This window comes from Podarcis muralis, chromosome 13 (assembly GCF_964188315.1).
Source record: "Podarcis muralis chromosome 13, rPodMur119.hap1.1, whole genome shotgun sequence".
NCBI lineage: Eukaryota > Metazoa > Chordata > Lepidosauria > Squamata > Lacertidae > Podarcis > Podarcis muralis.
Genome location: NC_135667.1, coordinates 21,323,763 through 21,452,964, shown reverse-complemented (window position 1 = coordinate 21,452,964; position 129,202 = coordinate 21,323,763). Strand labels below are relative to the sequence as shown.

Sequence of the window (129,202 nt, the reverse complement as noted above, 5' to 3'; positions counted from 1 at the left end):
TACAGCTGCAAATAAAATGTTTTTAAATGTGTTGTAAAGAGCAGTGTACAAATGTGACACTAGATGGCGACAGTGGGCTATGCCGAATTCAGTGTATTTTTCAAAACATTATTATTACTTTTTTAAAGCATTTTCACAGCGTTTTTAATACGTGTGTAGATTCCACCTTAGTTGCACTTTAAGCTGGTAATGTATGCAGGGCCTTACGCAGCTAAGTGACTTTGGGCCTACAACATTTATTGCATGGAAAGGTAAAGGTAAAGGTACCCCTGCCCGTACGGGCCAGTCTTGCCAGACTCTAGGGTTGTGCGCCCATCTCACTCAAGAGGCCGGGGGCGAGCCACAGCTGCATACGGAAACGCCGTTTACCTTCCCGCTATAAAGCGGTCTCTATTTATCTACTTGCACCCAGGGGTGCTTTCGAACTGCTAGGTTGGCAGGCGCTGGGACCGAGCAACGGGAGCGCACCCCGCCGCGGGGATTCGAACCGCCGACCTTTCAATCGGCAAGCCCTAGGCACTGAGGCTTTTACCCACAGCGCCACCTGCGTCCCCTCATGGAAAGGTAGCCTGACAATAATGCAGAACGCAACAATGCATGTTAACTCTAGAAAATAACAGCAATCCAGTTAGCAGTCCACAACGCGGGCATCAAAATAATTTTGGTGGCCTTTTGAAGCTATGATAGGAAAACAATTTTATGCCTGGTTTTTATTTCTGATTAGACCAATAAGATCTCCTTAAAATAATCCTGAGAGGTAAATAGCAGTGAGACAAATATAGTAATACAGAGCACTTCAAAGCATTCATATTCAGGGAGGAGAGGAAGTATCCACATGTATGCTAAAATCCCTACAAAAAAATTATTTGTTTTTGTTTTCATTTCAATTAAAAACAGTAGTCATATGCAGTAAAACAAGCAAAAATACCATTTGTATCTAAACAAAAGTGAAAGCAAAATAAACAGGTGTGTTGTTGTTTAAAAAAACATTTTAAAATTAAAAGTCAATACCACTCCAAGGTCCAAAAACAATGGAAAACTAACTAGGGTGGCTGCAGTAACCCATTCAGATGGGCCGCATATAAATAATAAATTATCTTTGGTAGACTACTAATGATACTAATACATAGTATCTACTACTAATAGTAGTAAACATCCACAGCATGCTTGGTTCAAGGCAAGAAACTAACAGGATTAGGCGGTCTAAAGGGGTTCTTCTGTCTCCAGGTCAAAAACAAGTCATGTTATCAAAGCCTGATAAAGAGCAGCTTAAGCACACATAACTCTGAAGGAGGTTGATAATGTGGCAACCGCAGCTGATAAGAAGGATTTTTTTAAAAACAGTAACCATGGACAATTTATTTTGCCCAGTGCATTTTCAAACAGTTTGTAACCTTAGCATAGCGGCTTCCCTCCAAACGAGAGATTACTCTTTTCTGCAACAGGCAAAGGAATCTGTGGCTTCCACATGCAGCTGGGCTACAACCCCTATGATCCCTGACCATCATGGATGCTGGCTGGGAACATCCGAAAGATCATATCCTCTCTTAACTACTGAATCACTGTGCTCTGCAGGTGCCATCTTATCAGGAGGGCATTTCTGCACAATATAGGAATTGGGCCTTTAGTGTGGTGGCATCTGCCCTTTGGAATTCCCTCCCCTTGAATATTAAGGCAGGTATTGTCTCTGTTGTCTTTTTTGTGCCTAAAGAAGACCATCTTCCAACAAGGCTTTTAAGTTGAGATCTTTCTTGCTCTGCATCTGTGTTGGCATTCTTTTTTTGAGATATTTTTTATTTTTTAATGTTTTTTAATGCTTTATCTCTTGCCATTTGCTGCCCTGGGCTCCTTTGGGAGGAATGGCAGGATATGAATTTAACATGTAAGTAAGACCTGCCAACCTAGCAGTTCGAAAGCATGTCAAAGTGCAAGTAGATAATTAGGTACTGCTCCGGCGGGAAGGTAAACGGCGTTTCCGTGCGCTGCTCTGGTTCGCCACATGACCCAGAAGCTGTACACCGGCTCCCTCGGCCAATAAAGTGAGATGAGCACCGCAACCCCAGAGTCGGTCATGACTGGACCTAATGGTCAAGAGTCCCTTTACCTTTACCCTTTACATGGTTTTTGCAGGCAGAAGTTCTATCTCTGCTATTGCCAGTTATTTTTTTTTAAAAAAAAAGATTTTTTTTAAAAAAAGATTCTCATGTAGTGATTCTCGAGAAAGAATTACTTTCTAGAGAAAGACCTGGAAGAACAGCTGCCAGTCAGAGTAGAGAACAGTCACGACTGGACCTAATGGTCAGGGGTCCCTTTACCTTTACCTTTTAAGTTGAACGATGGGATGCGGGTGGCACTGTGGTCTAAACCACAGAGCCTAGGGCTGATCAGAAGGTCGGTGGTTCAAATCCCTGCGATGGGGTGAGCTCCCTTTGCTTGGTCCCTGCTCCTGCCAACCTAGCAATTTGAAAGCACGTCAAAGTGCAAGTAGATAAATAGGTACCACTCTGGCGGGAAGGTAAACGGCATTTCTGTGCGCTGCTCTGGTTTCGCCAGAAGCAGCTTAGTCATGCTGACCACATGACCCGGAAAAACTGTCTGCGGACAAACGCCGGCTCACTCGGCCAGTAAAGCAAGATGAGTGCCGCAACCCCAGAGTCGTCCACGACTGGGCTTAACGGTCAGGGGTCCCTTTACCTTTAAGTTGAGCAATAAACCGACACCTGGAGGGCCACACAGCGTCTCCACCACTGATCTGGAACAACATAGCGGAAACCCCTGGAGCTCCCTGCTTCCAATCTATAATAGGTGCTGGAGCAGGCTCAAACTGACAGGCCATCACAGAATTCAGGAGTCACCAGGCTACTCTGAGAATCTCCTCAAAGGAAAAGGAAAAGATAAACATGCCCACATTTTACAGATAAAAAGTAGGGCAGATGGTTGGTAGATTGTCTGCTCTGAATGGGGTTACACTCTGTAGGTACATAGCTTGGGGGTACACCTGAATCCTTTGCTGTTGCTTGAGGCTCAGGTGGTCTCAGTGGTGCCGAGTGCCTTCCACCACCTTTGGCTGGTGGCCCAGCTTACACCCCAATCTGGACAGGACAAGTCATGTAAATGACTTTGCATGAAGCAAAAATAAAAATACAGATACTCCAAGTGGATAATAAAAAATAAATAGCTGCAAAGGCCTGTCAGCATAAAAAAATATTCAGGAAGCAAGGGTGTAGCCAAGGGGGGGGAGTGAGGGAAGCTGCCCCCCATCAATAAAAATCAATAAAAATGCATAGCTAACTGAGATGCTGCCCCCCTTCAACAAAAGTCCTGCCTCTCTCCCCAACAAAAATCCTGGCAACGCCCATGTCAGGAGACACCAGAAAGTCAAAAGTGAGGATGCCTCCCAAATCTCTGCTAAAAGAAATTCCACAGCATGGGAGTAGCAACGCTAAATGTCCTGTGTTTTTAATTACACTGTGTGTGTGTGTGTGTGTGTGTGTGTGTGTGTGTGTGTGTGTGTGTGTGTTAATTCCCTTACCAATGCCAGAACGTCTGTGTTATCAACAACAATTGATTTACTTTTCTTTTTTGAATGGTCATTGCTAATAACATAATTACCACTGGTCTGTACTTTCTGCACTTCATTTCCTTCTGACCTCACTGTTTGCAACTCAGGATAACACTTCGAGCATCTGATAAAGTGGGCTGTATTCCACAAAACCGTAACACACACAAAATAAGTAATCTAAAGGTGCCGCAAGACTCTTGCGTGGTTTCTGCTGCAACTTGACTACACACTCTTATAAACTGGGGTGAATTCTTACCTCCCAGATCTGAGCACAGGCTTCGAAAACATGCAGAAAACCCTTGTGCTCTCCTCTTTCACCCTCAATAAAAGGTTCTTTAATTCCTCCTCACTTTCTGCCATCAAGGTTGTGTCATCTGCATATCTGAGGTTGTTGATATTTCTTCTGGCAATCTTAATTCCGGCTAGGGATTCCGGTACAAAATATGGTCTGAAGCTCAACATCAAAAAAACGAAGATCATGGCCACTGGTCCCATCACCTCCTGGCAAATAGAAGGAGAAGAAATGGAGGCAGTGTGAGATTTTACTTTCTTGGGCTCCATGATCACTGCAGATGGTGACAGCAGCCACAAAATTAAAAGACGCCTGCTTCTTGGGAGAAAAGCAATGAAAAACCTAGACAGCATCTTTAAAAGTAGAGACATCACCTTGCCAGCAAAGGTCCATATAGTAAAAGCTATGGTTTTCCCAGTAGTGATGTATGGAAGTGAGAGCTGGACCATAAAGAAGGCTGATCGCCGAAGAATTGATGCTTTTGAATTATGGTGCTGGAGGAGACTCTTGAGAGTCCCATGGACTGCAAGAAGATCAAACCTATCCATTCTTAAGGAAATCAGCCCTGAGTGCTCACTGGAAGGACAGATTGTGAAGCTGAGGCTCCAATACTTTGGCCACCTCATGAGAAGAGAAGACTCCTTGGAAAAGACCCTGATGTTGGGAAAGATGGAGGGCACAAGGAGAAGGGGACGACAGAGGATGAGATCGTTGGATAGTGTTCTCGAAGCTACCAGCATGTGTTTGACCAAACTGCGGGAGGCAGTGGAAGACAGGAGTGCCTGGCGTGCTCTGGTCCATGGGGTCACGAAGAGTTGGACACGACTAAACAACTAAACAACAACAACACACTCAGCGTAGTAGATACACCCTCTGACCTGGAAGATCAGCCCCTGTGGGGCTCAGGAGCCCAGTTATGTCACCCCCTGCCTGCACAGCCGACAGCCTCTCACCCTTTTTCAAACACCCTCCCTTGTGGAGGGTTCCCTCAGCCTCCCCTCCTCTCCCATCTCCTTGGGAGTCCTCCGGGCAGCCGCTGCCACCGCCCCTGGTCTCTGAGCTGCCCTTCCCCTGCCCCAAAGAGAGGTGCCTCCTCACACTGCCCCACAGGGGTCTGGGACTTGTCTGTCCATTCCCAACAGCAAGGGCTGGCGGGCCAGCTGGCTGGGCTCCCTCACCCACTTGCTTGCTTACTTCGAGGCCACCTCAGCTCTTGGCAACCAGCACCCCCTGGCCAACCCCAGAGGCACCATTTGCCTGTGGAGCTGGTCAACAGGGCTATTGCAGCAAACAGCTGTGCAAGCCTTTGGGAGGCAGAGATGCAAGAGAGAAGGGAGGGAAAGGAAAGAGGGACAGAGGCCAGTGTTGCCCGCGGCACCCCTGACCATCATTCAAAGCACACCAGGGTGCCACGGCTCACTGGTTGAAAACCCCTGGGTTAAGGAACTCCTGGACCTCTAGCTATTGTTAGGCTCGTGTCTTCTACTAGCCCCACCCAGCATGCTCAATAGTCAGGGATGATAGGATATATATTTCAGGAAAGTAGGCAGGAGGTGATGGTTTAACCACTCCTGATTTAACATATTTGTTTATAATCCCGCCTTTCCTCCATGGAGCTCAGCCAGTATTCATTGCTTCTGCCCATCCCCTCATTTTTTCCCTCCTCACAACAACCCTGTGAGGTAGGATTAGGCCAAGAGAGACTAGCTGGCCCAAAGACTCCCAGTGGGGGCTTCACGGCTGAAGGGTGATTTGAAGCCAGGTGTCTCCTCAGCCCTCAACTGCCTAACCCCAGGTTCCTCTGAAAGGCTGCCCCTCTCCAAAATGTCTCCCAGTGGTTCTGCTGGGCCTCGCCAGGTTTGACATGCTGGTGAGGACAGCTGGCGCAATACAGGTGAGTTCTCGGAGGAGGGTTACTTGAAACCATCGCCCGCTGCTGGAACAGGCCAAAGGGGAGGGGGGAGCGAGAAGAGAACACCGCCAGGAGCTTGCTTAGTAGGTCATTGCTGCGTGCAACCGGTGCCCATGTTCCAGTTTCGCAGGCAGATAGGATCACGTTGTCAAGGGAGATGGACTGGGCCCGAGAACAAAGGAAGGCAGTGAAGGAAAACAAGGAGGCCTGGAGCTGCCTCACCTGGGACAGATCAAGTGTCCTGCCACCTTGTCCTCCCCCCCACTCCATCCCCATCAACAACCAGCTCTACAGGAATGCTCCACCTGGTGTCCGTGTAGTGGGGCTGCGCACCATCTGAATAGCATTGCCAGCTTTTGTTTTCAAAAAATTCCATTATGCTGCCTCTTAGCAGGTATAAGAGTGCCTTTTCCCCGACTGGAACAAATTAGCAGTTGCATGCGTGCGTGTGTGTTGTTGTGGTTTTTTTAAGGCCCCAAGGAGAAAGGTCTTCTGAGCATCTGAAGAGTGATTTCCCTCTTTGATAAAAGCAGCTTTAAAAAAATATCACTGTAAAGTCTATATTCTAGCACCACCAAGAAGGCAGGAACATGCCAAGTTTGCACGTTCCCTCCTCCTGCCCCCTCCTTCTTCCCTTCACGCATTTCAGCAATTGGCAACTTCAAATCCTTGTCCAAACAGGCAAACAATGGTTTGTGCTCACTCCCAAGCCAGGACTGGAAGACACATTGACCCACCGACATTTGACAGGCGGGATGAAAGCAGGGGCATGATTGCAACATTGGGTGCATGAACAGGGTCTGAGCTCTCGCCTGCCCACTTCCACCTGCGGTTTTGCATTACTGAAGGTTCTTTTTCTATATTTGCTGCAGTTCCTCATTCTCATTTGACTAAGCTGCAAGTCAAAAAGCGGGTTTGTTCTTTGGGTTAAGGAGAAAGACATGATCAACCTGCAACAATGATAGCAGCACAAATTATTCTGCAGGAGCTACTGGGTTTGATGTGGGAGGCTGTGCAGCACACTGCACCTGTAGCATTTACATGGAGCTCTGGTCTTAACCCATTGCCGAACTACAATTCCCAGCACCCTTAACAAACTACAGTTCCCAGGGTTCTTTGGGTTAAATCAAGTGCTTTGAATGTGCTTTAAAAGTACGGTGTGTGTATATGCAGCCAGAGACAAGACACATCCACTCCTTACTTGGAAATGTGACTTCTAGAGACCCTGGGAAGGAAGGTGATGCCTGAAGAATGAGAACCATGGCAATTCACAGGAACAAGACTTTTAACAAAGCTGCCCCCAAGGCAAAAATAGGGACAATGATTTACCAGGGACAGGCATCAAAGGAAAAAAGGAAAAGGTCTGTCCCTGGTAAACAGGGAGGGTTGGCGGCACATATGCAACCAGGGAGGAGAGAAGGCAGGAGACCAGAGCTCATAGTCAGCCGTGATGTCTTTGTGATTAAAAAATAAGAGACACTTAGGCAGAAGCCATAACATCAAAATACCTCTACTGTTTCCATTCAAGCAGGTCTTTATCAGAATCTGTAACTTTAAGAACTGGTGACAGAGCTTGCTTTCCTCCTCCTCCCTCCCCAACCCTTTTTCCTTGGGTATCATGTCTTTTTGACTGCAAGCCTGAGGGGTGGTGACATTTTTACTACTGATCTTTGTAAGCCACTCTGGGTGTCTTTTCTTCGGCTAAAGTGCAGGCTTTTTTAAACAACAACAATGGTTTGAATAAATATTAAGTAATTGTCTTCAGACAGAAGTAAAAAAAAAAAAAGCAGTGGTCCTAACTATGTTCTTACACAACTGTCACATTTGTTTATTTTCTAAATGGCCAAGACCGTTACCCCTGCAATTTTGGTGCATGTACAGAGCACTCCATCCTATTGTTGCAACCTTTTGGAAGTGTGAGTGAAGCCAGGGATAGGTCTGAGGGTGGAGCCTAGTGGTTAACTGACAGGGCAGGAGTCAGTACAGAAAGCTCTTTAACACACCTACTGCACAGTGGCGTAGCGTGGGGGGTGCAGGGGGGGCCGGCCGCACCGGGCGCAACATCTGGGGGTTAGGGTTAGGGGGCGCAAATCCACGGGTTAGGGGGCACAAATTACTTGCCTTGCCCCGGGTGCTGACAACCCACGCTACGCCACTGCTACTACATGTTTTTACAAGCCTCCTGCTGTCATGGAATACCATCCACGTACGGCTTGATGTTGTCGCAATGCACACATGCCCCTCCATGTATGACATGGGTTTCTTTTAAATCAGATTTCTTTAAAAATCAGGAAAGGGGTGTGTGGGAAAGACCTGCTTCTTTTCTGAACACTGCCCATCCCCGCTGCACCCTCTGATATCTCATGTGTAGCTTGTTTGTTTTCTAAGCGTCTTGTAGAGCAGAGGAAAACAGGTGTGGTTGTTTTTGGTTTGACAACAGAGCCGTCTTTCTCCAGCATTTATCCCCTCCCTGTTCTGACAACTGGCTGGAAGAAGGATAGGGCAATGGAATTCTGTTCAGTCTTTCACATCTCTGCAGAAGCAAGACGGGAAGCCCAGCTGAATGAGCATCTCAGTCCTAGTGACAAACCATCAAATCAAGGAAGGGAGGGAGTTAAGCATCTGACCAAGCTCAGCAACAGAATGACAAATTCAGAGCTGATGAAATACAGTGGAACCTTGGATCTTGAACGGTTTAGTTGACAAACAAATCGGCTCCCAAACGCCAAAACCCGGAAGTAAGTGTTCTGGTTTGCGAACATTTTTCGGAAGCCGAACGTCCAACGCGGCTTCCGCTTGAGTGCAGGAAGCTCCTGCAGCCAATCAGAAGCCATGCCTTTGTTTTCAAACGTTTTCGGCAGTCGAACAGACTTCTGGAATGGATTATGTTTGAGAACCAAGGTACCACTGTATGGTATTAATAGCATTTGTCTTGTATTCTCTTTGTATCTGGTCAGTTTTTGTTTTAATGTCTAGTTCACTGTGTAGTTTTTTGAGAATGTACTTTATTTTATAAGGTAATGGCTGTGAACCTTTTGTTTTGTTTTGGTTCTCCTTTTATTTCTTTTATTTCATATTCCTTACTGGATTGCTATTTTAAGTTCATGTAAAGATAAAAGTAAAAATCCAGAGCAGACTACCTATCAAATCCCAAGAAAACTGGGAAAACAAACTCGGGAAAACAAGCTCCTGAGAAAACTGAAAAGTGATTTACTGCTGGACACATGCTATTCCCAAAATCCCTATCTTGAAAAGGAGAGTGAAATCAATGAGTCACCCAAAGGAAGAAGTGCTGTAGCAATGGGGAAGTGGGGGGTGACTCCCACAGCTATGTGAAAGGAGACAAACCCTCAAGGCATGTGCTGACTGGGCTAGGGCATGACCTGGGCTGAGGGCCAGGAGGGCAGAAGGGCTGATGGGGAGGCCAAGGCATATTTTGCAAGTCAGGCTTGAGAGACACCAGCAGGACTTGGAAGTCTGAGCCAGGCTAAACAGAGAGAGGGATGCCAGCATCCACTGACAAGCCTTTTTTGTTCCAAGAAATGTGGGTTATTTCCATTATTAGCTCTTTCTCTCCTAAATGTACATAATTTGTTCATGTTACTTTTTACAGCGAATCCATAATGATGTACAGAACCACTGGCAAAGCCATTTACGCCTCCGATGTCTGTTTTCCTCTCTCCAACCCAACCTAACCTTCCTTCCTTCCTTCCTTCCTTCCTTCCTTCCTTCCTTCCTTCCTTCCTTCCTTTTATCCCTTATTCTTTCTTTCCCACTTTATTTCTTTCCTTCATTTGCTGCCTTTCCAAATACTCAAGGCTACTTTAAAAACTTCCTTTAAAAGTTACACTAAATAATTCAAAACAGAATACCCGAATTTGTGGAAGGGAAGGCTGTCAGTGTCTCTTAACCATAGTGTTCCTTTCAGTACCAACTGCTGGGATGAGGAACAGGATCACACCACCGCTTTTGGGTTTCCTGTAGGCATCCCATTTGGGCGCTGTGAGAGGAGAAATCTGGTTTAGATAGGGGCTTTGGTCTGCTCCAGCAGGACTCTTCATAAGAATGTAAATTCAAAGGCGCAAAACAGTGACAATGGAAGTCAATTGTATAACTGAAAACCTCAACCCAAACCCTATGCCTTTAAAATCCAAAAGGGCTTTCATTAGCCTCTGAAAAGCTAAATGTTTATGCACTTGCTCTAGGGAGGCATTCCAATTGCCTTGGGGCAACTGCCGACAAGGCCCTGTTTTGCATTTCCTTTGTGCAAGGTGATGGGGGGCGGGAAGTGACTCCAGTAAGGCCTGGTGAGCAGCATTAACACACTGGATTTTCACAGGAGGGGGGTTCTGGCAGGGAGCAGCAGCCTTTGCAAGCCCAGGCGCTGGAGGGCTTGAGAGTTCAAAGTCTGCAGCTTGAACTTGGGCCTGATCGAAGGTGGGCAGAGGACCTCTTCCCCTTCACCAGCAGGGATGGATGGTGCCAGACAGACAAATAATATTTAGTTTGGGACCCATCTGTCCCAAGCCTTCCTTGCATGCCCCCCATATGCTTTGGCAGAAGCCCACGGATTTGGGAAGGGGGAGAGGAAAGAATGGAAATGTAAGCCAAATGCAAAGAGGGCAGGGGAGCGGTCAGGGAAGGAGAGTTTGGGATGGGGTAGGGCGGACATTCTGTGCAGCCAGTCAGCAACCTGACCACAGTTTAAGGGAACATGGAATTAGTCCAGTTCTGTGGAGTTTTGCCAAGATGAGCTCATTCCCCAGACTCTGCCCTCTCCTCTGGCCACAGAGTGTAGTCTAGTGGGCAAGTTTCCACACCTTCCAAAAGGAAAATGAGGGCACACTTGTAACTCTCATACTGGGAGTTACTGCCCCCTCCACTCATTGGCCATTTATTCAAGTAATTTATATCCTGCCTTGACTCTGCTAAAAATATAATGCTGAGGGTGGGGGCTAAAGGCTCTTGGTCTCCCATTTCTGAATGTTGTATTCACTGACTCTGCAAATGCCCATATTGCACTGTTTTAGAGCCAAAAGAGTGCTTGTTCTTTTTGTTAAAAAATGAATGGAAAAATATAATTGCCCTACAATAATAGATGATCAAAAGTTCAAATGCAGATATACATATACATTCACCACACACTTCATCCAGTGACGTGAGGCAGAAAATCTTCCAGTGTTTTATTTTTCGGTGGGAAATATTTTTGCTTCATGAGTTCATTAGTAGGGCAGGTGCCAAGTACAAGTACAGTATATCCGGCAAGCTTGGAAGTTTTCAACATTTTTAGCTTGTTTACAAGTTCAATTAGTGGGCTAATTAGATCACTCTCTAGGGCCTGGAGTTTAGGCTATCCTTTTGCACTGGAAAATTTTCTATCTCACTATTATTATTTTTAATGTATACCCTAGGAACACTTTCCAGATAATTTTCACATTTGAACATTTCTGGAAAACCCATACCATTGAATTCATCTCACCAGCTTCTTAAGTTTTTCAAAGATAGGGCAGGTCTGGTAGCCACAGGTGATCATGACTTCCATGCAGGAGTGGCAAGTAAGGATGGATCTCCCCTTTTCTCCCTTCCCCAGTCCATTTTGGTTTCCATGCTGGCTGCGGAGGAAGAGAAGGCCCTTCCAAAGCTGTGCCCTCTTCTATCAGCCTGCTTTAGAGAAAGGCTCTTCCTCTGTAGCCAGGACGAAGAGATGGGCTCTTAGCCTCTTAGCAGGCTAGATAGAAACATGTGTGGCTAATAACTTATTTGGGCTTACTTACAAGACTGAGATTACATGTAATGTTAAAAAATACAGTGTAACTTGGGCTGCAATGTTTACCTGATTGGTAAGAATTTTAATCAGCTATGGTTGTGCCCTTTGCACAGCATGAATTTGCTACTACTGTGCGCAATTGAATCCCACCAGAAAACAAGGATGGTCTGGAAGCGCCCCCCCCTTGCCTAATTTATCCACAAACAAATCAGCCTTCAATGAATGGGTCATCTGGAAGCGCCCTGCCAAGAAAACCCACTGGAAAGTGCGTGACAAGGAATGCTTAAGGTGAGGTCATATAAACCGCCCACAAGAAAATCCTAATCAATGCTCAATAAGTGCAAACGTTGTGCAAACAAATCAGGAGGATGCTGAATAAATGGGTCGCCTGGGGTGGGGTTGGGGGAGCGACCTTAAACTTTGAAGATGCAACGACGCCAAGGTGTGGGATCGCACAGTTTCTTTCAAATTAAAAACGCCTTTTCATTTTTCTCATTAGTAGAAGCACAGGCAAACTTTCTGCTAGACCTTGATTCAAATCTGGCAAGGTCTCCTGCCGCGGGCCGGGCAAGATTGCTTGCGGAGGCCGGATTCAGCCCAGCCAGCGTGCGCAAGGCCACTTGAAACGAGCAAGGACGGATACCATATGGGTGCGAGGAGGAATGAATCTGGTGGCCAGAGGACTCCTCCAGAATATGCGCAGCAGCAGTCCCAGCCCCAACACCGCTGAAAAGGCAACTTATTTCCCCCTCCCCTAAGCAAAATGAAGAAATTCATAGCGGACTTGCTGCGCCGGACGCAACAACAAGTGTCCGCCTGCTCTCTAGTGGTAAAACCTATTTATTGCACCCTCTAAGACCGGCGCAATTCAGTCAGATGCCCCACGACGTGACGCAGAAGATCCGTAAGCAAATTCTTAGCCTGACGTCATTTTTCTTCCTCTGGGAGCAGCCGTAGGGTGGGCTGGTTTGGATCGCGGCGGCAGCATTCGGAGAGGTTGCCTCAATATTCCCCTCCCGTGCTGTTTCCAGGACTTAAAACCTCTCCCCTTCGCCCCTCAAAGATACTACATTAGCCATGAAGGTCAAAACAAATATAGGCGCAATAAAGGAATCTCCCAGCAATGGCAGCTGCAGTTGGAAAAAAAGGTTGTGGGGATGCGTCTTGCAGGACAAGGTTGACAGCAACACATGGGCATCATCTACAACATGTGATTTATGATAGGAGGATAGACTGCTGAACTAGGACCTGGGAGACCAGGGTTCAAATCCCCATTCAGTCATGAAGTTCACAGGGTGACCCCGGCCCAGTCACTGTCTCTGAGACAAACCTACCTCACAGGGCTGATGTGAGGATAACATGGGGAGTGGGACAAGTATATGCATCACAGTGAGAAACTTGGAGCAAAGGTGAGATATAAATGTAAAGAAATGCACATAACTGAGGAGAGGGGGGGAGAGAGAATCTGTGGCTGCTGTCAGGGAGTGTTTGGTTTCACCTGTGCCGCTCCAGCCCTAGGAACCAATAAGGAAAGCAACAGCCTGAGAAAGTGTGGGATAGCACTTACTTTGATGCAAAATCAGGATGAATGCACAATTAAACACCCCGTGTTTCCTTAAAATAAGAATTAAAACTTTCTTTAAAAAATAATAATCTCAGAAGTGTCCAGAATTCTTCCAAACTCCAGAACAAAACGAAGCTGTACAGAGAGTGGAATAAGAATGTTTAAAAATTCAAATCTTTCTCACTCTCACATAACACACAGTTTACAATGAAAATTTTGATGCGTTATCAGCAGTCTTGTCTGCCTTTCATTTTGGAAAGTTGTCTGTTTATGTCTTGTATTGTTTTTTTTACAGAGGATTTCCCCCTCCCTCCTTCTTTGTTTCTTTTCTTTTCACATACAGTTCTCTTTTGACTTGCCTGTCCAAGAATGAAAACAAAAGATCAAGGCGAGAGATCAAAGAGGAAGTGGGGGGGAACGACATATATTTTCACACCCTTTCATGTCTCACCAAACCTTCCCTCCCTCCCGCACAACAGCACACACACAGGCACACACACACACACTTTTCTCTCCAGTGTGCTAGACTGCAACCCAAGTGAAAACATCTGTGGGGGAGTCAAGCAGCAGGCGGCCCCTTGTGCGAAGGGAATGTGCACTTCTAGGAGGTGGTGCAGGACAGCAATAAAACTGACCACTCCCAGGTTCGCAGAATCAGACGTTACCCAACCTAAATATTAACACAGAGCTGCCACATGGCGCTCTGGAGTTTAGCCTGGATAGAAGCCAAGGTCTACAGGTTTCTGTGGCCAAAATGTAAGATGTGGGGCCTGTGGTGTGGCTCTCGGTTGGGGGGGGGGGGTATTGGCCGAGGCGGGAGCTGCACTTCCACAACAATCGAAAGCTTTTTCTGGCCTGTGTTAATTTTCACCAAATACATGCACTCCAGTTAACTCCGCTTACAAAAGACATCCCTAAAATGGAGGGAGATTGGGGCATTATCCTTCAAAGGAACATTTCTTCCAATTATCAACAGCTATTAGCTGTGATGGATACGTTCTGTCTACACCAAGGGTCAGCAACTTTTATCAGCCATGGGCTGGTCCATCGTCCCTCAGAGCATGTGGTGGGCCGGACTATATTTTGGGGAAAAATATGAATGAATTCCTATGCCCCACAAATAACCCAGAGATGAATTTTAAATAAAAGGATGCATTCTATTCATGGGAAAACACACTGATTCCTGGACCGTCCACGGGCCAGATTGAGAAGGTGAATGGGCCACATCCGGCCCCTGGTCCTTAGATTACCTACCCCTGGTCTACACCATCTGAGGCAGTGTACCTCTGAAAGCCAGTAACACAGTCTGTAATATGTGAAGTAGAAGAAGAAGAGGAGGAGGAGGAGGAGTAGAAGTTTGGATTTGATATCCCAGTTTATCACTACCAGTGGTTCGAATCCCCTGATGGGGTGAGCTCCCATTGCTCTGTCCCAGCTCCTGCCAACCTAGCAGTTCGAAAGCACGTCAAAGTGCAAGTAGATAAATAGGTACCGCTCCGGCGGGAAGGTAAATGGCGTTTCCGCGCACTGCTCTGGTTCGCCAGAAGCGGCTTAGTCATGCTGGTCACATGACCCGGAAAAACTGTCTGCGGAAGCAGACAAACGCCAGCTCTCTCAGCCTGTAAAGTGAGATGAGCGCTGCAACCATAGAGTCGTTTGCAACTGGACTTAAATGTCAGGGGTCCCTTTATCTTTACCTTTACCTGTGAAGCTGAAGTTGAAGCAGATTTCTTATAGACAGTGCCAGTCCTGAATGTATTGGAATGGGAACCATTATGCTCATTTGCCTTCAGTAGCAGTAAAGCTCTGCTGGATGAAATATTAATTGCCTCTGTTTTGGGGGAATCCTGCAATGTGTTTAAGTTTTTACTCTGCTGACTATACATTGAAGTTCTGCTTTGGATCAATATTGAGGAGAGTTTCATGGCAGTGACTTCCCCAGGGCAAAACCCTGTGCAGTGTGTCTGGAGGTCCAGATGACCAGCTTGGTTGCAGGAGTTGCCGAAAGGAGATATACAAGACGCCATCCCACTGTCCAAGGGACTCCACTCCAGATTTGTGTAGGGTTTACTCCTTAGCCTTTTCTTCTCGTGAAAATATCCTGCAAAGCAGTGGAGGTTTAGGATCAGTGTTCCTTCTCCTAGATGGGCTACCTTCCCATGTTGACGAGCTCTCGCTTCCCCTCTACAGGACGTGCAGAAACTGCCTTCTTGACCGTTGGACCCACTATTGGTCTCAGCTGCTCAGTTCCACTGGAACCTGTCTTCACACGTAGCAGAAGTGTCATTATTTTTGCCCCTCAGACTCTGCAGCCGCTGCCCACATGTGCAGCAATCCTTGCAGTGACCCAATCGTGAGGAAATGTGCACACGATGTACATGAGTTAACATCTGCAAATGAGCAAAATGGATTTATTCTTGTGGTGCTGTGGGTAAAACCTCAGCTCCTAGGACTTGCCGATCGCATGGTCGGCAGTTTGAATCCCCGTGGCGGGGTGCGCTCCTGTCACTCGGTCCCAGCGCCTGCCAACCTAGCAGTTCGAAAGCACCCCCAGGTGCAAGTAGATAAATAGGGGCCGCTTACTAGTGGGAAGGTAAACGGCGTTTCCGTGTGCTGCTCTGGCTCACCAGAGCAGCTTCGTCATGCTGGCCATGTGGCCCGGAAGTGTCTGCGGACAGCGCTGGCTCCCGGCCTCTAGAGTGAGATGAGCGCACAACCCTAGAGTCTGTCAAGACTGGCCTGTACGAGCAGGGGTACCTTTACCTTTTTACCACGGGGGGGGGGGGGCGGACGGGGACAGGTCCTTGAATTTAGTGGACTGAATAAGGTTTCAGATCCCACAGACTCCTTGCCACAAGCCTTCCTCCCAGGGGTGTCGTGTGTTGGGGAACTCAGTGGGAAAATGCATCCCCCATAAGGATACAGCCTAATAATAATTGCCTTTATCGAATGGTGCGGGGGGGGGTGTCTCTTGGGGTGAGGTGTTTAGGCAGCAGAGGCTGCGATCAGGAAGGGCCTCTGAGGGGGAGCGTGAAGAGACCATTGAGGGCGTGCATCTTGGCAGGGGAAGAAAGAGACTATGGAGGGACATTGGGAAGAAAACTTCCACCCAGGCTTTTCCTGCCAAAGGGTTGTAACTTTTTCCATTTTTGTTTTCCTTTCCCTTTTCAAAGCAGACTCCCCTCCAACATTCCTAAAAGCCACAAGTTAGATCAGAATCCTGGAAAGCAACAACTGAGACCCGTGGGACCGCGGGTCAAGCGAGACATTACACCATTCATTCAATTAGCCATTGTGTCAAGAGCAGTTGGGGAGGGGAGCCCAGTCTGGCCAGGCGGATAGAGGAATGGGGGGGACCCACTGCAGCCTGATTCAGATGAGGCCCTCCTTCCCAGAAGCTCTCACTGATGGCACCATTGGCAGGAAGGGTGAGAGACCAATCAGTCAAATAAATAATGAATCTGGAGAGTGCCACTTTGGCTGCCCCTGACTTCAAGCTCTTAAGTTCATCGGGGAAGGTTGCAAAATTCCACACATGAAACAAGCAGGCTAATTCCCTCCAGACCAGAGCCATTATTTCTCAGCGCTGCTTCCACCTCTTGTCTGGATTCAGTTTTAATCTGCAAAGCAGGTTGAAGATTCTTGGCTCTCTGCATTCTGACATGACAAGTAGGGCCTGCAACGAAAGGCCCAAGCATGGAATGCTCCCATTCAGGTTTTCAGCCACTCCATTCCACTCCCACCTGCAAACATTCGGTCAGCATTCTGTGCCCACTGAGCACGCTCAGACCTGTTGGGCCTGATTAGAAAGGGTTTTGAAAACCCTTGGGATTCTCTAAGCCTGCTGATACAGTACCTCTTTCCTGGGCATGAACAATGCTGTTTTTGGCTACGGAAGGCCCAGCTGCACTCGTAGGACTGAAAGTGCTGTCAGTCTTTCATTGCAGCCTGTTGCTTTCCCTTCTCAGCAACCTCAGGCTGATACTGAGGCTGCAACTGCATGCAAATAGGAAAGTACACAAAAGGGGTGTGTGGGTGTAATTGATTGTGTTCATTAGGAAGGGGGAGCGGCAACTGCGCATGCCTTTGCCACACAGGATGGAAAATTAGGATTCATTTAGCAACACAAACACAAGTGTGTTTATTTGGACAATGGGCCTGGATTATTCCGCTGACCTAACGTCACCTGTGCAGCCTCTCCTCCTCCATCCTTAAATATCTCAAAGGCTCTTTGGTGTTGGACAAGGACTCAGGGAGATGCTGGTTAACACATTGGATAGCTCAGCTGGTTAGACCATAGTGCTGATAATGCCAAGGTTGCAGTTTCAGTCCCCATATGGGTCAGCTGCATATTCCTGCATTGTACAGGGTTGGACCAGATGATCCTCAAGGTCCCTTCCAACTCTACAATTCTGTGATTCTGATAAAGTTCACTGGGTGAACTTTCGCCCCTTACAATCTTGCAGCACAGTCTGCCTCGCAGGGTTTAAACATCCGCTAAAACCAGGGTGGCGCTGTGGGTAAAAGCCTCAGCGCCTAGGGCTTGCCGATCGAAAGGTCGGCGGTTCGAATCCCCGCGGCGGGGTGTGCTCCCGCTGCTCGGTCCCAGCGCCTGCCAACCTAGCAGTTCGAAAGCACCCCCGGGTGCAAGTAGATAAATAGGGACCGCTTACTGGCGGGAAGGTAAACGCCGTTTCCGTGTGTTGCGCTGGCTTGCCAGATGCAGCTTTGTCACGCTGGCCATGTGACCCGGAAGTGTCTCCGGACAGCGCTGGCCCTCGGCCTCTTACGTGAGATGGGCGCACAACCCTAGAGTCTGTCAAGACTGGCCCGTACGGGCAGGGGTACCTTTACCTTTACCTTAAAACCAGGGCAAAATTTCCAAAGGAGCATGTTGTGACCCACTAGAGAAATTCAGAGCTTTTTGTTTGTTTTATGTTGTGCGTAGAATTATTTGGGCCTGAGTTCATTTCTACGGGTGATGTTGTTGTTATTCTGCATGTTGCCTTTTGTTTCAAGAAAAAAATACCAAGGCAGTTCAGAAACAGCAAAACAACTTCATCAAAACGTGAAAGCATCCATGATTAAAATGTATAAGAAACAAGCCCATGGAAACAGAATAACAGTTACCTTGTGTTCTGTTCAAATGGATATGTTGTTCGCTTTGTGCTACTGTTGCTACTCATAGGACCCCTTCCCCACCTCTTGCAAATCCCCTGATGCTTTCCTGCACAATAGACAAGCCACATTTTTTCCTTCTGCCACTTCTCGTGTGCATGTCTGACCACCCCATCTTGTCCTGGCCTGCTCTTCCTCCCCACCCCATCCCAGGCCCCAAACATTGCACCCACCTGCTAGATTCCTCCCCAGGAATGTACCTGCTGTTTGACTTTCCCACTGGGAGATGCCTGGTTTCTGATGGAACTTAGAAAAAGATGCTCATCCTTTATGGGGTGAGCTGGGGAGGGGGGGAACCTCTCCCCACTGCCCCTCTATATCATTCATAGACTTTCTTGGCTCTCTCTGCACAGAACAGCAGATTGCACAAAAGGAAAGTTTCAGGCACTGAATTGTGAGTTTATGAGCCAGTTTATTTCTCTCTTTTATTTCAGAAAGAATTAATGCACAAAGTTTTGTTGCGCAGTCCGGCAGCTGAGGCAAAAACTTGGGAGTCAGCATCACGGAGCTGAGGGGATTTCCTTCACGCCATTGGTGCCATACATTTGAACCACTAGGATACCATTTTAAACACTCAAGACTTCCTCCAAAGAATCCTGGGAACTTTAGTTTCTGAAGGGTGCTGGGAACTGTAACTCTGTGAGGTGTGAACTATGTTTCTCAGGATTCTTTGAGGGAAGCCATGTGCTTTCAGTCTATGGTTTTTCCTCCTTTTTGCTTGGAGTTCTCACCTACACCCCACCCCCTAGTTGCCCACCCATTCAAGGGGGTGAAAAGCCCCTTCTGTTATTCTCCTCCAGGTCACCTTCTGGTCGTATGCCAGCCTTGCTGTATCTTTCCATTCTGTTCTTTCTCAGGTTAACCTGCTGAACTATAAATGAGGTTTATTGGCGGTTCCTGGCACCTCGAGAACATGGAAAGTTTCCTTCCAGAATGACCTGCCTTTCAAACGTGTCCTGGAGGCACCCCAGGTTTGAGTCAGGGAGCAGAGGTATTTTAAGCAGGATAAATTCCCATTAGCGGCAAGGAAAACAGAACCACTGGGAGGAATAAAACAGAAAGGACCAACAGGCTGGATTTCGGTCACTTGAGCAGATGGCTGCCCTGTAGTGAGATGTGCAAAATCAGAACTGGATCTCACCAGGGAATACAAGCAAGCAAACAAATGAGAGGTAGGAAATGGAGTAAAATAACATTGCAGAGGACATTTGGACTTTTTGTGCATGCTTCGCTTTCAAGCTTTTGGAATGCGTTTAAAGCACATTATTTTCCCCAAGCAATCCTGAAAGACGTAGTCTCCCTTGCGATTCTCGGCACCCTTCACAAACTACAGTTCACAGATTTCTTTGAGGGAATCCTGCAAGATGCATTGAATGTACCGTACTTTCCGTGTGTGGTGTGGCCTTCAGGGCTCTGCCTGTAAAGTTGTCATGTATTTCACGCCACATCTGTGATTTAGGCACACAAATTGTCCTCTGGCTTTGAATTCGGCAACCCTTACAAATCGTGGTTGCCAGGAAGGATTCTACAACCTAGATGCTGCATTGCCATGAAACCTTAACTAAAGGTACCCCTGCCCGTACGGGCCAGTCGTGTCCGACTCTAGGGTTGTGCGCCCATCTCACTCTATAGGCCGGGGGGCCAGCGCTGTCTGCAGACACTTCCGGGTCACGTGGCCAGCGTGACAAAGCTGCATCTGGCGAGCCAGCGCAGCACACGGAAACGCTGTTTACCTTCCCGCTAGTAAGCGGTCCCTATTTATCTACTTGCACCCAGGGGTGCTTTCGAACTGCTAGGTTGGCATGTGTTGGGACCGAGCAACGGGAGCGCACCCCGCCGCGGGGATTCGAACCGCCGACCTGACGATCGGCAAGTCCTAGGCACTGAGGTTTTACCCACAGCGCCACCCGCATCCCTGAAACCTTAACTACTACCCACCTAATCAGCCCAAATGGCCCATCCCTGATGATGATGATGATGATGATGATGATGATACTGATTTGCCTTTTCCCACAACAACACAGCCTTGCTGAATATAGGAGCAGAGTGGGTAGAATTTCCTCTGCCTTTCTCCTTGTCTGCCCCACTTCTTCTCTTCCACCTCCACATCTCTGTCTACTGAGCATTCCCAGACAGTGACCTCTGGCCCTTAAACATTGCAGAGGGTTTTTCTCTTTTCTGCAGGCGGGTGGGGTTGGGGAGACAAGAGAGGTTGTGTTTATCCACCCAGCCAACCTGCCCTCCGTCCCCACCTTGCCATCTGTGTTTACTGTACAGCACCCCACTCTAATGGCAGTTCTCCCTCCCAACACACTTGCAATGTACCAAGAGCCTTTGGAGCAAGTCGCTGTGAGGCTGCCCCGACGTTCCAGTAATTCACAGACCAAGAATGCCGGTGCGTTTCTCAAAAGCCATGAAAGCAGGAAAAGGCTCTCAGTGTCTGTGTTTGTGTGTGTATGTATGTGTGCGTTGGCCCCAAAATCAATAAGGAGGTCATGCTTATTTTGGGGTGGGGGTGGGGGGTTACAAACTGTGCCAGGGTGCTTTGACGGGTCACAGCCCAAGTTCAGCAAATACTGAAAAGTCCCAAAAGGAGGAGAAACACATGCCAAGCAAAAGGCCTGGCCTCTTAACATAAAAAAGCACTTCTGCAGCTTATTTCAAGTCATTCTAGAGTCATTGACATACGCTGTCTCAAGAATCCACCTAACAGCCATGTAGGGCAGGCCAAGATTATTATCCCCATGCCACAGGTGGAGGCTCAAGGCTTGTCTAAGGCTGTCACATCCACAGTGTATGTTTAAAGTACAGTGGTACCTCAGGTTACATACACTTCAGGTTACAGACTCCGCTAACCCAGAAATAGTGCTTCAGGTTAAGAACTTTGCTTCAGGATGAGAACAGAAATTGTGCTCTGGTGGCAGCAGGAGGCCCCATTAGCTAAAGTGGTGCTTCAGGTTAAGAACAGTTTCAGGTTAAGAACGGACCTCCGGAACAAATTAAGTAGTTAACCTGAGGTACCGCTGTATATGACTTCCCCCAAAGGATTCTGGGAACTGTAGCTAACCCCAGTGCTATTTTTCTAGAAAAAGAGGTGCCCAAACTCATCATGCATGCCTCCTTTGTTCTCTTTTAATGGCAAGGGTGCCCGCTTGAGAGGTGCCAGATCTCAGTTCCAGCTGGGAAAAAAAGCCCTGGCTAACCCTGTCCCAGAGCTACAATTCCCAGAACCTTTAATAAATGACAGTTCCCAGAATTCTTTGGGGGGAAGCCATGTGCTTTAAACATACACTGTGGATGTAGCGCTAGAGAGTTAACGGCTGGCAGTGCAGCCCAACAGCAGAAGCGGCGCTGAGGACTGGCCACTTAAAAACCAGGAAGCCACTGAGTGCTTTGAGCCATGCAAAGGAGCCCTCCGAGGCTGATTTCCTTGCTCATTCAGCACATGAGTTTGAGGCCCCTTCATGAACAAGTGCTGGCAAGAAGCCCCATGATTAACAGCCATTGCAGCGTCCAGACAGTTTAAATAGAGGGGAGGGAGGAAGAGAGCGAGAGCCGGGGGGGGGGGACGTTACACAGCTGGCTGGAAGCAGAAGTTTACCAAACATCCAGGCGGGTTTGTTACAAGCGCAGGGATGGAAGCCAACCCAGTGTTTATCTTGGAGAAGGAGAGCGGATTTTGCAAGTGACTCGACAGAGCAGCTTTGAAGTAGAAAGAGCAGGTAGGGTTCTCTCTCTCCTGCCCCCTGCCCATTTATTATTATTATTATTATTATTATTATTATTATTATTATTATTATTATTATCATCATCATCATCATTAAATGAGCAGCTTTTAAGAACTGCCTGACAAACAGACATTCAGCAGGTGCAGCTTCTCTCAGCACGGAGGTGCACTGGGGGACGGGGAATCGAATCTTCACAAAGAGGTGGCAGCTTTAAGGGAGGATCCTGGTGCGGCCGACCCAACCATTAGGTCGAGTGCGGTGGGTGCCTCAGGCGGCAGATTCCAGGAAGGGGCAAGATGTGGGTGTTGTGTGGACTGCCCAGCACCCTCTAAGCTAGCCTGCCACCTGTAGGTCTGGTTCAACATTGTCATTGTTGAAGTAATATTTAAACAGGGTTGGTCACTTTCTGTTAAATCTGTCCATTTCAGTTTCTCTCATTCTCTTATTTTTTTTTCTTGACATTTCTGCGATAGTTTTTGATTTCTTAAAAAGTATGCATGAAAATTCACTAGCATTTTAGTGCAAATTTTCTCCTAATATATGTATTTCAGGATACAGTTTTACCCAATATACTCATTTTTGAAAGGTGTTTCCCCTAATATAATGAATTTCTGTATATTTTCACTACTATATGCAATTTATGCACTCTCTTAATATATGCATTATTGGCTGGGGACTTGCATAATTGGGAGAAGTGCAAGTTTCAATTTTGCAGATTTCAAAAAAATTCAATTCACGTATTGTTTAGGAAAGTAAAATTAGGTAGGTTCACCTTTAAATGCAAACTGAATTGAATCCTGACCCTTCTCTCATCCCTTCCTGCTGCACATGAAATAGAATTCCATACATGCATCAGACCATAACATGTCTTGGCCCAGCCCTGGATCCTAGACAGATTTGAATCCAGGATCTTGGCGGTCTTGGGCAACGTGCCATCAGGGTGATGGGGGGGGCACTTTGGGGCATCAGCAACTGCTCCCGCTCCCCAGCAGAGTTAGCTATGATCTGTGGTGAGTGGCTGTGAGCCTCCTGCCATTTTAAGAGTGTCGCCAATGCAATGCTACTCCAAGGTATTGTGGGTAATCTCAATGGCTTTCATTTCCCACAGTGCCACGGGACAATCAATGCCATGTCAAGAGGGGGGCATTGCACATAAATGACATTGTAGGCAGTTCACAAATCTAACAGCCTGTGCAGAGAGCCCAGAGCTGCCATTAGCCAAGAGCGCTGACTTCCCTTCCCCATTGAGGGGGCCCAGCATCGTATGACATCACTCACATGATATCAGGCACCACTATGCATGTCTCGCCCCCGCCTGATGAGCAAGCACTCACCTGGCAGCAGGGGGAGTGCGACAAGGGTGATCTTCACCCTCCGTGCATTCTGCCCCCCACCTGGCACACGAACGCTCGCCCGGTGGGTGGATAGGGCATGCGAAGGGCAGTCTTCACCCTCCATGCATCCTGCCCCCATCCAGCGTGCGAGTGCTCACCTGGCGGTGGGCTGCGGGGGATGGCAGCCCTCTCAGTAAGTGTGGGGTGGGCTTAGCACCCTACCCACAAATATAGTTGGCACCCCTGCCATTAGCGGTGGTCTCTGCCAGGGCTCTGCTCTCCGTATGTGAAGAAGACATGTATTTTGACTATACAGTGGTAGCTCTGGTTACAAACTTACCGTAATTCGTTCCGGAGGTCCATTCTTAACCAAAAACCGTTCTTAACCTGAGGTAACACTTTAGCTAATGGGGCCTCCCGCTGCCACCGCACCGCCGCCGCGCGATTTCTGTTCTCATCCTGAGGTAAAGTTCTTAACCCGAGGTACTATTTCTGGGTTAGCGGAGTCTGTAACCCGAAGTGTTTGTAACCCGAGATGTTTGTAACCTGAGGTACCACTGTTTGGTACATGCAAGTGTGAGTTATTTGCACTAGGCCTCATCCTGTTTTCCTGGCCAAGGATTACCTGTCCCTTAGAAAATAGATGTGAGGCCGTCTGAGCAACACGCAGAGTGCCTAGCCGCATTTCCCCACTAGGTGATCACGGCTTGCTCCCAAATACAGTGGTACCTCGGATTAAGTATTTAATTTGTTCCGGAGGTCCTTACTTAACCTGAAACTGTTCTTAACCTGAAGCACCACTTTAGCTAATGAGGCCTCCTGCTGCCGCCGTGCCGCCGGAGCACAATTTCTGTTCTCATCCTGAAGCAAAGTTCTTAACCTGAAGCACTATTTCAGGGTTAGCGGAGTCTGTAACCTGAAGCGTATGTAACCCGAGGTACCACTGTATCTGAGATTAGCAAGGAGTGTCTTAAGCAGCTGAGCAAAGGTTCAGAGTTCCCCCTTCCCTATTCATTTCCGAAACGGCAGCAGAGTTAAATGTACATGTTGTGGCATGTGGAATATAAAAGAGAAAACGTTTTTTGGTGGGGGAGGGAGAGAGGCGTTAAGGATGCATCTGTGGACAGGTCAAGCAGGTGTGTTGAGGGAAGATGGGAACATAACAATGTAGCAGCACCATGACCAGATGATCTCCTGTGTATTTTTTATTATTGTTTTCATTAAAGGTTTCCTTGGGTTACAGAAGTACATACATTGTCTCCACTTTCAGACTATAAAGTCCTTTTTACAGATCAGCTTCATTCCATGTGAGACTTCAATGTTGTACACAGCATGAGGTATCTCCCAGTGTATTTGACACCACACAGTCCTAGGCACATTTGCTCAGCCTGAAAGCAGATCAAATCATTTAACCAATTTTTTAAAAAATGATAGTTAATTAATTTGTATCCTGTAAAAGTTGTTTTTTTTTTAATGCTTCATTAAGTATAATAGAGTTGTGGCACTAAGGTCTCCTCTGGAAAATGCACAGAGGAGTGAGATGATGTGTCTGACAGCATTAGCAGCAAGCGTGTCTTGCAAGGATGTGGACGTATGTATAGAGAACAAGGCTGCTTGAGCAGAAGCATGCGAGGGTCCCTGTGCTTCAAACTCGGAGCCCATTGGGCACGGTAGAAGGGAATGTGGCCCAGACACCCAATGAGGAGAGAAGGTGGGAGGTGGGCGGAGCATAAGCAGGGAATAAAAGGGGCTGCCCCCCCTCCAAGTCCTATGGGCACCTAGAGACTCTGAGAAGGTACTGCAGACTCTTTATAGTGGCCAAGATGAATCTTTGCACCTCGCTTCTGCTGTTGTGCCTGGCCAGGGTCAGCCTGCAGGGAGGAGGTAAGTCTGGGAGACGGACATGGAAATGGGGACAAACAGAAATAGACAACAGAAAATTCAGTTTTCGTGCTCCTCTTAGGGGGATAACACCAGGGATAAAGAGAGGGACTGTTTGCAAGAGGTGGGTAAGGGAGACAAGATAGAAGTTTATTTTTTAAAAAAATCAAAAGAGGGAGGGTATGGCTGGGAAGGTCCATTCAGCCTCCACCCCTGTCTTAGTCCAACGCTCTAACCACTACACCATGCTGCCTTTCACATTGCACCAGCAATGTGATGTTGGTGAGACACTTTGTTGGGGAAGATGAAAACAAATATTACAGGTACTTTTAAATGAGGGCTATGAAGGCTGGCATTCTATAAAATGTAAATCTGGGCACCAGAATGCAGTGAGAGGTGGGTAAGGAGGATGCAGGAACTGGGTGATTTACATTGAAGGAGATCATCACTCATATGTTGCCAGGTTTCCCCTTGACTACTGGAAGTTTGGTGTTAAATTTAATCATTCCTGCACTCCCAACTGAGCATCCCAAAATGCAGGGATAGAAAGATTTACGTGAAGGAGCTAGGGCAGCCTCTGCTGACCAGGTGCCCTGAAGGCTGATGGGAATTGTAGTCCAAAACACCTTCAGGGCAGATGCTGGGCTCGGAGCATATCCTTCATGTGCAATAGAGTCTTAATTGAGGTATAGGACTGTGCTGTTCAAAAGAATGGAGAGGATTGTTATGCTGAAGATTTACAGTGCAGTTCCATGAATGCTAACTCTGAAATCTGCCCTGCTGTTTCCAGTTAAGTGTGCACCCATAGGATTACAGCTTCAATGAGGGTGGGTGTGTCACAACTGGAGCAAAAATAAATAATTTTTATGTCTCTTGCATATCCTCTTTTGCATCCACAAGGGACAGGGCACAACTATGGGGAGAGAAGCACAAAGGTACTTCTCAGCTTAATGACCAAAAGTCATCTGCTTCAGGTCACTTAATGAGAACTGGCTCATCTTCTGCAATTCCCTCTCAATTTTTTAAACCCCACTAGGAAGAACCCAAGGGACGCGGGTGGCACTGTGGGTTAAACCACAGAGCCTAGGACTTGCTGATCAGAAGGTCGGCGGTTCGAATCCCCGCGACGGGGTGAGCTCCCATTGCTCAGTCCCTGCTCCTGCCAACCTAGCAGTTCAAAAGCACGTCAAAGTGTAAGTAGATAAATAGGTACCGCTTCGGCGGGAAGGTAAACGGCATTTCCGTGTGCTGCTCTGGTTCGCCAGAAGTGGCTTAGTCCTGCTGGCCACATGACCCAGAAGCTGTAATCCGGCTCCCTCGGCCAGTAAAGCGAGATGAACGCCGCAACCCCAGAGTCGGTCACAACTGGACCTAATTGTCAGGGGTCCCTTTACCTTTACCTTTAGGAAGAACCCCATCCCGCCTCTTACAAACTCTGTAACTACTACTGATTTTATTTCATTCATTCAGGATGCTTCCAGGCAGGGACTTAATACTGGAAACGGGTTGTTGACAACATTATTTATTATTATTCATTAAATCTGTATATCACCCTTCATCTGTAGAGGTGGTTCACAACATAAAAATACAAGACAAAACATGAAAAAACCCACAAAACATGAAACACCACCACCCCATCCCACAAACACATTTAAAAGGGTATTGCTTGTTTAGGTTTTTTTACTTGTTTTCTATCAGAAAGGGTAAATCTGTATTGAATTAGGGAGGTGGGAGAAATGAGTTAGCATTGTGATGCAGCCGTAACAATAAACATCCAACTGGAAGCAGCTTGATTTTCTGTACTACCTTTCTGCTGAATGGCAACTTGTGCAGGTTCTTAAAATCAGTGTGTGTGTGTTTAAAAAAACAGTAACTGCAACAAAACCAAACAAAATGCAATAATATATTAAGGCACCAGTTTGATACTGCTGCCACTAATGGTGCTCCATGCCAAAAATCAATTAAAGCAACATAATGCACCTTCAATAATTGTTCCTTTAAGTCTCTTGTTTCCTCTTCCTTTCCCATTCTTTCCCCCCCTTTGGTATCATGCCACTTACATTAGGAAGTTGTCTTAAACAAAACTGGATTGTTGCTCTGTCTAGTACAGTATTGTTGACTCTGACTGGCAGAAGCTTCCCAGGGTTTCAGAAAGGGAACAATTACCTGGAAATATTGGGGAGTGAAGTGGAGACCTTCTGCATGAAAGGCAATGTGTGCTTCCACTGAACTATGGCCTGATTGTGATTCTGCCTTGCTTGTTTGTCTTGGGACAGCGCTTAGGAGATTTTACCTGCTTTGTAAACAAGTAGTTAATATTAGTACCCATGAGTCATAACCATGGTAGTTAATTCCAGAATTATTTGTTGTTGTTTAGTCGTTTAGTTGTGTCCAACTCTTCGTGACCCCATGGACCAGAGCACGCCAGGCACTCCTGTCTTCCACTGCCTCCTGCAGTTTGGTCAGACTCATGTTCGTAGCTTCGAGAACACTGTCCAACCATCTCGTCCTCTGTTGTCCCCTTCTCCCTGTGCCCTCCATCTTTCCCAACATCAGGGTCTTTTCCAGGGAGTCTTCTCTTCTCATGAGGTAGCCAAAGTATTGGAGCCTCTGTCCTTCCAGTGAGCACTCAGGGCTGATTTCCTTAGGAATGGATAGGTTTGATCTTCTTGCAGTCCATGGGACTCTCAATTGTGTGATCATTGCATAGGGTCCCACAAAATGACAGCAGAATTTGTGCATTGCAAAGGGGTCAGGAGGCTGCAAGCCCCTTGGAAATTGGAGAGGAGCCCCACAGACCAACTTTCCTCTTTGGCCCCCGGGCTGTCCAAAAGGTCCAGGCTCAGGGCAGCGATTGGGAGTTTGCATACTGTTCCTTCCAGGTCACATCTCTACCTGGCACAAGGATGCCACATTCCTTCCATGCCCCGGGCAGCCCTGCACACACAAAGACCTCCTTCTCAGGGGAGAGGGGACTGACACCCCCTTGCAAAGCCCTGAAGGCAGGCAGGCCAGCTCCCTGAGCCAGGAGACAGGGTGGGACCCAGGTGGGCCAGATGGCCAGGGTGGTGAAATAATCCTTTGGCACCTGGGACTCAGGCTTTGAAAGGAGCTTTGTGGAAGGGCCCAGAGCCACCTTCGCTGGGCCTGACAGGGCAGAATGATGGATGCTTTCCGCCAGATGTTGAGAGGAGAACCAATCTCTCAGCAACAGGAACAACCAAGAGTCTTGTGGCACCCTGAAGACTTAACAGATTTATGGTGGCATAAACCTTTGTGGACCAGAGCTCCTCTTCGTCTGCCGGCCAACTGAAGACAAACCTTTCATACATCTGGTGAAGTGGGCTCCAGTAATCCATGAAAACTCACTCACCATCTATGTTTGCTAAGGCACTACAAAAGCCTTGGGTGTTGGACGGAAAGTGTCTATCATAGCTGCCTCTTCTAGATGTTCTGCAAAACATGATGTCTACTAAGAGCCCAAGGAACAAAGTGTGAACTAAGGACCCAAGAAAGACACCCTGATGAACTTGGAGGGCTTTCAAGTGGGAATAGGAGGGGAAAAACATGGGAGATAAGCTGTCAATGCTAATTAGTCATGAGGATGACTATGTACGCCTTCCTGTGTTGGAAGCAGGATGCCTCTAAAGACTGGTTGTTGAGGACCGCAAACAGTTGGGTTCTGCTGGTTGTGGGCTTTACTTAGACATCTGGTTGGCTTCTGGGGGACCAGAACACTGGAGTAGTAGTAACTGAGCTAAGTCTGATCCAATACATTTTGCTGCCTGAGACAGAGCAGCAATCAGCTCGTGCGCGCACGCACGCACCCACACACTCATATGGTCAGGTCAAGGTGCATAACTCATTGACAATCTGCTGCGTTTTCATGATACCCCAAAGCAGCTGCCTAAGGCAGTCGCCTCCCTCTGCTTAATGGTAGAGCTGGCCTAGATCCAGCAGGGCTCTTGCTATGTTCTTCTACTAAGGCAGTCCCTTTCAAAAACCAGTCTATTGAGTTATAATTAACTTTATGCTAGAGGCTTGATGTGCAACAACAATATGAGAAGTGATAAGGCTCAGAAATATAAACAAGGTAAAATATGTATGTGATATCCAGTCTCATTCCCTTTTTCTTGTGGATCTTTTCCAGCATTTAAACCGCAATCAAATGGCCGGGCAGGACCTTACTTCCCATCCCTGATGAGGGGTAAGTATCCTGCATCACACCCACCCCTCATAAGTATATAGTGTGCAGCTGCTAAAATCAATGGGATTATTATTATTTTTTGTCCTCAAAACCCACTTCAATGAGTGGCTTTAAATGTGCATGTATTGACCATGAACTAGTTCCTGTGCATACACAAAGGTTGACTGGTGCCTCTGAAAGATCTCCTGCTCTTTGCTTTCTGTTTCATGGGGCTTCCCTCATTTCACTCACCCTGCCCTGTTGGCTCTGCTGAACCACCCACAGCCAGTGCAAGGGGGCAGTTCATACTTTGTGGTCTGTATTTCATCCCTTAGGAGGAGGAGTTGGACTGGGACTGGGACCAGCTGGAGCCAAGGCCGGTAAGTTGTGCGGCAGATCTTGAGGTTGGGGTATGGGGTGGAGGGTGAAAATCTAGACAGACAGAATCAAATACCCATCTTGGCATTTCCTACAGGGTTATCATGCAGTACTTAAGACAACAAACTGTTGCTTTTACATCGGCCGGGTGGTATAATAGAGCAATGCATCCATTTAAAATGTGGTGAGCCTCTGATAGTTATTATACTAGCTTTTTAGTGTTATTATAAATAACTATGTCATTCATAGTAACTCTAGAAAGCTCGTACATTTCCCACAAGGGGCTTACCTGCATTTTAAGCATTTCAGCTCCTCAGAAACAAATCCCCTTTGTTACAATATGCAATAGCTTTTTGTTCTTTTCCAGTTGTCCACCTTCACAGCATTGCCCAATTCTTTAAAGCTGAAGCAAAATTTAGAAGAAAATGTACACTGCAGGGGACTTGGTTCAATTAATTCGCGCACACCACACTTCCTTCAAGATGCTCTCTCACTGACAAATTATCTTCACACCAGGCCTGTGAGGTAGTTTTAAGATGAGAGATAGTCATCCACAGTGACTTTCATGGCTCAGCAGGGATTTGAACCCAGGCCTCATTAGTCTACATTGTACATAACATATGGGAACTGCCAAGGAAAATACCATGTTGTGGTTTGCATTAAACCCTGGTCTGTTATGATCACTCTACTTTCATTTCCCCTAGCTATAACCTCTTCTGTTTTTTATTCCCACAGGGAAATATCCAGGCTATGGGGCCCAAGGATTGCCAGCAGGCCTGGGTAAGTTTAGCTGCGATGGTGGACTTAAATACAGAGGAACAGAAAATAATAATAATAATAATAATAATAATAATAATAATAATAATAATAATAAAAATAAATTTCAAGCTGTCAATTCATATGCCAAAAGCTGACTGGAACAAAAATGTTCCCTCCTAAAGAGATAATTAGGGCTTGGCCCACGCATAGTGGCAGAAAGAGGTTGACAGAGAGATGTTTCTGCTTTTGCAGGTGCTCAGAATGGATTTGGGGCTGCTGGACCAGGCTTTGGGAACAAACCAGGAAAGCCAGGTGAGCAGGACATGGAATGACATCCAGGGGGAGGATGTCCTGCATCCGTCAGTGGGGCCACTGCTAAGCCATGGACCATATGAAATGTAGAAACATGGTTGGTCTTTGCCCAGAGATAAGTGTCATTGTTGCAACCACCAAGAGCATTAGCAGGAACTAAGCGACCTTTCTCAGCTGTTTCAGGGAACACAGGAAGCTGCCTTCCATTCATCAGACCATTGCTTCCTCTAGCTCAGTTTTGTGTACACTGACCGGCAGTGGCCCTCCAGGATTTCAGACAGAGTATCTGCCATCCCATTGTGGTTTAACCCACAACGCGGGTGGTGCTGTGGGTTAAACCACAGAGCCTAGGACTTGCTGATCAGAAGGTCGGCGGTTCGAATCCCCATGACAGGGTGAGCTCCCGTTGCTCGGTCCCTGCTCCTGCCAACCTAGCAGTTCGAAAGCACATCAAAGTGCAAGTAGATAAATAGGTACCGATCTGGCGGGAAGGTAAACGGCGTTTCTGTGTGCTACTCTGGTTCGCCAGAAGCGGCTTAGTCATGCTGGCCACATGACCCGGAAGCTGTATGCCGGCTCCCTTGGCCAATAAAGCGAGATGAGCGCCGCAACCTCAGAGTCGGCCACGACTGGACCTAATGGTCAGGGGTCCCTATACCTTTACCTTATCTGCCATCCCTACCTGGAGCTGCCGGGTATTGAATCTGGAACCTGCAAAGCAGATGCTCTACCACTGAGCTAGAGTCCTTCTGCAGTCATTGATATTGCCTGTCCATCTGTTGATGTTTTCTGCCTTTCTACAGGATACAGAGTCCCAAATGGATATGGAGCAGGTAGGATGGCTTCACTTTCCCACTTCACTGAAGCATGTCTCCATTTCTTCCTGCCTCCTATGCACATGAGAGGGGGAACAGGATGAACTGGAATTGAATGGCAGAGCTGGGTGACGGATAGTGTAGAAAAGAGGAACTACCAAGGGGCTCTTCCGTGTGTGTGTGTGTGTGTGTGTGTGGCATTTTCAGTGAGAGACTTAATCACTTACCAGCAAAATTCAAGTTGCGCAATTTAAACTGAATTTGTGCACTTCCACAACAATTGCTCCAGGCTTTCAGTTTGCAAACAATAAAAAATAAAAGCATGTGTAAAGGAGTGGGTACATGGCAGAGATTTGTAAAACTATGTCCAGTGCAGAGAAATTAGAAAGGGAGGTTGGTGTTTTATCAATCGTTACAGGTATTTATTTATTTATTTATTTATGGGTATATAACCCACATTTTCAGGCAGAGTACAGCATATAGGGATAAAATCAACAAGAGGAGCATAAAAAGATCATTAAAAATAACAATAAAACAATAAATATCAATAAATACTGGTTAAATGAAAAATTCATGTTGTAATGGCCTGTCTAAACAAACCTCTTGCAGGTTTAGGATTGTGCGTCTCTCTTGCTCTGTTCATGACAGTTTAGAGCCCTGCTCTCCCAGTCTTCTGAAAGGAGGGAAAGATATGGGGCTTGCAAGCACCCACGGATGCTGTTCATGAATGTGGCTCAAGCGCCAGCCCTGGTGGCCCCCATTTCAATCCCAGTGTACAGGGGATGAAGGACAGAAGCAGCATTCACAATACACCTTGGTGTCTTCAGAATGATGCCTTTCCTCTCCTTCTGGGGAGTCTCAGTGCCCAGAGCCAAGGACATGTTGGTGCTCTGCCCACCCTGGCAAGTCAAAGTATGTTGTATCCAAAGCTGGTCAAGTTATTTTGGCATCCAAAAAAAAAAAAAATCTCACTGCCCCTCCCTTCTCACTTTGCTTAACATGTTGTCAGGTTTAGTGGTTTAAGGTAAGCTGAGATCCGTTGAGCTGGGGTGTGTGATTCCTTTGCTCAACTGCCTTTATATTTATTACTTTTTAACAGTGATATTTATACACTATCACTGTTCTCGGGTCAGAGATTCAATCACTTACTGGCAAAGTTCAAGTTGCACCATCAGAGCTGAATTTGCGCTCTTGCACAACAAACTCACTTCCCCCCAAGATAGGACTTTTTGCACTAAGGAAAGTGCAGTGAAAAGTGTGGGATATAGCGATTGCTTGATACAAAGTCTTCCAACCTCCTCACAAACAAATCAGAATGAACGCTCCATAAACAGGTCCTCTGCAAGTGACCTTAAGTTGTTGTTTTCAGTGCCACTCAGATTTAAAATTGAAATTTGAATAAGCAAATGTAAATTCCACTTAAAAGAGGGAAAATAAACGTGATGTTTCTATTCCATTGTTGTTCATGATGCATCTTTGCCTTCCAGGTTATAGAGGACTTGGTTACCCTCGTGTTGGCCTCCCCTTGGGAAGTAAGTCAGATACCTTTACTTCTTCCTTCTGTCTTGTTACCTGTTCAACAGGTACCTCACTTACGTGCTTCGCTGTTCCTTTACTCTCTTAACATTCCATTGGCTAAACACGTCTTGCTCGAATAACCCTCCATTTTAAAAAATGCTTGCCAAGACTTTTTACAAACTTGGAAGACCGCTAAGTGACCCAGCTGTACTTCTTGGCAAAAACACCAACCCTTCTGCTTATTTTACCCTTTTGAAAACTGTTGGCCATCCTCCTTCATTTTCAGACCTTGGAGCTGAAATACTGGACATTGGATGCTGTGTATTTTTTCTGTGGTTTCATCTGAGGGTGCTTTCCCTCCCACTAATCATGAGATTGTTTTCTTGACTTTTGTTGTGTCCACGTGTGTTAATGTTTTGACCCTCCAGTGTTTGGTGCAATTTGGCCTAACGGCAACCTCAAGACTCCATACACTCCAGTTATCTGTTTTGCTAGGGATCATTTCTATTCTGTGTTCCATGTCTGTGGAAAACCACTGTCTGGTTGTTGCTCTTTTGCCTCACAAGGGTGCATTGTTAAAATGTTGGTGGTGCCGGATACATCATTTTCCAGGGTTCAGCCCTTTCCTCCAGAAGTTACCTGGGGGAAAGCTGTTATGGTAATCTCGGATATAATATGGACAGTTCTTGACTCCAAACACACACCTGTCACCCTGATCACTACATGAGGGTGCTTGGATTGAGCAGAAGGGTCTGGACATGCATCTTCTGGCAGCGGCAGGCTTGGAAGTGACAAAACACTTGAAAGTACATAAGGGAGGTTGTACCCCACAGGGCTGGTTTTCAAACAAAGTGCTGCTGATACTATCCAAAAGATGAATTCACCAATTTCAATAAGCATGGGGTTCAGTGAAAGAGAATAAATTTATGGAGATCTGGTTTCCTTTTTTTCCCTTTGCGTATGTGAATAGGGGGTTGGTGGGGGTCAAGATTATTTGGTCTTTTTGGAGAGACATGATCTGACATAAGTGTGAAGATGTGTATCTTACCGTATTATGAGGTATGCAGTTTAGGGCAAGAACCATGGTACTTGGATTAGTACTTATTGTTGTTCTGTGATGAAAGTTTACAAAAAAAAATTTTAAGGTCTCTAGAAGTTACGCATCTGAGTGTGGTAGCAGAGCTCACTTGTTTGTAGTGCCCATGCGGATGAATGCCAGAAGGGAAATTCGTCATCTTGAGCAATATGTGCTTTCCTTAAAACAAAAATGCAAACTTCTAGTGCAGGGGTTGGCAACCTGCGGTCCATGGGCCACAAGCGGCCCACGGGGGTCGTTTAATGGCCCACGAGCCACTCCTGAACCGAGCCGCCCGCTCGGCGAGTCCCCTTGCTTCCGTGACGCCAAAAATCACGTCTGTGCAGATGCAGACGCTGGAAATCACTTCTGCGCAGATGCAATCTAGCCTACAGAGCAATCTCAGCGAGAGTGAACCAGCCCAGGCCAGGTAAACCTTGCTGACCCCTGTTCTAGTGCATGTTAGCTGTAGCACGGTCCTGTGAAACCTTCAGAAGGTAGAGAGGGGCTCAGCAGAATTTTCAGTGGCCACAAAGCGGGTCCTGACTGAGCACTCTGCATAGCTCTTTACCCCTTTCTATGACTGCTAGAAGCAGAGAGGTAGACAAAGTAAGTACACTTAATCTGAACATTTATACAGATCCCATAAATTTAATTTATGTAAATTTTTAAAAGTATGAAGTACACAAGCCTGCTCTTATTCTTTGTACCTAGTGTTCTGGTCTGACCCAGTCTCTTTCTCCTCACTCAGCAGGCCTTGGAGCCAGAGGCAAGCCTTCCAAATCAGGTAGCAGTACTTTCACCAACAAATGTTCCACCAGGAAATACTCCCCACCTCATTCCCCAACATTAGGGCTGTGTGTCTGCTGCAATTCTGTATGTGTACAGAATTCATAATTCCAACAATCCAAAAGTTCTTCTCCAGGTTGCAATTTAAATCAAGCCACTCTCCTTCTCTGGCAACTTGATTTTGGGGACACCAAGATCCTGGTTGTTACAGGTCCTGAGAAATGGGGTTTTCCAGGTTGCCTGAGTCCTTAGTATGGATGGCAGGCACCTTGGAAACAGCAGGGCTCCTTGTTCCTCAGAAGCTGTTGCAAGCATTTTCAGCAGTCCCCAGAAGCCCTTCCCACTGCCATCACTGCCACTAGATAAAGGGAAGGGAGCAGCAGAGCAAGGTAAAGTATTCTGTAGAGTGTTGGTTGGTGGAGGCATTCAGAAGGCCAATTGAGTTTCTAATGGTGTAATCAGGAGTTCAATGTGGCCAGGATTTCAAAGTTAGGCTAGCAGGGGAAATGACCTATGTACGTGGGTGGCGCTGTGGGTTAAACCGTAGAGCCTAGGGCTTGCTGATCAGAAGGTCGCCGGTTCCAATCCCTGCAACAGGGTGAGCTTCCGCTGCTCGGTCCCTGCTCCTGCCAACCTAGCAGTTCGAAAGCACATCAAAGTGCAAGTAGATAAATAGGTACCGCTCTGGTGGGAAGGTAAACGGCGTTTCCATGCGCTGCTCTGGTTCGCCAGAAGCAGCTTTGCCATGCTGGTCACATGACCCAGAAGCTGTATGCCGGCTCCCTCGGCCAATAAAGAGAGATGAGCACCGCAACCCCAGAGTTGTCCGCTACTGGACCTAATGGTCAGGGGTCCCTTTACCCTTTACCTTTACCGATGTTTTAGCTTGGTTTGCCAATCTCAGTTCAGAACTGAGGCAAGAAGAGTACCACTGGTCACAACCTTCAGATAAACCCAGTGGTGGCTTGTCCACTAGGGGAAATGGGGCACAGCCCCAGTAACCCCATCCTGTTGTCAGCCAGCCTTCACCTGCCTGCCTTCCTATTTACAACCTACCCAGGGGGAGACGCCGCCTGTCAGCTTCCTCCTCACTCTCAGCGTTGCCTTAATAGAACTCAGCAGGGAGGGGGAGGGCGGTAAAGCTAGAATTACCGTATTTTTTGCACCATAACACTCACTTTTCTCCTCCTAAAAAGTAAGGGGAAATGTCTGTGCGTGTTATGGAGGGAATGCCTATGGGTGGCATGCCTACGGATTTTCCTCCTCTAAAAACTATGTGCGTGTTATGGTCGGGTGCGTGTTATAGAGCGAAAAATACGGTAGTTGGCTCTGCCTGTCATTGGCTCTGGCGCCACCTACTGCTGGGCTCCCTGCTTTCTGTGCTACCACACCCAACAGGCACTAGCCACAACTGGGTGAACCCTAGATATCCGTGAAAAGAGAATTTCTTTCTTTCTCTCTTAGCAGGTTATGGGGCAGGGCCCAGTACTGGTGGCTACCCAACAGGAGCACAGCAAGGTGAGCGGGGAAAGTTGGATGGGGCCCCAAAATAAAGAAACAAACAAAAAAAGAAGAGAGTGGAATTTGCTGTTAACTTTCCTAAGGATTAATTTCACCAGAGAGGGGTATAGGGGCCCAGCCCTGTTTAGTAAATATGTCATCTGAGTTGGAGCCTCTGTATTCCGTTTCTAGGGCTGGGACACCTCATTTGTAGGGAGAAAGCACTCTGCCCATGCTGAGATACAAGCTCTTTCTTCTTTTGACCCCCCCCCCCATGAAACCTGTCGTCATAAACCAATTTTGCCTTGTGCAGACCAGGGAGGAAGGGCAGGGGAGAGGAAAAAAGGAGTGATCACTTCCATCCACGACTGATTTTTCTTTTCTGCATGCTTTGTACAACAGCCTATATCGGTGGAGTTGGAGCCGGAGGCTACCCAAGCAATGGAATCCATAATGGATATGGCAATGGTGAGAGAGACACGCTCTGATATTCTGCAGTAAATTGGTACAGGGGGAGTCAAATGGAGCTAGTGGCAGAGTTGCTTTTGGCCATAGACTGCTGTGACACAAGCATGTTCATCCCCTGCCCCAGAAACAAGGAGCCTATCATGTGAAAGGTCTGGTCAAGAGACTTCAGGCAGCAGGCCAGTCAGGCTAGAAAGTACAGGGCTAGGAGGATCAATGGCATGACTCAGTACAGTGGTGCCTCGCAAGACGAAAAGAATCCGTTCCGCGATTCTTTTCTTCTAGCGGTTTTTTCGTCTTGCGAAGCAACCCCATTAGCTGCTAAGCGGATTAGCGCTATTAGCGATTTAGCGCTATTAGCGGCTTAGCGGGCTTAGCGGCTAAGCTGTTAAAAGGCTATTAACAGCTTAGCAGCTTTGAAAAAGGGGGGGGGAAGCGGGGGGGGGGGGGATGGCGAGACTCGCAAGACGTTTTCATCTTGTGAAGCAAGCCCATAGGGAACTTCGTCTTGCGAAGCGCCTCCGAGATGGAAAACCCTTTCGTCTTGCGGGTTTTTCATCTTGCGAGGCATTCTTCTTGCGGGGCACCACTGTATTAGGCAGCTCCTTATCCTGACATTACTTTGCAGAATATGCCCTTTTATTTTATTTGTGTGTGTGTGTGTGTGTGTGTGTGTGTGTGTGCGTGCGCGCGCGCACTGCTATCCCATGTTTGGGACACTTATCTGCAAAACTAATACATGCTTCTCAGAAAGCTCACCCAAATCTTTGTGGCAGATCTGTTGCATGCAAAGTCTTGTCCACCTTCGTTATCTATCATGGTTAGGACTGCTATACATCAGGAATTTCCTGGTCATAGCTGGAATACTGCAGTCAAAAACAATGTCCAGATGGGAATTGCTGGAATGTCCAGGAAAATCTGGACATATGGCGCAACCCATGTTGGAAGTTGAGATTTTATTTTTATTTCTTGAGATTTTGAAAAAAAAAAAAAAGCTTTGCGTCCAGATTTTTACTTTTTGAAATATGGCAAATCATGGTACCAACTCAAAAGCACTAGCAGTTGAGCAAAATACAGTAATGCGGAAATAATACTTTTCAGCCAGTGCATACTTGCACAAAATGGCAATGAAAATATATGCCCAGAAGGTGGAGCAGTTGGCCAGCATATTGAAAAGTCTATTTGACTAGACATATTGCTGCCCATCCATCCATTTATTCTACAGGGTATGCTCTAGAGCAGGGGGCTCTCACTTTTTGCCCCTCTGGGCCTATCAGTCACAAAATGGTGGTACAGGGGGCAGAGCCAGTCACAAAAAGATGGCAAATGGAGGCAGAGTTTGGCACCATCAGCTGGCAATTACTAACATGGTTTTCTACTGATAGCTAATCCATCCTTGAGAATTGCTGAATTTTTTGCCGCAAGAAATCCCATAGCTCAGCTGTCCTAAAGCAAAGTACAGACATTTGCTCTGGAGGTATTTGGCCGCACCCCTTTTAGGCAGAATCTGCTGATCCAGAGACTCTTAAGTAGAAAAGACTTTTTCTGTTTTTTCCTTTCCCATCACTGCATGCCTCTCGAAGTATTTTTACCCATCTCCTGCAGTTTTTCTCCCATTCTACTTTCACACTCAACTTGTACCTTATTCCCCCACCCTGAGCAAAAAAAGCTGTGTTTCTTTCATCCCTCCTTTCTGGTCCTTTTACTTCTTCCTCCCATAGCAGCTTAACTCTCATATCTCCTTCCTTTGTACCCCCAGTTTATTAATATTCATAATTATTATTTAATTACAGTTGTACCTCTGGTTGCGAACGGGATCCATTCCGGAGGCCCGTTCGCAACATGAAAAGCCTGCAACCTGAAGCGCTGTATCTGTGCAATGTGTGGTGTGATTTGGTCTTGTGCGCATGCGCGAAGCGCGATTTAGCGCTTCTGCGCATGCGCAATTGGCGAAATCTGGAAGTAACCCTTTCCAGTACTTTCGGGTCGCTGCGGGACGCAACCTGAAAAAACGTATCATGAACGTATATATGACTGTATATTGAAACATTTCTTAACCTTTTATCACACTTTCTAAATTTCCTTGAACATCTCTCTTTCCCCTCAGAGAAAAGAGACCTCCCTTCTTCCCAAAACCACTTCTCTGTCTCCCACTCACCTTTACGCAGCATGATGCAACTTCATCCAACCAAGAGACTATTGTATGGGGCAGATAACTGAGGAGGGGGCAGTGGGCTGGCTGTGGCGCTGAGGACCATCTGAAAGTGGCCTAAGGCCCACTGTGGGGTTCCAGATCGCTGTTTATGTAACACTGCTCTTGAGTATATATTCAGCCTGAGTAGAATGAGTTTCTGTTTGGTTTGGGAAATCGTAAAGATGTGGTTTTTCTTTCTCAGGCTATGGAGCTGGAGGAAATGGATACCCTGGTGTTGGATATGGGAATGGGAATGGGAATGGTTAGTATTTACTCCTCACATTTTATTCTCCTTCCCCCCTCCCTCCAAGGAGCTTGGAGTGGCATTTTAGCACAACAACCCTATGACACACAGAGCCATCTTTCCTATTGGGCTTACGGGCACATTGCGCCAGGGCGCTGGCCTCTCAGGGGCGCCCCAGCGAGTGGGGGAGTTGCACTGCTTTGCCGACAGCCTCCCTTTCCCCTGTATGCCCGCCAGCTGTGCCCTGTCAACCATATGGCTGGCGGGCATGCAGCTTCCTTCCCAAGCCTCCGCGGGAGGAGAGCGATCACCGCAGAGGCTTGGGGAAAGGTTGACACTCTGGGAAATGGGGGCGCCGGAGGGATCTTTGAACCATGGCGCCGGATATGCTTAAGACAGCCCTGATGACACATTTCAGACTGCAGAGTGAGTGGCTTGCTCAAAGCTGTCCTGTGAGTGTCATGGCTAAGTCAGCATTTGAACTCAGGTCTCCCAAGTCAAAGTGCCACACTGGCCACTATGCCATATTGGCAACGATAGGGGAATAAATTTAGGGCCAAGATTGGGTAAATGGAGGGGAAGATAGGATGTTTCATCAGTAGAGGTGGAGGGGGGGGAGGTTAGTGGATAAGAAAGAGACAGGCTATAGGACTTACCCACTGGCTCGCCTTGACTCAGCTACAGAACTTCCTTTCGGTGTCTTGAGATTCAGCTGCAGAATATGTGAATTAGTGCTAAGAAAGCAGCACACCTGAGCCCGTGTAAAGGGCCTTTTCCTTCCACTAAGGGCCAAGCTAGATGTGTTTGCGGCACAGTCCATGCCACATGGCACACGTCACAGGAAGTTCAGAGAAACATTTTGAGGCTAAGTCAGGGCCCATGTACACTTCTGTTTGCCCTGCTGCTTTCCCCTGAGAAACCTAGTGCTGTATTAGAACAAAGGTCAATCAGGTTTTCTATGGATTGCTGTTTAATCTAAACAAAAAAAATTCCTTCCAGTAGCACCTTAAAGACCAACTAAGTTAGTTCTTGGTATGAGCTTTCGTGTGCATGCACACTTCTTCAGATATGCATGCACACGAAAGCTCATACCAAGAACTAACTTAGTTGGTCTTTAAGGTGCTACTAGAAGGAATTTTTGTTTTGTTTTGACTATGGCAGACCAACACGGCTACCTATCTGTAACTGTTTAATCTAATTTAGTGTTAAAAGAGCGGATTTTCCAGGGGGAAGTGGCAGGGCAAAGGCAAAACTGTTCCGACCCATGCCAAGAAAGCATGGGACAAGTGGAAGTGTGGACGAGCCCCCTGCGTGGGAAACGGCACACATGCCAATGGGAAGATCCTTTTAAAGAGGGATAGGTCACATCTTGCTCCCAGAATTGATCCTTGGACTACCACAACAAAAGAAATGGTAGTAGGGGATGAGAATGATTGCACAAGACAAGCTGCTGCCAGTGAAGAGTATATTGTACTGGGCTAGATTGACAAATAGCCTGACACCAGTGTTGAGCACCTTCCTATATCCATGAGCAGATCCCCCCCCCCCATCTGTGTAGAACTGGCTAAAAGTGCAACAGTTGGGTTTGCGTGTTAGTCCTCTCCTCTCCCTGTGTAGGTTTCCCTGCCTTGCAAGACAAACAAGCGCTTCAGTGGAAGGAGCAATTGAAAAATGACATGGGAGTAAAAAGGCTAAGCTCGCCTTCTGCCTTGACTGCATTTGCTCAGCTCTTACCACTCATCACAGGTCTCCTCTATTTCATCTAGTAACTGCAGCTCCCATTAGGGAGAAGAATCAGAAGATGAGGAAGGGTTGATCCCCTGATACACTGCTTCAGAAATGAGCCATTCTAGGTTTTGAGACAAGCAGGCAGGGAGGGGCTGTATACTGAGCCTTTGGGTGTCTTTGCAGGTGCCCGGGCTCCCTATGGCAGTCAATTAGGAGGCCCTGCTGGAGATCCTGCTGCTGCTAAATATGGAGGTAAGTCTTTATTGTGCTCCCTAAGGGAAAAGAGACTTCCTTCCTTCTTACATAAGGCAACTGACAAACAGCCTGGCAAAGTTTTGTGCAGCTTGAAGGGGAGCGGAGTTGACTTGCAAAGCATTTTAGCATCAGCTGGCCCCAAGGGGGTGAAACATGCCTTAATTGCGGCATAAATGACTTGGGAAACATGGGGAGGAGGAAAATGGCCTGGGTGTGACTGTGCTGAATGCTTATTGTTTTACCTGTTTAACTGTCACGGCTTCTCCCAGAGAAGGCAGGGAATTTTTGTTCAGCAAAGGTGCTGACATTTCCTAAAAAAGCTAGTTTCCTGGAGGGGAAACGGAATGACCCTGAAACCACTTGGTGCAGGTGTGTCCTCCTGTGTCAACATGGGAGAATTTCTGTAGAATTGTTCTAAGGTGTGGGGAAGAGGGGTGCCAAAGGGGCAATCAGGGGATCCTCTCTGTGACCTTCTGTTGCCCTTCCTTGGGCTCCTGTGATCTGCATTACAGGGACAGGGCAACTCCCATACAGTGGGCAGCCAGAAGCTGCTGGCCTGGGAGGAGACTATGGTGCTGGAAGATATGGTAAGTTAAGACAGCAGGGGGTAGGTGTGCCTCAGACTGGTACTCTGTATGACTGCAGGAAAAGTACAATTTTGAGTCAAATGCTGATTATTTCAGGTACAACTAAAACACACACACAATCTGGGGTCCCAAATGTAGTGCTTTTGGGGTTCTCGTGCACCCTGCCTGGTATTCTCAGAAGGCTCTCCCAATTTATTATAAATAAAACCATGAATTTTTGAGGGCCTTTTTTTTCAGGGGTTCAGACCTGCAAAATGGGTATTTTTTGGTTTCCACAATGAATTCTTAGATTTCTGAGGCCCTGGGCCTAAGATTGGAGACCCCCTCAATCAGTGAAGACAGGCTTGTAGGCAGAGCAGCTGTGGTACTAATATATATATGCTATGCAGATAAAGCAGATTTGCATGTGTGTCCTGTTTTGCATAAATTGTTCTGCCCTGCCTCCCCAAAGTGAAGAGTAAGTAGCTGTGAAATATACTTTACTCTTCTTTGTGTAGACTCAGGGCAGAACCATTTATGCAACGCAGAACACACAGGCAAACCGGCTTCATTTGCGTAACATCTATGTCAGGGGTCGGCAACCTAAGGCCCATGGGCCACAAGCGGCCCATGGGAGTCGTTTAACTGGCCCATGCACCCCCGCCACCTGCTTGGTCAGCTCCTGTGCGCCGCGCTAAACCAGTGTGGAGCAGAGCGGAGACTGCCTTCTACGATGCTGGCCGGCTTCCCATTGGCTGTAGGAAGCTCCTGCAGCCAATGGGAAGCTGCACACGCCTCCTCCGTGCTAGGAGTGCTGGAAGTAGCGTTTGCACATGTGTGCACGCACACTCTGGCCCACCGCAGCGTCTGTGGGACCGTGAACCAGCCCAAGCCACAAAAACTTTGCCGCTCCCTGATTGATGTAAATAGTAGGGATAAGGAATCTGCAACCCAAGACTCCCATCAACCCTGACTGTTGGCTCTCCTGGTTGAGCCTGATGGGCCCTGGAGTCCAGCAACACCTGCAGGGACACAAGTTCCCCATCTCTGATATATAGGCTGCAGAATTCTACTTTTGATGGCAGAGTTGGGGCTTTCTTTTGCTGCAGACTTTTAACTCTTTAGTACACACAATCCTGGCTGCGACTTGTTGGGCTTAGCTTATAAATTCTTAATGTGCATAGTTGTACATCTCGGCAAGTAGTGTGCCTTCTCCTGGACTGGGGTGCGATAGTGGAGGGATTTGTTTTTGGTGGGGTGGGCAATCATATCCCCTTGCTCCCCCCCACTTTTCTTCTTCTCATGCCTTCCAGGAGCTCCTCAGAGCCCCTATGGAGCACAACCTGGTGGCTCTGATGGCATTGGTGTAGACCCAGCTGCAGCCAAATACGGTAGGTGAAAGAGAGTCCACCTAAGTCACAGAACTAGAGTAGAGCTTCAAGCACATCCATCTGCTGAAAAGCAGTATGGATTGGGGAACTGAGTACACCAAACTGGTAATACTGAGGTCTAGTTACATGGCCAGCTTTGGCTCTGGTGATAGCAGTTAGTCCCAAAGAACTAGGCACACCAAAGAGATAGAATGTTATCTGTTAGACCAACTTAGGTTTAGTTTGCTGCGGATACATTAGGGGGGCTGGAGGCAAAAAAAAAAAAGACAGCTCCTACGCTTTTAATAGTTTCATGACAAGCTAACCCGCTGATCTTACCTATTCTACACAAATATTAAAGGTGCAAAAGCCCAGCTGTTTTGCATCTGGCACAGAGATACAAGTTTTGGAATTTAACACAGCTGTTCACTGATAGCAAGCAAAACTTTCAGATGCGTTTGAAGCATGCAGTAAGCAACTGTAAATATTTACATTGTTCTCATTTAATGCCGCCCGTGTACAAAATTTGATACATTCTAGATTAGGAGATTCAACTGTTTTCTTTTAGAGTTGATGTTTGTAGAATATATCAACTTGAAGAAGGCTTGGGCTCCTGGATCTTCCTAATCCTAAAAGCCTGAGGTCATGGACCAATTGGTTTGGGGTGGTCTTTTGTTGTTATGCTCTTTCCCTCTTTCTCACTCTCTGCTTCCTCTGCATCCTTTGCAGGCAATGGGAACGGAATAGGATATATGAATGGACGAGACCGCCAAGCTAATGGGCTGGGGGCAGGTAAGGCTGAAGGTGCAAGATAATAATAAAAAGCACAGCTCCCAATAGGGTGCAGCAGGAGAGAAACTACTCCTTCCTGGAAAATGGGGTAGGAAGTTGACAAAAAAGAGATTGCATATTGGATTGTATGCTAAAAATGTTGCAACTTAATAAAATGCAAAAAAAAAATAATACATTAAAAAGGGCACTGCTCCCTTCACCACCATTGCTCTTTAGGATAGACTTGACTGGGATTGGTGTAATTGGGGATGCCTTTTGCAACCAGTTGCTCTGCTGCTTCACTTGGCTCTTGTTCTGTCTAGCAGGTGCATATGGTCCCTATTCAGCAGGACAAACTCCAGGAGGGTATGGCAGTCCACTGGGCCCTGGACAAGCACTGGGAGGATATGGTAAGTGGTTCTAAAGTTGTGTTCTCTTGTAGCAACGAGGAAGAGATTGGATTTCCCTGCCCAAGAGGTATAGAGCTTCTCAACCTTTTTCCAACCCTGCCCCACCCCTGTCCTATCAGTAGACAGGTAGCTATTCAAATGTTTTATTTGTAAATAGAACATGTTTTATTTATAATACAAAATATTACATAAAAATGTATACTTTAAGTATTTCTCAGTCAATGTGACCCTTGTGTTTGATGACAAGAAACAAACTTTTTAATATTCAGTTCTATTGCCGTGAGGGATAACCAAGATCACCTCTGTTCGTTATGTTAAGGCAATTCTGCGCTAGGCTGAGTAAATAATTCACAGGTGATCTTGAAGATGCTTTATCCCATGTTGATGGCCTTTCAGCTGGTTCCCTGGTGGCCCGCTGGAATGTGGAGTTAACCAGGGCTATTGACTGTTTGGCTCCGAAGCGCCCTCTCCGATTGCATGGAGCCCGGACAGCCCCGTGGTTTTCCACGGATCTGAGGGCAATGAAACAATCGTTGAGACGGCTAGAGCGCCGGTGGCGGAGAACTCATTCCGAATCTGACCGGACACAGGTGAGAGCTCAACGTCGAGCCTACCAAGTGGCGATAGCGACGGCGAAGAAGAATTTCTTCACCGCCTCTATTGCATCTGCAGAAAACAGCAGCAGGAGACTTTTTCAGGTGCTTCACAATTTAGCGGAACCACCTGCAACATCGGGGCCCAGTACGGGCCACATGTTCTCCTGCAATGATTTTGCAAAGTTTTTTGCAGATAAAATCGCTCAGATTCGGGAAGAAGTAGACTCCACCGTGGGAGCAGGGCCGGGGCGGGAGAGTGCTAGAGTTCTGTCTAGTCAAGTTGAGTGGGATCAATTCCAATCTGTTACCTCCGAGGATGTGGACAGGCTGCTTGGACGAGTGAAACCAACCACCTGTCTCCTGGATCCTTGCCCATCCTGGCTTATAAAAGCTAGCCGGGAAGGACTGGGCAATGGGCTTCGTGGGGTGGTGAATGCTTCCCTCCGTGAGGGAGCCTTCCCAGACCCGCTGAAAGAGGCGGTTATTAAACCGCTTCTTAAAAAACCATCTTTAGATGCGGCCACGATGGCCAACTATCGCCCAGTCTCAAATCTTCCATTCCTGGGCAAGGTGATTGAGCGAGCGGTTGCCGAACAACTCCAGGCACGCCTGGAAGAAGCGGACCATTTGGATCCCTTCCAGTCGGGATTCAGGCCTCATCATGGGACTGAAACTGCCTTGGTCGCACTGGTTGATGATCTCCGGCGGGCTAGGGACAAAGGTGAGAGCTGTTTCCTAGTTCTGCTGGATCTCTCAGCGGCGTTTGATACCATCGACCATAGCATCCTTCTGGACCGTCTTGAGGGGCTGGGAGCTGGGGGCACTGTTATACAGTGGTTCCGCTCCTTCCTCCTGGGCCGTGTTCAGAAAGTGGTGGTGGGGGATGAGTGTTCAGACCCCTGGGCTCTCACTTGTGGGGTGCCTCAGGGTTCTGTCCTCTCCCCCATGCTTTTCAACATTTACATGCAGCCGCTGGGAGAGATCATCAGGAGGTTTGGGCTGGGTGTTCATCAGCATGCGGATGATACCCAGCTCTACCTCTCTTTTAAATCAGAACCAGTGAAGGCGGTGAAGGTCCTGTGTGAGTGTCTGGAGGCGGTTGGAGGATGGATGGCGGCTAACAGATTGAGGTTGAATCCTGACAAGACAGAAGTACTGTTTTTGGGGGACAGGAGGCGGGCAGGTGTGGAGGATTCCCTGGTCCTGAATGGGGTAACTGTGCCCCTGAAGGACCAGGTGCGCAGCCTGGGAGTCATTTTGGACTCACAGCTGTCCATGGAGGCACAGGTCAAATCCGTGTCCAGGGCAGCTGTTTACCAGCTCCATCTGGTACGTAGGCTGAGACCCTATCTGCCTGCGGACTGTCTCGCCAGAGTGGTACATGCTCTGGTTATCTCCCGCTTGGACTACTGCAATGCACTCTACGTGGGGCTACCTTTGAAGGTGACTCGGAAACTACAACTAATCCAGAATGCGGCAGCTAGACTGGTGACTGGGAGCGGCCGCCGAGACCATATAACACCGGTCTTGAAAGACTTGCATTGGCTCCCAGTACGTTTCCGAGCACAATTCAAAGTGTTGGTGCTGACCTTTAAAGCCCTAAACGGCCTCGGTCCAGTATACCTGAAGGAGCGTCTCCACCCCCATCATTCTGCCCGGACGCTGAGGTCCAGCGCCGAGGGCCTTCTGGCGGTTCCCTCATTGCGAGAAGCAAAGCTACAGGGAACCAGGCAGAGGGCCTTCTCGGTAGTGGCGCCCACCCTGTGGAACGCCCTTCCAGCAGATGTCAAAGTGATAAATAACTACCTGACATTCAAGAGACATCTTAAGGCAGCCCTGTTCAGGGAAGTTTTTAACATGTGATATTTTATTGTATTTTTGGTTTTTATGGAAGCCGCCCAGAGTGGCTGGGGAGGCCCAGCCAGATGGGCGGGGTATAAATAATAAATTATTATTATATTATTATATTTGATTTAACGTAATTTACTGCTTTTATTAAAATTTGTAGACTCATGCAAGCACCCTGCTAGCGATCTTGAAACCAAGTGTTGTCGGTGAACTACATAGTGAATATAGAATACTTCTGCCACACCTTTAAAATATGCAATAAATCCTCTGTATCTACGTGTCATAGAAGCAGACCATGAGTAGCACAGTCCAGAATGTTCTCAAGAGGGATATCTTTCTCACTGATGTACCTCTTTACATCAGTCTATACATAATCTATCTTTTTTGGGTGTATCAGTGAAGACTCTTGATTTCCTTTCTCTCTTCCACTCTTCAAGGAGGAAGTACTTTTACCAATGACTTTTTTTATATATGGTCTAACTACTTCAGGGGACAATATTGGTGCAGAGCCTGGCAGAACGACCTTAGGAGATGTTACATCCTCTTCCAATCGGTTCCCAAGGGGGTTGGCTTCAACAACTGGTATCTCGTCGTCTTCACAGTTTTCGGGAACCTCATCATTTTGGCTAATATCCATGTCCACAAAACCTAGCTCTTTTGTATTTCCTTCATTTGTCACATCCGTAACATCGGCAATATCTTGAGGACTTGAATCTAACATTTGCATTGGTGCGAAATCATCAGGCGTAAATTTGTAGTGCGTCATTACTCATTCATAATTGTCAAAAAAATCAGTGACTGCAGTTTTATTGAACATAAAACTTCGTGTTGCACTCATATTTTCTGGCTTTCTGGGGCTTCGATCCCGATTCCTCTTTCTAAATCCTGCTGCCCAATCTTTCCCAGCACATCTATTTTTTCCCCAGGATTCCGGATATCTACACCCCAAATATTCTGCATATTCATAAGCCAAAACCAAGACTTGCTGCAAAGACAGCCTGTAGTGCATTTTACTACAGTTTAATAAATATTCAGTAAACACTTTCTCTTGTTCAGTTGAGAAAACCTGTGCAACAGTGTACTTGGACCCATATATATTAGAAGATGACGCTTCATTTTCTTCAGAAGTTTTTCGAAACTTTTCAATGCGATGTTGCAAAGTTGCAGCTTTGATCCTGTATTTGTCAGCTGCCCTCCATATAGACAATCTCTTTGATATAACTTCAGATATAGCAGTCTTTATGTTCTCCTCATCGATACTTCCTCTATCAGTCTTAGGTTTATAAGTTCGCACCATTTTCTGGAAAACAGAATAACTAGTTTAGAGATTTCATGCAAACTTGTATATTGGGGCACTATTGTACACTAGCGGGGCACTTTTATACATATCAATGTGCCCCGTTTCTTAGTGTACCAAGTACCCCACGGACATTTTCAGAAAATATTTATTAGTAAAACCACTGAATTTATTTAAAAATCACGTGTAATTCTGATTACCTTTGGTATTTTAAAATCTTAACTAAATGATGTAAAACAGTGTCAGAACACTTTTACATTTCACGTAATTTTTTAGCTGGCCACGCTAAAAGCACACCTACTCTCGTCAAACGCCAACGGCTAACTGGTGGGCGGCATGGTCGCAGCTGTTGTACTCACATATGTATAGACACATTTTAGTGATGTCATGACACGAATAAAATTTCTCAAAATTGAAATATTGTTGGTGCATCAACCCTAGGCCAGGCTTCCTCAACCTCGGCCCTCCAGATGTTTTTGGCCTACAACTCCCATGATTCCTAGCTAGCAGGACCAGTGGTCAGGGATGATGGGAATTGTAGTCTCAAAACATCTGGAGGGCTGAGGTTGAGGAAGCCTGCCCTAGGTATTATGTAATCTTATGGTGACAGAATTAATTCATAGCCAAGATACTCAACTGAGTATTGTAGGCTTCCTCTTTTTTTGTGGAGGTAGCTATGGGGTATCATAAAATTTAAAAACTGAAACTTTATACATATGCCAAATAACTTTACATATGTTTGCAACTACAAAATAATATAACTTCTCAGAAATAAAACAGCATTAGAACATCTGAACAAAGACAAATGCAAAGTTATTCTGATCTCAATAGATCTCTACGAGGAGAAGCGACTGAACACAGCAACCACAAAAGGAATGGCAAACATAACGGCTGCAGTCCTAGGGCAGCAATTTTTAACATTTACTGGGGAATAACTCATTGAACACAGGACTTGCTTCTGAGAAAGCATGCATAGGCATGCACTGCATACTGTAGTCTTTGCAATGCCTTTTCACACTTTATGTTTTGATAATTGGATGTTTGAGCACTGTGATTTGTACAAAAAGAGGATACAAATGGTCTTGAGTGAATTTCTTGCTTTGGAATAAATGGAAAAGCATTCTGTACACCAAATGAGAGTAAGGAAAAACCAGTCACTTTTTCTGTTTTGCTCTAGGAGGAAAAGAATCTAAGTATGGAATGAATGGTTTTCTGGGAAATGGGTACAGAGGTAAGAAAGATGGGGTCCCTATCTTTCATAATTGTGGCTGTTCTCTATCCTTACTACTCAGCCTGTTGTACAAATCAGAGCTTCCATAGTTTGGTTCCTATCTGATCAGTTTCCATCCCCACCACATGCCTTTCTGCAACCTGTTTCTGGAAGTGCAAGGATGAAATATGGAACAATGCCTGCCTCTTTTTCTACATTTTTTTCTCTTCTGTTTTCTCAGGTCGCTGCTCTTCTGGAAAATGCTGAGGAATGATGTTACTGTGTGGAACTTTCTCTGCAGCAGGATTCAGGCATCCCGGCAACTTTTGGTGCTATGAGTGATGATTAATGACAACCAAGTTTTCCAGTATAAATGATCCTATATTTCTTTATCCTGTTTTTATTTTATTATTAGAAACCTTTCATTGTAAAAGAGAAGATTTTACCATTTTGGCTTCTAAAGCATTACTGAACACATTTTCTAAGGGCTGTTAGCATGTCAAGATCAGTGTTACAGAGATGGACACATGAAGTTGGAAACCCCTTTCCTTCCAAAGAGATTTGACTTATCAATTCCACTTCTTTGGAAGTAGCCTAGAGTTGATTCCCATCTTAGTGTGTATCTGGGTGCCCAGGCACAAGTGTCTTTTCAATTAAAAATAAGTAAATCCACAATTCTGTTGTCTTTATCATTCTTGGTGAAAGAATTATAACATACCAAACCAACCATTGCCTTTCTTTAAACATTCATGTTTTGTTTTTCAGTTGCTGTGGGTTTTCTACATTCTAAACAATACTATACAGCCCTAAGTCAAACTGAAATATTTGCACTGGGTTTGTGCAAAGGATGTGAACAGTTAGAAATATAAAGCAAGGTTTGGATCCCTGGGATCACTTATAGAAATCTGAACATGGGGAAAAGTAGGGGAAGGATACATGGGAAACCCAGATGTGTGCTAGCTATACAATCCAACCCAACCACAGTGATAACCAGACTTCTTCGCTAGATGGAGCTGCTGCAATTCCAGATGGGCTTATAATTTTCTCCTAACCAACAGAAACTTCTGTAATCAAGTTTGGCACTTGGGGGTTTCTTTCATTCTCAGCTTCTTGGCCACACAGTTCTCAGAAACGGAACCGTATTTGAAAAAGAGGTACAGTAATGGCCACATATTAATTACATCAAAATAAATAATGAGTTAATGTTATGGGACTCCCCGTTTCTTATGAACTATATTAACTGAATGTGAGGGGATTTAAGTATCATAAAACCACTTTAAAGTATGTAAAATGGCAATTTCAATTTTTAACAAGATTGTAATTTTGCCACACACACCTCAACCTGCTACCCAGGGCACATGCCTTTTCCCCTACACTGGTTCTATGTACAATTTGTGCTTGTTAACTCAAGCTTGACGGATGGGCTTTTAAAAAGTCTTTTTTTATTTTTATTTTTGCAGGCTGGCTCTCCCAGTCTGACCAAAGGGATGCCCATCATGGAGCCACTTAAAACAACCCTTATTACTTATGTCAGTCAGGACAAAGGGATGGGGGTTTGCACTTTCCAGGTCAGCTGGGGCCCTTGGAGTTCCCCAGTACCTTACAAGTCTCCCCTAGCTTCACCACTTCAGCCGACATAGAAAATACATCAGGTGAAGGTACTTATCGTCTGACTGGTGGGGGGGGACGACGACACTGTTTCCCTTTGCACAGAAAACATCCAGGGAACCCAGAAAACCCAGGTGGATCAACTGAAGCTGAGAACACACCATATATTTAAAACACATCCCCCACTACCACACCAAAGAATCCTGGGAACTGTAACTTACCCTCACAAAACTACAATTCCCATCACCCTTAAACTACAGTTCCCACAGTTCTTGCTGGAGTGGGGGTGCTGCAAACGCGCTTTAAATGTATGGCACAGACAACGACCTGAGTCACTCTCAGGGGGAGTGAGCACTGAATCAGAGATCCAACGCAGGTTTCAGAGTTCTGGTTCGACCTGTTTGCCATGCCACCCAACAAACAGAACCAGAGTTCGTTTTCCCCTTCGGAATCCTGGAACTGTCGAGTTGGAACGGACACCCCAGAGGTCATCTAGTCCAACTCCCCGTCATGCGCCGGATCTGGGCGCTAGCAAGGCAGGCGCTTCCAGCAGTTCCCTAGTCTCGGGGTGGGGGGAGGGCAGGTGGGTGAGCGGCTGCATGTAGCCCCCGCCCCCCAATCCAGACAGGCTCGGGTAGGGGCCCGGCCGCCCCGGTATTGTTCGCCCTTCCCCGGGATGCACTGCTTGCTCACACCCACTTACCAAGGCTCCTCACTCGCGAGGGGGCGGCAATTCTTCATTTACCACGACTTCCCCGCTCGAGCGAAGGAGGCCGCTTAGGCCCACCCGACTACCCGCTTCCAGTTCTTTCTCCTCAGGTGCCGCGTCCGACTGCGGGCCCCACCTCCCCAAAGGCAAAAAAGCCTCGTCTGCTTCCTATCGAGTGGGCGGCCCAGGGACTCCTCGGCAAAGTCCAGGCTTGCCTCCGAGTCCGAGGGAGGCCTTTCCTCTTTCCTCATCCCAGCTGGCCTCGTCCACCCACCTGCCAACGTACTGACTGACTGGGCAAACAAAAAAACCGGGCGCTCACAGTTAAAAGAGGCGTTTCCGTTGAAAGGAGCGCTCGCGCGCTCGCTTAGTCCCTTCGGCCCGTTGCCTTTCACGCACGCATGCGCGGTGACGTCGGGACGCGGAAGTGGGCGAGGCCGTTTGGAATTTTGGCGCGAGAGCGCAAACTGGGCGTTGAGGGGATTCGCGCGCGCGCGCCGGGCAGGAATACACACCTGAGGGAAGGGAAGGGGTGGGAAAAGGGCTGCTTCATCCGGGAACTCTCGGACGGACGGAACAAAGCGATTCCCTCGCTCGCACGTACGCGAGAGCCCTTGCTCTCCGGGGCTCCGAGGAAATTTGAAATTATAAAGAGGAAGGAGAAGAGAGGTAAGGCGCCGGTGCTTTTGCGTTTCCTCGCTGGCAGGAGCGGGTGTGGCGGTGATGTCGCCGACTAGGAGCAGGGGAAAGGGGGGCGCGCCCCCCGCACCTGAGGTGAATTTCGGGGAAGGGCAGAGGCGGTGGCTGGGGGAACAGGGCCCTTCTCCGTGGAGGAGGGCGAGGCCGCCGGTGGTGGCTATCTATCATTGTCAGAATGACTAAACGTCGTATTGATTTCTATCCCGCCTTTTCCCCTGACAGGGACTCGAGGCGGCTTACAGAGGGAATAGGAAGCAGCCGAAACGTAGGGTGAGGTGGGGGGGGGGGAGGGAACGACGATTAAAAAGCAAGTAAAAACATGGATAGAGCCGTGTTTCTGATAGGTCTTGGGGAAAGGAAGCTGAGGCAGGGGTCGGGGGTCGGAAGGGGCTTATTCTAGCCAGGGTCACACTTGCCAGATGTTATAGGGCCTGGGGTGGGGGAGGCTGTGCCCAAGGCTTCGTGGAAAGTGTGAGGTAGAGGTGGGGGAGGGATTTATTGGAGGACGTCCTGGGAGGCGGTCCCAAGCATAAAGAGACTGCGAGGCAGCAGGGCTTCTGAATGCCAGTTGATGGGAATCACAAGGTGCTCGAATCCTGCTCCTCGTGGGGTTTCCTCACAGGCATTGGGTGGCCACTGGGAAGACAGTATGCTGGATTAGATGGACCATTGGCCTGATCCAGCAGGGCTCTTCTTGTGTTTCTATAAGGAGCAGGAGAACTTTAGAGGGCTGAGAGTGATGGAGCTGGAGGGGCGAGGATGTCTCTGCCACAGCTGACATAAGTCAAGCCCAGTTGTGGGGGACAGCTGGGCTCTTCTTTTAGTGGTGGTGTTGGTGATGGTAAAATCAGAACAAGGCAAATTCTAGTTGTCTTGTCATTTTAATCCTACTCTTTTCTCAAGGAGTTCAGAGTACATAGCTCTGCTTCTTTCTCCTCTGCATACTGTTTTATTCCTGCCACAGCCCTGTAAGAGAGTTCAGGCTCAAAGACTGGCCTGAGATCACCCAGTGAACTTTGTGTGGATTTGAGCCTGGCTGCAGGGGCTCTTAAGTCAGATGTGATGTGGACGCCACATAGGCATCTGGTAGCTAAATAGAACCTCCATTTTTTAGAGGCAGTGTACCTGTGAGTACCATGTGTTTCTAGAGACAAACAGGAAATGGCCATCACCCTCATGACAAGGTTGTGACCTGGCTGCCTGGTGTTGGAAACCGAATATTTATTCTGATCTGTTTGGCCTCCTGTTGTTATTACCATCTCTGGTTGCACACACCTGGGACTGAGATAAGGACAGCCCACTCGTGACGACGACATCATCATCATTATTAGTCTACCTCCTAGGTTTATTGTCAGGATAAAGGAAAGAGGAAAAAACCCACACATGCTCTGCTAAAGGTTTAGAAATATACCGTAGCAATATTTTTATGTAGTGCCCTATTTATTTAGAAGATGCACAGGGCAGTCTTAATTTTAATGTAAATCTCTCAGTGTTCAGTATGGCTTCCTCAAAGGAAATTGTGTATAGGTTTGTATCCAACTGCTCTGCTGTTCACATAGACATTTAAGCGGCTTATGATAGATAATGTAAATATGAATTCCTTGTGTGAATCGATACTTTGAAACTCTTCATATCTTCCTGTTAGTGCTCCACTTAGTGTTTTTTTCTTTGTGACTCTGCTGACTGCTTTGTTTGTTTTCCTTTGAGTGCCTCTAAAGATTCTGATCCCAGACTTGTCAGTTTCATCTGACTGTCACATGATTTATCAGGAATCACTAAGGCCATTACAAACTCCTTCACAATTACTGATGGTTCCAGGACAGTTGCAGTAGATGGATGAAAGGCATCATAACCTAAAATGCATCCCAAATGGCCAGAGCCTGGAGACAGCAGCCCACAGGGCATTGATCTTCTAAGATGGAATTCTAGCAACTGATAGGGAGACATGAGTTATTGAAGCCTCTGCCTGATAGACAGAACCTTAAAATGGGTGGTTGTTTTTGTTCTTGCAAAAGACAAAAATAAACACGTCCCTTCCTGCTGTGAATACAAGCTACGAAGGTACATAAAGATACAGCTCTGGGCTTGTGGTCCCAGAACTGGAATGTAGAAATGAATAGTGGGAGTTAGAATGCTTTTCAGGTTCCAGGGCTTCTGAACATCATTGTTGCATATAGTGAAATACTGTATTAAAATTGAATGTATCCTCCTGTTCTTGCAGTTTATCCTTTGGGCTATGCATGTGGGGAGGCTTCTTTCCCCATCACTTGAGACTCAACTATCAGTCTCTTCAGGTCAGCAAACTGAAAATATTTACCTTTTTCTTGGTTAGTGAATTTTAAATGTGCCTTAGCAGCCCAACACCAAAGACTCACTGACTGCAACTTTGGATCATTGAGGAAATGATAATGTAATTTTAATAACTATGCATTCTGCTTTCAGACATGCCACTACCTCTTGACTACGGAGGGGCTGAGTCCCAGATGAGTCACACTCCTCTTCCAGTGCCTGCCTTCTTCCGGGAAGCAGAAAGCAGTTTTTCAGCCAAGAGAGCTCGTAAGCCACTCAGCTATACCCTCCCACCACGCCCACGCCACAAGAGCTCACTCACTGTGAGCAGGATTTTCTCTGACCGCCGGCAGCAACCATGGACCAAGCTCCAGCCACACAGTGTTTCCTTCCATGGTGCACAGAGGAAACAGACACCCCTGCGTAGTCACCTGTATGATGCTTCCAAGAGAGAGCTGTTTTTCAAGCAGTGTTTCCAGCAGCTAAGCCGTCTTGGCAGAGGATCTTTTGGTGAAGTGTACAAGGTAAGGCAGTAGCAGACAGGCTACTAATCTCTTTGGACACATTTACACTAGCCATTTAAAATACATTTCTTCCCCAAAATATTCCCGTAAACTATAGTTTGTTAAGTGTGCTGTGAAATGCGGCTCTGTGAGATGAATTACAGCTCCCAGAATTTTTTATGGGAAGCCATGCTCTTTAAATATAAGGTATGGACACAGTCTGTGTGGAAGAAATGACTTCACGCAAGGCATAATTAAGATTTTTCTCCCCCCTCACAGTTTGTGGTGATGACCACTGGTTAGATGGCTTTGAAAATGAATTAGACAAACACATGGAAGATCTGCCTATCAGTGGATTACATTAAAATGAGACTTCCATGTTCAGAGGTGGTGACTGCGGCAGGGGGCTGTTGCCACCATGCCCTGCTTGTGGGCTTTCCAGGAGGAATCTGGCAGGCCACACTGTAGGAAGTGGGGTGCTGACTACAGTGCATTGTCTTAAATACACAGCCCCACACTTCGGGTGCCTCCAGATTTTGGGAGAAGGATATAAGTGCATGCTACAACATAAGGTTTGTGCAGTTAAAGGGCTCTGTCCCCTTAGTGCAACAAATCAACTTTAAAAAAGAATCATGCTTTTTGCAATTTGGAAAGTGATGGGAGAATGCATTGAAGAGTGCAGGATGAACAAATGACTAACAGAATGATTTATAAACACCCCACAGGTAAATCAGGATGAATGCAGAACGAATGCTAATTGTACAGGCTTTGTTCTTATTTGTTTGCTGGGTGATTTTATGACAATGTGACATGAATATAATTTCTCATGACAGAATCTGGATTTTCTTGGCAAGCTTACCACTCACAGTTCCTGAACACCCCTTGTGCTGGGAGTTCTTGCATGGAAGGGCCAGGATCCTCTTCAGTGTACAGGATATAATAACTTGTTTCATCTTCCCTACAGGTGCGCTGTAGGGAAGATGGACAGCTATATGCTGTGAAGCGTTCTGTGGAGCCATTCCGAGGTGAGAGTGATAGGCAACGCAAACTGGCTGAGGTGCGCAAGCACGAGCGCGTGGGGCACCATCCCAACTGTGTGAGCTTCGTACAGGCCTGGGAAGAGCGTGGGCAGCTCTACATACAGACGGAGTTGTGCCCAAACAACCTGTTGCAGTATTGTGAGGAGTATGGACCACTGCCTGAATGGCAAGTGCGAGCGTTCCTCTGGGACTTACTGCAGGGACTGCGCCACTTACACGACCGCAACCTTTTACACATGGATGTCAAGCCAGCTAACATCTTCCTCTCGTCCAGCAATGTCTGCAAGCTAGGTGACTTTGGGCTTATGCTGGAGTTGGACTCTAGGGATCTGAATGATGCTCAAGAAGGCGATCCCCGCTACATGGCACCTGAGCTGCTCCGTGGGGAATACACCAAGGCTGCTGACATCTTCAGGTGTGGGATGAGATGGGAAGTAGGGATGTTAATATTTCCAGTGCCTGAGATAGCCAGCAGCTTCACAGTTGTGGCTTTTGCTCCCCTGCCTCAAAATTTAACTTGTTGCGGGGTTCAAATTAGCACTACAGATAAGCAATGTTGTGCTGCTCCTGTTACTTCATCTGTGTGCTTCTGTCCTTCCAGCCTAGGCATAACCATCTTAGAGATTGCTTGCAATATGGAGCTTCCTAATGGAGGTGAAGGTTGGCAACAACTGAGACAGGGCTATATGCCCCCTGAGTTCACTGCAGGTGAGCAGAAACAAAGGGAACATTTCTGCATGCAGCACTTGCGTATGCCAACTCAACCGCTAATCCTCATGGAAGGAGGCAAAGTGGCTGTCAAAACTAGGAGGGTCTGGGGAAAGAGCTGGTGGCATGTGAAATTCAATATATTGCAGAAAGCAAAGTAAGCAGTGGAATATTCTTGCCCTTTCCCAGATCTCTCTGCTGAGCTGCGGACCCTCCTAGTTGCCATGTTGGAACCCAACCATCTGCTCCGGCCCTCGGTGGAGACGCTGCTTGGTTCCAGCCTCATGCAGAAGACAGGGAGGTGGCGGAAGCTGATGCTGCTGGCACAATCTGGGATCCAGCAAGGAGTTTCCATGTGCAAGGTGATCAAGGCCCTGGCCAGAGATCCTCACAATGCTAATATGCAGTTCTCCTTGAGCGCACTCTCCACAGCACTACCAACTCATCCTCTTCCTAGAACCATGCCACCGCTTTGCACCCCTTTTTTGTTGTTCTGGACAAAGGCATCCTTATCAGAAAACAGCCTATCAGTTATTTATGGGCGAATCACACTGAGCTAGTTCCATGTGTTGCTCAGCCTAAATGCCTTTGGGGAGGGTAGTATGCCGGCCTAGTTGAGGTTATGTCTTTGTTTTGTGTTGTTTTATGTACCCAGTTGAGAGAGCAGCACTGACTGACAGCAAAGGGCTGGAGACCTTTTCTGGTGCCCTGGCCTCCAGTTTGCAGTAGGGAGAGTATCTATTGCCAGATTTGGGAAGTGCTTCATGCCAGCATGCTATGACCCATCAATTGCTTTCTTACGGTGTTTCCATGCACTCTGGCACTCGCCATGGTGTTCCATTGCGCCAGAAGCAGTTTAGTCATGCTGTCCACATGACCCTGAAAGCTGTCTGTGGACAAACGCCAGCTCCCTTGGGCTGAAAAGTGAGAGGAGCCAGCGTGGTGTAGTGGTTAATAGCAGTAGACGCATAATCTGGTGAACCGGGTTTGCTTCCCCACTCCTCCACACGCAGCTGCTGGGTGACCTTAGGCTAGCCACACTTCTCTGAAGTCTCTCAGCCTCACTCACCTCAGTGTGTTTGTTGTGGGGGAGGAAGGGAAAGGAGATTGTTAGCCATTTTGAGACTCCTCAAGGGGAGTGAAAAGCGGGATATCAAGTCCAAACTCCTCTTCTTCACCCCATAGTCACCTCTGAATGGACTTAACCGTCCAGGGGTCCTTTAGCTTTATCTTAATGCCAGCATGTTATTGTTCCATTGATTGCTTTCTTAATGTGTGAATTCTCCCCATCTGTTTATTTTAGATCCTCTTCAGGTTCATGCAGTGGCTCTGGGGGTCTGTAAGCAGCCCGGTTCACTGGCTACTGTTTTGGCATCGGAATATACCAGTAACCCCCCCAAATTCGCCCCTTGTCCTTCCCCCAGAAGACAGCAGCCTCTCTAGTGGTTGGGGTGAGGAGGAAGAGGACGCTGAAGAGAGCCTTGGTGAGGATGTCTTTGAACTAACAGAGACAGTTGGGCGTCATAACCACACTTGCCCTGAGCTGCAGTCTTCTGACAAGTAAGTAGAAGGAGAAGAAGATAGGACTGCTCCTACTTTCAGACAGTAACAGGTTGGAAGTAGAGAGTACATGTGAGCAAGGTGCCCCCCATCAGAGAAAACAGTGTGGTAGACCAATCCAGATGTCTAAAGCAAGTGATCTGTCTGTCTGGGAAGGCTAATATACATCCATTCAAATATCCAGGATTGCTAGCCAGTCTGACCTGGGCCAGGGAGGGCTCAATGAGTTAGATCTGTAATGTGAAGCAAATTCCATTCACTATTCTCTTGAGAAAATGTTTGTTTTGGGTTTTTTAAATCTAAATTTAAACGTGTCCAGAGGAGGGCAACCAAAATGGTCAAAGGCCTGGAAACGATGCCTTATGAGGAACGGCTAAGGGAGCTGGGCATGTTTAGCCTGGAGAAGAGGAGGTTACGGGGTGATATGATAGCCATGTACAAATATATAAAAGGATGTCACATAGAGGAGGGAGAAAGGCTGTTTTCTGCTGCTCCAGAGAAGCGGACACGGAGCAATGGATCCAAACTACAAGAAAGAAGATTCCACCTAAACATTAGGAAGAACTTCCTGACAGTAAGAGCTGTTCGACAGTGGAATTTGCTGCCAAGGAGTGTGGTGGAGTCTCCTTCTTTGGAGGTCTTTAAGCAGAGGCTTGACAACCATATGTCAGGAGTGCTCTGATGGTGTTTCCTGCTTGGCAGGGGGTTGGACTCGATGGCCCTTGTGGTCTCTTCCAACTCTATGATTCTATGATTCTATGATTCTATGATTCTATGAAATTTAGTTTGTTACACAGTGCCAATCCCTCTGATGTTCTGTAGCACAATCATGTCCTCCCCATCAGCCTTTTTTTTAAAAGCTAAACTAAACAGGCCAAACTCTCAATCTCCTTTCCTAAAATAATGAACACCCCCAAATCCTTCAGGTGCTTTTCTTTGCACCAGCTTCTGCATAAAGCTCACCTTATCAACGGCAGGTGGCCAAGAATGATACTATTTTTTCTATTAAGCATGGGAAGAATGGTTCCTGCGATGCATGTAGAGAGAAAACAAGTCACTGGCTGCAGCCTCTAAAAGGTAGGAGAGCAAGTGGCTGTCCAGTTTCCCTTCTGAATGTGAGCTGTGGCAGGTCGTTTGTTCAAGCACATGTGCACTCTCTTTCACTACAGGAAGCTAGTCTCGATTCCCCACCACCACCTCTGTCACACTTCTGAATTCTGTTTGACTCCTACTAGCCTGATACTAAAATGAATGCTTGAAAGCATAGATAACTTCAGATTGCTGCTTCTATTCCAGACAACCTGGTTCTCCTCTGCTGACCATCTGCCCTTGTGCAGGAAACACCTCCACGCCACGGCACCCCTCACCTCAGCAAACTGGTGGCAGGAAGAACAGGTGAGTTGATGGTCCAGGGGTAGCTGTAGGGGAGACAGCAGCAGAGCTGCTTGAGGTTTTCCGACAACTCCTTGTGGTCCCTTGCAATTCTATTATTCTGCATGTAAGCAGAGGGTTCAGAGAAATGTGCACACTTGTAATGACTCAATCAGTGAATAACTTTCAGCTTCTTAAAAGGTATCTTCCCCCTTTGGCACTGTAGAGGGCGCAGTGGTTTGAACCATGCATATTTATCAGAATATTTTGCTGCGAAGTTGTGACCTGAGGAGTATGTTGTCTTTCCCAGTGCTGAACTATATGTCAGATAGGAGATCCTGATGCAGCACCCAATACCTTATTTTTATCACCTGTCTTTTTCTGTTTGGTCACCCACAGGTCTTTGGTACTCCAAGGCAGCCCTAACCTCAGCCACATCAGCCCAGAGTCCCCCAATAGCAGACATGCCACATCAGGCTCTCTGAATGTGAACAGCTTGCGCCGCTCACTAGCTTTTGAAGATGAGGATGAATGGGAGTCACTTGTTCCCCAGTGCTCAAAGCAGTGCTCTACTTTTGAGCCGAAAAACTTGCTGAGCTTGTTTGAAGACTCCATGGCATCTGAGCAGAAGTGCCAGAGCTGAGAGGAACTTCTTTTCTTTACTTACTGGCTTGCATAGGCCCTTATTGGGTGAAGGGAGGAAACCCCTCCCATTGATATTGCACACTTGGCCAGTATGCTCAGTGGGGCTGGGCTGTGACATAGAGCTAAGTTTAGCAGAAGGGAGGCAGGATTTCTAGGGTTGCTTCCCTGTGCGTAACTTCTCTGCTTGAGCCCTCTGATGATGATGCTTTTGAGATGCATATTCTTGTATTCCAAAATTTAGACTGGTATCTGCTGGCAGGCAGTAGAAAACAGGGTGTATTGTCAGAGGTCACTTGAGGGGGAAATTGATCTTTTTATATGGGGAATGAGGGTGGAATCTATATTTTCTTTTAAAGTTTTGTCTTCTAATATTTGTGTGGTAGGAATGTGTTGCCATTTGTGGGAACTGGCTTGGGGAATGGGGAATATAATATCCCTTTCATACTAGGGTTTTGCAAAGGTGGCAGCTGTAAGACTTGACAATAAAAGCATTTTCAACTTTCCCTTGAATTTTGTGTTTTTTGTGACTTGAAATATTAATCAAGTTAGAACACCATTCTGACAAAAGAACAGTGAGAGATGAAGTTACAAATCGCCACACAAGGAAATTATATCATCAATTTGATTTGAACTGATTTTAGAATGAATTGATTTTAGAATGCTGTATTATTTTACTCTTAGCCACTCTGAGCCCGGGCTTTGGCTGGGGAGGTGGGATATAAATTAAATTTTATTATTATTATTAAAAGTTTGAAAGAAAGAAATCCTGAAAGTGCAGGCTGTTTTTTGCTGAAGCCTCAGAGAAACAGCTGAATAGAGTAAATAGTGGCTGTGAGCTGGACAGGTTTTGAAGATATACTTTAGAATCCAAATCTTGTTCACAATATCTAGTGCAGGGGGTTAACTTTTTTGGGACTGCAGGGGCAGGGGCATTTGGAATGAGACTGTGCTACAGACACTACTCCCCACCAGACAGAAAGCATTCAAAACTATTCTTTTCAAAGTCATCTGTGAAAGTTGGATCCAATAGTAATAAAACAGATCCCTGCAAAAACCAATATTGAATTAAAGCTTAGAGGAGTAAAAACACACAGATCCAGTACCTGCCAGCATCATAATAACATTGATCCAAGGCAGGAATCCTCAAATTGCTTTTGTAAATAGGATGGCAACAAAACCAACCAAGCACTTAAACACACTTAGAGGAGACCTGTGATTTGATCATGGTTTTGAGGGAATTGTTCCTTGTTAAATTGTATGTTTGCCTCAGCTCCCATGTTTTTGTGCCAGGGTACCACTGGAAAGCACTTGATTTGGTGGTGGACCTGTGAAAAAATTAACTTTCAAGAAGATTTGCTGGATACAACTTATGTATGTGTGTCTTCTCCTTCTGGCAGTCTGTTATTTTCAGCTCTCTGTACTTTTTTGAGGGGGGCAGGCGGGCAAGATAATGTAGCCTACCTTGTTGCCTCATCATGGAGGCAGTGAGGGGCCACACAGAGGCTTAACACTTGCCAAGGGAAGTTCTCAAGGCTGGCCTGCCATGTTGGCAACCCCGGATCTGCATCGCAATTGCCTTCCATATTTTGCAGTGTAACGTAATACTGCAGTAGCTTAAGAAGGGTGGGGGTGGGGGTGGTGAGGGAATTTTTAAAATAAGGAAAGGAGCTTGTCTATAAGATAGTCAAATTAGATTTAAAAAATAAACATGTCTGGAAGCTTGTGTAACTTATTCTACTTGTCCTTTAGATTGAAGTGAAAAACTGCAGCCCTGTCTATCTGGGAGTGAAACTGACTGAACTCAGTGAGGCAATACTTAGGTGGAAGCATGCATAGATTGGGCTGTATGTATTCCCCACTCCATTTTCTTAAAGGCTAGAGTAGCAAGCAATTTGTTTAACTTTAAAATTTGTGTGTGCTAAAAACACACATAATGACTTGCTTAATTTTATGTGGCTTGCTTCCTTGCTGTACTTAAATTCATGTAGGCAAAGAGGTTAAACCTTCTTGAATAATATGGTTTACCTCAGAACAGATGATTCTACCTCCATTCCACAGTCCATAAGGTGAGAATGACCTTCGAGCACCATAGTTAATTCAGTCCTGACTGTTTTGGTTCCTGTGCTGTAGCAGAAAATAAAATGAATAAAATAATAGCAGGAAAGGGAGTATTAAATTTCAACCCAGGCCTAAGTATCTGAATGTTGAATAATGGCTCAAGCCACTTTCAATGTTATTAAAGAAAAGTGTGATTTTGGTGTGTCAAGTAGCAGGCAAGTGGTCTAAGCATAATAATGAAATCAAACCATTGGCTACCATACAGCAAATGCAGGGAACAATCTCACACTAGTCATACTAAAGTTCCATTGAAAGTGATTAAAATATTGAAGGGTAGTTAGATGATTGATTGTATACAATTTTGTTGCTTTTGATATATTTAATCACTTGATGTCGAACTGTAATTTCATTTTTCTGCACTGGGAGAAGAAAGCCCTTCTAAAGTCACGTGAAAAATACGCCTGACATCTCAACAGGAGAGCCGTATTCCAGGACCTAGATGAGCATCTGTGCAGCATCTCTAAGATAACTGGAGGGTGCTTCTGGATTGAAACCTGGATGAGTTCTCTCTTCCTACATGGAAAACACATCCTAGTGGAAGAGGTTGCAACCATCAGGAACCTTTTGCAACACTTTGAAAGAATAAGTACCACTTATGACAGGCCAGGAAAAAGATGAGTCTTCCTTAGACAGCTCTCTTTATTAGAAGCCCAGACCTGCCATCTGCCCAATGAGGTTCTGGACCATAAAGCACCTACAGTTCCCTTCTTTCCCTCCCTCCTGCATGGAGTGCATTTTTTTAAATTTTTTTTTGGTGCCTTGCTCTTATATTTTAAGATGATATGTAGCTTCAGCCCAAAGAAGCTGCGAACATTAACCATGTCCGTCTACCCTGAGATAGCAAGAGACAAGACTAGGCTGCTGGCAGCAAGTGAAACCCCAGCCCATAACAGTTGAGAGCAGAAAAACACAAGACACTTCCCACCCCACTGTGGAAGGCTTAAATTCAGCCATATTGAAGACCGGGTCACATCACTGATACATCATCTTTCCGCATTTGCAGACGACAACATGTGACACACAACAAACAGAAGGCTCAAACTCACTGCCCCTCCCTGAGCACACACACACACACGTGCACACACACACCCCATGAGATCTGCCCTACTTGTGGTCATTTCAGTCAGTTGTACCTCACCTCTAGCAGCTGAGTTATCTGTTCTAAAGTTGACTGAGATTCAAACCAATATGACACATATTTATCTTTCCCCGACTTAAAAAAAAAGAAGCAAACACACACAATCTGCCTCAGGCACCTGCAAGTTGAAACAGAAGAGGTAGGGGGGGCATGCTGATCCCTTTACAATCTGTCTCTTGGTTGTTTTTCTGCTCAGAGTCACAGGGCCTCCCCTTCAAAATGGGGAAAGCTGCAGAGTTAACGCTTTCATTTCTCTACCCACTCACATTCACAGAAAGACACATCGACATACCTTGTTTGGCCCTAAATCAGAATGAAATCCAGAAGGACTTGCGTCCTCCACTGAAAAACTAGCTATCAGTCTGGATCATCAGAATAGGTTTGAACTATTTGCAGGCATGCTCCACTATTCAGCCCCTTATACAGTACAGATTTCAGATTCAGATTAAGGTGGTGCTGCTGCATAGAAAATATAGAAACCCCACCTTCTGTTAATATGTGGCTTTTTAAAAAGCGGCACAATTGTAACCTAGGTAAATACATTTGTTAAATTTATAATTAAAATATTTCTTTTTTCATAAGGGCTACCCAACATGGATTGGGATGCTGATTTCTGTGAACTAGTTTGGGTGTGTTCCATTGAGGCCAAACAAAAGACATGGGGACTTAAAAACTTCTGCCATAAAAATTAGAACGAACTCTAGCTGAAGAACCATTCACCTTATCATTTAGAGCCCAAATGTGGAAGAGTGTTCTTTGGGCCCAGTACATCAAGAAACAAGTTTAAAAACTGCTGTGGATTGAGTTATTTTCCCCACTTGCAATGGCCGATTACCTATATCAGCCTTCCCCAGCCTGCTGCCCTCTATATATCTTGGAGTACAAATCTTATCAGCTGCAGCCAGCACGCAGTTGCACTTGTCTTGCAGACTAAAACATCTGGAGGGTAGCTAGCTGGAAAAGGGTGACCTAAATTATGGCTTAGGTCCCTGGGCCAAACAGACGGCCACGGCGTTTGCTAGAAGGCCACAGGGGTGCAGCCTTTTGTCCCCATGCTTGCAAAATGGACCACTCAGAAATCTAGTTGCTGACCACAGCCCTAAGTTAAAAATGTAGCTATTTCTTCTTCTCATAACTGACCAGGTAGGCCAGCTGGACTAATTCTGCAGCCGTGAAGGAAGTGAACTGGAATTTGGAAATATGGCTGGTGGCCTTCTGTCCAACCGTGAACAGGAAGACAGGGTCAGAAGATAGCAGCAACTGACTTAGGTTAGCGGCAGCTGCAAGTCATCTCTATCAAGAAATGGAGAAAGACCTTTTCCCATTTTATGCTGAACTAAGCTCTGGAAAGTACCCACTCTGCCTAATAGGTATAGCTACGAAAGCAGTAGGTGGGGTTCAACAGGCAAACAGACATTGCAAGGTGACCCCCAAATCCCTCCCCCCGGAGAGAAAGGGGAAGCTGAAGCATGTTGCAAGTCAGCCATAGACCTAGATTTGGTGAGAAGAACCAGAAGTGGAAATCTGGACTCTAGACCTTCCTTCCACCCAATCTAGTTTCAAGGCCGCTAATTACCCCTCCGGAGGAGTGGGGGGGGGGGAGCTGGTTCAGTGCTTCAAGTTATTTCAGAGCAAATGAATGTATACAGAGCATCTTCCATAATAGACTAGCTGTATCCCACCCTTTCCTTTCCTCAAGGTCCTCACCAACACTCAGTGCAGCAGACCTCAATACCCAGGTGTCTAACCAGCCCTTAAAAAAAAAAAAAGTATTGCATGGTGTCTGAAAGATACCTGGATAAAAAGTCTATTTAAATAACTCGTCTCTGTAAAGCAGAGAGGCTGTACTCAGAACAAGTGTATTCCATTGAATTCCTATTCACCCAGTGCATACGTCACCCTCAAAACAGGTGAAAAAGATGTCCAAAACAATGGTGTTCTTCCTTGACCGCCACCAAAGCTAAGGAAGTCTAGCTTTGATGCAGAAAAGCCTGCAGCCAACAAGAATTGATGCAAGAGGCTTCGGGTACGGATAACCTTTGCTAGCGCCATCAATAGCTTCTCACAAGTTACAAGGCTACAGGTCAGCAATTTAGAATTCTTCTTAACCCAAGAATGTTTACAAGGCCATCCACCCTGGATGGCAATTTGGAAGAACAGCTGAACACCACAATCTAGAAGCACCTCAACCAATGGAAATCCATTGCCGTAGACCCCAAGGTTTCCAGATCCTATATATGTTTATCCACAGATACTCAAAGCAATGGAAAACCATAACCCCAAGAACGAAAAAATAACACCACCCTGTTCTAAGTGAGTTGTATAAAAAAGAAAAGAAAAAACGTCCTTCCTTGTCTGTCAGCCCTTGTCAAAGACTTTGATTGACGGGAACTTGTGGCCTACCCCACATCTTAAATCTGTGGGGTTCTTCGATGGAAAGGGTAGGACCCGGACATGATGCAGTCATTCATTCCATGGGGCAGGCGTGGTTGCCAATCCACTGCAGATCAGCCACTACTCCCCAGTGGAGATAAAGGATGCTGACCACCACCAGCACGTGCATTATCTGATGGCTGTTGAACCAGTAGTCAAAGCGGCCCGGCTTCCAGCGCTCAGGCACCCGCGAGATGTTGATGACGCCCCCGAGAAAGGCCAAGCCGTCCATTATGAGGTATGAGCGCAGAGAGGAAGGGTGGCCGGTGCCCAGTCCCACCCATCGCAGGTAGAAGAAGAAGAAGCGGAAGAGGGCTTGCCAGGCAAAAGCCCGCAGGCGCCGGACGCTGGAGCTGGCAGTCACTGCGCAGAAAATGCCGTAGCTCGACAAGCCCGTGTAGGCCAGCAGGGCAGCCGTGCGGGGAATCGGGGTGCAGGCCAGCGTGCAATAGATGATGGGGAGAGCACCTGCAGGGAAGAGAGAGAAACACAGTCCGCCCATCAGGAAGTTAAGGACAGGGTGGGGTGAGGGGGAAGCTGGTAATTATAACTGTCATTTGTGTGGCCAGCCTCCACCACACTCTCAGGCAGACCCCCAGGACCCCTCAGTTCTGCATCTAACCGAACTCTACATCCTCTCCCTTGCCAGATTTCTACCACTCCCAAATGAACTTTGGCTGCTCACGGCACATTATTATCATCATCATCATTATTAATTGAATTTACATGCCCCACATCCCACACACTAGCCCGCTCCTGCCTTCCAGGCACATGTCTTGTTGCTCTGCACTTTGTTCAGGCCTTCAGGAAGTGCTCTCCCTCCTCTGCCACTCCCCTTCTGCTGTGTGTCTTGTCTTTTTACTTTGTAAGCCTGGATTCCGCTCCCCCCCCCCAACTTCTTAAACATTATTGATGCGAGCTACTTTGAGAGACAACAATTTTTATGGCTATTTTAAGTTCTATCCCTGGTATCTACAGTTAAAAGGGTCAGGTAGGCTCTGTGACGGGCCTCTACCCAAGACCTGCCACCATTCAGCCTGGGCAGTACTGGGCTAAACTGGACCAATCGCCGGATCTGGTATCTAAGCTTCCTAAATATCATCCACCACAGAGAACATTTTTGGCTCTTATCAGGATCTGCCGAGCTGGCCAAATCTGACAGGCAGGCAGAACAGGTACACAGCCCACACAGAATTCGGCCCAACACTCCCACCCCCCAGGTGACAGGTTATGGTTTGGGAAAAAGAGCCTCATGGGCAAAGATTGGTGCAAGATCTAGGGGGTCGCCATCAAATTTTGTCTTGTTCTAGGATCCGCCCTCTGATACCTGTCAGTACCTATGTGCCGTTGTCCCCATCAAAAGTAGGCTTCTCCTTTCCAGCTTCTCATGTCTCCTCTGTGCCAGAGTTCAGTCGCTACCCGCATCCCAGTAAACCAGGGAGGAGAGCACTGTTAACTCACCCAAAGTGTTGACCATGCATACCCCACACATATCAAGGGTGAGCAAGGTATGGTAGACAGCGGGGCCTCCCTCGTGGTTCATGAAGAGGTGGTAGAGCACACTGCCGAGCTGTGGGAAGACGCAAGCCAGGTAGTGCGCTATTCCTAGCCATGAGACGGAGAGTCGGGTCCACGGAATGGTCAAGGGCAACACAAAGAGACACCCCAGCAGAGGGATACCTGAAAGAGAGAAGAGGAGAGCTGGCCTAGTATCCCATCTCCAACCAGGGACAGCCCGGGGACCCCACCATCTTCACAACTCTTCCCACAGAGTGCCCCACTCTAAAAGTTTGCACCAGGTGTATCTTTTCCAGTTCTCAGGCCCTTGGCGTCTCTCTCCCCCTCCCAACCCACATCCTCTGCTCCTGCCATCCCATTTGTCACGTCAGAACACAGTTGGAAGAAAAATTGTGGAGCATCAAAGCGGCATCGGGAAAGCCACCATTAAAGCATTTTTGGACAGGGGCAGCCTGCTCGTCTTCAGCAATGAAACCCTTTGACATGGTTTATCCATGCTCCTCTCGCAAAGCAACAGCTCCGTTGAGGAATCTTTGATAAGACCCTCAAGGCCACCTGTTTTAGTCCTCTACCAGGTACAGAAGTGTGGATTAAGCGCTCTCGCTCTGTGTGTAAACATTAAAGCAACAGCCCTTTCCCACTCCCCTGAAATTTTGTTTCTGACAGAGAAAAAAGTTTGAAGCGAACGGTGTGTGCTTGCAATTTCCCCAAGCATCACCTGTTCAATGTGTACTATGGAAACTTTTGCAGCATTGAAAAACATTTTAATGAGCTAAAGCTTCCTCAATAATTACAACCGGGGGGGGGGGGAGCAGGCCAACGCCATGTTCCTCCCATTGGGGCACGGACTGGATTTCTTTTCTCTCCACCGCCAAAATGCAGCAGCCTGGTAGATTCTTGACCTGTGGATCCAGCCTGCCCTACCCTCACTCTTCCTTATCCCCGCTGAGCCTCAACTCTCCCCTCTCTCACCCTCCATTTCCCCCAGAGGCTGCAGCTTTACACAAACAGATTAGGTCTCCCTGAACCCAATTACTGTGCTAATTGAGGCTGCCCGAAGCCAGATCTCAATTAGGAACATGATAAACATTCATTAAGAGGCCAGAAATACTCCTTTAGAGAGAGGCTGGGGAGAAACAGAAGAGAATCTCCCAGGGAGACTGAGTTAGCCCCTGGCCCCAAGGGGCCTGTCACCTAGCCCACAGCTAGGGAGAGAAGAGTTGCTGCTACCAAGTTTTTTCCTTCCCTCCTGGCAGGTCAGTGCCCTTTGTTACCCCATTACCACAATCTCACTTGCCAGGAAAAGCTGCACCTCTTCTCAGTTTCTGCCTGAAAAACAGCTCGCTTCAGTCGGGAATCGGGATACACACACTGAAGCAGAGTGGGGAGTCTTAGGCTGAATATACACCATACAATTTGAACACATGACTTTCCCCAGAGAATCCTGGGAAGTGTAGTTTACCCCTCACAGATCCACAATACTCAGCACCCTCCTGTCCCAGGATTCTTTGGGTTAGATTCCTACGGCCTAGGACCCTCGTACCTACGGGACCGCCTCTCCTGGTATGCCCCACAGAGAAACCTACGATCTGTAAATAAAAACATCCTTAAGGTCCCAGGCCTCAGAGAGGTTAGGCTGGCCTCAACTAGAGCCAGGGCCTTCTCGGCTGCGGCTCCAATCTGGTGGAATGCTCTGTCACAAGAGACTAGGGCCCTGCGGGACCTGACATCTTTCCGCAGGGCCTGCAAGACAGAGTTGTTCCACCAGGCCTTTGGTCAGGGCGCAGCCTGACTCCCTCCTCTGGCAACCTGCACAGAATTTTGCCTAATCGGTTGCCAACAATTTGATTTTAATTAATTTTTATAATGAAATGTTTTTAGAATGTTTTTAGAATTTGACTGTTTGACTATTTGACTGTTGTTAGCCGCCCTGAGCCCGGCTTCGGCTGGGGAGGGCGGGATATAAATAAAATTTATTATTATTATTATTATTAAGTGGTCACTCCCCCGCCATGTGAGATTCTCTGCTTCTCTAACACATACAGGGGACAGAGAAATGCAACAGGTGCCTCTTATTTGCACAGTGAAGCTCCAGGATACAAAACACATGCAACCCTACTCTTTCATGCAACTGGCAAGCATGGAAGCTTGGGCCAGGGCAAGGGAACCTGTGTGTTCCCCCTGCCCAGGTGTTGCGGCTGGACTTCAACTCCCATCATGGGCATAGCCGGGGGGGGGGGGGGCAGGGAGGGGCAGCTGCCCCCCTCAAATCAATAAAAAGGGATTATTCTTTCCCCCGCCCTACAAAAGTCCTGGCTACACCCATGACTCCCATCACCCCCAGCCAATTTGACCATTGACCAGGGATGATGGGAGGCGGAGTTCCAAAGGTATCAAAGACCATGAGTTCCCAAGCCTTAGAATCCCTTTTGCTGGACAGAGAATCTGAGTTTTTCAGCACTCACATGAGTAGTGGTGAGGCGGAAGTGGGACATAATGAAGCTGCCTTATCTAGTCTAGTATTGCCTGTTCTCACTGTTAGCAGGTCTCCAAGTTCTCAAGCACAGCCCTTTTGCAGACTTTATCCTTTCCTTTTAAATAAATAATTATTTCAAAAAATTCCAGTGGAGATGCCACAGATGGTATCAGGAGCAGGTGCCAGGTGAGCCATAAATCACATGGCACCCTTGAAGTTAATTCTTTATTCAAGAAAGCAAGGTTGACACGTTAGGCCAGGCCTAGTGACAAGAGCAACTTGTCCTAGTAGATCTTGCCCCTATGAGGCAGTTCCCTAAGTCTCCCACACTCCCAGGTCCTTCCCAAGCAATCTGAGACTCAGTCGTGTGCCTGCCTTTGCTCGGCTCTCTTCATACTTCTTCTGGTTCTGGGAGACCAGGGGGAGGGGAGCTTGCCACAGCAGGAGGGGGAGACCCCCTGGCTTCTTCACCAGCCTGACTCACCTCTGCCTCTTGGCCCCTTCCTGTCCAGCCTCTGCTTCTGTTTCTGATTCTGGACTGCACTCTGCCACTGCCTCTTCCTACTCACTAAGCCCTGTTACTGCTTCAGCTTCTGACACCTCCTCCTCCCAGCCTGCTCTTGCTTTTCCCTCTGACCACTCATCGTCATCCCACCACCAATCCCCTGGCTCTGAACCTTCTTCCCCTGGGGGCTCCCCAGCTGAGGCCTCCATAGGCGCCGACTCCATGGGGCTTGAGGGGGCCCGAGCCCCCTCAAAAATTCGTTTGGGGGGCTCCGCCCCCCAATAATCTCCGGTGCCCCTCCAGCAGAGCGCCATCGCCGCCCCTCCCCCAGCCCAAAATGCACAGGGAGGGGCGGGCTGCATGCCTCCTGCCCTCCCTCCCGAGCAAAAGCTCCACCCAATTTCCTTTGGAGCTGATTAATAGGCGCAGCACGCTCTCCCCTATTCGCTCACGAGGAGGCGGCGCCACTTTATTTGCATATTCATGAGCTTATTTATTATTCATGAGCTTTCCCGGGCCCCCCCAATATTTTTTATAAGTCCGCATCCCTGGAGGCCTCCCACCACTGCTCTGCACTCAGACATCTGGGGCCTAGGCTCCTGGCTAGGGGGCGCTATGGTTCTCTCCTACTCCTGCCACAACTACCCTGGAGAGCATGTGACTGGACCCAAGGTCACCCAGCAAATTTCATGGCTGGGGAGGGCAGGGAGCATTTGAAGTCAGGTCTCCCCAGTCCGAGTCAGATTTTCTTGAATGGTATACTAACAGCAGCTGTTTCCCCAAACTACGGCAAGAGGGTGGACCATGGCAACACAATGAGTAAGCCCATTGGCTCCCCGTGTTGTTGGTAGTGCAGTGGTTAGTGTGGTTGACTAGGACCCAGGAGCCCAGGGTTCAAATCCCCACTCGGCCATGAAGCTCCCCGGGTGACCTTGCATCAGTGCTTCTACCTCGCAGGGTTGTTGTGAAGATAAAAACAGAGGGTGAGGAAGAACCATATGTGCTACCTTGAGAAAGTGGGTTATAAACGTTCTAAATAAAATTGGCAAGCGGGTTAGGCAGCTGGGGTCAAGGTTATAACCTCAAAAACATAGGAAGCTTCCTTACACAGAGTCAGGCCATTAGTCTGTCTAAGTCAGTATCACCTACACTGCCTGGCAGTGCCTTTCTAGGCTCTGGGCAGAGGTTGCTCCCATCCTTACCTGGAGATGTGGGGATTGCATTGCACATAAGGCTGTGATCTAGCCAAAGTCAAGATGAGCTAGGATGACTTTCATCTCTCGCACAGCAGAGACTATGACGATTTAATCTAAGCTTTTGGGCTACAGAGCAGGGTGCAATGGCCGCCACAGGCCATAAGCCAAGCGCACCTGCCCCCCACCACCCCAAAGCCAGCGTTTTGGTAAATAGCCAGGCTGTTTTCTACCCCCACCCCTGATGGCTCCCAGCATCCCCACCTGACGGGACGACGGTCCCAAGGACGACGGGGAGGGCCGTATCAGCAAATAACTTGGAAGCCTGCATTTTGCTGACGGCAGGGATTGTGGTACCCACGCGCCAGCTGCACAACCGCAAAATGACTCCAAAATGCAGCCAGGCCATTTAAAGAAGCCACGCAGCAACTTGGCCCCCAGGGGCTGGGAAGGTACATTTTAACTCACAGTGCCACCTGAAGAGGGAGAGGCTGTTCTGCCACACACACCCCAAGAGGCAAGGTGGCAGAGGAGAACCACTCTCTCCAAGCCCTGAGGAAGGGAACGGCCTCGGGCCTGCTCCAAAATCTATACACGGGAACAAAACGGGAAACGCAATCCTCTCTTTGCCAATCAGATGTTTTCTACGCAAAAAAGGGGGCGGCAAACAGAGGTATGAAAAGGAGTCGGGGAATAATTGTCAAGGTCAGGTGGCTCTCATAAACTACACTACCAAACGGGTTTGGGTACAGAATTCAGCAAGCTAAGAACTCCCAGCTGCTTTTTTTTTAATAGTTTCTAACCCTCAAGACTAGGGACGCGGGTGGCGCTGTGGGTAAAAGCCTCAGCGCATAGGGCTTGCCGATCGAAAGGTCAGCGGTTCGAATCCCCGTGGCAGGGTGTGCTCCCATTGCTTGGTCCCAGTGCCTGCCAACCTAGCAGTTCGAAAGCACCCCCGGGTGCAAGTAGATAAATAGGGACCGCTTGCTGGCGGGAAGGTAAACGGCGTTTCCGTGTGCTGCGCTGGCTTGCCAGATGCAGCTTTGTCACGCTGGCCACGTGACCCGGAAGTGTCTCCGGACAGCGCTGGCCCCCGGCCTCTTAAGTGAGATGGGCGCACAACCCTAGAGTCTGTCAAGACTGGCCCGTACAGGCAGGGGTACCTTTACCTTTACCTTTTAACCCTCAAGACTGAAAGTGTAATGCAGTGACTACTGAAGCTCCTGAAAGGTTTCCTGATCAGCCACAAAGCACAGAAAGAAATCTTGGATTAGCCCTCTCTATCGCCTATGCCTACCTCATAAGGTTGTTGTGATCTTTTATTCTTATTCTGTTTATTTATTGTGCGGATCTGTTATTTTATTTCTATCGTAAATGTTATTGTTGTTAGCCATCTTGGACATTTTAATGGAAGGGTTAGGGTATAAATCTAATGAACAGCAATAAGAAAAAATGAATACTCCCATCTATTCTGCCCCCGAATTCCTTCCAGCGGGACGACAGGGAAGGAAATGTGATAAGTACATACCGACCTGAGGGTCTCCATAGAAATGACAGCAAGATCTCAGAAGCCAGAGTTTGGAGAAGGGGGCAGGACTTGCCTCCTCATGCTTGGCAGGAGAAAAAGGGTTTGCAAGATTCACACAAATTCACTTAACACCGTTTGCAGAATTCAGCCATCCTCGGCACAACATTTAGTGTTGTGTCCCCCCCCCCCCCCCCAGTGCACACGTACACAAAATCCTGACAACTGTCTCCTGCAGAGTTATCAAGGCTCAGCCATTGAACTCTGCCACTGAAGTGGCAGGAGCCTTGCAGCGAGATCTGGCAAACTTCCCAGAAGGTATCTTGCTTCAGGGCAGATGCTTGTATTGGTTGCCCAAAGCAGACTCCAGGCCACACTTCAAAAAATAAAGATAAGGACACAGTGGAGAGGAGGGGGGCAGCGTTGTTCTTTTCCCACATGAATAAAGCAAGTTACACCTGAAATAGTCTTACTCTTTGTCCTTGTCTCCAGGCTCTAGCACCAGCATCGGGGACATCCAAGTTTATTCTCATTTTCCCACCCCTGCACAACCAACTTTGCCTTTCCTGTTCTCAGTTTCTGCAATCGCTGCTACAGACCTGTCACAGAAGCACAATCCCGGCCTTGCTCTCCTCCCCAGGGACATGTTAGGGATCGGATAACAGACCCGGAAGCGTCAGGACTGTGTAACATTAAACAGTCATGATTTCACGGTCTGAGCCAAAGACTCGGGGCAGGGGAATATACACCGTGAAGCGCTGATGATGTGTGATTCTGGCTATACACACACAAACCCATTCTCAGGGCCAGGGATGTTCCCTTCTCACTCTCTCTCCTTTTATTACATTTCCAGAGGCTTAATCAAGGGTAACCTCATTTTTCGGAGAGCTGAACCAATCCACCCTGTCACAGCTATTATTCATACAGCCCAATCAATGCAGCTCCTCCCCCCCCCCCCATTTCGCCCCCAAGAGTCTCAGACCCAGGTAGATGCCAATCCAGACCTTAATAGAGGGGTGGGCAAGAGGGGGAGGAAAGGGACAGAGATCAGGAGGAAGGATTTGTGTGTACTGTATGCAGAAATGCGGGTGCACATGAGGCTCTCACGCTTTTGTGTTAAACCTCAAAGGCCCACCTACTGCCAGAGTTCAGTCTGGGCTCCGCTTGCCACCTTTGAGGTCAGCTGCTCAAGTGTAAGCCACTTATCCCAGGAACTGCTATTTCAGCATCTGGGACAGGATACGTCCTGGTGCTTGTATGGGGTGGGAGGATGCATGACGTTGGACCCCCTGGCAGGATGGAAGGGGCGGGGAAGAGGGGAAAAAAACTGAGCCTATAATTGGATCATCATTAACTACCTGGAAGGAGCTAAATAAATACAGTTCCTGAAGACGGATAGAAAGTGGGAGGCTCAAGGCTGTCTCTGTAGGAAAAGAAAGAGGCACATGGCATTAGGTAGCGGCACTATCGCCTCTTAGTGCCAGGGTTGGTCCTTGGCCATAGCAGTAAAGAGTTGAAGGGCAAGGATGTGTGCCCCCCCCCACGGCCAGAAGGTGCAAGCAAGGTGCATTCCTTCCTCATGCACGATTTCAACAAAATGCAGCAAAGTCCACTCATTTACCAGCAGTTGGTTTTTTTAAAATGGATTTGAGCCAGCAAATCCATAGCAGATTTGCCCATCCATGGTGTTTAAACCCAACCAGAAGGACCTGCAACAAAATGTTGCAGCGTGGAGCGCTCCTGTTCACTGAGCCACCCATTTTTCCATTTGCTCTCCCACACGACGGTCAGTCAGCATTCTCTGGCCAGTGAGCATGCTCAGTCCTCATTGGGCTGTTTGGGGGATCTTCCCTCACTTTTCTCTCATGAAGCCTTTATTTGGGGGGGTATTTCTGTAAACCTTGGGGCATCCTGGAGCTTGTCACTCCCTCCCTCTTATTTGTATGTGGTGCCATTTTGGCTATATAAGCACTCACTTTTGAACACAAGAAATAAAAAAATTGAACCTCCATGTTCAGGAGGAGTATGTCACCCATTAACAGATACTGGGGCCAAACAACAAAGGATGCCCGTCTCCGTGACCTACTTTGAGATCTTTCTAGTAACATCTGGGCTGGCTACTGTTGCACAGGTAAGCTGGATAAGGTGAATTTTGGCTTGAGCCAGAAAGACAGTTGCGAGGTGCTTCTGTGGGTGTCTTCACCTTCGGAGATTAGGCAGGTGACTACCTGATATACAGCACACACACCCAACCACATTTGCCTGGCACCGTCATCTTTCAGACAAGAACCCAGGCTAAATCAGTCCTGTTTTTCATGAGCCTTCAAACAGCAATTAATATTCTCCTAGCCACTGCCTACCTCTTTATTTGTTTTTAGACTATAAAATTTAATTTGTCAGGTTGCTTATTCAATTTGTTTTACTGCCGACACTTGATACCATTTAAATTGTAAGTTATCTCGAGGATGCAAACAACGGAAAGTGGGGGACGAAAACCCTTCTCTTTAAAAAAAAATGAAATCAATCCGCCTTGTGTGGTCCTGGCTGAAACGGCGCCTCAGTTCCCCCATCTGAGAAAGGGAAGGGAAAGCTTCGCTCAACTCACTAAGTGACACACGCTGAAGAAGAAAACCGGGATCACTTTATAAAAAGGATTAGTAGCCAGAGCAGGATGCTGCAATGGTATTGAATCTCTCACGCTATTTGAATGACATCCTGCGAGCCAAAAGGGGTGTGTGTTAAGTCCAGTCCTACTTTCGGCCAAATGTAGGGGGTAGCATTTAGGGGTGGGCGAAATTCTGCCCAGTGTCCTCATCCTACCTCTTGGCTGCACAATGTCACTGAGGTCAAGAGAATCCGGAACAGCTCACATTACCCACACAGCTGCCTCCCTCCCAGAAGAGTGTGGGTACTGCCCGCCACATCCTCTCAGCAATACAAAAACCTCCCAGATTCCCAGCCCGCTGCAACACCACCTTTCCTGCTGGATCCACTACGATATCTCCAGGGCCCTTGCGGTCCCCTCACTCTCTGCACAGCATCTATGCCCACCAGCCAGTAGAGCTAACCTTAAATCCCACTCATCCATTTATCAAAACGCCTACCTGTATTTCTGCACCACCACCACCCGCCCCAGACAAACTGCCGTTCCTATCCTGGTCTCTGTTTTCCATGCACCTGTCAAGAGCCAGCAAGGTGTAGGTAGAGTCATAGAATTGTAGCGCTGGGAGGGAGACCCCGAGGGTCATCTAGTCCAACCCTCTGCAATGCAGGAAGCTCAACACATGGTCTCCCCCATCCCATTTGAAAACATACCAGTCCCTGCTTAAGCTTTGCAAACGTGCTAGCAGGTAGGTAGTTATCAGGTGCTGAAGTAGGACAGGGAAGATCTGGGTTTAAATCCCGACTTGGCCAGGAAGCTTATTGTGGGCAAAGAGAAGGCCATGTATGGCATCCTGAGGACTGTATACGCATACACACACTGCTTGGTTTTGTGAGTGGCAGTATTTGCTGGTACAGAGTACCAGAGCCTGTTTTTCCCTGCCAGTAGCGGACGGCACTCTCCTCAGAGGCCGGATTTGTCGCTTGAGGTGACTGCCTCGCCTCATGGACAGGCAAGAGAAGCCAAGATTCCTGGATTTTATCCCTCACCATTCTCTTCTTCTCACCTGTGGACCATATTCTAACACCCTTTGTCCTTCAGAGTAGGAGGGCGTTGAATACATAATTATTTTTTTTAAAAAAACTATTTCCAGGGCAGCTGAAAAGCAGGCCCTTCTAATCCCCTGGGAACCGTGACTCCATAGCTGCTCCCTGTCCCCAGGTCTTAAATGTTGGGCCAGGAGAGCAGAGCGGGACTCAATCTCTCCGTTGCCTGGATTAGCCAGGATCAACGGCTGCTTAGCCCCCAGAGGGCTGGAAAGGTAATTCCCAGCAGGGCTCCTGGGTTCCGTGAGGGGAGAAAATGAGCAAGAATTACCGGTAACCAGAGAAAGACACTCTCTCTACCAGTGCAAGATTTTGGGCTGCCTGAGGCAAAAGACACAATGGGGCATCCCTCCCACCATAGACAGAAGCCGATATGAGCAGCAGTCACCTCTTGCTTCAACACTGGGGACGGGATAACACCCTCTACTGCACCTGAGAACACCAGGCTTTTTTAGGGGTGAATGACAGGCCATGTAGAATACGCAGCTCTGTTTTCCGAAAGTAGGAGGCCACATCTGCGCCAGAAATTTAAAGCACCAACGTGCCACAGTCATGGCTTCCCCAAAGCAATTCTGAGAACTGTAGTTTATTAAGGGTGCCGAGAGTTGTTGGAGACCCCCATTCCCCTCACAATGCTCCCAGTTCCCAGAGTGGTTTGACAGTCCATCCGTCTTCCTGAGGAACTCTGGGAATTGTAGCTCTGTGAAAGGAATAGGGATATCCTAACAGCTCTCGGGCTGTTTCAAGTGGAATGATAGTGCTATAGACTATAATCACGCTCTAATGACAGGGTGGGCCCTGAGCTTCTCACAGACGTATGAGGCTGGCTTACACCTTCAGGCTACTGGTTTATCTCGATTCCAGAACAATATGGTTTTACTCTTAACAGGCAGTGGCTTTCCAAAAACTTGAGTTCTTTCATAGAACCCTAGAGCTGGAAGAGACCACAAGGGTCATCTATTCCAAAGCTCCGCAATACAGAAATCATTTGCCCAAAGTGGGATTCGAACCCATGCCTTTGAAATTAAGAGTCTCATGCTCTACTGACTGAGCTATACTTCAGCTATCCTTTCACTAGGCATTGAACCTGGGATATTTTGAACAGAAGGAAAAACTCTGCCCTCAAGCTGTGGACCCAACAAATCAATAGAAACTGAACTGAACCTCCATATGCAGGTACAGTATACCCCTCCAAAAAAAAACCCAGATCAATCATGGCTGCCATCATTTTCATGCATTGTTTTTGAGTCTCCCCCAAGGCTATTGATAACACAGTGTTGGACGAGTTCAACCTTTGGCCTCATCTAGTGAAGAAGTACTTATGTTCCTACTCCTGCCTGATTTGTTCCCTGCGATTTATTGGAAGCCGGCCATGGGCACCGATGCTGCCAAGCAGTTCCCAGGTGCCGGTACATGCCGCTCCCTGGAGATTCCCCACCCTGACGATGCTGCCAAACCAACAGCATGGTATCCGCGAGGCAATTCCCCTGAGAAGCTGGTATAAGCAAGTTTACACATATACAAAAGTTCCACTTGCCTCAGCGGAACAGAAACAAAACAACTTTCATGGCCCTGTTGGCTTCTTCTACGAAAACGCCTACAACCGTCGTCGTTTGGGGCAAAATAGCCCTGGCTCATATGCACACAACATGTGGAAATCTCTTCTAAAACCAGGGCAGCTTCCCCAAACTATTTCCCATAATTCCTTGAGGAAAAGGATGGGAAACAGTGGACAAGATCCTCAAAAGACCACCTGCCCACCATTTGGTCCCATTCAGAGAAACAGCCATGGGAGAGGGTTGGAAATGTACAAGTATGCTCAGCTTAAAATAGACCTGGCCTCACACAAAAACAGGCCTCGCACATCCCATAATCCTTTGCAGCATGCAAGGGTTTCATGGCAGGCATAGAGGGATTGCCTTGAGAGAGAAAACAACAATTCCTTTAGAGTAGGAATTTGAAACCTAATTCTCTTAGCCAGGGACCTACTCCCTTCTAACACCAAGGAAGGAAGCCACAAATTCAGTCTTTCTTTAGGATATTGATCCATTAAACACCCGCACCCCATCAGGTGCGTCAGATCTCAAGATGACGTGGCTCAGGCTACTTTATTCTAACCTTTGAAGCCTGTTAGCTATATGTCAAAGCTGGCAAACAGCTTTATTGGTCCCCTAGAAGTGCCCTTCAACGCTTCAGCACACCCATAATTGCTCCACGTTGCTCTTTGCCCTCATTTGACACCGGCAGTTGGAGAACAATTTCCTTCCTCAAGTCAGGCTCTTGCCACAACATGTGTGTAGGAGCAAAGACTTTAAAAGTCAGATATCGGAGCAGGAAATCACCTGGGGGGGGGCTGTGTGTGTATTGTACCACAATTCTGCAGGAACGCAGGGGGGAATGTGCAGAATGCAACATGAGGACTGTTCTGAGAATCTCAGCCTTCACAAAAAAAAGAAAAGGGTTGGGGAGGAAAGAGGAGCAATCCAGCCCATATGGTTGCAAATAAACACTGGAGAGCATGTGGGCAAAACAGTGCTTACTGTAGCACAATGAGATTTGCCCGCTTTTAAAAAACCAGATCTTCACCAGAAGACAAGACACAACACAACACAACACAACACAACACAACACAACACAACACACACATATACACACAGTAAGGGGTAAGCAGTGAGGTGGTGAAATTTGCTGATAGTACTGTTCAGGGTCATTAAAACAAAAAGAGAGATTGTGAAGCGTTCCAAAAGAACCTCTCCAAACTGAGTGAACAAGCAGTCAAAAGGCAAATGCAACTCAATGTAAACAAGTGTAAAGTGATGCATGTTGGGGCAAAAAAATATTAATTTCACATTTTTGCTTATGGGGTCTGAACTTGGGGTGACTGACCAGGAACGTGACCTTGGGATCCTAGTGGATAGTGTGCTGAAGACGTTGATCCAGTGTGCGGCAGCAGTGAAAAAAGCAAATTTCATGCTAACAATCGTTAGGAAAGGAATTGAAAATAAAACTGCTGATACCCTAACGCTGTGATACAAGTCTATGGTGTGACTGTATTTGGAATACTGTACTGTGCCACCTTAGCTCAAAAAGGATATTGCAGAGTTGGGAAAGTTTCAGAAAATGGCAAGTGAAATGATCCAAGGGATGGAGCAACCTTCCTGTGCAGCAAAGGTTGCAGCATGGGGACTTTTTAGTTTAGAGAAAAAGTGAGGAAGAGGTGACATGACAGAAATGTGTACAATTATGCATGGAATGGAGAAAGTGGATGGAAAGAAGTTTTTCTCCCTCGCATATAACACTAGATCTCGTGGACATTCAATGAAGCTGAATGCTGAAAGATTCAGGACAGACAAAAGAAATTACAGTGGTACCTTGGGTTACATACGCATCAGGTTACAGACTCCGCTAACCCAGAAATAGTGCTTCAGGTTAAGAACTTTGCTTCAGGATGAGAACAGAAATTGTGCTCCGGCGGCGCGGCGGCAGCAGGAGGCCCCATTAGCTAAAGTGGTGCTTCAGGTTAAGAACAGTTTCAGGTTAAGAACGGACCTCCAGAACGAATTAAGGACTTAACCCAAGGTACTACTATACTTCCTGCAGCGCATAGTTAAAACTATGGAAGGCCGTGACGGGCCCCAACTTGGAGGACTTTAAAAGAGGATTGGACCACTTCATGGACAACAAAGCTATCAATAGAACCAGCCACAATGGCCATGTTCTACCTCCACTGTTGGAGGCAGTGAATACTTCTGAATACCATTTGTAGGGAACTACAAGATGAGAGAGTGCTGTGATTCTCATGTCTTGCTTGCAAGCTTCCCTGGGGCACTTGGTTGGCCACTGTGAGAATCGGATGCTGGACTAGATGGGCCATTGGCAGGCTCTTCTCATGTTCCCAATAATGGACTACAGATGAATCAAGGCAGCTTTGGGTGTCCCTGAAGAAATGTGAACCCTCAGAAAGCACTGCCCTAGACAAGAAAGAGGAACAAGGAAAAGGAAGCTTTGGCCCTTCAGAGCTCACAGGACTACACCTCCTCATTCCTGACCCCTGGCCATGTTGGCTGGGCCTGATAGGAGCTGGAGGCAGAGAGTTGGACTCTCTGCTTCTTTGTTAGATATTCAATAAGGGAAGAAATGTGTTCAGGTGGGACACGTCAACAGCCACCGAAGCCAAGCAAACGCCTTTCCTCCGCTGCAGTTTTCAGGGAATCCATTTCAAGAATATCCAGCTTGTTAACTGACCCCACCCTACTCCACCCGGTGAGCTGAAGCCATTCCCCAAAAGATGCTTTCGTTTGGGCTTGCTGCTGCCCGCTCCCTCCCTCATCCCTGGTGAGTAAGAGCGCACAGCTTGCACAATATGCTGAGCCTCTGCTTGTGACACATGAAAGGGGTCCTGTGGGCAGGAGAGCTCATAAAAGGGCAGTTTGCCCTTACAGGGGAGACCGGATTATTTCATGAGCTCACGAGAACAGTGAGGAGGAGGAAATCCTGCAACCTCAACTCTACGGTTTGCTCAATTGCCCAACTGGTCCTGCTCTCCGCTCTCATTACCCAGGCAAATTCATTTCTCTGGCTGTGTGAGCATTTTCCTTCCTTATTCACCTAATACAGGGCAGTGGGAGAGCAGAGCGATTCGCTTCTTAAGAGGCGCTGGGAAACGGTACCCTAGTTACTCATCATTGGCATGGGGGGAATGGCTGCAGCAGCTCAGTGCCAAGGGGGGGAACACTCTGCATGTGGTCAAAAGCTACTTGCTCTTATTTCATATTCATATCCCACCTTTTATTCACAAAAGACGATGTACATGAGATTTCCAGGAAGCCACCCATCCACTCAGGCACTATTCATTCAGTGTTCTGAATGCTCAAAGGCTATCCGTAGCTGAGAGGGCTGCAATAGATGCCCACAGATCATGCCTGGGATGGTGTGTTGTTAGGAGGAGGTCAGGGGTCCAGGCCCCAGGTCTTTTTGTACCAGACCCAAGTTCTTCTAGCCCTTCCCTTCTTTCTTACTTTCTGTAAACTTAAAGTACTTATTTAAAAAAATGATTGCAAGGCACATTTCCTCTGGAAGTCATGCTCAATTTGCATAGAATCATAGAATTGCAGAGTTGGGTGGGACCATGAGGATCATCAAGTCAAATTCCTTGCAATGCAGAAATTTTTCACCTAACACCCATGACCCTGAGATTAAGAGTCTCATAAATGGCATGCAAATTTCTGTCCCAGGGCTGTTGCTCCAAGCCCTTTAAGGTTCTAGCAACACACCTGGGCTGGGACATGACATGATTATTACTTTCCCAAGTTCTACAGGTGGCATAAAAACAAGTTCTGGGTGAGGAAATTTGCAATAAGGAGGCCTAAGGGAAAGGAAAGCATTGCAGAACCACCTACAGTACATACTTGCACAATAGGTTTACGCATTACTTTCAGTGAGCAGAAGGATATAATCCTGCTTGCATGCTTTTTGTTATGTCTCTACAAGTTAAAGGGTTAGAAGCCTTTCCCCCAAAATGAAATATTTTAAATAAATAAAGTACATACATGCTGTTTAGGAATGGGGAGCAGAATATTTCAAAAGTTTCAAGGGCCGTTTGTGGTTACAGCTCTGGACTGAACCCTGACAGCAATTATCTTCTTCATACTTTTATCACAGCCTCTCCCAACCTGGTGCCCTCTAGATGTTTGGAGCACAATGTCCACTCCGCTTGGGGCCAATATGAGCAAAACATATGCAGGGCAATAGATTAGAGGAAGGCTGATTTATGACATCCCTTCCAATAGGAGAGTTAAGGAAGGGCAGTCACTAAGAAGCCTAGAGATGCTGGCTATTGAACCACAGGCCTTTTTGCATGCAATCTGAGCAACCAGGAAGTGTTCTGAATGCTATATATTCATGCTTACTGTTTCTCTTTCATCTGGCTAAAGCAGGTTGGCTCAGTTTAAGAACTTAAGAAGAGTCCTGCTGGATCAGGCCGATGGCTCATCTATCCTGCTCCCACAGGATTGGAGGAGTTGCTGAAGAAATGTAAAACAAGGATGCAGAAAAGGGGAGGTATGGGGAAGTCCGGGAAGTAAGGTGTATGAAAATAAGATTATGAAATTATACATGTTTATATGTTTGTATGTTTTTGTTTTGTGTATTGTTTGTTTTTATTATGTGTTTGGAAAATTAATAAAAATTTATTATAAAAAAAAATATCCTGCTCCCACAGGGTCCAACCAGATGCCTATAGGAAACTGGAAACAGAACCTGAGCACAACCATGCTCTCCCCCCCCTTTTGTCATTCTCAGCAACTGATACTGCCTTTGATAGCAAAAGAGCACAGCCCTTACGGCTTGTAGCCCAGGATAGCCTGATCCTCCATGAATTAGTCTTATCCTCTTTTGAAGCCATCCAAGTTGGTGGCCATCACTACAATTTGTCACCACCACCCCAAGCCAAACGCAGCCCACCAGCCAGATGGTGTGGTCTGCCAGGTGTTGAGCAACATCCTCATTTTTTGTATTCCCAGGTGGGCAGCAAGAACAGAAGGCGTAACAAACCAGCGGGTCCCAAGGTGTCCAGGCCTTACATGCAAGCTACTTTTTCAGATACAGAATTTATCTTGTCCTGATCTGTTGTTGTTTTACCTCTTTTTATGTTACATTCCTATTTTCCATAGTTCCTAGGCAGCCTCCCATCCAGGCACTGACTAGACTCAGGTCCGCCTAGGTTCAGCAGGTTTGCAGCAGTAGCAGACTTCAAACCATCCCCTAAGTACTAAAGGTGCAACCAAGTTGTTCATATTGCTATGTTACAAGGAGGAATGGGCACATGAAACGATGAGGCAAGAGCTAGTCGCTTTTGTGGATGTGATTTGCACAACTGTACTCTTGCAATAAGAAACCTCCAGAATAGAAGTAGTATTGACAGGCCCCATTGCCTCCCCTTACTCTCCCCATACAGAAAGGTTTATGGCTGTGTGAATACGAGCCTATAATTTCTGCCCAAACACCCCAGAATGGAGCTTTTCAGCTCAGCCTCCTCTAGCATAGCCACAGGTGCTTGTGTCCAGAACAATCCTCATTGAAACCAATGACAAAAGCACATTGTGTGTTTTGCCCAAACTCTGCTTTGCAATGAATGGGAAGCGGGCGGAGAGTTCTAAAACATTCCATCCCCCATTTCCATAAGTCAGACAACAACAACAAAACAAAGCTGAATGAGTGAAGGGGTGACAGGGAGTCATAGCTGGCTCCTTGATGCTCCAACCTAACATGCCTCATAACAACAAGGCGCTTGAAAACCCTCTTTGATTTTCGCAAACCTTTGGGTCCATCTAACCCAGACTCTTCCTGCTCCACCACTTGAGATGATCCTTTCAAGGCATCCAAGACTGAACTTGGCTTTTCGGCATGCAAAACATGCCCTCCGCAGCTAAGCCTCTCTTTCGCAGGAAGTCAGCTGCTCTCCCACAAACCCACACAGGATAATACAAAGTTAAGGCTGCCATAGAAACCCTACCAGGAAACAGGGCACACAGCTAATAAGCGAAGTGAAACTCCCGTGGCCAATGTTAGCTCAGCAACTTTGCTCCGACTCCGGCAAACAGTCACCTAAGCCCAGAAAAATAAACTTTTAATTATTCACCATTTGAAGGGGTGGCTCGTTGGAAACGGACAAGGAAAGCAGAATGAACGAACACTGACATCCGAGGGGGCACGAAAGCAGGGGTTGGGGGAGGAGGGGGAGAAAAAATATGCAGAGCGTGGGGACAGGCATCTAAATTGCCCACGGAGAGCTAGCTAGGTTGCATTGGGGCTGTCGTGTGCGTGACACTGAGGTTGTCCATGGACCCTCCGGCGGCCAGGATGCTGCCAGTCTGTCTGGGGATCAGGGTGCAATGGAACTGGAGGACAGAGATTGGCGGCTGGGGGAGAGGGCAGAGGAATGAGAAGGGACGCGCGGCTCTCAAACTCCGTCGGGTGGGGTGGGGGAGAGCCAGGCCCTGCGAAAAGGGTCCACGCCGACGCTGTGGGACCGGGCAAGAAAAACGGAAGCAGCAGCAGCAGCAGCAGCCGAGAGATGCCGAAATGCACCAGGAACAGACCAGAGCAAGGGTACAAGAGCTCTGGGCAGCCGGGCGGAGGTAGAGGTGCCTCTGGATGCCCGCTGCACGCCTAGGGCTGGAGGGCTGGCAGCCGGTGCAATCGCGGGGAGGGCCCTGCAGGAGAGCAAGCCTGGAGATCGGAGGGCATCGGAGCCCGGCGGGAGAAAGCGCGGCCGACGGCGGCGGGGTTGGGGTGGTGGAGAGGCCGGTGTTAGACACGGGCTGCGGGGAGCAAGGCAGGGAAGGCTGCGGGGACTCACCATGGGTGTAGATGTTGCCCAATTCGTTGTGCAGGTAGAAGAGGCTGCGGAGGCAGCCGGACCCGGTGCTGATCGGCCGGTAGCCCGTCAGCACGAAGCGGTTGAACTGCAGGTGAGGGGGGGAGCTGGCCCAGTCCAGGAGCCGGGGCCCCCCCAAGAAGGCCATGGCCGGGCTCCCCCCCCGGGGTCAGCTGCTGGCCGGGCTCTGCATCCTCTTCCTCCTCTTCCTCCTCCTTCCTCCTGCTGCTGCCGTTGCTGATGCTGCCGCTGCAACGAGCAGCTCCTCCTTGGGCTTCCCCCTCGCTTCGCTCCCCTCCTCGGGCTGAGCTCACAATCCGGCCCCGCCCACCGCCCTCATTAACATAATACATGCGGGTACCACTGCTCCCCTCCTCCTCCCCTGCCGCCTTTTCTCACGCCGGGCCGGTCCCTCTATCTGCAAGGCTTCGGCGCAAGCCCCGCCCACGATCCCGCCGCTCATTTGCATAATCTCTGCACCGCAGTCGCTCTGACTCGCACATGGCTGCCCGGATCAGGGTTCTGCACTCTGCATAAAAATGACAATATATGCAAGCCACGCCCTTCCTCTCCGGGGCCTACCAACCGCCCGAGCTTGACTAAGAACTGTCGTTCCATTATTAGCATAACGGACGCCCCGCCCTCCCTGCGGTGGGTGTTAATAGGGCGTCCCGAGTCCTTGAAATTCGATTATTTGCATAACCCATTGAGGCACGCCCCCAGCAGCTTGTCAGCGATGTCCGTGATTGGACGCGCGGAAGATAGGCCCAATTGTAAACCCCAAAGCAGACAAAAGACGCCCCCGAAAGGCAGGAGGGTGTATAGGTTTGACGCGGTTATGAAATTAATTCCTAAATCCTAGAAAGTCACGCCCCTAAACTGCGTGGTGGCCCGTCACATAATAGGACACCTCTTTGATATATATATATATTTTTAAGTAATCCCCAAAGCGCTATTGCAATAACGTTGTTTGTGCAAGGAGATCTCATATTATTATAAGTATTTGCATGTGTTTCATAATGCAGTGATTTCCTACGCATTCCTACGCGCCTTGTGAGTTTTTGGCTTTCAGAGACATAACGTGATCCAGTCATCCTTGCAACAACCTTGTATGGAAGTCCAGCGTTATCCCCATATTGCAGAAGCGGGACTGAGGCTGAGAGAGCGGTTTGCCTATAACCGCGAGGGGGGCGTCTCGCAGGAGTGAGGTTTGATTGAGAGACTGCCAGGTTCATAGTTCAGTCTGCGGGCTGGCAGCCACTAAGCTACACAGCAGTTTTATTAATAGAAATATAACTCACGCGGGTGATTCTCCTCTTTATTAAAGCAATAAGTAACTGGGAGGAAAGGCTGGCGGAGGGGTGGGAACGCTGTAACAATATTTGCACAGCGTAGGATACAGCTTTCCTTTTACCTCTTGATTAGTAATAATTTGGGTACGTTATTGTCATGTTCATCTCAGACTACTTGCACATTCCAGATTAATGCATTAAACTCATCCTGCCCAGGCAGAACATAAGGAAAGCTAGTGGAACAGACATGAATTACAATAATTTATTAATTACTCTCTCAGCATTGCCTCATTAATCTAACTGCGTTTGGAGTTTCCCTTTCTCAGGTGCTACTGGCAGGTGGAGGGTAACAAAGTTTCCCCCTCCAAAATGGAAGACAATTATCATTATACAATACAGTGGTACCTCGGGTTACATACGCTTCAGGTTACATACGCTTCAGGTTACAGACTCCGCTAACCCAGAAATAGTGCTTCAGGTTAAGAACTTTGCTTCAGGATGAGAACAGAAATCGCACGGTGGCAGCAGGAGGCCCCATTAGCTAAAGTGGTGCTTCAGGTTAAGAACAGTTTCAGGTTAAGTACGGACCTCCGGAACGAATTAAGTACTTAACCCGAGGTACCACTGTATGGAAAAGTATGAGGGGAAGGGGGTTACAGCACAACCCTATGCATGATTAATCAAAAGTTCAGTGGGACTTCTTTTATTTTTACATTTGTATCCCACCTTTCCTCCAAACAGGCACTTCTCTCCATTTTATCTTCACAACAACCCTGTGAGGTAGGTTAGGCTGAGAGACAGTTCCTTCCAAGGCAGTTTGTATAAGATTGCAGCTGTAATTCCTTTTGTTTTGTTTTGAAATGCAAAACTCAACTTAATACATTTGAATGTGTATTTAATTAAATATGTAAACTCACAACCTTGGCCCACGTCTAAATCTGACTTCCCTCAAATTTGCATACAAATTAAACATGAATCTTCCACTCGCTGCATTTCCATTTGTTTCCATTTGGAATTATTATTTAATATGAATGGGAATAATTCATATTAAATGAGTTTGGGTCCTCACTGTGATTGGATGTTCATTACATTTACGGCTGTTTTCCTTTTTCTGGCCAGGTATGGCATGTTGTAAATCCAAAACAACTGTTGGATTGCAGTCAAGATTTTGAACTCGTACCCGATTTGGGCCTGTTCATTAAAACTTCAGAACAAACATGAGGGAAAACACATTTTTTTAATGTAGGTTAGATTGTGAACATTTCTAAAATAAGGTACTGTTCTTCTGATGTCTCAATCTAGAAATTACATCTGTGTTCTTGGAAACCCTTACTTGTGAAATCAGGAAGTCTGTGTGGCTGGTGACAGCTTATCAGGCCCAGCATCAACACCCAGTACCTTTGGGCAGTTGCTTGGGTTACACTCATGCCTCATGTAGGGTGGCTGGGCCTGCAAGCTGTCATTAAAAATTATTGTGGGAAAATTATTACTGTGGGAAATTCACACATGCTCAGAGCACCCTCTTTGTATTGTTTCACATATGGGCCCAAGAGCTAAAAAGAAAACATAAAAGTTGTTGCCCCAGAATTTAGTTTATCGCTGGCAAAAGAAATATGTGAGGGGATTTGGAGGGGGCAGGTTGGAGGGGGAGGGTTCACTTCAGGGCGGTGGGAGTGGAACCTTTTGGGCTCCACAGACCTGATCCTTACCAGGATTGGCTTTGCAAATAAAACCACCTAACTAGCAATCGCCTAACATCACAATGAGGCAGCGGTCAGCAAGGCGCTGCTGCTAAAATGGAGAACACAAACATCATTTTATCAGGGGCTTCAGTAAAGGGGTTTGCATTCAATTCTGTCAAGATGAGCAGGATTTAATGCCCCCTCCCATCAACAGCTGGTGAGCTGGAGGGTCAAATCCTGCCACAATGGCTGCACGTACAGCCAAAACAGAATAGAACCCTGCCCATCAGCTGGCATCACCCACTGATTGGAGTGGTGGCAGTTGGTTGATAGGCATGTGTGGTTTTGGGGGGATGGCTTGATGGAGGTGCCCCATCCTTGCTTCAAGGCATGGAAAATTTAAATAGTAGTTCCCCAAATGACCTAAACTTCCCCAGGGCTGATCAAAATTTTGGGAGATAATTAACATTGTGTCCAGGGCAGGGCAGTGGTAAGCTTTGTCAGGGCCCAAGATCTTCAGCAGCTGCTCAAGGATATTAGAATCATATACAGTCATACATTGGATCCCGAACGCCTTGGTACTCGGATATTTTGTCTCCCAAACGCCGCAAACCTGGAAATGGGGGTTCCAGTTTGCGAACATTCTTTGGAACCTGAACGTCCGACAGGGCTTCCGCGGCTTCCATGCTTTGGTTTCCAAACATTTTGGAAGTCAAATGGACTTCCGGAACGGATTCCGTTCGACTTCCAAGGTACAACTGTAATTGTAGAGATGGAAGGAACCCTGGGGGTCATCTAATCCAATCCCCTGCAATGTAGGAATCTTTTGCCCACCATGAGGGCTGGAACCCACAACACTGAGATTAAGAGTCTCGTGTTCTGACTGAGCTATCCCAGTTTTTGACGCCAGGAGGCCTGCAGGCGGAAACACAGCCAGCAGCCTCCTTTGGAGCCTTGAATAAATTATTGCTTTTTCACAACAAGATAGGGATCATCTCATGTTCTGTGTCTTGTCACAAATTTGGGAATCGTTGCTGTTCCTGAAGGAAATCTGATCAAAACCTCTAGGTACGTGTGTTAGAATTATTCCCTGCTCTTGTGCCCTCAACAGCCAGCCCTGTATATCCAATCCAGGAACAGTAAACTTTCAGTTCCCTGCTTCCAGCCCCAGCCCAACATTGCTGATCAGCGCAGTGAAGAACAGAGAAGCATTGTTACCGATATGAAAATAATTTAATGAAGGTTTTATGCTCCAAAATCCATCGTGCGGCTCTGGGACACAACAGGCAAGGGGGCTGGTTTTGATCTCCCCTGTTCTTTTTTGGTGTGTCTTTGTACCCCCGTGTAGCCAAGTGAAAAGTCTTTCAAGTGCCCCGTGGCCTCTGTTTGCACCCAAATGTCCCCAAAGTGACACCGGTAATGGGATCTGCACACGAATACCACCATTCCCTGCCCCCCCCGCCCCAATTCAGCATCCACGGATGAGCCTGTGGAACTGAAGGCTTTCCCCGCTCCAACCTCTTTGAGGATGCAGCCAGGATCTCACCATTCCCAGGCCTTGGTGTCGCACAAAACGTGAACCTGAGAGATGCCTGAACTTCCATGTGTTATAGAGAACGCATCTCTCCTGTCACACAGTCCTAAATTCCATGCAGGTATGAATCCTGCCACGATGGGAGACTTCCACCAAAACTCTTTGTCCCACAGGCAAGGTTTACAAAACCCCAGGGGAAATCCCAGCTTCAAAGAAGGCACAGATGTCTCCCCCAAAGGGATGTGGCAATAGGATTCTCACCACCTCAGTACTCTCCTGGCCCAGAGAAGGTTGTTTAGGCAATGTTGCTACACGAGTTCCTGCTGTCAAAACAACTTTCAGTTTCTCCAGAACGTTCTTATCTGTGCCAAACGGTGCATTGGCTTCCATTAAATTCCGGCTCCCCTGCCTCCCACCCGGAGAGCATATGCTTATAAGGTTGGTCTCTTGGTTCCTAGCAAACTGAGGAAGTTCTGCTCCAGGGATCTGGCAGTAGAAAGGGAGCTGGTCATGACAGGGGCGAAGGTGGAAGTTATAAGGTTCGCATGGCCTCAGATGGTGGAGATGAGAGATTTGAGAGAGGACTGGTTGGTGGACGAAAGGTTCTCGTAACTGTGGCACAGGCATGAGCAGTCTGAGGAGGCCTCGTCGTCCCCGGCAACCCCGCCCCCGTTGCGCAAGGGGCGGTGGTGCGGGGCGCCACGCGTGGTGCAGATCACGACACGGGTGTGGCGGTAGGCCACGGCCCATGCCTCGCCCCCAAGGCACTGGCAGCGGCTTCGAGGGCCTTTGGAGGAGAAAGGGCCCAGAGAGCTGCCAGTCTTCTTTTGCACAAAAAGGCAGGTCCTGGAGATAAGAAAACAAACAAACAGTGCAATCAGTTGAGTCAAAGGTTGACGCCACCACTAGCAACGGCCCAGCATCCTGAGCACGTATCTAATGTGCAACATGTACAAGACTCTCTAGATTAAAGGTAGCCAGTATGGGGAATCCCTATATGTTTTTGGACTACAGTTCCCAGCATCCTCTGCCAACATGACCAAAGTGACTCACTTCCTCTTAACTCCTTGTCATTCCCCCAAAAGGGGGAAGAATCTAGGACTCTTTTCTCCCTACAATACCCCCCCCCCCCACACACACCCCAAAGATGGGAATGAAATGCAAGACCTCTGACTCACTCCCGTCATCCAGTTGAAACCCCAGCCTACCTCTTGCGTAGATGGTACGAGATGATGAGGATGGCTAGGATGAAGGTCCCTGTAGCTGTGTACATCACCCAAGCTGTGTTAACAAAAGAACAGAAGACACTATTTATGTACAACCTTCCACCGAGATCTAGAAAGCTACAGGGCAGGATTGATTAATCACCATGCTGAGTCCCCTACCAGAATTAAGTCTCTTTCTAGCTCTCACAATGGAAAGGAAATTACTTTCAGACATTGCAAATATGATAAGTGGATGCTATACTGGTCAGCTTACGTTTCTGTGCAAAAAGCTGACCAATACCTGCTTGGTAGAGACATCCTGTGCACTTCATATAAATTTATAATGCCTGCTGCGTCACGCAGATCCAAAAAGCCAAAAAGGTCAGCCATTTCCAATCTGTTTATTGAGCCAAAGTAGGAAGCCGGTTGGGATCTGTGATCAGACCTACCATCTATTTTTTAAAAGCAGTTCTTTTCAAAGACAGCAGCTTTGATCACAGAGCTCCAATGTCTTGTTTATGTTTGTCAAGAGTGGTGATTTAAAACAGGGACAGGGAATCGGCGGCCTTCCAAATGTCATTGGACAACAAGTCCCGTTATCCCTGACCACTGACCATGCTGGCTGGGGCAGATGGGATCCAGCGCCACTTGGAGGGCTTTGGGCTCCCCTTCCCCAATTTAAAGCACCTTCTAGTCCCTCTGACATTGCACAGCCTCCTCACCACCAGGCCTTTGGCTGACGGACATCTGATGCCCTTTTAAAATGTGTTTTTGTAAGCGGGGATTATTACGTTGTATTTGTTTTTATGATGTATTCTGTGTGTGTTTTTTATTGTGATTTTATGTTGTGAAACCGTCCTGAGATCTGCGGGTATAGGATGGTATACACATCTAATAAATAAATAAAAATACAAAATTGCCACCAGGTTGTGCCAAATGTTCTATATAACCCTCAGCACAAAATAAAGACTGGAAGGTGGGCATTATACAGCAAAATACACCTAGACGACGGTCTTGTGAGCCACTTTAGGGCACAAAAGGGGCTCACAGATTAAAATAATGATAGTAATAGTAACAATAACAATAATAAGTCTACAGTATTTGGAGAAGAGAGAAGACCCACGAGAAAGCAGAAGTTGGCTCCAGATTTAAAGGGCCCATCCACATTTTTGTTTGTCCCATGATTTCAAGTCATGGGTCTAAGGGGGATTTTATTTGGGGGGGGGGGTTGGTCATGCTGCTTTCCCTGGGAAAACCAGCAGTTTACTGTAGAAATGGAACAAACTCAAAAAAATCCTATCGGACAAGGTGCTGTTTATTTTTGGCGGGAAATTTAAAACATGGTGCAAATCCGTGTAAGGTGTTCTCTGTATACATCTCTCTCTCTCTCTCTCTCTCTCTCTCTCTCTCTCTCTGTGTGTGTGTGTGTGTGTGTGTGTGTGTGTGTGTACACACACAGAGAGCTTTGCATGCATGTTGGCAGACAATAAATGTAGTAGTCATGTTAGCAATGTAAGGCCTCATCCCATGGGCTGTATGCAGTCCACAGTTCCTCAACTGCACCATGCAAGCACTCAGCAATCTGAGAGACTTGGGGTTTTTTTTGATCCATGCTCCTAGTCCCTGTAGATATACAGATGTGAAAGCGCATGGGCAATGCTGCAGAAACCACGTGGGGTGACAGCCAAGCAGGGCTTTTAGCAAAAGCAAAATAGGGATGAGGCTGCCCTGCCCAGCTCTCTTCCCTTCCCCATGGCTAGTAAGGGTTGTGCAAAATCAGCAGATGTGAAATAATTGTGCTTAATAATATATAGGTCACAGAATCCAGTTTTTACTGCATGCTGAGTTCTGATTTTTCTTTCATTCGTTCTATTTAAGTGCAAGGTGTGCAAAGCTTTACCCAGAATAAGAGAGAGTTCAGGATCTCTAATGTCATTTAACTCACAGCTGACTACAAGGTGCATTATGTTACAAAGGTACAGACTATGACCCCTGGTGGCTGGATTGCACCACAACAAATTTTACACAGCGTGGGAACCGAAGGTCAACTAGCTGCACTTTGGAGATGGGCAAATCAGTTTACTTCAAATCTGTTCCCTTTTTGCTTGTGGTCACCCATAAGTTCATTCTGTGCCATTTTCACATTAATCTACTTTTTTTAAAAAATTGCAGATTAATTTCTATCAAAACATGCATTTCCAAACCTATTTTTTTTTATCAAAACATGCATTTCAAAGTATTTTGATACGTTTTTTGAGCCAAGAATAGCATTGGAACATTCAGAGAGCTTGGACATTTGTGGGTGACAAAATTCCAATTCACACATTAGTACAGGAAGAGCAAATCAGTTCATATTGGAATTTGCAAAGATCCAATTCTTCAAGCATCCCTATTAAATTATGTGTGAATGTGTATTATTAGAGAATCTTAATGGTTTATGGTTTGGCGTTTGTTTTTTTAGAAGCTGCTTTAAGAGAAGGAAATGTAGACCGTGGAATGGAGAGAGTGCTTTACCCTTTTCCTCCCCGTTTTCCAGCTCCAAATGGCACCTGCAGTGAGATTTGCCTGCCCTGCCCCCCGCTCTGATACCCCTTACATGCTTATCCTTGAAAAAGTGCAACTGCAATCCTGTGTGTGGAATTGGGGAGCTGTTATGGGAAGGGGTTTAGAATTGTGAAATGGTGGGTAGAGAAAGGATTGAGCACACATAGGTTGCCTTTCTCTATTCTGTACTCCCCTTTGCAAAAGTTAACTTCTTGCTTTCTAAAAAAAAGGGGGGGTCATCTGGCAGGCACATGTGTGCAATGAGTTGTTAGGCCCACACTTCCCGCAGGGAATGTCCTCATCAGAGACTGTTTTGACTTGAGCCAGCCAATCGGGTTACAGCACAAGCTGCAGCATTGAGGGCCAAGCCCTGCCGCAAGTCTAGTTCTTTACCTCCTACCCCAATGGCAGAGTCATTGGCGCTGTAGGTCCAGGTGGAGTTCAACCAATCAGAGGAGGTTGGGATGAGACGTGATCCGTCACCCGGTAGGGTTCGTAAATCAGACCGGGCTCCGTTGATAGGGGGACCTTTCACTCCTGCAGGGAAATCAAAACAGTTTATTTGACTTCACAGTGGATTTTTAGCCAACCCTGTTTCCAACGTCTGGAATCCAAGCCTTATGAGGAACGGTTGAGAGAGCTGGGTATGTTTAGCCTGCGAAAGAGGAGACTGAGAAAAGATATGATAGCCATCTTCAAATATCTTAAGAGTTGTCACATGGAAGATCTCAAATCAATGGCTTCAAATTGCAAAGGAGATTCCGACTAAACCTTTCTGACAGTAAGAGCTGTTCAGCAGTGGAGCGGTCTCCCCTTGGGAGGTGATGGACTCTCCTTCCTTGGAGGTTTTTTAGCAGAGGTTGGATGGTCATCTGTCATGGATGCCTTAGATGAGTTTCCTGCATTGCAGGAGTTGGACTAGATGACCCTCTGCTTCCTGTGTCACAACTGTGAAGCAAGAGCCCCAGGGCACTTCAAGATTGTCACAAGTGATGCTGATTTGGAGCTCTTGCAAAACAAACCTGCTTCCCAGAAAGACAGGTGAACCAGAAATGAACTGCAAAGTGTGGGGTGGTGATGTAAATTATGAAATTTATAGCTGTGAGGGTGTGCAATTGCTCTTAAATGGTTTTTAAAATTCTAAGTGTTTTAAAGTTCTCAGCTTTTGACGTTCTCGGCTTTTAAAAAGCTTTCTTAGGTGGTTTTTAATTGTGTTTAAATAGGTTTTCGTTTGCATTTTAAATCCTGCTGTTCTAACACGTTGACCTTTTCTGCCCTGAGCAACTCTGGCAGGATCTGGCAGCATCCAAATTTAACAAACGAAGGCCACCAGCAGGTATTTTGCCTGACGATCAATAAGACGGTACCTTTCCTGTTTCCTGGCCAACGGACACAGAGGCCCAGGGACGACCAAGAAAGCCATTGTATTAATAGTTTATACAATTAAACAGCAATGCATCAGGCCACTTGTATTTAGGCTCTTCCTGTTCTGTATTCATTCTGCCTCCCCCCGCCCCAATCCCCCAACCAGGTGCCCTATCCACCTTTAGTTCACAATCAGTTTTGGCTACAGGCCTGCGGCTGCACAGGAGGTTCAAAGGGACACACCAGGAGAAACTTGCCAGTAGTTGACCCATTGGGTGACTATTTCAAAGGTGCTGTCACCAGCGGGAGGGTGAGCGAGTGCAAGGAACCCACATGCAGGGCTTCCCAAGCGCTGTCAAAAGAAATCCTCCCCATTCCCAGGGCCCCAGTTCAAAGGACTGGTCACCCTCCTCCCTTTCCAGGTGTGGAAGCAAGAGCTTCTAATTAGAGACTCTGACACACCGAGCCCCAGGGAAGAGTTGGCAGGCGCTGGAGTGAGTCCGGGAGTTCAAAGACAGCCTCGCTCCGCCTCAGCCGCACACCACACCACCTTAAAGTCTTCTGGTGTGGGAGCAGGAGTTCTTACTTTTGGTCCTTGCTGTGGCCCTCCAGACCCACTCGGGAAGAGGCTTCTTTCCCCTGATCTACCTCCTCTGCAGGTGATCGCTGCAGCGTTACTTAACCCAGGTGGAACAGGTTCATCCCGCCCATTCTACCCCCGGGGCAGATGCAGCGCAGAGTCAGGCCTTGGCACATACCTCTGTACAAGATGGCAAAGCCCTGGGCTTGCAGGAGCTGATCCGAATGGAAGGAGAGGAGCAGGTGGTCGGTGGGGAACAGCAGGGGAGCCCCCGGCCTCCGGCGTCCGTCAAACTGAGCCAGCAAGAGATTGCTGTGTCCATCCCACAGCTCCAGGCGGTCGTTGGGGTCATGCACGTCAAAGATCCGGAAGGTGACCTCCACGGACTCACAGCCCAGGGGGTGCAGGGACCAGCTGCAGTTGCTGTCGGCTTCGTAGTCATCCGGGAACTGCGGAGAGTAAATGACTCCAGAGAGATCGCTGAAGTTTCCCTGGCAAGCACCCATGGATACTGTGGGGTGGAGAGACAAGCAGGGTGGGGGGAGGGAGGGAAGGATCAGAATAAAAATGTAATCAATAGAGGGATGCAACTTTTAGTGTCCCCAGTTTTTTGTTTTAATTTTCAATGACAAAAAAAACCCCTGCCCCTTTGCGCAAAACAGCTTTCCACATTGTAAGCGTTTGTGCAAAACAGCTTTCCATGCGGTTACACCAACAGAACCCAGCTTCTGATAATAAATTTCCCATCCAGACAAGGAGCCAATCATCTTCTGCATGAGTAAGACTGCTTACAGAATTAGAACGGGGTTTTACGGAGGTGTGTAAGATTATGCATGGGGTGGGGAAAGTGAACAGAGTGAAGCTTCTCGCCGCATCGCATAATACTAGAGCCTGAGGCCATCCAAGGAAGCTGAATGGCAGAAGATTCAAGACAGACGAAAGGAAGTAGTTCCCACACAGCATTTGGTTAAGCTGCAGAACTCGCTACTGCCAAAAGTAGCAATGACCGCCATATTGGACAGCTTAAAAGGGAGATTAGAAAATTGATGGCAGATAAGACTATCAGTGGCTGCTACCTATGATAGCTGTGTATTACATTCAATCTCGGAGCAGTTTGCCTCTGAATGCCAGTTGTTCAGGAGTGGAGAGAGTGCTGTTGTGCTCACTGGCCTCTGGTGCGTCACTCTGGGAAACTGGAAGTTGGGCTAGGCAGACCTTTGGTCTGATCCAGACGAGCTCTTCTTACGTTTTTTAGCAGGATCAAGCTTCAGACATGCTGGACTTTGCCAGGGGGCTGCCTGTCTGCCCACACAGCCCAAAAGCAAGTACACGATCCCAAGCCAAGTGGACATCAAGATCCAGAACTAGAATCAGAGAGACTAGAGGAAGGTGCACATGACCACAGACAGGCAGGGGTCAAGAAGACCCGTCAGCCTCAGAGGATCTGATTGAAGCAAGGGCTCAGTCGGAACCAGGCAGGTCAAGATCCAAGGCAGCCATAAGAGACTGGTGAGCAGCGCTTAGGCAACCTCCTCACGCTGGAGATGAATTGCTCAGACTGAGCAGCAAGCTCTGAAGTAAGGCTTTATATGGCCTGGTTGGTTGTGATTGGCCCTAGACAGTCATGTGATTAGGGCAAGATTGCATGCTGGTACCTCAGCCTGGATGGCGCCCTTGATGCCCAGAATTCACCTGCACTTCATGAGACCAGTGGTCCATCTAACTAAGCATTGTCTTCCCTGCCTGGGGAAGCTCTCCAGTGTTTCTGACACAGGACATTCCCAGCACTATGTGGCGTTGCCAAGGCTTGAATCAAGAATCGTCTGTGTTCAAAGCAGATGCTCTTCCACTGGTTTCTGCCCCTTCCCTGGCATACCAGGTTCGTAGTAGGAACAGAGGGCTGGTGGTACACGCTCTCTGGATCCTGACCTGTGGAAGCCACAGCAGGAGACACTTGATGCAAACCTTATAACTGGGGTGATAATACATCATATAGTAATAAATGAACTGCGTGCCAGAGCACACTGGGTTGTGCAAGGCAGGCCACTGTGAGAAAGCGGTTAGGTTCATTTGTGGGCCCCAAACACCCACTCCACATCCAGGGGATCTTGCCTGCTGCATCTCTGTAATTTACTGATCTGGCCTTGCCTCCTTCCAATCAGCCACCACTAGGAGGCGCTAATGTTGCTGCACATTGATGCTGCGTGAGATTGGATGGTTCAGCCATGCCCGATGCAGCAGACTGACCCACCCGCAGAGGAGGCTGCCTGTTGCTGCTCTGCGTAATTTGCTGCTCTGATCTTACCTCCTTCCAACCAGCTTTGGCTCTGGCCTGGCAATCATTCGCCTCTAATGTAATGACCTGCCACTGAAGAAAATGGCCATGCCCAGAACAGTGAATCACTCAGAGACACAGCAGGTAAAACTCCTTAATTGTTAAGTTTTAATTGGAGGTACTCTAAAGGGGGGGGGGGGAGGACCTTTCTGGGTATAATAATGAAGTATACTTTTTAATTAAAAAAGAAGTGTACCTCCATTGTTTGCAATCATGGCAAGAGACACAAACTCACCCTTTAAAAAAAAACAACCGATAAGAGAGATAAACAGTGTAGTGGTAAGACTATAATCCTCACTCATTCACAAAACGTATTGAGTGACCTGGGTCACCTTAGACTATTCTGATCTCTCAGCTTCACAAGGTTGTTGTGAAGATAAAGGAAGAGATTTTTAAAACGTAATAAATAAACACAAAAACAAACTATTATCATTTTTTTTAGATGGCAAATGGGATGACCCAAGTGTACCAAACAATTACAGTATACTATAACAGTCTACAATAACAGTACAGGCGTCTCCACATGTGTATGTGATCAGCACACCCGCTCCTGCTAACATGTGTGCTATTTTCGGCACTGAAAAGGGGCAGAATGGGGGTAAGGGCAGAGTGGGGCAGGCTAATCACCACTCACATGCGTCCCAGTGACATGTACAGCAGTCAGGAATGGAACCCCATGCGTAAGTGAGAACCCCCCTGCATTCGATATACCTTAAGGACCGCTTGATCCTTTATACCTGTGCCTGATCCCTGAGGTCTACAGAGGAATCACCACGGTTCCCCACAGCTCAGATGCATGGCTTGTGTCCGCAAGGAGCCATGCATTCAGGGTTGTGGGCATCATTTTGTGGAACTCACTTCCAAATGGGATCAGACATGCCCCCTCCCTGTGGAACGTCTGGCGCCTACTGAAGGATTTCTATTTCAGCAGTCATTAAAAGTCATTTTTGATCTTAGAGTTAGCTTTTTATCTCTGTTGTATTTGCTCAGCTTGCTGTACACCACTTAGAGATAATTGTAATTAAGTGGTAGATAAACTAATAATAATAATAATAATAATAATAATAATAATAATAATAATAAATGATTTACATGCTGTAATAATATCATTCAGGCATCGTACAGTAGAGGTCTGTTGTAAAAAATACTGGGACAATGTGGGTGGCACCCAAAAAGCATTATATTTGTTGTCAAAAACATTTAAAAACAAAACAAAAAACAAAACTCAACTGTTAAGCGTATACACTGCACTTTGACATCCCTGAGAGTCAAAACTGGGGAAAGAAAACAACTCAACTGTGTCTGGAAAACAGGAAAATGAAAAATTTCTCAAAAACCAACATTGGTTAGAAATAAATAAATAAATGCAATCCAGATGTCGAGAGAACGTGAGACTGGAAGGATGGGAGCAAAACGAGATCTGCTTTGGAGAAGGCCCGGGAAAGATTCCCTTTTCTAAACTGAAATACTCAAAAAGTCCTTCCATGAAGTGTCCTGTCTATTTCCAATCAGGATGCTCTCTTTCACAGTCATGAAATTTTAGCACCCTCTGTTGGGGCAAGATGCATGGGAAATCCTTGAAAAGCCCTTTAAAAAACCAGTGGCAACTTACCAGATGCCGAACTCCAGCACAATCGCTCCCTCCAAATCCCCTTGTTCAAACTCCACTTCCGCACAGGTCTTAACGGCCGGTGCAAGGGCTCCTGGGATTGCACTTGCAAAGCCTTGTGGGATTGCTAGGCACTGCTTTTTTGCCCTTTCTGGGCTCTCTTAGGGCCATTTTAAAAGTCACTTCTGGATTTGGCACACTGCACGTATGCGCGGTCACGCATCAATTGGGCGCGCATCGATTGGTCATTGCCTGTAAGTGTATGGAGGACTGCAGCCTTAATTTTGGGCTGCCCTGCTTCCCATGGATTTCCCTGGGTGTCCTCTAAATTCTCCCTCAATGGGAAACAGAGAAAAACACTTCTCTCTACCTCTGTGCATAAAAACCTTTGTCATCAGGCATGCACAGCAGATGCGCGTACATCTTTTGGATTAAAAAACCTTTGATCTGTGATAAGCCTCCTGCGTCCTCACACTTACCATTGTATATGCCAATGCGGCCATCTCCTCCACACAACTCGCTGGACTTGCCAAAGCAGACTTGGTCGCATTCCACGGCACTCACTGGCTGGCTACGTCGGACATCCCCTTCGTGGCCACAGAAACAGGCATAACCAGCCTCTACGCCAGCAAACTGCAGAGGAGAAAGAGAAAGGTGATTAAAAAAGCATGTACATGGGAGGGGAAGCAGGGTGTAGATCACATCCCATAACCTGCCGATGCTGTTTGTTCGTTGCATGGCTAACAGCACAATCCCATACATGTGCACTTAAAAGCAATCCCAACTGGGTTCAGTGAGACGTACAGCCAGAAAAATACAATCAGAGTTGCAACCTCAATGACACCAATAAATGGCCCCAGTACAGAGAAAGTGAAGCTGAGGTGAACTTTGTTTTTCTTTTTTATATAATTTTTCTGTTTTACAATTTAGACTACTCATTTAAACATCCTTAAAATATCAATGACTCCCTTTATTCTCTTTCCATGGTTCATTTTGTATATCATAAATCCCTGCATATTTTACATAAACAAAAACATTCAGTATTCCATTATTACATCCAACAAAACTTATTTACACGGTTGAATTTATCTTAATGCTGCCAACGTTTTCAGGTGTGCACAATTTCCCCCATATATTCAATAAACATTTCCCAATCTTCTCTAAACGTATGTTCTTCTTGTCCTCTTATTCTATATGTTAGGTCTGCAAGGTGCACATATTCCATCAGCTTAAGGTGGCCTTTTTCCCCTAGCTGAGGTGGCTTTAAGGAAGGTAAAAGTGGTTTCAGAGAAACGTCGTATCTTCTGGCACACGCAGAGATTTATTTTGTCCCAAATAGGTGCTGCAGGTTTGCGGAATAACACAAAGACTACCAAACCTGCTTGCCAGAGGCCAAACCAAGTGTACACACCATGCAATGGGTGGCTTTGAAAAAGGATTGGACAAATCCATGGAGAGCAACACTATCAGTGGCTACTGGCCATGATGCTCTGCCTCCACAATCAGAGGCAGTAATGCTTCTGAATACCAGTTGCTAGAAATCACAAGATCCTAGAGGGATCTGGTGGCCACTATGAGAACAGCGTGCTGGACTAAATGGCTGATTGGCCTGATCCAGCAGGCTCTTCTTATGTTCTTATAAGTGGCAGGGGTGTCTCTGTAAATCTCCCTTCTAGAAAAACACAGAGTCATCTGATAACCAAAGGGAATGAAGCAACAGATTGGGGCTGATATTTCTTTTAAGCTTTGGGGCGAATTTTAAAGCAGCAACTTCATCAACTTTTTGTTAAAAAGACCGGCTAATGTTCTAGGGCTGGAGTTGCAGAGCAGGAAAGCACGTTCAACCTTGTGTAGAGCTTAAAAATGCATCACAGCTGAAATTAAATTTTATAAAGAAAAGTCACACAATGACTTGAACATGTGGCAGCTTCACCACCATCCACATCACAGGCAATGGCCAGTTGATGCTTGCAGGCCTATATCTGAATTTTTGAGACTGTGTAACTAAAAGAACAAATGCAATAGCGACAACAAGACCTCAAGTGTTCAAGTACTGGCCAGTCATCCCAAGTGCCTTTGCACTCATTTTTGGTTTCTATGGGTCTGTTATGAATAAGACTTAGTTGAACACAACCCTAAGCCTTTTTCTGTAGGGTTGATGCTTATTTGTGGTTGTGCCCAGTATCTGCCCTACTCAGTGCTTTTTTTCTCAAATATTGTTTAGGGGTACTCTCATTTTGACTCAAGAAAATCACCATTTTATAGTTCAAATCGGGGAAAATAAATACAGTAAATGGACAAAAGTACAAAGATTCACAAAATGTTTAGGGGCATGCGTACCCCTGTGTCTCTCCCAGAAAAAAAGCACTGGTTCTACTCAGGATATACCCACTGAAATGAATAGGCCTGATTAATTTAGGTTTGTTAGTTTTAAGGGGGCCAATGTGAATACAACTTACTTCAGTACACCCCATAATTTATATCCCAGGCTTTCTACCATGGAACTCCAAGTTGGTGTACACCGGATTCACTCCTAGTCTCCAAGACACACATTGACTAGGCCGAGATCAGCTTAACTCCAGCAGAGTTGCGACATCAGACCAGGCCATAAGCCTGAAGATGCTATTAGGCAGGCCAGGTGAGGTGAGATGCCCATGGTTGACCAAGAGCTTTACCTTATAGCCCCGCTTGCGGCAGAAGCTGAGGCAGACTTGCACTGTAAGCTTGGTGGAGGTGCCGCTGCTCCCACTCAGGGCTGGTGGGGTCCCAGAATCTAAGAAGCAGCCGACGTAACCTGGCACTGGAGAGGAGGACAAAGTGATTGTGGTTTTGTTGTCTGGAAGGGCAAGAGAGCGAAAACCCCAACACCACCACCACCCTGGAACACTTGTATAAAAAGTTACAGAATTTCACCATGAAGTTACGGGGCATGCACTGATTGGAAACAAAGCTGTCTGTCTGCCTTAAGGCTTTTGCAAGTGTTGCGACAGACCAGTTCCCTCAGGCCTCCTGCCCCTCGGCTGTCCCCTGGAGAGTCAACCCAGGCTCGTGCAAGGTGGGGGGCAGGAGGATACACTTGCCCCAAGCCTCAGAGGGCTAAGCTAACTGGGGTTTATAACTTTATTCTATCAAAACAAGCTCTGTACGAGCCTGGGTCAGCCATTCCATTAGACTCCTTCGTCTTGTCACTCCACTCTCTTCTGTGTGTTTTGGGAGACTGGGGGGTGGGGAGCTGGTTTCAGCAGGAGGGGAAGACCCCCCTGGCTTCTTCACCAGCCTGCCTCATCTCTGCAATCTGAGACTTAGTTGTGTGCCTGTCTTTGCTCTGCTCTTTTCATACCTCTTCTGGTTCTGGGTAACCAGGGGGAGCGGAGCTTGCCACAGCAGGAGAGGGAGACCCCCAGCTTCTTCACCAGCCTGACTCATCTCTGCCTCTCGGCCCCTTTCTCTCCAGCCTCTGCTTCTACCTCTAATTCTGGACTGCCTTCTTCCAGAGTCTCTTCCTGCTCACTAAATCCTGTTGCCTCTTCAGCTTCCGACACCACCACCTCCCAGCCTGCTCCCTCTTCTCCCTCATCGTCATCCCACCACCAATCCCTTGGCTCTGACCCTTCTTTTCCTAGGGGTTCCTTTGGGGGTTCCCCAACTGGTGCCTCCAACTGGTGCCCCAACTCTTCTGCACTCAGCCAGTCCATCTCTCTCTGTCTGTCTCTCTCTCACACACACACACACACACCGTCTACCCAGGCCTCCTGTACTCACTGTGGCAGGTCGGGATGTCACAATACTTCCAGTAGATGCCTTCCTCATTCTCCGAGATGTAGCACCAGGGCTGTACGTCCCCGTCTGGGTTGCGACAATAGTTGTGGCTGCCCAGGCCCCATTCGCCGTTGGGGTACTTGGCGGTGTTGTAGGCATGCTCTCGCGTCTGGTTCCAGTAGAGGCAGGGCCGCCCCGTGCTCCCGGGCGAGGTCCTGTTCTGTGTCCCCCGGTAATCGGCCCCATTCACCATAAAACATTCAGACAGCTCTGCAGGCAAGGAGAGAAGAAGGGAGGGTTGGTCAGAGAGACGAATCTTCTCGTTGCGCACTCTCGCTTTCTCTCTGGCATCCCAAAGAGGTGACAATATCAATATATATATCTACATATTGCATTTCTTAAAATCCCACTCTTCTCCCGAGTCGCTCAGTTGCAAATGCATACACTTTATCCTTCCAACAACCCTGTGAAGTAGGGAATGCTGAGAAATGGTGGCTGGATCCAGATCATCTACTAGGATTTAGGGCTAAGAGGGGATGTAAACCTGGGTCTCCATCCACCCTATACCAGCTTAACCACAATAGTTCAGGCCCTGGAATTTTCAGAACTGGATTACTGCAATGCTCTCTGTGTGGGGCTTCCCTTGCACTTGGCCCAGACACTGAAGTTTGTGCAGAATGCTGCAACACAGTTACTGACGGGGTGAGACCTTCTCAGTAGACAACCCCTCTGTTCAGAGATGGGCACTGGTGGCTGGTTGGTTACTGTGCCAAATTCAAAGTGTTACTATTAGTACATAAAGACCTTCATGGCTTGGGACTAGTTTACTTGCTGGATCTCCTTGTCCCAGATGGGCCCATTCAATTGCTTCAGGCTGCAGAACTGGCATGGTAACCAGTGCAAAATAATTCAGGAGTTGTAAAAACGTACTCTGCTTGACAGGTTTGAATCATGGCATGCCTTGATGAAAACTCACACTCTCACAATCCATGCATACTGAAGCAGAAGAAAGGCTCGTTGAAATCAGCGGGGATAATTTCCTAAGAATTCTGCTGTTAGCCATTGCCTTGCCCCAGATCCTTTAGACCTCACAGGTCCTGACTTTTAGCGCTTCATTTCTAACAGCAAAAGAGAGAGGGAGAGGGAGAGATTCCTGGACCTCAGAGGATCCAAGCCCATGCTCCAAAGTTGGAAGGCGTGACTCGTAATTGGCAAAGGCCTGATTTGACAGATGAATTGTGAGGAAAAGGTGCCCTGTGCCCACTCAGAGATGTTTGTTTGTTTGTTTGCTTGTTACCTGCCCTTCACCCTAAGTTCCCAAGGCAGGTTCAATAATAAAAAACACTAACTGCATACACCCCGTGCATTTAAAACTTCCTGCTGAAATCCCGTAATTCGTTATACCATAAACGCTCCAATTTTTTATTTTTATTTTTTGGGTCCTTCAAGGCGCTAAATTAAATTTGCTTCTTTAATCACCATTCCTGTGGAGGTTTTTTTACTATTTTTTAATGGAAACGAGCTAATGGTTAGCATAGCAATCACAGCCTGAAGATAAAAACTTTAAAACAAAGTATGGCAGCAAGGAGGGGTCAGAGCCACAGGAGCTTGTACTTCCACGTACGTCCTATTGATGCCACATACGGTGACACTTCTGCGGTTTCCTCCCCCTGCAAACTAACACGGTTTTGCACAGGAATTCACAGCTGAAACATGCAGTCTATAAAAGCAGATGAAAGGAAGTATGGTGGCACAGGGCAACTTATTTGCGCTGTCCGGGCAGAAGGGGGAGTGGAGATTGGCAATGGGCAAAATGCCAAGCATGCAATGGGTAGAATTAAAATCTGGAAGCATGAACGCAGGCGCATTGGGGAAGCATCACAGGACAACTGAGAAAGAGGGATGATGTGTGGATGGTCCAGTATAAATCCACTTCCAACACATTACTAATACACTAATGACCCCTGACCATTAGGTCCAGTCGTGACCAATTCTAGGGTTGTGGTCTCATCTCGCTTTATTGGCCGAGGGAGCCGGCGTACAGCTTCCGGGTCATGTGGCCAGCATGACTAAGCCGCTTCTGGCGAACCAGAGCAGCGCACGGAAACGCCGTTTATCTTCCCGCCGGAGCGGTACCTATTTATCTACTTGCACTTTGACGTGCTTTCGAACTGCTAGGTTGGCAGGAGCAGGGACCGAGCAATGGGAGCTCACCCCGTCGCGGGGATTCGAACCGCCGACCTTCTGATCAGCAAGTCCTAGACTCTGTGGTTTAACCCACAGCGCCACCCGCGTCCCGTTGCTACATACACCCACAATAAATAGAGCCTTAATATTGCAGCCTTTAAAGCCCTTTTGAGCCTCTTTTGCATACTATTTGTAAGTGAATGTTGAAATTCTATTTTAAATACACCTGTATTGGATTTTGGGATTGCTGGTGTATTTCCACACCCATTTCAACCTCCTTGATGGTTTCATGACACCTCTCAAAGGATGCAGTTGATCAGAAGCGTATTTCAGTCTCCCACCCACCACTTCCTCCCTGCCCTCCACACATTGGGGGAATGGCTTTTCTTGTCTTTTAACCTGTCCTCCCTCATTGGGAAGTGTCTCTTGGTTGACTGATATAAAGAATCCGGCTTCTTCAGGCAATCTATCCTCCCTTTCCGCTGCTCCCATGCCCCTGCAGAACTGATAAGGCTGGGAAGGAAACCTTGCCAGTTTCACCAGCTTTGAAAAAAGTCAAGCATTCTGGTGCTATTCCTGCCCCCTCTGAAGGAAAAGACCTGACCCACATTTAGAACACATTCAGTGCATATTTAAAACATATTACTCCCCCCCCTTCATCCTGAGAATTGTAGTTTCCTTCCTCACAGAGCTACGATTTTCAGCACCCTTAATACGCTACAGTTCCCAGAATTCTTTTGGGGGGGCAGCTGTGTGCCTCAAATGTGCATTAGATGTGCTCTAAATGCACATTGTCAATCTTGTCTGCCAATTCAAGATTAATGGGGAGTAGCAGCTTCCTGAAAAAACCTACTGAGTCACCAGATGATAGTTTTCATACTATCAGAGACCAACAAATCTCAGTTGGTGAAGTGTAAGACTCTTAATCTCAAGATTGTGAGTTTGAGCCCCACGTTGGGCAAAAGATTCCTGCATTGCAGGGGTTGGACTATATGACCCTCATGGTCCCTTCCAACTCTATGATTCTGATATCTGGTGGCTGTGAATTCCACTGGGAAACACGGTTGTTAGCAGGGTGGGAAAACACAGTTTCTTGCGCCTAATGTTTAGAGATGTTCTAATAACCTGAGCAACCCAGTGGTCCAATTACTGGCGGGAGGGAGATAAGGGCCGGCTTCCAGCCCCCTTACCTTTTATGACACATACCATTTAGGTACTGTTTTTTTAGAAATGTACAGGGCAACACAATACAAATAAAATTCAGGCAAGTCAGAGACTGAAACTTGTGGATTTCAAACACCCCCACCCGTACCCAGAGTTGCAGTTAAAGGTAAAGGTACCCCTGCCCGTACGGGCCAGTCTTGACAGACTCTGGGGTTGTGCGCCCATCTCACTCAAGAGGCCGGGGGCCAGCGCTGTCCGCAGACACTTCCAGGTCACGTGGCCAGCGTGACAAGCTGCATCTGGCGAGCCAGTGCAGCACACGGAACGCCGTTTACCTTCCCGCTGGTAAGCGGTCCCTATTTATCTGCTTGCACCCGGGGGTGCTTTCGAAACTGCTAGGTTGGCAGGCGCTGGGACCGAGCAGCGGGAGCGCACCCCGCCACGGGGATTCGAACCGCCGACTTTTTGATCGGTAAGCCCTAGGCGCTGAGGCTTTTACCCACAGCGCCACCCGCGTCCCATTCGAGTTGCAGTTAGGTACGGTAATTTTAGACTCTGGACGTGAGGTGGAGGGGGAACTAAGTGAGATGGCAATGAATATTCCGTATTCCTTCGCTTGTTTAAAAATATGGCAGGTGAGCCTTACTGCATTTGGAGACCCCCCTTCGTCATTCTCCTGATGGTGCCCCTGGGCCACCCTACCTCTCCTCCTACAATTCGAGGGCTGCTTGGGCCCAAGAGTGCAGGGCGACCAAGGGCCCAAGACGAGGGGCTCTCGTCTTCCCTGGCAGTTCACCAGAGACCTCCAGTTGCCCCTCCTTTCCACCCCCACCCCACCCCCAAATCTCTGAAATGTGGAGCTGGAGGAACATCAGAGCAAGCGTGACAAGACAAGCTTGAAAGAAGAGGGACATGTCCCAAGGCTGCCTCCCGGGTGGGGGCCAAGAGGAGATTAGAGATGCTAAATGTGTAATCAGTTAAAGCATGCAGAGGCTTTGAAGATTCAAAGGGAATCGGTGTGGAGGGTGTCGTGTGAGCCTTGGCTGCAGGCAAAAGAAACACAGGAGACCCTTTTAGATCTTATATTGGGGGGGGGAATGGAGGAAGATCAAAGAGTTCAAAGGCGCATTTAATCTGCCATGCCAAGACAGTCAAGTGCAGGCAAAGCACAAGGGGGGGGGTGGACAGGACTCCCCCCTCCAGTCCAGCTCTTTGACCTCCAGCAAGGTCAGCAGTGGGTCCCTCTGGACTTTTAGTCTGGGGGGGGGGAATGGGTTCCAGCCCTGCTCTCAAATCACCAGCAACTGCCTCAGGGAACGTGTTTCCATAGCGAGGTCAGCTCCAGAGCATGCAATGCATAGTAACAATGAGGGCCAGGGTGCTTCTGAGCATGGGCAAAGTTCTTCCCCTGCACTGGCATGACTAACTGCAACCTATCATCTGGGATAAACGTCTTGGTCTGTCCTGCGTCAATAAAGGTTCCTGCAAAAAACAAACAGGCCATGTAACACCTTGCAAGGAAAATCTAGCACATCAAGGAGAAAAATTCTGGCACAGCCCAATATCTGCTCTGCTGTTGGTTGGTTTTTCGCTGTGTGCAGGAACATCCCTAAGTTTGATTCTTCACCTGCAGCCTGATGGGGTACAGCCCCTTATTTGACCACCTCAGGTTTCTGCCACCTCCTTCCACAGCAGACATGGACCAGTCTGAAGAAGGCACAGATACTGGATCAGGAAGCAGAAAGGTGGGGCCGTGTGAAAATTCAGGAGTGCCTTTCTTGCTGTGGGAATTGGGGTCTGTTGTTTGCGTGTGTTGGGAATGCAGAGAACCCAGAGAAGTTTAATCTGGAGGATAAGAGCACGGCATGTCCAGGAATCAACAGGGGAGACTTGCCTACCTGCTTGCTCCTCCCCGTGAAGAGCAGAAGCAAATCTCAGCAAGCAATCCAGGTTGCAGAATGCATATTTTTCTTGACGCAGAATCCTGATTACACTACACACACATGCCCCATTTCAAAAAGGACAAGAGGCACAAATGCGGCCAGCCTTCTTCCCAACAAAATAACGCCGAGTGCCAGGCTGCGTTCTTCAGGTGCCCCACGCAAGGAAGCCTGTAATCCGAACTGGCGAAGAGAACCGGCCGCTCTGGGCCCTGTCCCTCCCTGGGAACCCAGGAGTCCTGGCTCCTAGCCGGCCTTGTTCTATCCCAGACATATTAATGTCCTTCCACAGCTGGGAATAGGCCCAGGAGCCTCGCTTCGCCTTCCCTGCCACTGCCCCCCCCCCCGCCTCGGAGCCTGAAGCCTCTCCGTGGTGTAACCAGACGCCTTTCCAGCCCAGCAGACAGAAGCCCCGGGGGACAGGCCCCACCTGTTGCCGGGGATGGAAATAGCTGAGAACATAATAAACAGGTGGTTGATATAAAGCAAAAAAGGGTGGGCGGGGAGGGGGGCGTAGGGATTGCGGGGTGGGGGGAGATCTCTTGGTGGGGACGGACGGACGTAGAAGCCTACAGAGGCCTGGAGTCTGGATGTCTAACAGGTGGTGAGTGTTGGCAGCTGGGCCCTTCGACGCTACAGGCTGCTTGGGGATGGGGTGGGGTGAGTGTGGAATTGGGGACCGGGGCGGGTTGGGGGGGCATGAATGTGAGGTGGCTTTGGAGATCAGAAGGGGGGGGGGACATCAGAGGGACAAATGGCTCAGGGCTCTCTGTTCTCTTGAGCCATGGGATTGCGGAAGAAACGCAATGGAACGCACACCGGGGGGTGGGGAGAGAAATAGCCCTGTTCCGACAAACGTGGGATTAGCTATTTCGGTACCATTGTGGAGAACTTCCTCCTGTTGGGGAGCTGCTGCAGCTGTCCAAAGGCCAACAGCCTGTCGCGGCGAAGCAATAGGGAAGGGGGCAGAGGAGAATTCCCAGAGTACTTGCCATGCCTTTCTTTCAATAAATATATAAATAAGTAGATGCCGGGGGCGCTTTCACACCTTTAGGAACTGGCGTGTGAGCATGAGCGGGAGCGCATGTGTGCACGCATATGCTCTCTCCTCCCCACTCCAGGGATCCTGGAGCTCCTTGGACATTTGCCCTTGTGTGAGAAAACCAGGGAGGTTTCTTTCCCTTACCAATCTTCCTCCGTAAGGTGGAGGGGCCTTTGGGATGTTTCAGACTAGGCCGGCTGTGAGGGAGCCATCGTGCACATGTACGTACAGCTCACACATGAAAAGGGAGGCCAGGCTGTGTGCACATCATGTTTATAAAGTGCACTGCTTCTGTCGGAGAACCCTGGGAACTGTAGTTTACCCCTCACGGTGCTACAGTTCCCAGCACTCTCAATGATCTGCAGTTTTCTGGATGCTTTGGGGTAAGTTGTGCGCTTTCTACGTATGGTGTGTACTCTGTCTTACACATGGGAGAGAGACAGAGATGAGCTGCAGTGTGGACCCCTCCCCTCAGCTTACCGCTACCTCAGCCAGTTGCTCCAAATACATTTCTGTCTTCTTAGCTGCAACACTGGAAGCAAGCTGGGAAAGGGGGATAGAACGGCTGCAGCAATCCAGTGCGAGAGGGAAAGCATGACGGGACCGGTCCAAGACATTTTGCTTCCTGAGGCAAAGAAGGTGCCCCTCTCTCCCCACCCCAGAATCCAAGAGGCTGACAGTTTTGACAGCAGAATTTCACTTCAGGTCTCGCAACTGGGAAGCTCTCTCCCTCGCACCTGAGGGCAGCAGTTAGCAAGCTTAGGGGAGCTGCCATCACTGTTTGACACCCCTCCACATCTACCGCCTGAGGCAGCCACCTCCTTCTGCCAGCTGCCCTCCTGCTGTCACATCTAGCTGGGCCCTCAGGAGAAATAAGTCTATCCCTGTCTAGTAACCATGATGGCTACATGGAACTTCCATGAGCAGAAACAGTATACCACTGAATACCACTAGCTGGAAGACGACAACAAGGGAGAGGGCTTTTGGGCTTCCCAGAGGCATGACTGACCAGTGAGGGAAGATGGACCTTGGATCTGATCCAGCAGGACTTGTTTAATGCCCTTTTGAGTGTCCTGATGATGAGGAAACTCAGTGACATGGATGTGAGGCAGATCGTCAATAAAAGCCCCAAAGAGAGACAGCTGTCACCTCCCAAATGTCACTCTTTTGCAGGACGGATTCAATCACATACCAGAAACTAAGATTGGCACAACTGAAGAGTTCTGGTGCAACAAATCCACATCATTCCACTTTTCAAAACATACTCTGCGGTAAGGAAAGTGACAAAGAAAAGGGTGGGATAATGATCGATTGATGGGAAGTTATACATGAGCTCTGTGCAAACTAATCCGGAGGGATGTTCTCCGATGTATAACCTCCGCACAGACAAATCTGGAGGAATACTCAGTAAAGAGGTCGTCTGGGGGATCTTGGTGCGGCAGAACGGCCAGAGCACCGGATATGCCCCTGAAATGCGAGTCCCACCTCCGCTTTCGGGATGCACGGAAATGTGGAGGTGTCAGCCAAGGGTGTGTAGGAGGGGAAGGAAACTGGAGACAGGGATGGGGTGCACAGTGGGTCATTTCACACTCCGGACTTAATGGTCTTATGGGGGTGGGGCAGCTCTCTAGATGGCCATGTGTTTTATTTCATTTATTTAAAACGGTCTCATCCCCTTCTCCCTTTATAGATGTGTATTACCAGTAGTGGACAAAATTGCAGGGCAGAGACAAAAAGCTGTGCTGTCAACATTGCTGTCCCTACGGCACTGGGGCAGGGCAGGGTGGTCCTCACAGCCCCCACCTTGCCCTGCCCTGCTCCAGTGCCACAAGTTATGATGGCAGTTTTGGGATGGCAGGTCTCCCACATCAGCCACAGCTGTGGAACATAGGAAGCTGCCTTATACCGAGTCTGACCATTGGCCCATCTAGCACCATAGTGCCAACACAGACTGGCAGCAGCTCTCCAGGGTTTTCGGGTGTGGGTCTCTGCCAGCCCTACCTGGAGATGCCAGGATCGAACCTGGGACCTTCCTCATGAAAAGCTGGTGCTCTGAGTTACGGCTTTTCCCCTTGTTTCGAAATTCAGCAAGCCCTACCCCTGCTGCACTTGGGGGGGGGCTGCTCCTTCTACTGAGTGTGGGGTTCTGGACCTCTGCCCCACAGTCCTGCCCCGATGGCACCACAAAGCTGCCACATATTGGGTCAACATTTTCATAGAGCTATCCACTACGATCCCAAGGTCTCATTCCTGGTCAGTTAATAAATGGATGCAACAGACAGAATACTCTCTAACATTTCACAGAAGAGAACAGGAATATGATCATTTGGTGCAGTGGTTAGACTGGCAACCTAGGACTGGGGAGAGACCAGCTTCCAATCCCCCCTCAGCTATGAAGTTCTCAGGGCTCATCAATCTCTCTCAGCCAGTAGCCTGCTTCATAAGCTTGCTGTGAAGATAAAATGGGACAAGGGGAGAGTTCCTTGGCGGAATGGTGAGTTATAAATAAAAGCCAATTCTCCAACCAAGGGCTGTTGCATCTGTTACATTGCTGAAATTCCTGTTCTGCATGCTACGTTAATTTACTTTTGCAATAGGTTGTCCTCCAGTGATCTAAATGGGAGGTGTTTGCTGTTATGGTTAAAAATAACTCTTAAAAGCATAATACAAAATATGCCTTAGTGTAGGATAGGGATGGGTGAATCTGCCCGTTTTGGCTTTTCTCAGTTTCTCATTTTCCTTAACTTATATTCAGTTCTCCATATTTCTACATCAGTTCACAATTACGTATTTTTTTTAAGTCCACGTGAACATTCATGAACATTTTAGTACAACTTGTTTATATGCCATTTTGCCTAGTATGTAGGTACATTGTTGCAAATCAATTCTCCCTGATAAAATGCATTTTTTGTATGTTCTTTTCCCTAACATGTGCACACTTATGTACCCTTTATGCTAGCATGTGCATTTTTGTACACAGCACTTGCCTGGAAAGCTGCATTGCCAACTTTGGAAAAGCACAAATTTTGGGAGGGTTGCTTCCTTCAGTTCACACATTGTTTTGGATCGTGCAAATGATTGCCTTGAGATGCAAACTGAATTGACTTTTTCCCTTGTCCCAGCGTAGGAATGGGGAAACTGTGATCCCCCAGATGTTGCTCCCCTTATCCTTGACCGCTGGTCCTGCAGGCTGGAGCCTTTCTCCCTTGCTGCCCCTCATGCCTGGAACTGCCAACCAATATATCTTTCGGATGCTACCCCGTTCCTTCAAATCCTACTTCAAAACCCACCTTTTCTCTGATGGAAGACCATAAAGCCAACCTCTTTTGATGGTAATGTGCATTGCTCCACTTACTCCAAAATAGGGGCATTCCAGATGGCCAAGCCATGGGTCTTTAGCACTAGGCCCAAGATCTCTTGCTCCATCCTTGATTTATGCAAACGCATGCCAATGGGCCTGCAGTCCTGGCTCCATCTACTGTCAGTTGCCTTCTGACCCACCAGTTCCAATGGGCACCAGCCACCACTGGCAATGCCCCACTTCAAATGACGGTAAGCCAGCTCTGCTGTGTTTGAGGGCACTCCTGCTCGCCTTGCCCCCAAAGTCCTGCCCTGACAATCCTCACTGCCCCTTAGTTCCTATCCCTTCCTGCAACTAAGCCCAAGTACATGTAACTGTACAGAGCAGATATACTTCCCCTGTTTATTTTTGCCTCCATTTGTCTACCCCTCCTACTGTCGCCTCCTCTATGACAAATTTTGGATTGTATGCTCCTCGGGGCATCTCCTTCATTTTTCTCTGCTACACATGTTGATGGCACTTTACAAGCAAATAATAATAATAATAGTTACTATTGTGTGCACACAATGGAATGAGTTTTTTCTAACCTGTGATACAAAATAAACAGTTATCCTGCTGCTCCACCCCACTGGAAATTGATCCGCAAGGTATCTCTTCCCCCGTGATGTGGGTCAGCTACCGACAGGACCATGGGATGCAGAGGTCAGAGTAAACAGGGAAGATCTAAGGCACTCTGCAAACTACAAGACGTGGGGAAGCCCACAAAATGCAGCTCATCTCTGAAGCCATGGGACACAGAAAAGTAGCAACGGTAGACTCCTTTATACAGGGTGGGTGAAACTAAAACTGAATTTCAAAGGATTTGAAAGGATTTCAACAAGCCTGAAACAATGTGGATCTGAGAAGTTGCTTTCCCCCCCTTTTCCTCTCCCCACCTCTTTTCCCCAACTTAATGACAGGCAGTAGATCAGCTTAGTTTGCATACACGGGAATTATCCAGAGGACTGAAGTAGCTGGTTGATAAAAGCTTATGGCAAAGGTATGTAACGGAATAAATCCTCCACAACTACCCTTCCTTCACACCTGGGGTTCCCTGTTCAAAACCACACGATAGGGATCAGAAATCCTAGCTCACCCAACGATAAACATGTGAGCATAATTAACTAGTGCAGGATTTGGTGATGGCAATCAGTTTACATGTCTTCTTCTTTTTTAAAAAAAGAAGACTATATTTTTAATTATTCTATACTCCTGCATAAATTAACCCCAGTTCTGTATTCACAATTACAAAAGCATCAACAAAGGCAGAAAGTAATTTACCTTTCTTATACCACTCTTTATGAATCTCCTCCTTTTGCGACAATATGTTAAGAAAAAAATCAGAGGGGTATTGATTGATTCTGTATGCAATGACTGTGCTCACACACAGAGAGAAACATGCTTGGTTTAAGGAGAGTGGTCAGTGACAGCACCCTCACAAGAAAATAAAAGGTTTAAAACAACTGTTATAAAGGGGGAATGGGGAACAGAACAGAAATGAACAGGCTCAACTGCCTCCTGAGCCAGAGCACCCCCTAATGGCAGTCTGCTGCACTGCAGCTGGCCTTTTCTGTGCTCAGCGTCTCAAACGTGGGAAAACACACAAAAAAGCGAATTTGAAAGGGACTGTCCAGCATTTCCTGTTGAAAAGGAAATGGGAGAGAAACTGTGGTTTTGATCCTAGTAAAAGAACAAAGAGACAACAAGCTGGGCTTTGTGCTCTGTAGCCACAGGGGTTGCCAATATTTTGTCCTGCCTTTTCCAAGTGCACAAAATAAAGGCAGAAGTTCAACCGGCAAAGAATCTACAGCAGCTGCTTGCCATGTAAGCAAGATTCACTTGCTGAATATATTCTTGCCATACAGCAGAGAATGCCTTGCTTTGCAGGGTGGGAAGTATTTCCAGGGATGGATAGGACTCTGTGACGGGTAGAGCCCTCCTTCATGTACCATTCAAAGATGCTCTCTGGAAGAGGAAACTCTGTTTTTGTGCTTATTTTCTCCTACAACGTCCTCCTTTACCACCACCACCCACCCTTTAATCCTCACAACAACCCTGTGGTGTAGCTTATGCTGAGATAGAGAATGACTTGGCCTCAGGTCACTCATTGATCTTCTTGGCTGAGTGGAGAAATTTGAATCCAGGTCTCTCTGCTCTAAGCCTGACACTCGGGACTGCCAACCTTTGAGGGACCGCGGGAACGTCTGCAAAGTAGAGAAACCACCACAGCAACCAAGCACATGCCACAGCCTAGGGTATTGGCGAGAACAGAGTGCCTTGTCCAATTTCAGCTGGTGTGGAGAGGACCCCATTGGTGATCCTTGCCCTACAGCAGCCTTTGCCAACTTGGCGCCCTCCATGTGGCTTTGGACTGCAGCTCCCACCAAGCCCATCCAGGTAAGGGCATTGCTGCGCTATGCCCTCGGCACCTGGCAAGAGGCACGGCAACTGCAGAGCTGTGCCAGGGAAGAGCCACGGCTTCGTTCTGGTGACGGATGCCTACGTGTGATTGTTGGGGCAGAAGGTGGGGCAGGTTCAGGATGTCCTCTTCCAGCGACAGAGAGTGTCCCTCCCCACAGATACTTGCATGAGGCTGTACACAACTCTGCCTCTGAGTCCCTGTATAGGTTTATCTTTGAAACTGGTGTCGAGATTGGGGTGGGGGGGAGAGAGTTTAAAAATTCCTTTGTTAAAGGGTGCCAAAGAGAAAAAGATGCCAGACATGGTCACCATCTGATCTTTGATTATTGCCCAGATTCAGCATCTAGATCCCTGCTGGGTGGGTAGAAAGTAGCCAGCCCCCCTTTTCCCTGCACCACCGCCCCCCCCCCCCGCCAGGAGGGGCATCTGCAGCCCTGGCGTCAGCTTCATTAACTACAACCCCCGAAGGCCGGGATCCCAAATTTCATGGTTTGTAGTTAGTGAAGTCCCTGGGGTCCTCAACCCAGAACATCCCCATATTAGCTGGGCTTCTCTGATAGACCTTATCCTCAGACACAGGCTGCTTTCACACCACACACTGAAAGCACACGGCTTCCCCCCAAAAACCCAGGAAACTGTAGTTTGTGAAGGGTGCTGGGACATAGTCCTGTGCACTACTGTTCTCATGATTCTTTGGGGAAAGCCATGCAATTTAAATGCATGATGTGGGTGCAGACTCAAGCCCAGTATTGTCTACTCAGACAGGCAGCAGCTCCCCAGGGTCTCAGCCGGGAGCTTTTCCCATCAATCACTGCTCCCTGATTATTATTATTATTATTATTATTATTATTATTATTATTATTATTATTATTTTACTGAAGATGCCAAGGCTTGTGCTCTGTCTCTGAGCCACGCTGACCCCTTCTCCAAGATATGGCCTCTCTGGAATGTACCCCTGCATGTGATCTTAAAGAAGAAAAAGAACCTCTAAGCATGCGCTGAGTGTCTTCCCGGGCCTGTGCCACAACAGAATATGCACACGTTTGGGGTGATTATGACCAGTTTTGGTGTCAAAAGATGACTCTCCAAATCAAAGGGCATGGTTTTATTTTTGGGTGGCGGGGCGATTAAAACATAACTTGTTACCTGCATTACTATCGATAAAATCTCTTGGGGAAAACAAACAGAACTTATTGTTCCATCAAGCCTTTGGCATTATTTCTTGGTCCAAGTACTCTGCCTACTGCAGCTAAAGTTAAGTATACGTCACTGCAATAATCACATTTTCTTCCCCTCATGTCCTTTGCACCCAATTACCCCTCCTCCCTTCTGTTGCCACACTTGCATCTGTTCTTTTATACTGTATGATTGTTGGGGCAGAGACCTGGCATTTCATTCTCTGTAAAGTGCCAGGGACATTGAAGGAACAACAATATCCAGCTTAGAGCCTCCCCACAAAAATGTTCTGTTATGAAGAAGAGAGGAGAGAGAGAGAGCTCAGTCAGTAGAGAATGAGACTCTGGGTTCGAAATTCACACTGGGCAAAATATTGCTGCATTGCAGGGGGTTGAATTTGATGACCCTCACGGTCCCTTCTAACTCTGAGATTTTATGACCCAGATTCTATGACCCAAATCTTGGAATAGCTTGTCAAGCTGATGAATATCTTTGAAAGTAGTTGGGTTGGGGGAAGGATGAAGAAAGGAAAGCATACCTTGCTCTGGGGGGAGGCGGGGCCCTTCCTGCCCCCCCACCCCACCCCAGCAGATCCCTAGCATCAGCAGCATTGCAGACTGCAGCCTACCTCCCCAATTATAACCCAGCCCAACCCTGTTGAGCCAGTTCCTGCCACTTGGGATTCCCATCTGACAGGTATCCTGGACGGCAGCCAAAACGCGTCTGGGGAGACAGATGCCGCCTGGGCCAGAAAGTGTGGGTGAAGAACTGGACCGCAGGGGTGGGGATCTGTCCCAGACACTTTCTCTTTCTCTTCTCTCTCTCTCTCTGCTGCGGCAGGGGTCCAGCAGCTGTCTAGGGGCTGAGTGTGTGAAATCGGCTGGGCTCCGTCTGTCTGCCGTCGGGGCCGGGCGGGACAGGTGGCCACTGAACTGTGCCTTTGAGGCTGGGGGCTCATCGGGCCAAGCAAGGGAGGCTGGGAGGGGGGAGGGAGAGAGAGGGGGAGGGAGCCAGAAGGGGTCCTACCAGGCCAAGGGAAGGCTTGATGCTGCCAACCACAACGGCAGCTCCAGCCATCCTCCTCTCTCTCTGGCCATCAGTCCCACACACCCTGCCAGCCAACTAAAGGACCAGAGCAATGGGACTCTTGCACCAGCAGCCCACTTCCATGTACCCCCTCCCTGCCCTTCCACATGACCCCCATCCTCAAGGGACAGAGACAATATAGGAGTCCTGCTTCTCAAGTCAGTAGAAACAGTCTCAAAGAGAACCCAGGAGTCCTGGCCGTCTTGCCTCCCCCAACATACATTTCAAGTTTTAACACATTCAACACCTGTCCCAGAGCTGTGAAGGGGGACCCAGGAGTCCTGCCCTGCTCCCTCTGGGTTTTCTTCATGGTTCCAAGCTCCTGCCCCACGCTTGGCCACTCCTTGCTCCCCCAGCCCCCATTCCCAGAGCTGAGAAGAGGACCCTGGCTCTAATACCCCCCCTCCCTGTCCCTATTACGCACATATAAATACACAGACCCTCCTTCCCTTCCGCAGTTCTCACTCACCTGCCCTCTGCAGAGCCCGCGACCCTCGAAGAAGCACCAACAGCAGACCAAAGACCACCCAGGGCATTTCTGGACGGTGTCACCCCTTTGCCCGGTGCACCCAGGCTGCCCCACACCTGGAGGGTGTAGGAACAGCCAGGGTCCCAAGCTAGAGCCCAGCTGGGGGAGGGAAGGGACCAGAGGGGTGTCTCTGGACTGTCACGGCACCAGCCAATCGAGGATCTAGGCGGGATCTTCCAGGGTCTGCATGGATGGCGGCGAAGGACGCTGGCGATCCAGTCGTTTTCTGGGATCTCAGCGGGTGGAGCCTGCTAACTAGCCATTGCATCGGAGGGGCTCGGATACCCCTCGGCTCCTCTTCCTGCTCCGGGGAAGTCGCTGTCAAGCAGTCGGTGGGTCGGAGAGGATCTCGTTGATCTGTCCGCAGGATCTAGGGATCACATGTCGCTGGTCCCCAAGGGGCACCGTGGGGCGGCGACTGTCCTCTCCTGTCCTGAAAGTGCAGCCTTGGGTCCCAAGCGAAGTTTCTCTCGCACTTCGACGGGGCGCAAGCTTAGCTGGTATCCTTCCGGATCTGCCACGTTCCGAGCCGGCTGTCCCCAAAGGATCTGGAATCCACTAGAGTCCGAGCGCGGTGGCTCATCTCCCCCGGTCTTCCTGGGTGAGGATTCGGCGGTCAGACGCGACGGGGTCCCGCCTCACCCTTCTTAGCTCTCTTCACCGCTTCAGCCGCCGAGTAAGATCTCGGATCTGGCAGATCTCTTGCCAGAAGTGATGCTCGTGGATCTCTCTTTCTCTCCTCCCCTCTCCGCCTCTCTCGGCTTCCGACCAATCCCTTCTCGGCCTCCTTAGGCAAATCTGGAGTCTCTCCGGAGCCCCGAGGGATGGTGTGTGGATCAATTCTTGTCCACGACGGGTTTGCTCACCAGGTGGGTTCCTTCCATCCCGGAGGGGATCTCGGCGCCTGTCAGGCGGCGGCGTTCAGCGTATCCTTACTCCCCGCCCTCTCCCCGCCACCTCCAGAGCGGATCCGGAGTTTGCAGGCGGACCAAACCCGAATGGAATAGTCTGCGGCTCTGCTTACGTCCAGGCGGACCTGTGATAGTCCGGGCTTTTCCTGGGGGGCGAGTAGTCGGAACCCGCCCCAGGCAGCCCCCAGAAGAGCCTGGGCAGCCGCCGCCCTCGTGGTGGAACCACCTGCAGCGGCAGCCCCGCAGCTCCCTCGGCTGGGCGCTTGTTCGACGGGGCCGGTTCCTGGCTCGGCGGCTTCTGCTGCTGCTGCTGCCGCCGCCGCCCTCCGCTCTCTGTTCCCCCCAGCTCGCTCCCCTGGCAGCCGGAGGCAGAAGAGAAGGCGGCTCCCCCGCCATCCCCACCCCACTCCCAGCAGATCTCCCCGCCCCGACCGGCGGCCGCCCCTGGGACGTCCCATCCCGAAGGGGAGGGCCGAGAGGAGGAGGCTTCTCTTCTCGGCGCGACTTCTTTGCGGCCGCCTCGCTCTCTTTCTCTCTCATCTCTGCGCGCGGCCTTGAAATCTGAGACGGGGCGGGAAGAGGAGGGGAAGGAGGGGGCCAGAGGATGTGCGGTTTGGGGGCGAGCGGGTGGGAGAGGAGGCTGGGCAGCCCAGGGCTTCACTTGGGACATAGCTCACAGCCCAGAACCAGTTTTTTTTCTGCTGGGCCTCAAGCCCCGGAGCACGTGAGGAGAGCGTGCCTCTGAGCACGTGCAGAGTTGATCTCTCTCTTCATGCCGTCGTCCTCACGCGTCTGGAACCAGGGGGGAAAGGTGGGTGAGGCTGACTGCCAGAACATTTGAGCCGCCGCACCTCTTCTTTTTTAAATGGAGCGCTGGCCCGGGCTCCGGAGGGTTAATGCCTCCTGGAGTCTGTTTTTGAAATAACTGCGGACACACTGTGCATGCAGAGCACATTCCCCCACCCCGCAAGAATCCTGGGAACTGGCCTTTGATAAGGGCGCTGGGAATTTTAGCTCAGTGAGGGGCGAACTACAGTTCCCAGCACACTTTGGCACTCTTTTGATGGGTGGGGTGTGTATGCAGCCAAGACCAGCAGGCCTCAAGGTGTGTATCAAGGTGGAACATCTCTGGGTACCAGCAATGTCCCATCCCCTTCTACAAAGTCCTGCATTAAAGGTTAAAGAGAGAAGAGGAAGTGGTTTTAAATTAAAACTCAGCACCAGCTACTTACAAAATGAGCATCAAGCAGACCGAATCCTAGGGATCCTGGCTCTCATTACCCCATGTCAACGCCACCCCAGTATTGAAGGGAACGAGGAACCAGAGCACTCTGGTTCAGTGATTCTCACCTCATAATTTTTGTAATAAGGAAGACAGTGAATTGCGGATCGTACACACAGGATCGTTCCCTGGTGCAGACGTGAGCAGAGAGTTTGGAGGGGACCTAGTAGGATACGCAGCCTGATCCACTGCTGGATGCAAAGTATCCAGCGCTTGGAGCATCCTCGGCAGACACTTGTTCAGCCTCTTGAAGACCTCCAGCAAAGGAGAGACACATACACACAACCAGGTAGAAATGGCCAAAGTGCTGTTTCTTCCAATGCCCAACCACAGTCCTGACCTTAAGCCCTATAGATCATCATTTAGCCTGGCTAAAAGTATTTGCTCACATCCAGAGGGGTATTCCCTGTGCACAACCTGTGTACACCACCAGCTGGTCTGTATGATTGTAAACCTATGAACATGAAAGGTTCAATGAGATGAGTGCACCATCTGGATACCGGTGAACCCACTATCAAGTGTACACCTATTCACACAAACACTTGTATGTGCATACAGACAACTTGCTTCTAAGGTGTCAACGAGCCTCCTTCAAATATTTGAATAATGCTAAAGGATTATAATGGGACGCGGGTGGCGCTGTGGGTTAAAGCCTCAGCGCCTAGGACTTGCCGATCGAAAGGTCGGCGGTTCGAATCCCCGCGGCGGGGTGCGCTCCCGTCGTTCGGTCCCAGCGCCTGCCAACCTAGCAGTTCGAAAGCACCTTCGGGTGCAAGTAGATAAATAGGGACCGCTTACCAGTGGGAAGGTAAACGCCGTTCCGTGTGCTGTGCTGGCTCGCCAGATGCAGCTTGTCACGCTGGCCACGTGACCCGGAAGTGTCTGCAGACAGCGCTGGCTCCCGGCCTATAGAGTGAGATGAGCGCACAACCCTAGAGTCTGGCAAGACTGGCCCGTACGGGCAGGGGTACCTTTACTTAAAGGATTATAGGTGGCGGTGGAAGGGCAGCTCTCATTAGTCACTTAGGAGGAAATGCTTTCTGCACATGTTCAAAGGCAATTTCTTGTGTTAGATTACTGTGAGCCGGTCCTGGCAATGAAAACAGGTACTAGGTCCGAGTGCCTGATGGATTTATGACCTGCCTTGGCTCTGTCCTAATGCAGTCATTAAAATGTAGTTTGCTGGAGGAGAGGGGAGTCCACCTTTGTGCAACCATGTGGTCTAATGGTTAGAGTGTTGTGGAAGGATTGGGGAGAGACCTCAGTTCAAAGCCCGACTCAGCCATGATGTTCATCTGGGTGACCTTGGACCTGCTACCACCTTGTAGGGTTGTGAGGATAAAATGGAGGTGCTGAGGAAGAACCATGAAGAACTCTGAGCTCTGGAGGTGGGTGGGAGAAGGCAGGAGAGAAATGAAATAAATAAGCCTCCCCTGGTTTTACGAAGTGGGTGGAGGTGGGAAGAGAGTGGTTCAAGTGTGTCAAAACCCAGTCAACCCGCGTGGTGGTTCAGGGAATGTTGACACGGCAAAACTTGAAAACTGGTTTGAGAAACCAGTTTAATTATGGAGGCTTTCCTTCAAAGGATCTCGGCGACTGTCATCTTGTGAGGGTTGCTAAAAATGCTGTCTTTCAAGTCCCCTAAAGTAAAATTATTATTATTTTTCTAATTTGCAGTCCTTTTGTTCCCAGGATTCTTTGGTTTAGGGGCAGGGGCGTTGCTCAATGCTTTCATTTATTTCTAGCATTTATATCCCAGCCTTCTCCACCCCAAAGGTGCCCAGGTGTACTCAGGAGGTCACAGACTCATGGCACCTATTTGCATAACAATTTGCATATGCTAATATGTGGAAAGAGTGCAAATTAATTAAGGAGGTTTTCTCAAAAAGATCCCACAAATTAATGGGCCTGCCATTGCCTGAATAGAGCCTCCATGATCAGAGGCACTATACCCCCGACTCTGACACTAGGAACAATCGACGGAGGAGAGCTCTCATCTTTCTGCTGTGCTTGTGAGCTTGTGTGGGTGTGAAGTCTAGCTGGCTGCTGTTGGCAACTGATCTGGGTGAACGTTGGTCCCACCCAGCAAGAGGATTGTTAGTAACACCAAGCTGTTGTAATGGGTTGCCTAAGCTGATGAGGTCAGGAATACAGCGGGGGTGGGGAGCCTATGGACCTCCTGATGCCAAACTCCAGCTCTCACTGGCCCCCAGCCGGCATAGCCGGCGGACAGGGAGGGCCACAGATTCTTGGAGTGGTGGTACCCACAATATAATACTGAAAGATTTTCTGTTCATGTTGCCAGGGGGGACAGCCTCTTGAACCCGAAGGACGCCCAGCCAAAGTGTGGGTGAGTTTTAGGGTGTTTGAAGATGGCTATCAGGAGAAAACAAGCTTGCTCCATCTTCCATGTGGCAGCCCTTTAGATATTTGAAGATCACTATCGTATCTCCTCTGAGGCCCCTCTTTTCTAGGCTAAACATTCCCAACTCCCTCAACCATTCCTCAACAGGCTTGGTTTCCAGACCCTTGATCATCTTGGTCACCCTCCTCTGCACACGTTTCAGTTTGTCAACATCCTTAAATTGTGGCACCCAGAACTGGAGACAGGACTCCGGGTGTGGTCTGACCAGAAGTGAGCAGTACTCTTCCTTCCCTTGACCTGGACACTAGACTTCTGTGGACGCAGCCTAGAACAGAAATCCATAACTAATAGTGGTCATCGCTGTTAATGGAGGTGTCAGGATGAGGTCTATACTGGCTGGTGGGGTGGGGGGTGACACAAGGTGGAACTGAGCTGCCATAGCAGGGCCAGGTATTGGGATGATCAAGCTGGGAGTGGGTTGAAGCACTCTGGAGCTTGGGGGCAGAGCACCTGCTGGCTCAAACCCCGGCCTCTCCAGGTAGGGCTGGGACAGAAGGTTGTCTGAAATCCTGGAGAGCAGCTGCCGGTCAGTGTAGGCAATGTTAAGCTAGATAGACCAATGGGAGACCCAACTCAGTATAAAGCAATCTTCCTAGGAGGCCGAAGAGCAGGAGAGAAAGAGGTTCTTGTGAGTTGGGATTGCAAGGGTATCATCCTCAAAGAATCACACTTTCTTCTCCTTTCATCTGCTCCTTCCCTTTCAGGTTCAAAGCCGTCAGAGAGGGGGGCCTGTGGGGAAAGCAGTTTCTTGGGGATCAAGGGGGGGATTAGGTGTGATGCGGCTTGTTTTGAGTGTCTCTTGGCAGCGATCGAGGCTGGTGGAGGGGCTTTCCACGCAGGGAGAAGAAAACCCAGCTGGGATTTGGGGCCTGCAGGAACCTGCCCCTTTTGAAGGGGCCTTGGAATCTCCCCCAGGCTTATGGGGGGTGGGAGGTGGAGGGGATAGAGGAGTGGCCCCAGGTGGTAGCTGAAATTGGGGAGAGGGATCAGAGAGAGATCATCTTATGCATCAATCAAGCTGATTACAAAAAAGCTCCTGTGAACACTGAAGCATGGAAGAATCTAGACTTTGACACCCAGCCGCCTCTCGCAACGGCTGAGGCAGGCACCACAAACCTCACCCTCACAACCACACGCTCACATTCCTCTGCAGGCAGCATCGCGCACTGCGGAGCATGCATGTGCACGCACACATAGACACACTGGCTCGTGCTTTGAGTCACCACAATTTGACCTCTTGGGAGCTTGCTGCTTTGAAGGCCTGACAGGAGTGAAAACAGCATAGCAGAGATGAGGGGGTCCCTGTGCATAAACAGAGTGTGCTTCCTTCACTGCCCATGTTCCGACTGTGGCCCCCACCCCACAATGGCAGGCGGCCCCTGGAATTCTGACCATGAGGGAATGCGGCCCCGGGCTGAAAAAGGGTCCCCACCCTTGCATTAAAGGGACTGGCAAATTCCACAAGGAGGGGGCCCAGTGCTCAGTGGCTGAATACCGCTGCTTTGCACAAACGCAGAAGATGCCAGGTTCTGTCCCCCTGGAATTGCTGATCTGAAAAGAGCTCAGAAGCCAGGAGAGCAAAACTTCCATGTTCAGGGGCAGTATATCGTTAATTGTAAGTACCCGAGATAATAAACAGAAAGCAGTGGCTGTGTCTCCACTGCGGCTTTTCTTCAGAGTTTCCTAGGGGGCTGGTGGATGTTGGAGACAGAGTACTGGGCCTGAGGTCAGATCCAGCAGGAAATTGCGGGTCTTGTACACGAGCAGATGCCCACACAATACCATGGGAGGCATGGGGTTTATCATAGCTACTCAGAGGGCTACTGGCAAGAGCTGCTGTGTTCAGTGAACATGCAAACATAGTAAGTCCTGGTGGACCAGGCCAATGGTCCAGCATCCTCTTCTGACAGTGACCTATCAGATACCTCTGGGAAGCCCACAATCTCCCCTTCTATTCAGGGACAGCCTGTCTCCAACAATGGAGCCAGAGCGCAGCCCTCGTGGCTAGTAGCCATTGCTAGCCTCACCCTCCATGCATTGGTCTAATACTCTTTGGAAGCCATGTGAGCTGCCTATCATTACTTCTTGTGGCAGTGAATTTCACAGAAGCTGTGTGAGGCAGCGGCTTTTACACACGCAGAGAGAGGCCCACGAGGCAACGGGAATTTCCCACGGAGCAAACCAGGGCGGGACCGGTCAGGGCCGCTCAGCCAGCTTGGAGGAACCTACACTTTAAGACTTCAACTCTTTTTAGCTGGGGAGAGTGCAGCGGGGTCAAGCAAACCCTCATCGTCGGGATCGATGGCTCCTAGTCCCATTTTCAGAATGAGAATGTGATCATGACGGGGCAAGAGTGCCTCTGAGCATCTCCTGCACAAAGGAAACAGAGCCAGGCATGGCATTCTTCTAGGGTCCTTTCTATGTTAGGAATTAACTGTGGTGTTCAGGACAGCACCACACCTTTCCCCACCTCCCTTTACTCCATACCTCCAGCACTGCAAACTAGGAAAGCTTAGGCAACAGACCCCTTCCCTGCCATCTGCACCCTGAGAATCTCATAGGAAGTTCTCTTATTGACCAGGCCAGGCTATTGGTCAATCAAGCCTGTTGTTGATTGCAGCTACCATGACTCTCTGTGCCATCAGGCAAGGAGCACAAGAAGAGCCCTGCTGGATTTGGCCAGTGGCCCACCAAGTCCAGCATCCAGATGTCCATGTGAAGCCCACAAGCTGGACCTGTGAACAACGGCCCTCTCCCCACTTCTGATTCCCAGTGACTGGCATTTAGAGGCATCCTGCCTCCAACATCAGCATCTTGGTTCATAGGCGATGATGGCCTTTCCGATCACCTGCTTCCCTGGATCCTTAAACTGAAGATGCCAGAGACTGAATCTCAGACCTTCTGCATGCAAGGCATGCTCTCCCCTTGAGCCACGGCTTTGCCCAACATGCGTGCGTTGCAAGTTTCTAGCTCTTACGGCGCAGGTTAAAAGTGTATACAATGCATGCAGAAATCTTAGAAGCCCAAGTTCAGCTGGCTAAGCAGGATTTTCAGCTATCGGGACTCTGCTCCCCTTGTCTCTGGCTCCACCCATCATAGGATCTGGCTCCTCCCACCACTAGCACCCAACTTCTGACCTGCATCCTTTTGTGTCCATCACAGCAATCAGGAACATGGGAGTGGGGTGGAAGGGGAGAGGGGATGGCATTAGTGGTGGTGAGGAGGAGCAGGACATACTATTCTGCACAAGAATCTGAGCAAGGTTTTTCCCCCCTCCCCCTTTCCTTGCCAAACCACTGGAGAGTAAGCCCCGGGGTACTCGTGATTGTTTTTCATTTTATGAGCAAGGCACCCTGGAGTAAGACTCGCTGCAGACAAGCCTGGCTTCACATCTTTAATGTACAACTTCTGCAAAACAGCTCACGTTCGCCTCGGGACCCAGCGCTCGGGAAATTTCACATCGCCCCCAAGGCACGTACAGTGGTGGTCGGCAATTTGATTTCCCTGGCAGAACTATTTAGGACAGGGCCGCGGCAGGGAGCCAAACCCCCTTCCCTTCCGCCTCCGACTCGCTTGCTGACTCCAGGACAACGTGGAGCTGGCTGAGGTCTCAGATTGGTACTACTGCAAAAAATAAAAGAGCAGGCAGCCTTTCTGCAGATTGAGGGGATCGAAGAAACTCCTTTTAGCCACTAGAATGGCAGAGGCAAGGAGTGTGGGCCAAGTGATTATCTTCTTGTAGGCCTGTTTTTTACCCACAGGCAGTCAGTTCCCGACCAGAAAAGTCTATCTATGACTACTAGTTGTGGTGCTAAGTGGGGAATCTCCATCTTCAAAAGCAATGCACCTCTGAATACCAATTGGTGGGGAGGTGACAGCAGGGCTATGGCTATTAGGGGGAGGACTGTAACATAATGTCAGAGTGTGTGCTTTGAACACAGAAGGACTCTGGCTCAGTCTCTGGGCTATCTCTATATATGCCCGAAAAAAATCTGGACTGAAACTCTGGGGACCGGCTGCCCATCAGGATAAATCAGGGGTGAGGATCCTGTGCCCCTTGAGATGCCGTTGGGCTCCCAACCCCATTCCTGACCATCGAGGCTGATGGCAGTTGAATCCAATACCATCTCAAGTGCCACAAGTTCCCCATCTCTGGCAGACCCTCCCAAGTGTCCCTATCTTCCAGGGACAATCCCAGATTTACAGAAGCTGTCCTGGTTCCTGATTTGATCCCAGAATGTCCCGCTTTTCCTTAGGACGCCCATATTTTCATCAGCAAAGTTTGGGAGGGTGTGGTAGGACGTCACTATTTTCATTGGAGAAATCTTGGAGGGTATGGAGTTATGCAGAGCAGAACCATTTCCAGACCAAGTCCCTTTTCCATCCACCTCTCTGTCCTTGTGGGACAATGCAGGACAATGCCCCAAGGGAAGTTTGCAATGCTACCCATGCATGTTGAAGCAGGTGGTTGGGGGCAAATGTGTGGGATGGAAAAAGCGGGAGGGTTGGAGCTGGTGGCAGTTTCTGCCTCTTCCTGTCCATTAATTAAAGATTAAGGAGGATGCAAATCAAAGGGTGACAGTGTGACAGGCCTTGCCTTCATCTGGCTTCCAGCTGGAGGAACTGGCCTCAAAAACCTCCACTCTCCACCCACCCAATGCCACATCCCCTTCATTTTAATTTGGCCCTGATGAATTGCAGAACTGACAGAGCAGCAGAGGGCAATCCCTTCCCCAGAGACCTCCCTGACTCCCTGTTGCTCTGCAATACGGCTAAGGTGCGCCCTGGACACGAACCTCAACTGAGGTATTCAAGTTAAATTACGTACAGTACCTTGTTTTTGTTTACTTTTTAGCACGGAATATTTGAAGGATGCTTTCAAAGTGATGACTGAAAAGCCATATATCGGCCTGCTTGCTCAGAGGTGTAATTGGGGCAGCATGTCCAGCAATGTGGCATCATTGCTGGCTCCTCATAGCCTCTGGGCTGACAGCCTAGCACAGTACAGCATATTAAACCACTGGATGCCAGAAGTAAAGAGGTTTTCCTTACCCCACATTCTGAGCAGAAGCAGTCTTATCTGAGGGGAGCTTTTCAGCAGCAGGATCCTTGAAGTTGCGTGGGGAAACTCTTAGCTTGTACCTGTTATCGGTAGAGGCGGCAGATGCGGTGGACTAGCTAAAAAGCCTAGTTTGGGGTTGTTGGTTTTTTTTTTAAAAAAAATGCTAGCCAATGTTCCCAAACATGGTCTGTCAGATTCGCATTGGCAATCTCAAGAGCAGTGGAGCTCCTTGAACCTGCAACCTGAGGAAGACTTCTGTGCTGCTTGGAAGCTTGCAAAAGTTGGACTTCATTATACACTTTTAGGCGCCAGGGCAGGCAAGAACCAGGCCTTTGGCTGATTGACATCCAATGCCCTTTAAGATGTGTTGTGAGAGAGAGGATTATTGGTTTGTTGTAGTTCTTATTTTTACTAATTTTATGTTTTTAACTGCCCTGAGATTTGCAGATGAAGGGCGGTATGCAAGTTTAATTAAATAATAATAATAATAATAATAATAATAATAATAATAATAATAATAATATTTGATGTCATTTGGTCTGAACAAAAGGTCTCGTCTCACCAACTGGCAGGTTTCTGCAAGGACCTATATGGTCTACTAGCCATTATGGCTAAGCTCTGCCGCCACAGTTGAAGGAAGGAATGCTTCTACATACAGTGGTACCTCGGGTAACAGACGCTTCAAGTTACAGACTCCGCTAACCCAGAAATATTACCTCGGGTTAAGAACTTTGCTTCAGGATGAGAACAGAAATCATGCAGCAGCAGCGCAGCAGCAGCAAGAAGCCCCATTAACTAAAGTGGTGCTTCACGTTAAGAAAAGTTTCAGGTTAAGAACAGACCTCCAGAACGAATTAAGTACTTAACCCGAGGTACCACTGTACTGGTTATTGGGAACCACAGGAAAGGGCTCTGGTTCTGTTTGAGGGTTTCCCATATAGGCATCTGGTTGGCCACTGTGAGAACAGAATGCTGGACAAGTAGCTCAGTTGGCAAAGCATGAGGCTCTTAATCTTGGAGTTGTGGGTTCGAGACTCACATTGGGCAAAATATTCCTGCATTGCAGAGCGTTGGATTCGATGACCCTCAGGGTCCCTTCCAACTC

General features: G+C 48.0%; 4 protein-coding genes and 1 long non-coding RNA gene across 19 annotated transcripts; 2 read left to right on the top strand and 3 right to left on the bottom strand.

The window, feature by feature from the left end:
- The first annotated feature begins 25,101 nt into the window (after positions 1 to 25,101).
- GREP1 (glycine rich extracellular protein 1) lies at positions 25,102 to 50,179 on the top strand. 12 transcript variants are annotated; one of them, XM_077917162.1, is made up of 18 exons: positions 25,102 to 25,221; positions 29,369 to 29,425; positions 29,740 to 29,784; positions 30,518 to 30,562; positions 30,794 to 30,853; positions 31,657 to 31,686; positions 33,156 to 33,200; positions 35,016 to 35,048; positions 36,518 to 36,568; positions 36,953 to 37,018; positions 39,412 to 39,471; positions 41,365 to 41,433; positions 41,949 to 42,023; positions 43,316 to 43,393; positions 44,102 to 44,164; positions 44,467 to 44,553; positions 49,472 to 49,525; positions 49,746 to 50,179. In XM_077917162.1, the coding sequence occupies exons 1-18, from the start codon at positions 25,161 to 25,163 to the stop codon at positions 49,769 to 49,771; spliced, it is 1,005 nt and encodes a 334-aa protein (XP_077773288.1). In that variant the 5' UTR covers positions 25,102 to 25,160; the 3' UTR covers positions 49,772 to 50,179. The 12 variants fall into 12 exon arrangements, with proteins under 12 accessions (XP_077773288.1, XP_077773286.1, XP_028557390.2 ...); XM_077917160.1 differs by having other exon boundaries at positions 35,016 to 35,051; positions 36,515 to 36,568; XM_028701557.2 differs by having other exon boundaries at positions 35,013 to 35,048; positions 36,515 to 36,568; positions 44,470 to 44,553.
- On the bottom strand, positions 47,789 to 52,137 carry LOC114581440 (uncharacterized). The gene is made up of 2 exons (XR_003703333.2): positions 51,816 to 52,137; positions 47,789 to 48,297 (listed from the first exon to the last, which is right to left on the bottom strand). It is a non-coding gene; the product is annotated as an uncharacterized LOC114581440 (long non-coding RNA).
- A 178-nt stretch (positions 52,138 to 52,315) lies between these two features.
- On the top strand, positions 52,316 to 61,138 carry PKMYT1 (protein kinase, membrane associated tyrosine/threonine 1). Of its 3 annotated transcripts, XM_028701546.2 has the most exons (9): positions 52,376 to 52,490; positions 54,742 to 54,814; positions 54,963 to 55,333; positions 56,277 to 56,767; positions 56,954 to 57,060; positions 57,250 to 57,422; positions 58,364 to 58,620; positions 59,917 to 60,015; positions 60,391 to 61,138. In XM_028701546.2, the coding sequence occupies exons 2-9, from the start codon at positions 54,757 to 54,759 to the stop codon at positions 60,632 to 60,634; spliced, it is 1,800 nt and encodes a 599-aa protein (XP_028557379.2). In that variant the 5' UTR covers positions 52,376 to 52,490; positions 54,742 to 54,756; the 3' UTR covers positions 60,635 to 61,138. The 3 variants fall into 3 exon arrangements, with proteins under 3 accessions (XP_028557378.2, XP_028557379.2, XP_028557384.2); XM_028701545.2 differs by lacking the exon at positions 54,742 to 54,814 and having other exon boundaries at positions 52,316 to 52,490; XM_028701551.2 differs by lacking the exons at positions 52,376 to 52,490; positions 54,742 to 54,814 and adding an exon at positions 52,496 to 52,595.
- Positions 61,139 to 63,375: 2,237 nt separating this feature from the next.
- On the bottom strand, positions 63,376 to 85,981 carry PAQR4 (progestin and adipoQ receptor family member 4). 2 transcript variants are annotated; one of them, XM_028701569.2, is made up of 3 exons: positions 85,610 to 85,959; positions 67,787 to 68,005; positions 63,376 to 66,793 (listed from the first exon to the last, which is right to left on the bottom strand). In XM_028701569.2, exons 1-3 carry the CDS (start codon positions 85,773 to 85,775, stop codon positions 66,360 to 66,362), a joined length of 819 nt encoding a protein of 272 aa, XP_028557402.1. In that variant the 5' UTR covers positions 85,776 to 85,959; the 3' UTR covers positions 63,376 to 66,359. The 2 variants fall into 2 exon arrangements, with proteins under 2 accessions (XP_028557402.1, XP_028557403.1); XM_028701570.2 differs by lacking the exon at positions 67,787 to 68,005 and having other exon boundaries at positions 85,610 to 85,981.
- Positions 85,982 to 89,812: 3,831 nt separating this feature from the next.
- On the bottom strand, positions 89,813 to 119,712 carry KREMEN2 (kringle containing transmembrane protein 2). Its single transcript, XM_028701553.2, has 8 exons — positions 118,358 to 119,712; positions 103,536 to 103,802; positions 102,449 to 102,573; positions 100,253 to 100,406; positions 96,008 to 96,340; positions 94,278 to 94,421; positions 91,344 to 91,416; positions 89,813 to 90,981 (listed from the first exon to the last, which is right to left on the bottom strand). The coding sequence occupies exons 1-8, from the start codon at positions 118,422 to 118,424 to the stop codon at positions 90,687 to 90,689; spliced, it is 1,458 nt and encodes a 485-aa protein (XP_028557386.1). The 5' UTR covers positions 118,425 to 119,712; the 3' UTR covers positions 89,813 to 90,686.
- Positions 119,713 to 129,202: the final 9,490 nt, after the last annotated feature.

What these genes read in the sequence shown, in the direction of transcription:
- GREP1 (XM_077917159.1), top strand. Translation starts at nt 25,161, where the DNA reads ATGAATCTTTGCACCTCGCTTCTGCTGTTGTGCCTGGCCAGGGTCAGC. An exon ending in CTTCCCATCCCTGATGAGGG is followed by an intron (nt 29,426 to 29,739) that starts GTAAGTATCCTG and finishes TTCATCCCTTAG; the next exon opens with GAGGAGGAGTTGGACTGGGA. An exon ending in CCCAGCTGCAGCCAAATACG is followed by an intron (nt 43,394 to 44,101) that starts GTAGGTGAAAGA and finishes CATCCTTTGCAG; the next exon opens with GCAATGGGAACGGAATAGGA.
- PKMYT1 (XM_028701546.2), top strand. Translation starts at nt 54,757, where the DNA reads ATGCATGTGGGGAGGCTTCTTTCCCCATCACTTGAGACTCAACTATCA. An exon ending in CTTTTGGTGAAGTGTACAAG is followed by an intron (nt 55,334 to 56,276) that starts GTAAGGCAGTAG and finishes TCTTCCCTACAG; the next exon opens with GTGCGCTGTAGGGAAGATGG. An exon ending in GAGCTGCAGTCTTCTGACAA is followed by an intron (nt 58,621 to 59,916) that starts GTAAGTAGAAGG and finishes CTTCTATTCCAG; the next exon opens with ACAACCTGGTTCTCCTCTGC.
- PAQR4 (XM_028701569.2), bottom strand. Translation starts at nt 85,775, where the DNA reads ATGGCCTTCTTGGGGGGGCCCCGGCTCCTGGACTGGGCCAGCTCCCCC. An exon ending in GGGCAACATCTACACCCATG is followed by an intron (nt 68,006 to 85,609) that starts GTGAGTCCCCGC and finishes TCTCTCTTTCAG; the next exon opens with GTATCCCTCTGCTGGGGTGT. An exon ending in ATGCATGGTCAACACTTTGG is followed by an intron (nt 66,794 to 67,786) that starts GTGAGTTAACAG and finishes TCTTCCCTGCAG; the next exon opens with GTGCTCTCCCCATCATCTAT.
- KREMEN2 (XM_028701553.2), bottom strand. Translation starts at nt 118,424, where the DNA reads ATGCCCTGGGTGGTCTTTGGTCTGCTGTTGGTGCTTCTTCGAGGGTCG. An exon ending in GCGGGCTCTGCAGAGGGCAG is followed by an intron (nt 103,803 to 118,357) that starts GTGAGTGAGAAC and finishes CCTTGCCTGCAG; the next exon opens with AGCTGTCTGAATGTTTTATG. An exon ending in TCGTACCATCTACGCAAGAG is followed by an intron (nt 90,982 to 91,343) that starts GTAGGCTGGGGT and finishes TCTTATCTCCAG; the next exon opens with GACCTGCCTTTTTGTGCAAA.